Raw genomic sequence first — 112,143 nt, forward strand, 5'->3', positions numbered from 1 at the left:
GTTGTCAGATTTTCGAAAGTAGAAATAAATATTACCACAGTTATAACTATGTTATTATGCACAGTATCAGTGTACGTTCTTTTTTTACCAGAACTGCTATGCGTAAAATACATAATGGTAAATAAAATCAGTAATATTTTTATTACATAGTAGCTATACTAATAAAATTAATAGAACCAGCACTTTCGTTATATGTACAATCTAACTGTAATTAATGACTTGCAAGTATCTTTGCACATATTAAAATCTCATGAACACAAAACAAAATACAAAAATCTGCTGATAGCTACATGTAAATGTATAGTTACAATTATTTACTCCAATCAGAGAAAAGGACTTCACATATTATGAAAGGGCTGGTAAAAAAATACTTGACATGATGAAATAATGGGTTCACTAAAATTAAAAACATGTTGCATGTGCATCATTAGCCATATTTGGCCGATACGTTGGCTTGCAAAAATTCTCTTTGATATATCGGACACAGGTTTCGTACCTTAACTTTCCTAAAAATACATACATATTAAAAATTACAAAAGTACACTTAACTATCATGCCTAAATGAAATGATTTATGAGCTGCTGCTGTCGCCTCTGTGCTGCTGCCACTGGAATTTCTGCTTCCAAGTCTGGTACTGCTTCATCTAAGAAGTTGTCTTCTGCAAGAACAGGATGAGGTTCTTCGTGACTCCGCGATATGTTGCAGAGTGTAACACAACATTTAAAAATGTTGGCTGCATACTGAGGATTTACCCGCAAGTAATTCAGGCATGGGAATTTTTCCTTCAGAATACCAAGGGAGTTCTCAACCACTCTCCTAGTGCTTTTGTGAGCCCTGTTGAATCGGACAACTGCAGGATTCTCCACGTTGTTAACCACAGGAGGCATTAACCATTCTTTCAGTGGATAACCACTATCTCCAAGCAAAACAGTCTCAGGGAATGGCCTATTGTCGAAACGTTCGCATAGTGTGCTGTTGCGTAACACTCTAGCATCATGGACACTACCAGGCCAATTCGCACTTGTATAAAAAAACTGGTACTCTGGCCCACAAACAACCATACAATTTATTGAATGGTTGCCATGCCGATCAACAAAATGTTGCTCATGTACTTGTGTAGCATCAATTTTGATGAGCGTTCCATCAATGCAACCACAAACTTGAGGCATTCCTGCAAAAGCGTGAAATCTATGAACCACAGAAGCAATATCATTTGGCCAATTTACAACTTGTTGAAACTTAACTCTGTTTATAACAGACACTACAGTTCTGACACAGCGACACACAGATGCTTTCGATACACCATGCATATCAGCAATTGCATGATACTGTCCTCCGTTTCCCAACCAATGTAATGCAATACACAGTTGTTGCTGTGGCGAGAGTGCTTGATTTCTGTTAGTTGGAAGTTCTAAGAGATGTCCTATTTCCAATAATAATTCTTCAAGTTTCACGGAACTCATTCGGAAACGTTCATTATACTCATAATGAGATGTGAACAAAACATTTATCCTTTCTCTGAACACTCTTCGTCTTCTCATAACCTGAAAATTCAAATCATCCTCGTCTTCCGAATCAGTAAATGCAATATTAATTTTGTTTGAAAGCAACTGCACTAACAAAAAATAAATAAATATGTGATACTGAAAATAACTAGAAAATCAAAACGTTATATCACTCGTACATTCAAACTTGTAAATATCTTTACCTACGCCACAAGGCTTGTTAAAAATATCGCCTTATTTACAAGTGTTTATTTATACAAGTGTTTTTGAGAAACACAAACTCATTTCGACTTGTAAAGTTAACTTGTAACTTGTAGAAATTTACTTGTAGAAAACCATCCCAACTTGTAGCTTTATGAAACAGGAAATAACATTACTTTACAAGTTACAAGTGAATTCACTAGTAACTTGTAGACTTGTAGTTTTATGAAACAGGCCCCCTGGACGTACTTGATTTAAATGTCATCGCGTCTCAATTTATAAGTAAGAATGAGAGACGGGGACATGTGTTTGGTAAACGATAACGAGCTACAGGCAGTCGGGCACTAGTACAGCAGAAAGACTTTAATACAAAAAAAATGTGCAGTGTTATTTAAGGTATCGAATAGTGATGTGGGCTGGAGATTTTAAATGTGTAGGGCTAATCAGTCAAAGTAGTCGTGACATATGATGTAGCCTATTATGTGGACAAGAAGGCTAAGTTTATGAATTATAAACATTTTTTTTTTAATGTGTCCAAGTGTACATGTTTTTTGATTTAAATTGAAATATCGTAAATGAATTAGTTGTAGAAAATAATTTATAAAAATATCATTATAATTGTAAAATAATACTATTTAATTCCATTCGAGTAAAAAAAAACAAGAGAGCTTGTGCCCTTCCTGCCTTCTGCCCAACTTTATTTGTAAATTCTTCACTCATCAAATTTTATCTTAAGGAAACAATAATAATTTTAACATCGATGTATCCAATGGTTAGATACAAAAACTGCTTAAAAAGCGCTATTTTGCACTTTTAAAATCAAAATTTTCCGGTGGAGGACCCCCGGATCCCCCGTCTTAGTAAGAGGTGAATGGGTTTACATGACATCAAAATCATTATTTGTCCCCCCCAACTTTATAAACACAGCTACGCCAATGAATGTAACCAAGTTAGGTTAGGATGCACATCCATTTTATTTACTTTGTTTTCCTGTTATTTATATTATTATAGCATCACATATTATTCTATATTCAATCGCAAATAATTGTAAATAATATATTTAAGTTTTGCATAAAAATTAACATAATCTCAAACCCAGATTGCCGATGCGCGAGTTTTTGTTTTACACAACCTACCAGCGCACACACAGGCTCATGTGCCAAACTTATCCCACAAGACACGCACCCCCGCCGTCGATTCAAATGATTCTTCACCAGTGTGGTGTGCACCTGAATGACTATGCACTTAGCTAGTTATAGAAACTTCGGTTTCTGGCTTCGCCCACGCTTACTGAATCGGCGGCGGCTGGCGAATGCGGGGGCCGGAGATTAATAATATTGGGCGTGTTGTTCAAAATTATGTCAGGGAAAATGTTTGAAGTCCATCATAGATTAATTCTTTTGAGGAAACACTATGGAAGTGGTTTGATTTAATGTTTTGATGCGATGTTTGAACTACGCTACAGGCTTGGAATATTGGTATTTTTCTTTGTCCATAGGATCCTAGAAATGAACACATGGCCATGATATCTACAGCCAACATTGAACAGCAGAAATATGTATCGAGTATCAGCTCCTTTCCACATGCTAGCACATCCAAGTTTTCAAACGAAAAAATGAACACTTCTCAACTGGGGAATTTATTTGCCCCATCTTCAAGGGATTTTGGACTAGCCATGGTCAAGCCTGTAAGTACTATTTTATTTTTACATTTTTTCCGAGTATTTTTAATTGACATGAACATTATGTCCAAATATTTATATGTAATATTTCAGATGGATGATGCAACTAGGAAGGATCTATTAGAAAACCCATGTACACCAGACTTCAACTTCAAATTCAAACCATCAGGAAATCGCAATCTGAAATTCCAGCTGAAGTGGATGACAGAGTGGAGATGGTTGGTCTACTCAACAGAACAAAATGGTGCATACTGTAAATACTGCAGCTTAATTGCTACTACTGTAGGGCATCGGTCTTCATATGCAGGAAAATTAGTGAAAAAGCCATTCAGAGATTGGAAGGATGCAAAATCTGAATTTAACAAACATGCTAACACTCGGTATCATGCACAATGTATGGAAAGAGCTGCCAACTTTCTGGCAACTTACACAGGTTTGAAAGAAAGTGTAGACATTAGTCTGGACAGAGAACTTAAGTCACAGATTGAAAGGAATCGAGAGTGCCTTAAACCTATTATTGAGACTGCTATTTTCCTTTCCAGGTTAGACATTGCATTTAGAGGCCATCAAGATTCAGGACCCATTAATTTGGAAGAGCCTCCTAAGAAAGGTGAAGGTAAATTTAGGTCTCTTCTAAAATTTCGAGCTGAGACTGGAGATCAGGCATTAAAGGAACACCTGTCAACAGGAGGTTCAAATGCCACATACATAAGCTGGCAGTTGCAGAATGAAATTATAACATCCCTGAATGTCATAATACTAAATAAATTGGTTGAAAGAGTTAATCAAGCTAAGTTATTTTCAATAATGGGTGACGAAACAACAGATGTAAGTGGAACAGTTCAACTAGCAGTGTGTGCAAGATTTGTAGACAATTTCGTAGTCCATGAAGAATTTCTGTAGTTCATCTCAGTAAAGGACTGTACCGGGGCTAGCTTAACAAAAACAATTTGTACAACAATAGATGAAGTGGAGCTAGAAACAAAAAAGTTGGTCGGCCAAGGTTATTATGGGGCAGCAGCTATGAATGGTGCTTTGAGAGGTGCCCAAGCAATTGTTCAGCAAAAACACAAGAAAGCCCAGTATGTTCATTGTTCTTCGCACTCGTTCAACCCTGCGCTGTCTCAAGGTTGCAACTTACCACAAATAAGAAACTGCATGGGAACTATTGAAAGTGCATGGAACTTTTTTAAGTTCTCAAAAAGGCAGAATGTACTTCAAGACGAAATCAATAAAATGCAAGAGATGCCTAGGGCACAGAAACTGAAAATAATGTGTCCTACTCGATGGGTTGAACGACATGATTCTCTTCGCTTCTTTATTGAATTGCTTAAGCTTATGTTGGCAGCTCTGGATGTGATTGCAGGGTTATGGAGCGACAGAAAGACAGCTACAGATGCAAGGATGCTTGTATGTGCGATAGGTATGCAATTGTGATTTTCTTATTGCCTTGTATGTAATAGAGTCTGTTTTTGAAATTACATTACCACTCAGCAAGTACCTAAAAACTGTAAATTTGGATCTCAGACTTGCAGTAAACTCTGCAATTAGTCTGAAGGCCTCACTGGAAAACATGCGCCAAAATACTGAGGAATGATTCCACACAATATTAAAAAAGGTTTCAGATGTCTGTAGAGAATTTAGTGTAGCAGTTGTGCAGCCCTGTGTTGTAGGTAGTCAAATGCTAAGGTAAAACACACCAGCTGACTCCAGAGGAATATTACAGGAGAGCATTTTATATTCCTTTTTTGGATGAGATGGTGTCAACCATTGATGACAAATTTCTTTCTCACAAAGAACTACTTCAACCTTTTCAGTCCCTTTTAGCTGCAGTAGGTCCTGGTACAGCATGGTTTCCCATTCCAGATGAAACTGTCAGAGAACTGATGAATTTGGCTGAATTTTATGATCTTCCTACTTATATCAAAGAGGAGCTCATCCTATGGGTGCACTTTGTTCAGGGTTTGAAGCAAATTCCACAAAGTGCCATTGATGCACTGCAAAAATGCAATGTAAACATGTTTCCAACTGTGCACGATCTTCTCACCATAATGGCCACTCTCCCTGCACTTGCCAAAGGTCTTTTTCAAAATTAAAATTATTGAAAACTTAACTGAGAAACACAACAGGAAAAGATCGTCTGAATGGGCTCGCTTTGACATACATACATGGCAACATTTCAGTATCGCCAGAAGAGGTACTTGACAATTTAGCCAAAAAACCAAGGCGTTTTAACATCCGACTGCGGTAAAATCTGCAATGTATGTATGTACTCAAGTTTCTTAATTTGTCAGAATCATAACAGCAGCTGTCGTGTACCCGTCTCCGTAGAATACGTGGAGACGTTGCAGAAGTATCTAGGCCATTTTCTAGTATTGCCCGGCGCCAGCTCTCTCGCGTAGAGCAGCCTCCTGCGGGGAGGCAGGGGTGGACCGTCCGGCCCGTGTAGCTGCCAAGGGACGTCTCGCGTGCTGGAGAAATGTGCGGTGCAGGCTAGTTGTGTTAGTCCACTTGTTTTGGCCCGTGGACACGCCGGATACAAACAACACTCACGCACACGGTAAAGAAAACGATATAAGAGATTATAACACACTATAAAACAGAACCAAAAGCGATAATAGCGGCGAGTTTATGGAGCGTCTCGCGGCCGCGTCTAGTCTCGAAGGTGGCTCGCACAGGACTGGAGACCAGGACGCCGGTGCACTGCTCTCGCGCGCACAGAGCGGAAGTGACGTCATTCCCAAAGCCACGGCGCGCTGCGGACAGGGTTGTGATCCGGGCTTTAACGCAGAGGCACGGAGGTATGACGTCAGACGCCCCCCCCCCTGGATAAGCCCGGGTCCAGGCCTTCCGTGCTTCCACCCGAGGCAGCAGGATAGGGACGCCCTCTCCCGCGGCGGTCGTCGGGGTAAGGGCCGCCTCTCTCGCCCCGTACTCGCCGGGTCGTCGTACACAAGCGCGTCCAGCTCCGAGCCTGTGACATAGTCTGCCAAGTAACGTGGGGCTCGGCGACGTCGTCGGTTGCGTCTCGGGGTCATCTCAGCTGGCTCCTTGACTGTGACTCTGAACTCTGCATCGGCGAGGGAGGCATTATGTCCCCATCCACCTAGGGTGGGGGAGAGTGGCTCAGCTGCCTCCTCCTCGTCCGGCTGGGTCACCAGAGGTTGTTCGTCCGCCGCATCGGCGCCCACCTCGGGCATCCCGGTGACGTCACTGATCTGTGTCCGCATCGTGCGTCTCCGACGGCGTCGCATCGGACTTGTGGCCGAGCATCCTGCTGTTTCCAGGGTCGCTGTTTCTGGGCTGGGGGTGGCATGGAACAGGCCCCGCATGCCTCGGGGCGTGATCGAGTCATCTGAAGTAGGCGTTTCGTCCACTTCTACTAGGGTGACATCTTCAACGACCAAATTTTTTCCTGGGAATGTTGTTCTCTGTATGGTGACTCGGTGCACTTTTCGTACCCGCCGTCCATCCAGGCGGACTATGTAGGTGCTTCTACTCAGCCTTTTAAGGATCGGGTGTGGTCCCGACCATCTGGGGCTCAACCCAGCACTGTAGTTCTTCGGCGCGCTGGACAGAGGCTGCATGCGCACGTATACCAGTTCTCCAGGTTGGTGTTCCGGTGGCATTCGGGTCGTCTGCGGTGTTATCTGGCAAGTATAGGCCCTCTGATGTTCGCACGCTGTTATCATTTCTGTCTCTCGCCATTGATGGCGCTCCTATGGGTCTTCTTCTTCATCGGCTACCCCGTGGGCTGTCCATTCTCCTTGCAAGGGCAAATTGTGGCCTTGGACCATTTCCGCTGGGGTCATTCCTGTGGCTGCATTGGTTCTGCGACGGTTGCAAAACAGAGCCTCTGCAAGATGGACGTCCCACTTAGTATGGTCGCTACCCAGCCTTATGTGCATCTGGACTTTCAACTCTTGGTTTCGCCTCTCCGTCGGGTTGGCTAGGGGGTGGTAGGCAGGTGTGGTCCGGTGTTCAACGTGCCACGAGTTGCACATTTCCCGCCACTGCCTCCTGACGAATTGGCTGGCGTTGTCCGTCAGCAGGTCTCTCGGGTTTCCCCAACTCGGGAAGAATTCCATTTGTAATATTGTCCCAATGGTGTTGGCCCGAATGTTGCTGGTGGGGTAAGCTGTACCCAACGGGTGAAGAGATCAGTCACTACCACCAGGAATCTCTTGCCCCGGGCTGTGCGGGGATATGGCCCCATGACGTCCAGCGCGATAGACTGGAAAGGGGTAGTGGGAATGTGAGGCTGTTGTTGCTCTGTCCCTCGCTCCGCCGTGCTTTCCGCTCTTGACACGTCTCACAAGTCCTCACGTACTCCCGCACGTCCCGGGCCATACCGGGCCAGTGGTAGTGCTGACCGACCGCCCGCCGTGTTTGGTCCGCCCCAGGGTGTCCGGCAAGGTCGTGATCATGCATAAAGCGCAACACCGCTTCACGTGCCTCCGGTGGGACATAGGTGCACCACTCGTGATCGGGTCCCATTCCTCGTGTGTAGAGCACACCATCCCTCGTAGTCCAGGTCTCACATGGTTCCACTATTTGCTTCACGTGTCTGCGCTCAGCGTCCTGAGAGGTGCGTTGGGCATCGTGCACCCGATGTTTCAGCTCGACCAGGTCCTCAGGAGGCGGGTCGTCGTCCACACCTAGAGCAAGCAGGCGGCAGGTTGGGTCCCTTGAGTGGTGGTGATCCATCTCACGGCCAGGTGGCAGTATCTCGTCCCAAGATACCTCGTCCTCAAGGCACGATCCCTCATCAGGGTCCTGTGACAGGGCATCCGGCAGCTCGTTTTCTACTCCTGGGACGTGCTCCACAACGAAGTCGAAAGACTGTAGAAACAGCGCCCACCTAACGAGTTTGCTTTTCCGCCCCTGGAGAGTCCGCAACCACATGAGGCATTGGTTGTCCGTGCGCAATACAAATTGCCTACCCTCAAGGTGGGACGGTACATTCTCAGCGCCCATACCACAACCAGGCACTCCTGTTCATTGCTGTGGTTGTTCCGTTCAGCGCGGCCGAACTTTGCACTGGCGTTGGCGATTATGCACCTGTCTCCATTTTCGTCTCGTTGGTATAGCACCGCGCCCACCCCCTCGGCGCTCGCATCCATCTGAACGTACAGCGTCCTCTCGGGGTTTATCCGTGACAGAGTGTGGCATCGGAGAAAAGCCGCCTTCAAGTTGTCCAGCGCCTTCTGTGCAGCCGGTGTCCAGTGGTAGCGCTGTCGTGGTGACAAAAGATCTGTCAGGGAGACAGTGAGCGTGGAGAACTGCGGGATATAGTTCCGCAGCCAGTTGGCGAGGCCCAAGAGCTTCTGCAACTGCTTGCGGGTTCTAGGAGGTTCAGCTTCTGCAATTTTCGCCAGGTGCATCGGGTGCGGACGATTACCCTCAGCATCCACCACATGCCCCAAGAACTCCACCTCTCTCCGTCCAAAGTGACACTTCTGTGTGGCACAGGTCAGGTGGTGTGTCTCGAGCCGCTCCAGGACCAGGGACAGGTGCCGCACATGGTCCTCCCAGGTCTTGGAGTACACGATCACATCGTCGAGGTAGGCTGTCACGAACTGGCCAATGTACCCTGCCAGTACGCGGGCCATTATAGCTTGAAATGTGGCCGGCGCGCACTTGAGCCCGAAGGGTATGGCACAGAACTGAAAGCGTCTACCATCGGGCACCGTGAACGCAGTCTTTTCTCTGCCAATAGCCCGAACGTAAGTCAAGGGTCGTGAACACTCGCGCATTGCCCAGGCCTGCCAAGGCCTCGTCCACACTGATCTGCGGTGGTGGGGAACTGATGGTGACACTATTCAGGGGACGGAAGTCCACACAGAAGCGCATGGTCTCATTCTTCTTGGCAGCTAGGACGATGCATGAGTTGTATGTGCTGTCGGAGGGTTCAATGACACCATCTCGCAACATTTCGTGCACTTGCTCACGTATCACCCGTTCCTCGCGGAAACCATATCCCCTGGGGGCCTCTAACACTGGTTGGTCGTGCATAGTGGGGATTCGGTGTTCTGTCACCGTTGTGCACCTGAGTGGGTCGGCAGTGGCGAAGATGCTCTGCCTTTCCCTTATGAGCTGCCTGAATGCATCCTGATACTCTGGGGGTACATCATTGTCCACATCTTCTAACTTCGTGGGCTCTCTCGGGGGAGGTGGTGCTCTACCTAGTGCATACACTGCCAGGCGCTCATTTTTGCCGACATTAACTAGCCCAGAGGCCGGCACTATCACTGTGTCATGTTCCACCAACCAAGGCTGTCCGAGCACTAGGTCCTCCCTGAGTCCCTCTACTACAACTGCTGCCGTCTGTGTAACTAGCTCCCTCACACTCACCGTTATGATGGCGTCCCCGATGACTGTCCCGACTCCGGTGCTCGTGGCCAGGCGCAGCGCGCAGCGTCTCGGTGTTACGTTCGCTGGCGGTACCAATTGTTGGGCCACAAACACGTGGCTCGCACCTGTATCTACGAGAGCGGCCGTCGGTCTCCCGTTCAGAGTGACGGGTACCCGCATCAGCCGGTCGTCTGGGGTGGTGAGCTGTCCCAGTGTTATGTGTGTCTCGGCCGTGGGTTTGGGAAGGGGGTTAGGTGGTGTGGGGGGCAGAACTGTTCCCCGCAGGTTGTTGTTGTTGTCGTTGTCTTGGGCAGACCTGATGCCAATGGAACGTGTCCTGCGGGCATCCAAGGCGACACTTGGGTGGTCGGCCTCCGTCCCGCCGATTGCCCGCGTTCCGCCACTCTGGTGTGGTGGTCTGTCGGCTGCCACACGGTGGGCCTTCGATTGCCCGTGCTACCGTCTGCCGTGGACGTCCGGGCTGCGTGTCGCCCTCTGGGCGAGCAGGCACTCTGTACTGGTGTCTGGGCTCTCGTCCGGGAGTGGTTGTAATTGTCCGGCACCCCAGAAGGTGCTGCAGGTTGCCGTCCGTGGCTACGGCCTGTCGTACATATTCTTCAACAGACCCGTTGCAATCCGGCCTGAGAAAGGGTTGTAATTCTTCCCGCACTAACGTGGTCACATCCGGCAACGCTTGCTCCGGCGCTTCCCCTGGGGCTATGCGACGATAAAGCTGCAACTTGTCCGCCAGGAATCTCTCCACCGATTCCGTGTCCCTCTGCGCCTCGCCGTAGAAACGGGCCTTGCAGCTCAAGACTGCCTGGCGGTCGTCAAATTGCTGCATGAGACGCGTGGCGAACTCCCGCACATGGCCGCTACGTCAGCGCAGCCTGCCAGCGCAGGCTATCACCGCGACCGCCCGAACACCGCCGGCGCGCCACGAAGAACACCGATGGCAGAACGGCGAAAGGGAGCAAAAGGAGGGGGTACCACAGTGCGTTATCCCATGGAAAGGGGAGGGGGGTGAAACGACGGGAAATATAATCTGGTTGCGGGCGGGAGACGGCGATGCGTTATCAGCTGAACCGTGAAACTGATAGGTGTTGGAAACATGGGAAAGGAATGGTTGCGTCCTCGCGTTGATGAAATCAGAAGTACTGTCTAAGTGGATAAGTGAATCAATTCATTGTCCCAGGTGGATTTTCACACTGTCTGATCACTCACTGTACACTCTTTTCCCGCACTGCACGCGCTCTCTTGTGGACTTGAAGTTCGCCACACGTACGGGCGCCAAATGTCGCGTACCCGTCTCCGTAGAATACGTGGAGACGTGGCGGACGTCTCACGGCCGTTTTCTTGTATTGCCCGGCGCCAGCTCTCTCGCGTAGAGCAGCCTCCTGCGGGGAGGCAGGGGTGGACCGTCCGGCCCGTGTAGCTGCCGAGGGATGTCTCGCGCGCTGGAGAAATGTGCGGTGCAGGCTAGTTGTGTTAGTCCACGTGTTTTGGCCCGTGGACACGCCAGATACAAACAACACTCACGCACACGGTAAAGAAAACGATATAAGAGATTATAACACACTATAAAACAGAATCAAAAGCGATAATAGCGGCGAGTTTATGGAGCGTCTCGCGGCCGCGTCTAGCCTCGAAGGTGGCTCGCACGGGACTGGAGACCAGGACGCCGGCGCACTGCTCTCGCGCGCACGGAGTGAAAGTGACATCATTCCCAAAGCCGCGGCGCGCTGCGGACAGGGCTGTGATCTAGGCTTTAACGCTGAGGCACAGAGGTACGACGTCACAGCTAAGAATTTACTTCAATTAAAAATTATCTGTTGTAATGATTTCAAGATTTGTTTTACATTATTGGAATCCTAAATCCTACGTTTTAATTTATATTATGTTATAATGATTTCAAGTTTTGGTTATTGGTATACTATGTGATATATTGTAATGTACATTGTAATGGTTTTGTTTTATTTGTTGGTATCCCATGTGATAAATTGTAAGAATGTTATAAAGTTTTTATTTTTTCCTTTAAAGGTATCCTAAGTGTTAAATTTGAATTATAAACATAAAAATGATTTTCTTTATTAGTAGTATAGGAATGGGGCCCCGAGCGCACGGCGCTGGCGCGTGGTGTGTGGCCGGTGGTGTTTTCCGCCATCTTGGATTGTGATGTCACGGCGGCCATCTTGGATGGTTGTGACCTTGACCTTTGACCTTGACATTTGACCTTCAAAATGTGTCAAAATCCGCCAAAATTGGGCAAAAATTGCCCAAAATTCCTCAAAAATCGCCAAAATTTACATTTCTTAGGAAAAAAATTCCACCAAAAAATCTCAAAAAATTAACTTATTCGAATTCTGATTGATTATATCGATTACCGTCCTCGGTTCGAACCCGGTGAGTGCAAAAAAAACTAAAAATGGCGACAGGCTCCTTCCTCAATGGTGGGTGCTAGCAGACTGACTCCTATCACTTTTTTTCAAAGCATATATCGTCAGCTGGTATGACGTCATGTCCGCCATCTTGAAAATCCATAATTTTAATGCTAGAGATTCGGGAAAAATTTAAAAATCATTAAAAAAATTAACTAATCGAATAAAATAATAAAAAAATCCTTATAACCACCGTTGCACTTTTCGTAACGGCCACCATCATTAAATCAAGAAACTGGAGGTCACCATCTTGTTTTCATCCGCTAGAGTGTGCTGATACCATGTTAGTATACTTAACCGGTCACCACACCTTTAACCTTGACCTTGAAATTTGACCTTGACCTTGAAATTTGACCTTGACCGTGAACTTTGACCTTGATATTTTACCTTGACCTTTGACCTTGTCCTTGAAATTTGACCTTGACCTTGAAATTTGACCTTGACCTTGAAATTTGACCTTGACCTGGATATTTGACTTTGACCCTGAAATTTGACTTTGTCCTTGTCGACCATCATGGATACGACATTTTATGTTCAGTACATGCTACCAGGAGCTACCACCTGCTGGAGTACGCCATCTTGTGTGTGTGTACTTGTATTATAGAGTACATTTCCATCTGGATAATTTTATTCTAACCCGCTACAGTGCAGTAATCATTTATTATAGAGGTGCCCCCCGCCATCTTGAAATACGACCGCCATCTTGAAATCATGTAATAATGTAGCTAGAAAAGCGGGAAAAAATCCAAAATTCATTAAATAAATCACTCATTAACTTACATATTGATTCGATCGATTCCTGTCCTCGGTTCGATACCCGATCGATGCAATAATGTTTAATATTATGTAAAAAATAATAATTTCAATAAACCATGTTCAACATACGTAAAGAGACTCTAAATCCTCTACAACCATCATCCTATCAGACATCAAGACCAACATATTGGTAATTCATAATTTTAATGCTAGAAATTCGGGAAAAAATCCAAAATTCATTAAATAAATTTGTAATCCATATAATGATTGATTGGATCGACTAAGGTCCTTGGTTCGATCCCTAGCCGATACAAAACAACTTTAATTAAAAAAATACTAAAAAAGTGTTAGGTTTGAGAAAATAAAAACACCACAAGTTCTTTTAAAAAAATTTTATTACATAAATTCAATACACTACTACAAGTACAAAAAAACACTGACAAATTAGCAAAGCCTTTTGGATTCCTCGATTCAAACAGTCTTCTTATTGTACGGACTAAGCCTTTTACATGACTTTAAATGTCTATCCGATCCGGTCATCACCACAGCCACAGACGTACTGAAGTCCATATCACCAGGGTCTCACTTATATAGACTCATCAGCCGGTACAACACAAGAGTCAAAACAATAACCATGTTCATTATACGCGCACTTAACTTTCTCGGAGCATTTTTTATAATGAAGATGTAAGCTATCAAGACGTGAAATTAGTTTTTTGCACTTATTGCACTGAAATTGTATTCTTTTAACATTACTAGAACAACTGCTTCTTTCATGTCTGCGAGCATTTGAGGTGATAGTAAATGATACGTCACAGTATTTGCACTGATGCGAAGTACGCTCTTCATTAGTTGAAGAATACATTGCTGATGATGAAACTTCGGATGATGGTGGAACAGCACATATCGAAGTCTCCTCCAGTGTTGTCAGAGGCGTTGCCAACGGGATCTGCTCCAACATCGTCGGCGCTGGCGTCATGGTTCCCGTAGTCGATGGTACATCCTCCATCGAGTTCGACGTTAAAGTCGGTAAAGATGCCATCGAAGTCTCAAGAACAGGCAATTACACGACTTATGCACCAGAAGAAACAAACTAGGTGATCCGTACACCGTCGACGGCAGTAACAAACTGAGCGTCCTGCTGTCTAGGACTCGCTTATATACATGCACCGGATGGAATAATACGCTAGTCAAATCAAGAACAATTTATTATAATACTAGAGTCAAAACAACATTAAAAAAATAGAAGCACCATCAACAAAAAAAGGCAGCACATTTGGAAGCACCGACAACGAAAAAGGCAGCACCATCATCGAAAAGACCGCACATTTGTCATTGGCTCCAATATTCATTGGCTCCAATATTCATTGGTTCCATCAGTCTATTGATTCTATCAGTCTAGTGACTCCAACAGTCATTGACACCAACAGCCTTTTTCTTCATCAGCTCCAATGATATTTGGCTAGAATGCTACGAGTCTAAGAGACTATGAGGCTACAATTCTACGAGTGTACAAGACTCCTCCAACTACCTTCAAGTGTATAAAGCTCCAAATGCTCCAACAGCTCCAACACGCAATGTACGCAATGTACGCGCAATACACACAGTACACACACAGGAAACGGAACGTACACACAGTACACACAGGAAACGGAACGTACACACAGTACACACAGGAAACGGAACGTACACACAGTACACACAGGAAACGGAACGTACACACAGTACACACAGGAAACGGAACGTACACACAGTACACACAGGAAACGGAACGTACACACAGTACACACAGGAAACGGAACGTACACACAGTACACACAGGAAACGAAACGTACACACAGTACACACAGGAAACAGAACGTACACACAGTACACACAGGAAACGGAACGTACACACAATGACTACACTTCGTTCGCGCAGTATAAGCATTTAATGAGAACGAAGCACGTTTGGACGGAAATTCTATAAAACGAAAGCTCATTTAACGAAAAGGAGGCGCATTCTCTCGTTCATTCAACTTGGTAGGATGCAATCGTCAATGATAAGTTAGGATATAATCTCTCCAACAGTCTATGAATCCAACAGTTTATATTTCCATTAGCCATCGACTCCAACAGTCATTGACTCCAACAGTCATTGGCTCCAACAGTCATTGCCTCCAACAGCTCCAAATGGATCCAAATGCTCCAAACGACCTCCAAATGCTTGACAGCTCCAAACGGCCTCCAAATGGCTCCAACAGCCTCCAAATGCTTAACACATCTCCAAATGGCTCCAAATTCTCCAAACGGCCTCCAAATGCTTGACAGCTCCAAATGTCTCCAGCAGCTCCAAATGCTCCAAATGGCTCGTACAGCTCCAACAGCTCCAAATGGCTCCAACAGCTCAAAATGCTCCAAACGGTCTCCAAATGGCTCCAACAGCTCCAACAGCCTCCAAATGCTTAACTCAGCTCCAAATGGCTCCAAATGTTCCAAACGGCCTTCAAATGCTTGACAGCTCCAAATGCTCCAAATGGCTCCAACAGCTCCAAAAGGCTCCAAATGCATCAAAAGACTCCAAATGCTCCAACAGCTCCAAATGGCTCCATCAGCTCCAACAGCTCCAAAAAAAAAAGGCTCCAAATGCTCCAACAGCCTCCAAATGCTTAACACAGCGCCAGATGCTTCAAAAGGCTCCAATTATCGCATCTGTCTTCGTCGGCATTTTCTCTTTTGCTCCCACTGCTCCAACAGCATTATGTTATATGATTCCATGGATACTTTGTTACGTAGCTACAGGTCTACGAGGTTCCAATGCATCATGTTTACGAAGCTTCCAGGACACGAGGCTAAATGGCTACGAGACTACATGACTCTAACTGATTACAATAGCACCACTCAGTGGTGAGAGTTAGGTTATCTAATGCAAAGCAAATTGATGTAAGTAGTTCTGACTGTCATCAACAGATGTAGCCACGTGTTGCTTGCAGGTAAATATTAATTAGTTATTTTATGTGGGATGCGGGATGCTCACTAACGATCGCAAAAGAAGGAGGGCTTCGCTAGACACCAAGGAGAAGGAAGTTCGTCTTACATGTTAATGCTTCGCTGATATCTCATGGCATATTATTTGACTGAGTAATGGTTGTTTATTTCTTTAATTCCACCTGGTAAAATTATTGCAAGTGTCAATTTATTAGCAGAAATTCACTAATTAAATGTAGCTCTGAATAAAATGACATGACTCATTAGGTAAATATCCTTCATGCAGAGATCGATTTCACACAAATAATCAGCAGCACTCAGAGAAAATCATTAGATGTCTAGCCAGGAATAACCAGAAGCACTTGGAGAAAACCATCAAATTATTAACAAGAATAATCAGGAGCACACGGAGAAAACGTAATGACAAGAATAATCAGGAGCACACGGAGAAAACATAATAACAAGAATAATCGGGAGCACACGGAGAAAACCACCACACGTTTTCTTGATATCATAAAATTAGAGGAAAAAAAAAATAAAAAATAAATTAATAAAAAATTTAAAATAAAAACAAAAAATACATAAGATTCTGATAGCTTGTGAACTTCTCATTGATGAGCAAAGATAGAGTTCTAGTACAAGTCAGAATTTTATGTATTTTTTGTTTTTATTTTAAATTTTTTATTAATTTATTTTTTATTTTTTTTTTCCTCTAATTTTATGATATAAAGATAACGTGTGGTGGTTTTCTCCGTGTGCTCCCGATTATTCTTGTTATTATGTTTTCTCCGTGTGCTCCTGATTATTCTTGTCATTACGTTTTCTCCGTGTGCTCCTGATTATTCTTGTTAATAATTTGATGGTTTTCTCCAAGTGCTTCTGGTTATTCCTGGCTAGACATCTAATGATTTTCTCTGAGTGCTGCTGATTATTTGTGTGAAATCGATCTCTGCATGAAGGATATTTACCTAATGAGTCATGTCATTTTATTCAGAGCTACATTTAATTAGTGAATTTCTGCTAATAAATTGACACTTGCAATAATTTTACCAGGTGGAATTAAAGAAATAAACAACCATTACTCAGTCAAATAATATGCCATGAGACATCAGCGAAGCATTAACATGTAAGACGAACTTCCTTCTCCTTGGTGTCTAGCGAAGCCCTCCTTCTTTTGCGATCGTTAGTGAGCATCCCGCATCCCACATAAAATAACTAATTAATATTTACCTGCAAGCAACACGTGGCTACATCTGTTGATGACAGTCAGAACTACTTACATCAATTTGCTTTGCATTAGATAACCTAACTCTCACCACTGAGTGGTGCTATTGTAATCAGTTAGAGTCATGTAGTCTCGTAGCCATTTAGCCTCGTGTCCTGGAAGCTTCGTAAACATGATGCATTGGAACCTCGTAGACCTGTAGCTACGTAACAAAGTATCCATGGAATCATATAACATAATGCTGTTGGAGCAGTGGGAGCAAAAGAGAAAATGCCGACGAAGACAGATGCGATAATTGGAGCCTTTTGAAGCATCTGGCGCTGTGTTAAGCATTTGGAGGCTGTTGGAGCATTTGGAGCCTTTTTTTTTTGGAGCTGTTGGAGCTGATGGAGCCATTTGGAGCTGTTGGAGCATTTGGAGTCTTTTGAAGCATTTGGAGCCTTTTGGAGCTGTTGGAGCCATTTGGAGCATTTGGAGCTGTCAAGCATTTGAAGGCCGTTTGGAACATTTGGAGCCATTTGGAGCTGAGTTAAGCATTTGGAGGCTGTTGGAGCTGTTGGAGCCATTTGGAGACCGTTTGGAGCATTTTGAGCTGTTGGAGCCATTTGGAGCTGTTGGAGCTGTACGAGCCATTTGGAGCATTTGGAGCTGCTGGAGACATTTGGAGCTGTCAAGCATTTGGAGGCCGTTTGGAGAATTTGGAGCCATTTGGAGATGTGTTAAGCATTTGGAGGCTGTTGGAGCCATTTGGAGGCCGTTTAGAGCTGTCAAGCATTTGGAGGTCGTTTGGAGCATTTGGATCCATTTGGAGCTGTTGGAGGCAATGACTGTTGGAGCCAATGACTGTTGGAGTCAATGACTGTTGGAGTCGATGGCTAATGGAAATATAAACTGTTGGATTCATAGACTGTTGGAGAGATTATATCCTAACTTATCATTGACGATTGCATCCTACCAAGTTGAATGAACGAGAGAATGCGCCTCCTTTTCGTTAAATGAGCTTTCGTTTTATAGAATTTCCGTCCAAACGTGCTTCGTTCTCATTAAATGCTTATACTGCGCGAACGAAGTGTAGTCATTGTGTGTACGTTCTGTTTCCTGTGTGTACTGTGTGTACGTTCTGTTTCCTGTGTGTACTGTGTGTACGTTTCGTTTCCTGTGTGTACTGTGTATACGTTCCGTTTCCTGTGTGTACTGTGTGTACGTTCCGTTTCCTGTGTGTACTGTGTGTACGTTCCGTTTCCTGTGTGTACTGTGTGTACGTTCCGTTTCCTGTGTGTACTGTGTGTACGTTCCGTTTCCTGTGTGTACTGTGTGTACGTTCCGTTTCCTGTGTGTACTGTGTGTACGTTCCGTTTCCTGTGTGTACTGTGTGTACGTTCCGTTTCCTGTGTGTGTACTGTGTGTATTGCGCGTACATTGCGTACATTGCGTGTTGGAGCTGTTGGAGCATTTGGAGCTTTATACACTTGAAGGTAGTTGGAGGAGTCTTGTACACTCGTAGAATTGTAGCCTCATAGTCTCTTAGACTCGTAGCATTCTAGCCAAATATCATTGGAGCTGATGAAGAAAAAGGCTGTTGGTGTCAATGACTGTTGGAGTCACTAGACTGATAGAATCAATAGACTGATGGAACCAATGAATATTGGAGCCAATGAATATTGGAGCCAATGACAAATGTGCGGTCTTTTCGATGATGGTGCTGCCTTTTTCGTTGTCGGTGCTTCCAAATGTGCTGCCTTTTTTTGTTGATGGTGCTTCTATTTTTTTAATGTTGTTTTGACTCTAGTATTATAATAAATTGTTCTTGATTTGACTAGCGTATTATTCCATCCGGTGCATGTATATAAGCGAGTCCTAGACAGCAGGACGCTCAGTTTGTTACTGCCGTCGACGGTGTACGGATCACCTAGTTTGTTTCTTCTGGTGCATAAGTCGTGTAATTGCCTGTTCTTGAGACTTCGATGGCATCTTTACCGACTTTAACGTCGAACTCGATGGAGGATGTACCATCGACTACGGGAACCATGACGCCAGCGCCGACGATGTTGGAGCAGATCCCGTTGGCAACGCCTCTGACAACACTGGAGGAGACTTCGATATGTGCTGTTCCACCATCATCCGAAGTTTCATCATCAGCAATGTATTCTTCAACTAATGAAGAGCGTACTTCGCATCAGTGCAAATACTGTGACGTATCATTTACTATCACCTCAAATGCTCGCAGACATGAAAGAAGCAGTTGTTCTAGTAATGTTAAAAGAATACAATTTCAGTGCAATAAGTGCAAAAAACTAATTTCACGTCTTGATAGCTTACATCTTCATTATAAAAAATGCTCCGAGAAAGTTAAGTGCGCGTATAATGAACATGGTTATTGTTTTGACTCTTGTGTTGTACCGGCTGATGAGTCTATATAAGTGAGACCCTGGTGATATGGACTTCAGTCCGTCTGTGGCTGTGGTGATGACCGGATCGGATAGACATTTAAAGTCATGTAAAAGGCTTAGTCCGTACAATAAGAAGACTGTTTGAATCGAGGAATCCAAAAGGCTTTGCTAATTTGTCAGTGTTTTTTTGTACTTGTAGTAGTGTATTGAATTTATGTAATAAAATTTTTTTAAAAGAACTTGTGGTGTTTTTATTTTCTCAAACCTAACACTTTTTTAGTATTTTTTTAATTAAAGTTGTTTTGTATCGGCTAGGGATCGAACCAAGGACCTTAGTCGATCCAATCAATCATTATATGGATTACAAATTTATTTAATGAATTTTGGATTTTTTCCCGAATTTCTAGCATTAAAATTATGAATTACCAATATGTTGGTCTTGATGTCTGATAGGATGATGGTTGTAGAGGATTTAGAGTCTCTTTACGTATGTTGAACATGGTTTATTGAAATTATTATTTTTTACATAATATTAAACATTATTGCATCGATCGGGTATCGAACCGAGGACAGGAATCGATCGAATCAATATGTAAGTTAATGAGTGATTTATTTAATGAATTTTGGATTTTTTCCCGCTTTTCTAGCTACATTATTACATGATTTCAAGATGGCGGTCGTATTTCAAGATGGCGGGGGGCACCTCTATAATAAATGATTACTGCACTGTAGCGGGTTAGAATAAAATTATCCAGATGGAAATGTACTCTATAATACAAGTACACACACACAAGATGGCGTACTCCAGCAGGTGGTAGCTCCTGGTAGCATGTACTGAACATAAAATGTCGTATCCATGATGGTCGACAAGGACAAAGTCAAATTTCAGGGTCAAAGTCAAATATCCAGGTCAAGGTCAAATTTCAAGGTCAAGGTCAAATTTCAAGGACAAGGTCAAAGGTCAAGGTAAAATATCAAGGTCAAAGTTCACGGTCAAGGTCAAATTTCAAGGTCAAGGTCAAATTTCAAGGTCAAGGTTAAAGGTGTGGTGACCGGTTAAGTATACTAACATGGTATCAGCACACTCTAGCGGATGAAAACAAGATGGTGACCTCCAGTTTCTTGATTTAATGATGGTGGCCGTTACGAAAAGTGCAACGGTGGTTATAAGGATTTTTTTATTATTTTATTCGATTAGTTAATTTTTTTAATGATTTTTAAATTTTTCCCGAATCTCTAGCATTAAAATTATGGATTTTCAAGATGGCGGACATGACGTCATACCAGCTGACGATATATGCTTTGAAAAAAAGTGATAGGAGTCAGTCTGCTAGCACCCACCATTGAGGAAGGAGCCTGTCGCCATTTTTAGTTTTTTTTGCACTCACCGGGTTCGAACCGAGGACGGTAATCGATATAATCAATCAGAATTCGAATAAGTTAATTTTTTGAGATTTTTTGGTGGAATTTTTTTCCTAAGAAATGTAAATTTTGGCGATTTTTGAGGAATTTTGGGCAATTTTTGCCCAATTTTGGCGGATTTTGACACATTTTGAAGGTCAAATGTCAAGGTCAAAGGTCAAGGTCACAACCATCCAAGATGGCCGCCGTGACATCACAATCCAAGATGGCGGAAAACACCACCGGCCACACACCACGCGCCAGCGCCGTGCGCTCGGGGCCCCATTCCTATACTACTTTTATTTTGTCTTGAAAATGAACCCCCCCCCCCCGCCAAAACCCAATCCTGGCTGTGCCACTGCCGCTCCCCACGTCACAACGCCGGCATCCACTTACGCGCTGCCTGCCTCGGCGTCCTGCGTGGCACGTCTGTCCGCCGTGAATGCCTGTCGGCGACTGCTGCTCCGCGCTCCGCGCGCGACTAACTCTCTCCCCCGTCCTTCGCGACCCGCGCCACCACTGACGTGTTGCTGGCGGGAGACCGTGACGCGGTCGCCTAGTGAACAATGATTAACACAAATCCTTCAATATTAACATAAACACTGTAAAAAGGAATTAAAAAAGATTATTTACAGAACTATTACAATTATCAATTAATACGATTATTTACACAACCTCCGAGTCTTCTCAAAGGATATTCCTCTTCGGCCGTTACCCCTTCTTACACGCGAGTCTTCTCCCCCTGCCCTAGCTACACTGCACTGCACAATATGGCGAACTCGCGACACAGGGCAGGAGAAGGCGTTGCAGTGGCATAACGGGCTGCGGAAACTAGGTAGACAATTTGGTCGATGTCATGTTTTAAGTGCCTCTCTTTTGGTATTCAAATACAGTACAACTATAAAGTATGTGATATGGAACCTGTTGTCCATTATCACATCAGCATGTATAATCTATTATGTGTATTAATTTTTTTAAGTTATTTTAACTGCCCATGTAAAGGTACAATTAATGTTATTGGTATAATTCAATTAATTTTACTTTTTTAACAGTTATGTATATTTTTAGTATAATTCTTAATATTATAACTTTCTTGAGTTTAGTTAGGTACTGTAAACCCAAGGCCGGCGCGTCCATATAAGCGAACTAGGCAACCGCATAGGGCGCCAAGTAGCTGGGGGCGGCGCAGCACGACACATAACAGCTGATATAATACCTATGTTAAACGATTATTGAAACTAGATGAAAATGAACTTTTCTAACAGTTTGGAATATTTATATTGATATAAGTAATTATTTAAAGTCCACAGTGACCTGTTTATGATTTGTAATAAGTAAAAAAGTAAAAAAAAAAAACACAACCCTGCTTACATTTGATTGTTGACAAAATCTTAGGCTTACGTGATGAATCTTGAGGCAAGGAAAATTTTTTTCGTGGTGTCCGAACCTGCCGTTTTGGGGGGGGGGGGTTGGGGGGGGGGGGCAACTAAGGTTTTTCGCCTAGGGCGCCAATTTACCTTGCACCGGCCCTGTGTAAACCGTCTTTAACCCGGATCAACTAGAGCCGGGGCCAATCCAATTTAACAAAAATGCTGTTTATGCAGAGAATGAGGGGGGGAAAAACTAAAAATAAAAACTTGCCTGTACTTAACTAAAATATTTTTAATGGAGTTAAAAAATTATTAATGGGAAACTTACACCTAAAACCACAAATGTATTTACACTGTATAATATTAGTAAAAACTAGTCCGTAGTTAACAAGGCAGTGGGATTTTGCTACCTCACTTTTGTGTATCGCTTATTAGTAGCGCGATATCACATCTGCTTTAGCATTAGAAGCTCGTTTAGCGATGTTTCGTCTTGACTCTCTGATTTAACCATCAATTTACCAGATTGCTGTGTATCAACAGCATGTGGGGTGAGGGCACTGAACTCGCCCACTGGCAAGTGAATTCGAGTAATGTACCTATTGAAAATAGTGATTTATTGTCTGTAAAACAAGTCTTCATTTACTAACAACGTATTTTTTTTCTAAAACTGGTCCGGGTTATCCGGACATCTGTGTTAAAGAAGTTCGGGTTAACGAGGTTTTACTGTAATTTCTCTTTCCCAGATGTGAATACTTTTAGAGATCATTAATTTGGTAGTCTACTGAAATTAATTTGACGCCAACCGCCGGTGCTCCCTCTGGATCGCATAGGCCGTTACGTCCCAACAACACTTACTCTTAAGCGCATCGAACACGCCCGAGCGTGATGTCTGCCGAGTGAGTGTAAGTGCGCCGCGACGAACACCAAGTCGACTACAGCGCCCGGCCGGGTGTGGCAATGCGCTAATGTATAATTAAATCTGTAATTCTTCTTTCAAAACAAACAAATTAATAACAATTCAAAGATACTAAAATAATATGAAAATTATATGCATTTGTTAAATAATCATGTATTATCAAATATATCATTTAAATCCATAAATGGTCGGAGCTGTTTTCCCGCGCTTCACGTGTCTTGGCGCGAGGTCGCGCGGCGCCCTCGCGCCAGTTGCCATCGGGAGATCACAGGGATCGGTCGCTTCGCGAATGCAGAGCCTACAGATTTCGCGCCACATCCAGGTCATCGCAATAGTTGTAAGTTTATTCAAATCCTTTTTAATTAGCTCTGCGCCGACCCTACTCAGTCGTACATCTTTTTGTGCGGCTCTTAACCCTCTGCACGGAACACCGGCCTGTGGGGCCGGTAGAGTTTCAAATTTGAGCTGTAGAGCGTGCAGGGTGTCACCCTCCTCGCCCTTCTTCTAAGAGAGTCTCAAAGCATCCTCGGACAGCAGGTAGTTATTATTAGCGTCCGGATCTTTCAACCTCGTGGTCGCCCATTAACGCTTTTCTGAAACCTACATGGTCTCCTGGACCGGTGTTCCCTATAAGGTAAGTTTCTTCCCGGTCTGACAGACCGTTATTCCTCTTTATGTGTATTATTCACCCGGTCTCAGAGACCAGTGTTCCCTTTATCGTAGAGCCGGTCTATGAGACTTTGACAGTCGTGGGGACGCCAAAGAGAAACATGCCAGAAATTCAGGAGGAATTTCAGTCAAATAAGAGCCGGCCTGTTGAGTCAATATTATATAGAATTACCAAAGAATTTACACTTTTATCGTATGTGCCAAAAAAACATACGGCTGTCATTCTCCTGTCATTAATGCATCACGAAAATTATGTCGACAGTAAGAGTAACAAGCCGGAGATGATTTCATTTGATAATTGCACCAAATCTGGAGTCAACACGTTGTATATGAAGTTCAGCGTGTATTCGGCCAACCGAAAAACCAGGAGATGGCCTCTGGCAATTTTTTATCATCTGATATTCATTAGCTGCAGCAACGGCTACATCATCTACAAAAAATATGACGAAACCACAAACCTACGTCGTTTTGACTTTATATCCATGTCACTGACAACAAACCATCTTCATCAACGGCTTGACGTCGTCCGGGCCTGCGGCCCCCTTTGAGCCCGATATGCCACCGCCCAACCACCATCTCTGTTCAAACCGCCCGCTTGTGCGTGCGTGTGTGCGTGTGTGTGTTGCGCGCCACGAACTACAGCAAGCTTAGCTGCAGTGCGCCGCACCCCTAATAAATATTAATTAATATTGTAATCCTTTTTCTTTCCGCCCCAAAACAGTGTAACGATGGCTATGCATGTGAGTGTCTTTCAATTAATAACTTCATGATCCTTTGTTATTTAATAAGTCCAAGCACGAACAAGGACGCTCCCTAGCGGGCGACGGAGGAACTAGCATGCAACTCATTTGAACCATGTTTTATTCTTATAAGTAATTATTACAGACGGTCTGGACATGGAAGTAATTTAATAATTTTTGTAAAAGAATTTATGTATTTTCTAATAGTAACCGGGGGCACGTCACAGCTAAATTGTAACGGTAATTGTGTTCGGCGCGAAGGGGCGCCATGTTGCCTCCCGCAAGCCATGAGCTCAGCCCAGTCTCTCTCTCCCGCCAGCCGAGGGCGGACGTGTCTATACCTTGAGGCGACCACGTGCGTGGTTCGCCTCCTCACCTAATCTGATTCGTGCCTCGGACGTTTTATAGTTGTATCAACGGAGGACCGTGTAAGGACGTGTACCGTGAGTAGAATAAAAACCAATTAACTTTGTTACGTGTTTGTGTTCGGGGGGCCACGTGGGTCCCTAACCTGGTCAGCGGCGTGTGGGACGCCCTGAGAGCCCACTGCGGTAATTAGAAGCGTGCCCGACTATGAGAGCGGGCTTAGTTAGGGACAGGAGCTGCGTAAAACATCAGGAGGGCTAATATCTCGCCGCACACGGGCCACGTAACGCCCTGAGTTAGAGTCTTTCAGCCGGGTCCACGTGCCCACTCACGTGGTGGCGCCCATTATAATTTCCACCGATATTCTCACCTCAACACCGGTATGCCCTCAGGCTTCCCTACCAAAAATTTACAACGGAAACCAATAAAATACAACAGGAATTTCAGTGTATCCTGTTGTATGACAGATGAGATTTCAGTGTATTTTATTGGATCCTGTTGGGTTTTGTTGTAAACACACTGACTTCATTTGGTTTTAGTGTATTTTGTTGGGGACAATTTACACACACAAAAAAATACATCATTGTATTCTAGTGGGTTCTGTTGTCAAAGCCCACTGAATTCATTGGTTTTTATTGGATTCTGTTGTGAAAGATATTGGAACAGAAAGTGTTGGGTTTTGTTGTTTTCTGTTGTAAAGCAGTCTGTTGGATTATATTGTATTTTAGTGTTTATTATTGTATTCTGTTGGGTTTTGTTGTTTTCTTTTGCAAAGAGTTATGTTGGTTTCTGTTGTATTCCAGTGTTTTCCATTGTATTCTGTTCGGTTTTGTTGTTTTCTGTTGCAAACAGTTATGTTGGTTTCTTTTGAATACCAGTGTTTATCATTGTATTCTGTTGGGTTTTGTTGTTTTCTGTTGCAAAGAGTTATGTTGGATTCTGTTGTATTTTAGTGTTTCTCATTTGATTATGTTGTTTTCTGTTGCAAAGAGTTCTGTTTGATTCTGGTCTATTTTAGTGTTTCTCCTTGTATTCTGTTGTATTCTAGTGTTTTTCATTGTATTCTTTTGTTTTCTGTTGCAAAGAGTTTTGTTGGATTCTGTTGTTTTCTAGTGTTTCTCATTGTAATCTGTTGGGTTTTGTTGTTTTCTGTTGCAAAGAGTTCTGTTGGTTTCTGTTGTATTCCAGTATTGTTCATTGTATTCTGTTGGGTTTTGTTGTTTTCTGTTGCGAAGAATTCTGTTGTATTCTAGTGTTTTTCATTGTATTCTGTTGGTTTTTTTTTGTTTTTTGTTTTTCTTGCTGATCTTTAGTGATTTTTGTATAATTGTTTTTTTTTCCCTTGTACATAACCTGTTTCATGGCGGATGCCTTCGGGGGTAATGCCGATCACAGTGATCACATTTCCCACCACTGATCGGCATTACCCACATAATATTTGGCATTTAAGAAAAACGTTTCTGTTTATCGTTTACATATTTTATTTACCGAGTTTGATTAGTGTAAAATTACCATTGGATAATAACATTTCTCTAAATACATTTTTCATTAACTATTTAACACATTTTTATGGCTCACTCTCTTTGTACAGGCTGTGTTATGTCCCTCTATACATATTTAGGTTGCAGTCCTCACTCCCGTATACAATCACCATGAACCAACGACCGACACGCTGGCCGCCATCATTACAAACTGGCCTCTATTTACACTGCAGGCCTACCAACCTAACTACCCCACATTTCCTATATAACACTTCCCCCCTTAAGATTTCTACACATAGTCTTGCAGTTTCCCCGGTACCATCCTCGCCCTGGCGGATCTCCTGGGCGGCTGTGCGCTTATCAGCTCCATCTGCAGTCCCTCCCATGGCTCTGACCCATTGTCATGATGATGTTCAAACCCTCTGAAAGGGCTGCTGCTGTGGTCCGGTGTTGATGCTCCCACTGGTGATGTTCCCGGCAGCTGTTGCTGTTTACCCTTCCGCTCCTTCCAATTCTCTGCTGGTTGCTCCTGTACGATCAGTGGTACCTGTGCCGGCTCCATCGGAATAGGGTGCCGCTGTATGGTCTCTGGGACCTGCGTTGGCTCTGTCAGAGCCATCCCGTCAGTCGGCATGAGCTGACGCAGGGTGGTACTGCCACGATTGGTCGCAGCACAGCCATCAGTACATGTAACTGACACCGCCTGGCTTGATGGATGTGCCACTTTGTTGCTCAGCAATTGGTCCACATGACGTCTATACACGTTGCCGTTCTTATCTTGGGTTGTGTATGTCACGGGCCCTTGTTTGGATACAATGGTTCCTGGTATCCACTTACGAGTCCCTCTATAGTCACGAAGAAGCACCTGCTGCCCAACTAAAAAAAACCTGCCCCTGTGGTGGTTTGCGACCTCTTGGGTTTCCTCGCCTTGAAAACTTGGTTTGGGGCGTATCTGGTCCAGCACCGTTCTTAATGGTTTCCCCATTAGGAGTTCTGCCGGTGTCTTATGAGATTCTCCCAGTGGTGTTGTGCGCAAAGCCAACAACATTCGAGCGACTCGTGTGTGCCAGTCTCCCGCTCCTATTTTCCACAATTTATACTTCACCGTCTGCACCATGCGCTCCGCTTGACCGTTTGTGGCTGGATGGAATGGTGGTGTGCGCATTAGTACAACTCCATTCTTCGTTAGGAATTCTTCCATCTCTCGGGACACGAAAGCTGTCCCGTTGTCTGAGACCAGGTACCGGGGAATCCCATGGCAACTGAAGATCTCTCGTAGTGCCTGGATAACTGCACCTGATGACATGTTATGCATTGCCTTCACATCTGGCCATTTTGAGTGCACATCCACCACAATGAGGAAAACCTTCCCCTGGAAAGGACCCAGAAATCCATGTGTAGCCTAACCCATGGCTCACTCTCCGGTGCCCATTTCACCTCCTTCACTTTGGGCGGGTTGGCTTGCTGCTGCTGGCAGATTGCGCACTGACCTACCATTTGCTCAATGTCCCTGTCCATTCCAGGCCACCACATATAGCTACGGGCAACCATCTTAGACTTGACAATTCCGTCATGTGCGGCATGAAGGACCATCAACAGTTCCCTGCGACGCCCCTCTGGAATAACCACCCTATTGCCCCACAAGAGACAGCCCTTGTGAAGGGATAACGCCTCTCTCCTGTTCCAATATGGCCACAACTCCTCAGAGTCTGCATTCCTGCCCTGCCAACCTTGGCTTGTGTGCTGCTTTACTTGACGGAGGACAGGGTCCCTGTCGGTCAACTGCGCCAGTGTCTCAGCATCGATTGGTGGCTCTGGCATGGCTTCAAGCATGAGCACATCACCAACAGTTGGTACCTGTATGTTTCCAGTGGCCATGGGTAGCCGGCTGAGGGCATCGGCATGGGGTATCTTGGTTCCCGGCAAATACACTATCTGGAAGTCGAACATCGAGAGCCATAAGCTCCATCGTAAGAGGCATGGTGACAGAATATCTGGTGTTTGCCGCTTGGGGTCCAGCAGTCGTAACAGGGGTTTGTGATCTGTCACGATAGTAAAATGCCGGGCTGTCACATACTGTCGAAATTTGGTCACTCCAAACATCACAGCCAGTGACTCTTTATCGAGCTGGGAGTAGTTCCTCTCATGCCTAGTCAGAGTGCGCGATCCAAAGGCCAAGGGCACGTCTTTGCCATCATCGGTAACGTGCGCCAACACTGCACCTACTCCATAATCTGATGCATCACATGTCAGCGTTAAAGGCTTATGTAAGTCATAATGAGTGAGAACCTGATCAGACTGTAATAGGTTTTTCGCTTTGCACAACGCCTCAGTATGCTCCGACCTTCATACCCACTTCGCTCCTTTGTCCAAGAGACGATGTAAGGGCTCCAGGACTGATGCCTTATTCGGCAGGAATCTTTCGTAAAAATTCAGAAAGCCTAAAAATGCCTGCAGTTCCTTCTTACATGTAGGTACTGGTGCCTCACGGATGGCTTCCATTTTCGCATCTGTAGGGCGCACTCCTACCCGATCGATTCTGTACCCCAAGAATATGACAGACTCTGCCGCAAATACACACTTTGCCTTTTTGAGTCGCAATCCTGCTTTGTCTATTCTCGCCAACACTCCCTGAACTCTGTCCCAGTGACCAAAATGTCATCCAACATGACCACCACACCTGGAATACCTGCTAGCAGGGTTTCCATAAGCCGCTGAAAGATCGCTGGGCACCCGCTTACTCCAAAAGGTAAGCGCCTAACCCGAAACAACCCTTTCATCGTATTAACTGTTAAAATTGCAGCTGTCGCGTCATCCACCGCCACCTGCAGGTATGCATCTGCTAAATCTAGCTTCGTAAAAACTGTCCCTCCCGCCAAACTTGCAAAAGCCTCATTAATGGTTGGTAATGGATAGACATTTGCTCTGCATACTTTATTCACTGTAATTTTATAGTCACCGCAAAGCCTGACCATCCCATTCGCCTTCCGAATGGGTACAATAGGCGTCGCCCAATCTGAAAATTCCACTGGCTCGTATACACCCTGATCAACCAGTCTGTCAATCTCTGCACTCACCATGTCCCGCAATGCGAATGGCACTCCCCGGCTCCTCCGGAAGATTGGCGTTGCTCCAGGTTCTAGCTCCATTGTCACTGGGGGCCCTACGTATTTGCCCAGCTCTACACTGTCGAACACCCGTGCATGGTGTTGCACTGCAGGGGGTACTTCCTGATGTGATATTTGGTAAATGCCTGCTACTTGTATACCCAGTGGTTCTAACCAATTCCTGCCCACCAGACTAGGCCCCTTCCCTTCCGCCACCAAAACTGGTAGTCTACATTCACTAGTCTTTGTCTGTACCAATACTTCAAGAGTTCCCCTAACCCCCAACTTTTCCTGCGACCACGTGTGTAGGACCCGGTTTGCATCTGTTAGGGCTGGTCGATCGGGCCACAGTTTCTTGTGTGTCTCAAAACTGATGATCGAGAAACTTGCGCCAGTGTCAATTTCCATAGGAAGTCTCTGACCATTCAGCCACACATCTAAAACAATTGGTGGTTCACTCGTACAATTGCTCGCCGACGTTTGAAATACCTTGTAAACTGCTCCATCCTCTTCGTCACTGTCTGGTTGGTTTGTAAGGTTGTAGGTGCCGGCAGTGTCACTGGCACTCTTACTAGGCCTGCCCATCTCCTTTCGGTCTCGGGACCCCCCATTCACTCCTGTATTACCTTTCCTCCTCTTGGTGATACACGCAGTTTCCAGGTGCCCTCTTTTGGCACAAAAATTGCACACTGTCTGGATGTGTCGGCATTGGGTTGGGCTGTGGTCTCCATTGCACCTCCAACATGCGCGCCTGTCAGCTGCAAGTTGTTGGTCCACCTGGACTTGACTCCGCTTCTGGTCGTTCTTAACCACCTTTTTGTCGTACCTGATGCGTCCCACTTTCAGCACTGCCCCAGCGTCTGTGCCCTGCTGCACCTGTAGATCGTGGACATTGCGGCCTGTGGCTTCAGCCGCTGTGGCCAACTCAACCGCTTTCTTAAATGTTAAGTTGTCTTTTGTCAAAAGTGTGTGTTGCACCTTTGTGTCCCGCGCACCACACACCACCCGATCCCGCAACATACGATCCAAATCCGCAAAATTGCAGTGAATGCTGAGCCGTCGTAAGTCCGCCACGAATTCCGCCACCGATTCACCTTTGCGCTGGTTCCTATTATGGAATTTGAACGATTCCACGATCTCACTCGGTTTGGGTTCACAGTGTTGCGTGAGTACCGCCAAAATATCCGGAAATGCCACCTCGGATGATGACTTTGGGGCCACTAATGAGGTCACAAGGTTATAAAGCTCTGCCCCACAAATGGTGAAAAATATCGCCCGTTTTTCATCACTGTATTTTATTTTGTTCACCACAAAGTAATATTCCAATCGTTCCGAATATGTGTGCCACGTGTCACGCCCTGGAACAAATTCACCGAACGCGGGAAACATCGCCATCGCGGTTTTTGTTTACGTTTCCCACACGCACGCCTGGGAAAGAATAATTTTTCTCGTCGCCACTGTTATGTCCCTCTATAAATATTTAGGTTGCAGTCCTCACTCCCGTATACACTCACCATGAACCAATGACCGATACGCTGGCCGCTATCATTACAAACTGGCCTCTATTTACACTGCAGGCCTACCAACCTAACTACCCCACATTTCCTATATAACAGGCTGGGACACACTGCAAGGTTACGAATGTGACATTTGTTTGCTACGAAAGTGAATGAAGAAATTGGCAAGAATTATGATTTCTTTAAATATATATTTAAGGGTTATAGATAAGATTTATTAAACATTAAGGCTTGCGTCAAGGATTGAGGCTTGGGCTTGGATGCACAGTAGGGAATAAATTAAATTTTTGTTTGTTGTTATTTATGTTACATTGCTTTAATATATCCAAATAAAAAATATGCTTTGTTGTTTTACTTGATGCAATGTAAATAATAATAAAAAAATACTTGAGTTCCTACTGTGTACCCAAGCCCAAGCATTAATTCTTGCAGGGATTTTTTTTAGCAGTATAGAGGCGCGAATTGCCAACGTTTTACGTCCGATAGCACGTAATGTGACGTATAAAAGAAATTATATTCTTTATTCAGGTTACGGGGGATCAAAATGTACAGGGCCAAGTGATAATCTTGGATATGCGATACAGAACTTTTACCTCTTGATATTGTATCAGTATTAATGTACGGGATATATGGTGATCGTAATTAGACTTTACATATGTGCTTCAAAATTATCAGCAAAACAACATAATACAACTAAAAACACTGGAATACAACAGAAACCAACAGACCTTTTTGCAACAGAAAACAACTAAACCCAACAGAATACAATGAAAAACACTGGAATGCAATAGAAACCAACAGAACTCTTTGTAACAGAAAACAACAATACCCAACAGAATACAATGAAAAACACTGGAATACAACAGAAACCAACAATACCCAACAGAATACAATGAAAAACACTAGAATATAACAGAAACCAACAGAATTATTTGCAACAGAAAACAACAATAACCAACAGAATACAATGAAAAACACTGGAATTCAACAGAAATCAACAGAACTATTTGCAACAGAAAACAACAAAACCCAACAGATTACAATGAAAAACACTGGAATACAACCTAAACCAACAGAACTCTTTGCAACAGAAAACAACAAGCCCCAATATAATACAGTGAATAACACTGGAATACAACAGAAACCAACAGAACACTCTGCAACATAAAACAACAAAAACCCAACAGAATACAATGAACAACACTGGAATACAACAGAACTCTTTGCAACAGAAAACAAAAAAACCCAACAGAATACAATGAAAAACACTGGAATACAATAGAAACCAACAGAACTCTTTGCAACAGATTGACGTTGTACCTCCTCTTTATTTAAACATAAACCCGTGTCACAGTGTTGTCCGCGGCACAATTTTCCGGCCATGGCCATTGTAATGCCACCACTCGTCACCAGATGGCAGTTGTAAAATATGAACAGACAATGTATTATAGTTATGTTAAGACATGTTATGATTGTAAATATTTATGAAGATTATTAAGTGTGTAGTGTAAGTATGTTTCGTAGCCATGTGTAAATAATATTGTAAATTCAAAACATCCAAAGGGATAGCAATATGTAAAGTTGTAACATGAACGATTGTAGAAGGAAAATGTACATATAATGCGGGCTAAACGAGCCAAGACAGCTCTTTCTTTGCAACATAAAACAACAAAACCCAACAGAATACAATGAAAAACACTGGAATACTAGAGAAACCAACAAAACCCAACAGAATAGAATGAAAAACACTAGAATATTACAGAAACTAACAGAATTCTTTGCAATAGAAAACAACAAAAACCACCAGAACTCTTTGCAATAGAAAACAACACAACCCAACAGAATACAATGAAAAACACTGGAATACAACCAAAACCAACAGAACTCTTTGCAACATAAAACAACAAAACCCAACAGAATACTTTGAATAACACTGAAATGCAACAAACCAACAGAACTCTTTGCAACAGGAAACAACAAGACCCAACATAATGCAATAAAACCCACAGAAAACAACAGAATCCATTAGAATGTTTTGCAACAAAAACCAATAGAAACCATTGAAATACACTACGATTTACAACAGAAACCAACAGAAAGCGGCCAATTCCCGCATTAAATACAACAGAAAATCCTGTTGTATCCTATTGTATTTCAGTTGCTTTCTTTTGTAAAGTTCTGTCGTATTTTCTGTTGTTTTCTGTTGTAAATTTTTGGTAGGGTTACCATTCAGAACTTGCCATCTGGTCTAACAACACTAATAAAAAATTGACTGACAACCATCCATCCTGAAGATGCCAATGCTTCTTCATCGAATCAATCAAGACGGATCATCTTGAAAAATAAAAATGTGCCGTTATTGCCCATATCAGAGGGAGGGGAAGACTATTTAGAAGTAAGTGCAGTGCTTGGAATGCTCAATGAAAATATCCAAGAGATGTGTGTCACATTTGTAATATTATTTAAACATTCATTTACTTTGTATATTTTTGTGACATGAATTTGTCGTCTAAATTGTTTTTATATTTCAATGTTTATAATTAGAAAAGATTTTTTTATTTAATTTAATTTTATAAATATGTTCCTGACATACTTAATAAAATATTGTGATATATATGTCGTCGCCCAGGTTTTTCCCCAGGAACAGTGCAGCTGCCCGGCTGCTCGTGGTAGAGGGGGTTCAGGCCTCGTGGCCTCCGGGGAACGTCAAACTGGTGCCCGAAATGACTAATACCAAATTCAACGGTCGACTCATGATTTATTAACCCACCAACACGGAATACTTGGGGCTGGCCCCGTTCCTGCCTGCGTACGTCTGGGGTGAAGCCCGGCTCCGCGGGCTGTGCCACGCCGTTCCGTACCGCACCGAAAGTCCGTGCGACGCTGGCACTGACACTATAACTATTACTTCCCGATGTTCAGGATAGGTTTTAAGTCTCTGTAGGTTGCAAGTCTTCTCCCGCGTCTCAATCGTGACCGCTTGTTAGACAACCGCGCCACGAGAATCTCCCGCGATTCACGCGACTACTCCGCGACTACTCCTCGGGGCCGTCTGCCCAGCGACTACTCCGCGACTACTCCTCGGGGCCGTCTGCCCAGCGACTACTCCGCGACTACTCCTCGGGGCCGTCTGCCCAGCGACTGTGCGACTACTCGCGACCGTGTCTCCCTCGCGACTGACTGGACTGAGCGCTCCGCGCGCGGCGCTTCCCCTCCCGGCGCGTCTCTCCCTCCCCTCGACGTCTCCCACGGAGCACATGACGTTTCGCAGGCAGGGCGGGACCTCAGTCGCCCGGTGTACAAATACAACAATACCCTTCAAAAATATAAAAGATTACAGTCCGCTGAAAAAAAAAACAACACACACTGGTATATCATTATGCCTAACTGGCAGGAGAGGCGTTGCCTCGTCATAACGGCCTGTAGGGAGCTAGGTAGGCACTTGGGTCGACGTCAAATGCCCCCCCTCCCACGAGGCAGCTATGCGCGGCAACGTTTCTCAGTTAGGTATCACTCGACGTACTTGGGGATAATTCAAACATTGTGTGATCACACTGGGGGTCAACCTCGCACTGCTCCCAGGAGGGTAACAGGCTCATCACGCTGCACCTGGGTATGGGTACGTCGCGGCGCACTGCCATGGTCAGAGTGGGGCACACGTAATCTTTCAGATATTCAGGGGCCCTGCGGGTCCTGGAGGGACGAGATGGTGTAGCGGGTTTGTTTACTACGAGCGCGGTGGGGCCTGCCTGAGGGGGAAAATCTGCGTGCGGACTCGCCTTAGGTGTGGATGCAGCCTGTGGAAACAGGTCGAACAGGGTGGGGGTCGGGTCATCCGAACGGCACTCACCCCCGGTCCGCTGCATCTGTTGGCGCAGGCGGCGCTCCTCCTCGTCCCCTGTGTTCGCCTCAACATCTGTTCCCAGACACTCAGAAATGTCGCAACCGCCCCCAGAGATTTGGCGGGGAAGGCCCTGCTCCTCACTGACCCCCTCCCCTTCATCATCCGACTCTGGTTCCGTGACCATTTCCCGTGACCCGTCCCGGTACGCCTGCCGCCCCGTGTCAAGGGTGGGCCACCCCTTCCAACCCCTCTCCAGAGAGTCCAACGTTGTCTCCAGGTACTGCCACAGCTCCCGGCTATAAGGCCACTGCTCTGCCTCCTCCCCTTCAGCCCTGCCTGGTGTCCTGTCTCCCGCAGCCGTGGAAGTCACGTCTCGTGTCTCGTCATCCGGGATCACGTCCTCTGTCGCGTCTGTTGGCCTTGTCTCCAGTATGTCCGTGGACGTTGGTGCTGGAGTGATGTCTGTGGGAGTAACGTCTGGCACATTTTCCCTTGCCTCCCCCGGGGCCTGGGGGCCTATCGGACCACGTGGCTCTGACGTCCGGGACGCTCCCTGGGGCGTGTTCGCCGGCAATGCTGGCGGCCAATCCGGACTCCCGGGCTGCTCTGTGTCCGTTTCCACGTCCGTCGCACATCTGAGGTCATCCCTATGAATTTTGGTACGCCCTCCATTGGGCGTCCGTACTATGTACGACGTTGGTCCTGCCTGACGTAGAATGGGCCGGGGCCCCGCCCATTTTGGCGCTAACCCAGCGCAGAACTTTTTGGCTCCGGATGACAGGTGGTGTTGGCGCACAAACGCCTGCTCCCCCGGCGCTAGCACGGGCGGTGGCCTATCCGTCTGTGGCGTGTGCTTGCGGAGGTAGGTTTCTTGATGTTGCCTTGCCTGCTCCCGTTTCTCCGACAGCTCTGCCCGCCGCGACTCGCCCCACTCCCCTGCTGTAGCGGCCGCCACCCCGCGGCGTTCGCCTGGCAGCGCCAAGTTCTGCCCCTGGACTAGTTCTGCCGGTGTGTACCCCGTAACCGCATTCGTCCTTCGTCTCAGACTGTACAGGAGAGCCGGAATATGCAAGTCCCACTTGCTGTGGTCCTCGCCCAACCGGAGACGGAGCTGCGCCTTAATTTCCTGGTTCCGTCTCTCGGTTGGGTTGGCCCTTGGGTGGTATGTGGGGGTAGTATGATGGTCTACCCCCCATCTTCGACATGCCTGCTTCCATCTGGCACCCGTGAACTGGCATACATTATCACTCAAAACTACTGCCGGGTATCCAAACCGGGGAAAAACCTCCCCGTCCAACAGGGCGATTAGTGTACCCGAACGGACGTTGGAGACAGGGTAGGCCTCCACCCACCTGGTGAACAAGTCTGTGACTACCACGAGGAACCTCCTTCCCTTGCTGCTCCGAGGATAAGGACCCATGATGTCTAGCGCTATGGTGTGGAAAGGGTGTTGGGGCCGCCTCGGTCGCTGCTGCTCCTCACCATCTGTCCTCCTCGCCTTGCAGTGTTGACAGCGGAGACAATTTCTCACATACTCCCGGACGTCCCGGGCCACCCCCGGCCAGTGAAACGTGGTGCGCAGCGCCTCCGCCGTCTGCTCTGCGCCGGGGTGACCCGCGAGCCGGTGGTCATGGAAGTAGGCGAGGATGGCGGATCGGGCTCCCTCTGGGGCGTAAATTCGCCATGACTCCATATCCCCAGGTGCCCTACTCTGCAGGACCCCGTCTACCACCCTCTGGTACGGTGTCACCTGGGCGCCACACGCCTCGACAGCGGCCCTGGCGGCGGCGTCTCCCCGCTGTACCTGCTGGACAGCATTGATGAGGTCGGCTAGTGTGTCTAAAGACTTGCGACCGAGTCTCTGGGGCTGGTGAGTCACAGCGTACAGGGCGGCACACCCGGATGACTCCCCTATAGCTGAGGAGTGACCCTGTGGAGGAAGCAGGTCCTCCCAGGATCCTCCGTCCTCGTAGACGTTTGCCGGGTCAGGGTGCCGGGAAAGCTCGTCCGCGAGCTGGTTCGCTTTCCCCGGCACATGCTCGACTTGGAAGGCATAGTTCTGTAGCGTCATGGCCCACCTGGTAAATTTAGATTTGCGGCCCTGCATCGTGTTTAGCCATTTGAGGCATTGACTGTCTGTCCTAAGGGTGAACTCTTTGCCCTCAAGGTAGTGCCGGTAGCGACTAACCGCCCACACTACCGCCAAGCATTCCTGCTCACTTACGTCATAGTTCCTCGCGGCCGGCCCGAATTTGGAGCTGGCATATTCCAACACTCTCCTCTCGCCGTCGGGGTCGACCTGGTATAGCACCGCCCCCATACCCACCTTGCTGGCATCCGTCTGTGCACAGAACGGCCTCGTCGAGGGGGGGGGGCATTTGACGCCGCCGTCAGTGCTCCCTCTGAGAGCACAGGCCGTTATGTGTCCTCAACACCTGATAAGTGCCGCGCCCCGAACGCGCCCGCGCGCGCAACGTAGTGCAGTGCCCCGAACGGCGTGACGTCAGTCACGGCCTCCTACGTGTGCAAAGCGCCCGGCCGGGTGTGGCACTGCGCAAGGGTATTGTTTCTCAGGCATTTTATAATATAAACAAAAACTAAGAAATCTAAACCATTCAATAATTAATGTTAATTAAATGATCATATGTTACAAGGGTATAATTCACAAAACTGGCCGAAGTCATCTTCCCGCGCTCCGCAGTTTTCCCGCGGTATTTCCCCCCTCCCTGGCCCCGGCGGCCAGGGAGGTTAGTCAGTCGCCATCCAGCACTCGCCCGGGCCGGCAGCCCACGCACGGGGAGCCTTCAATTTTTGCACCAACGCCATATAACTGCAATAGGTAAATATAGTCCAAACGTTTTATATCAGCTCCCCGGTCGGCCCAAATCGGCCGTTAGCAGTCACGCGCGGTCTTTTAATAACATGTGTATCCCATCAGGGGTTTTTATATTTTACGTATGCAATTAGGTGACCCGTCGTGGCACCTGCGCCTCACGCTTTCACGTCCCACCACGGGACATAGTTCTTTGCCCACGCAGGGCGGCACTGCGCCGAACGCGACCAAAACTTTCGGACGAGTATTCACCTGGGACGTGCCACGGCTTCGTGTGTGATATCGCTCCAGATTCCACCGTGTCCGTACCCAGCTTAACGTGGCCATCGCCACCCCGCGGACTATCCGCTCATGCATATTCTCCTGTGCGGGACTAATCGCAGTAATTCAGTGTAACGTGTTTTAGTAAGTAACTTATTCTCCTGTGCGGACCAATCGCAGTAATTCAGTGTAACGTGTTTTAATAAGTGGCTTATTCTCCTGTGCGGGACTAATCGCAGTAACTTAGTGTAACGTGTTTTAATAAGCCAATCATTCTCTTGTGCGGACTAACCACAGTAATTTAGTGTCATGTGTTCCCTTAATTAAGTCGTGGGACCGTTCGTCCTCACTCGTCACGCCACGTCCGTATACTCTCGCAGTGACCCTAGCAGGTCCAGGTGCGCGGAGCTTAGGTCGACGGTGAAGCGGCCAGTCACGTGAACGTGTGACCTGTAGAGTGTACTCCGCAATAAATCACCAAAGGAACTCGTGTGTTTCATTAATAAGGCGTCCTGGGAGGCCATAACAGCCCGGGGAGTCCTTTGTCGCCGCATCCCTGCCTACTGCCACGAGGCCAGGAACCCCCCCTTGAGATTCAAAATTAACCTACCAGCTTAAATTTACGTAAATTCAGATTAGGCAACGGGGACGGCGTCATAGCATGCATGTATAAGAGACTATTTTTAATTTATGGTAATATATGTTTAGATGATCTGGTGATTTATTAATTTTAAGTGTTTATTCCATTTATTATTTCACCCAATGTAATTTTTCTTATTTGTTTATTACTGATGTGTTAGCTATTTCATTAGCTGGTTTTTTGAATTTAGGGTTAATTCCTGATACATTTCATGATTTAATTCCACATATTATTATTAATTTTTGTACTATTTATATTTTGTGTTTTCCAAAATTAAACTTGCAATGTTATATGGAATATCCCAAACACATTTTTTTTGTCTCCTCTATTATAAATTTTTCCCAATTATTATTAATGTGTTTGATTTTTAATTGTTAGTTCTTTTAATGTAAATGTTTTAATTCAACATTGTATTTTATTTTTTGTGCTAAAATTACAGCATCTTCTATTTGTCTATTTTTATTTGTTTTACATAAGTTCATTATTTGCTATTGTAATAATTTTACATTTTCCTGTGTTTCAAAATTTTTATAGTTTATGGGATTAGTAATTAGATATAATTTAATGATTTTCCAATTGTTTACTAAAGTATATACCCCCTTTTTCTTCTTTTATCTGAGTAGGTATCTTATTAAATAATTTTAGTGTTCTTACATTGTGATCACTGATAAGTACCTGTTTTTATCTCCCAGTTGAATATTGGGTTTTCTATTTCATTATTTATAAAAATTTTTTCTATATTCTCCTGGCCATGAATGCTAGCTAAGAATAGTTTTAAACTTGTATTAAAAATTTTCAATTTATTGTCTTCTATAAACTTTATTATTCTTTTGACCCTATCAACGCTTGTTTATGTATTCCAATTTGGTGACATTGAATTAAAATATCCTGATACTCTACATGGTTTACTTTTATTTTTTTAAATATTATTTTCACTTATAGTAAAATGTTTTCAATATCTTGTGATGGGGAAGATAAATATAAATTATTGTTTCTATATTGTTAATATTTCAACTAATAGTGTTAGTTATTTTAATAATATTCTGTTTGCATTGTTTCTATATCATGATGAGTTAATATGACTGATAATGTTTTACCTTCAAATCTATGACACATGCCAATATTTGCGCCAGAAATTATGTATTTCGGCACTTTTTTTTTTAAATTGTTATTATTTTAAATTATTTTTGGAAATTTTATTTTCTACATAATTTAGTTACAAAAGGGTGATTTACACTTTGTTAGGCTGGTGTACTCTACCTAGTTAAACTTTGTGCCAGTGGACCGAGGCACCTTTTCTCAGGGACCTATCTGATCTTTTGTAAGTCTAAGACATCGTTGGCAGCCCGTTTGACATTTCTCCCGCTTACAGTCACGTCCCCGGCCTGTAAAACTGCATACAACAGCTCTGGACGAGTTGTTACCATGTCTCAGAGACGAGCTTACCATAGCTTTTACCGTCATGCATTCGTCTTAGGTTCACTCCTCGAAAGTCACGTTAGGAGGCTCGTTCCCAGCCTGGTTGCGTTTTCTGTCCCCCATTACTCCACCCCCCCCCCCCCCCCTGATTCTAAGAATTTTTTCCTGGATCATCATTGACCGGACGTGAACCCCGCCAAGCGTTGGCCGATTTCAAGGTCGACTTGCCATAAGAAAAAATATGTGCAAGGATGGACCACCCACGACATCTAGCGGCAAAAACAGTAATGTCTGCTCTGGGCGCCAGCAAGTGGAGCTGAGGCCCGTGACACCTGTTGGCGATCTTGTTAAACACCCCCCCCCCCCCCCCCTCCTTCTTTCCCTTTAGGCCGCCAGAGTGTAGCACCGGCTACGCCATAAGGATCTATGCTTCCTCCTCGCGGCCTGTAAAAGTCGATTGTATGTTGCTTTCTGTGCCTGCTGGTAGAGACCGCAGCAGTCGCCCTTCGGCGCAAACAACTGAAGTCGTGGCTACGACAACAACGGTCACCTCCAGAAATTTCCGGCCCAGAGCCGAACCTTCCCCCTCTTTTTCCCTAGGGCCGAGCGCCCGTTTTAATTAGCTTTGTCCGCCATCGCGGCACTTAGTACTCTGACTTCGGCTGCTTACCGTGTCATCTCGGCGTCACCTCGGTTAAGAGGCTTTTTCGCGGCAACGACGAACTCGTGGGAATAAGGAATGTAGTCAGCTGTGTTAAGGGATGTGATCCCAAGTCCAATAATTCAGTAGTAGCCAGTCAGTAATGATTAGAAAACAAGTCATGTTTTAGTTTAAATTTTATTAATTTTATTTTCAAAATGTTGATTTCTGCCGCGTAATCCTGCAATTCTCGGTCCGCGCCTTTCTTATGTCGGCGCGAGACATCTCCTGAGCCCTGGAGCTACACCTTGTTTGGTGAGTTACTTCGATCTATTTTTCCTCCCCGAATTCCCGTTTGTTGGCCTTTTCGCGCCGACTGTGTTTGACTGTCTGGAAGCAGGTCTAATTCTTTTGGAATTTGGCTTGTGTTTCAGACAGGGTCCAACATTTGGGCGCCGAAATTGCACCCATCATGTTGTCCAGGACCTCCAGCTTCATTTCTCTCTAGAAGAGCTTCCTCCCGGCCAGATGTCCAACTTGAAGCCCCGGGTGATATTCTAAAATATAACTTCTCCCTACCGCCAACGAAACAAATTATTTAAACGAAGACCAGCGAGCAGTGACATAAAGAACTTAACCAACAAGAATATGTAAAGGTATAATAATAACTATAATATGTCAGGAGAGATACTTCAAATTTCTGTTTCTGTGATTATTCAGTTGTTGCCAGTATAGTACGACTTGTTTTAATAATATCGGGCCGGCCCACCTTTTAGTTACTTGTTAATATCTTTTATTGTGAAACCAAAACAAAGGTAAAACAAAAGATTTAATTTACCTATTTAAATAAAACAGGGAACCTATAGACCAATCTACTTATGTAGTGTTATTTATCATATAGGTACCTTTTATCTATTTAAACGATCCACTAGCTCCCAAGTTGCCTGTGTGCAGGGAGTATAAAATTGTCTTGTTCACCACCTCGTGCCCCCTCTGGTAATACTTTTTTTTCTTATCATTTTGCTCAGCTGTTTCCTAGGCCTTTTTATTAAATTAAAATAATATAATTTTAGGGCACGAGGGGCGTATCATATTCAATTAGATTAAAATATTTATTGTAATATAAATACAGGTCTTGTAGGAATGCTATATCATAACCTCCTTTTGAAATCAAAGAATTGGCATCCAATGTAGCTGTTCAAAAATTTTGAATAATAGCCCTTAATAACTTAATTTCACTACTTTATTTCACTATAATTTATATTGTTTTTAGCTAAAACCCTGACTAATATAAACATTGGGCAATTTTTGTCTTTTACTATGTGTTTATACTATCATTTTCACTTTTTCTTCAATGTATACATTTATTTAACCTTTCTTTGCATTGTTGGTTTAAGTGTCCCAGATTAATACATTATGAAAATTTTCTTTTCTCTGCAACTCTTTTTGGTATGTCCAAATAATTGGCTAAACATAAATTCATTAAGTTTATGAGATTGATATTGTAGGTATATTCTTCCTTTTTTAAAAAGATTTAATGGAAAACATATGGATTCACTTACAAAAATAGGATATTCACTTATTCCATTTGGTTTTGTTTCAAAACAGATTTTTCAAAATTTTGTATATTCTGAGGTCTGGGCTAGAGGACTTGATTTATTTGGATACAAGAACTAATGTATGGGCACCACCGTATGAAAGGGCACACGGACCCGGTAGAGACTCCTCTCGGGGTGTGACGTTGCCCATGTAGGAGCGAGATTCAGACCCTCTAAATTTTGCACACCAATTGCCAAGACCTGGCTTGCTCTCAACGTTGGGTACGTTTAAAGATTAACGCAGTGGGCTCTCAGGGCGTCCCACATGCTTACATGCAGTAGATATTATACATGTGGGCACAAGAAGAAAGGAACACCATTTAAATAACATGTCTAGGTTTATTAAGATACACGCTCCCGTGTTCATCGTCCTTTAAAAAGTTGAAAAGCCTGAGGCACGAATCAGTTTATGTTGCAGTGTGGTCCACACATGTGGCCACACAAGAATTACTTAAGAGTGATTAAATACTTGTGAAGAGTAATAATAATAATTTTAACACCCTGCCGGCCAAGAGTAGCCCCGAGGAGAAACATAAAAAGATTTAAAGACTTAAGAACATGACCGGAAAATTACTAATCAGTGAATACAAGTGGTGAAGTCCCCGGGGTATTTATTGGTGAACCCGTTCTTGGCTGGTGATGATGGACTGGGGCAAGCAAATTCTCTGCATGGGCTACACGGCGTCTCTCATGCCCAACCAAACTACCATTACGTTTTTATGATTGCGTGGCAAGGGTTATTAAAAACTGAACACACAAAACACTTGTATGCTTGTACTTGCATGCTTTCTCATGGCTAGAATGATTAAAACATATAGTAATTTAAAAATGAATATTCAAAGTCTATCTTAGGCCGAACTCGGGACCGCCTCGGGAATGTTCGGTGCCATCTTTATTTTATGCAAAATTAAATATAAGATTTACTAAACAAAACATCCTGGCTGATCTACTTGTCACAAAACGCTTAGGATAAAAAATAATGGTTTACTAATTAATTTATAATTATGCAAGGGTACGGTGCACTGAAGCTACGGTGCCCTCTCACGGGAGTTTGTGGGGCGCCATTCAAACACATGTCACGCAGCACAAGCACACATACATGTTGGTGGTGCAAATGCCAGGGAGTTGTTAGGGATGCAACGGGACCGCAAAGGGAGCAGAGACTGACAAGGCTTAAAGGGGCAAAGCACTGGTCAACATCAATTGCCTCCCCTCAAAATAGCCCGGAAAGGCGATGCTACTGCATTTGGAGAAGTGGGCGTATCCTTCCCTGCTACAGGCCCTGGGGTCCCTATCGTGCATCATCTGGGTGGCCCAGCTTCCTTGCAGGGTCTGAGTAACCTGGTGCGGGTGTTGGTACCTATGACACTCTCGGTACCCATTCCTCCTGTCCTGTCTTGATCTCTACTAGTTTCTCATATGCAAACTAGTTCAAACATACAAGTTTCAGCCATAAAAGGGTTTGGCACAAAGATGTAAAATTGTACACATTGGCATAAATTTTCTCAACTGCCATGCCAATTCAGATCTAACATCATACGGTTGCTAGTTTTACAACAATGGCAGATTTACAGAACTTTACATGCCTCACCATTGTCCTTGTTTCAGTGTGCTCTGTTGCCAAGTACTATACCCGAAAGCACAAAAGTTTTAGATAAAACTATATAATGAAATAATCATTTTTTATATCCTACTTAAAAATTTTGAATCTGCTAAGGAAAATTGGGAGCGAGAATTTCAGATACCCATACATTTTCTAGTTGCATTTCATGATATTCAATTCTTACTTCTATGAAAACTTAACTGAAAGATGCCATTATTAAACAATCATTTTTATCATAAAAATTTTATGTCATTTCATATTAAGAATTTTAGTTCTATTGATAGGATGCCTTGTTGTTAATAGTGACAGATGAATACAAAAGTTTCTCTTGTGGAATAATAAACTGTGTTTTAAATTTCTATTTTTTTGTTTTAGAATGTATACAAATAAAATAATACTGTAAAAAGACATTCTTTATGATCTTAGAAAAATCAACAAACAATAAAATTAAAAAAAAAAACATAAATATTAATTATAATTATTGATGGTATACAAAATAAGAATTTTAATGCAAACAAGATAGGTAGTATCAGTCTGGCAACAGTGTGCACCATTTATTTGCTCTGTACTATTATCTAAGCATGAAACACACTATAGACTATTATTGTGTGCATTTCTTGCAGCCTGTCACTTAACAAGAGAAAATGTGACAATATATTACTGCCACTTGGAAAGTTGAAACACGATGAAAAATGTTTTACTTCCATACCTCGGCGACATTATTTGATGAGCTAGTCATAACCATAAATCGGATACTTTACAAACACTGTGCAAGGGCTGTTATTTTATTTTCTTCTTTAAAGTCAGAGTGAATACACCTATCACTCACTTAGCAAGTCTTCAGATTGCGCGGATTCATTTAACGCACTGTGAATTTTACTGTCCCAGTCTTGAATAGCACGTCTGTAAATTTCAGTTAGCACGAAATCTCGGCAGGCAAAAAAAAAAAAAGTCAAGCACAACGCCACAAAGTCTGCTTCAACTTCTGTAAACAACAGATGTGCCGTGGGATACAGTTAGCCAAACAAGGGGAGAGGAGATGTGCGTACAGGTCTGTCTACACTATCGGCTGTTGTAAAAACATCAGCTATGGCAAGTTAAGTTGCGGCTATGGTGTGAAAGGACCAAATGTTTTTATGTCCGCACGTATGCCGCCGTGCCGTACCGTTGTTGCCTGGCCACATACCGGGCCGTGATTTCAGTCTAGCCAGTGGCAGGGAATTCACTCAAACAAAAGCAACGTCTGCCCATTCAGCTGCCTGTAACTGTACGTGCTTGATCACTCATAATGCATTGTGTTCAAGTATTTGAGACAAAACTAGAAGTATTACGGCACGCAGATTGTCATGAAGTCCACACTTATGTAGGTTGCACTTTAGTTTTAAGCAAGTCAACTTTGCGCACAATCGTACGAAATGACTCTTACCAAAAGTTTACATAAGTCTGACGCTGCTGGTTGTACTAGCAGGAATATATTTGACATTAGATACCGGAACAGAAATGAACAGATGATTCACGTGGAAAAGGTTGTTAAATGAATGTTGCAATGAAAAAAATTTATTATTGGCCTGACAGAATTGGTGTGAACCAGGTGGTGATAAGCGAATAAGCACTTTAAATTTTGAAAAATTAAAATGTAACTATACGGACAGTAATATCGGTTTCACTGCCAGTAAAGGATGGTTTGGATAGGTACGCGACATGCGGGTGGGTGGGCAAGTCAGCCAGCCGACTGACGATAAAGTACATAAGAACGTATCTCCCATTACGCGGTGAAGTATTTGTCATAAAAAGTGCGATGGGAGGCATATAAAGATAAATGGTGTGACATATTTATAGTTGAGTGTTATTCAACGCATTTATATTACGTAAAGTATATTTTCCTACAAAATTTTGGAACACATTAAATAAATTTGCCTTGCTATTTATGGAAACTAATGCTTCAGAATATGCGATATCGAATAACATGAGCATTTTTAGGAACGAATCATTCGTTCTTCTGATGTGGAATTCAAAACTGCCCGTTGCATGTTTAATGCATTAAAAAGAATTTCCATAATGCTTGTAACAAAACTAGCACCATCCAAAAATTGTGCTGATATAAGGCTAGTGATATAAAGCAAGAATTTTGCTAAAGCTCCTCCACAAAATGTCTAGAATATCTGCAAGCAACTTCAGTAATTTTCTGAATGGTTACACAAATTAGGGATTGAAGTCAAAGATCACATTATATTATTTTTTAAATCTTTATTTATATTTCACATGCTCCCAAGAACATCTCTCTTCCCAGATATGCCACAGCATAAGGTTTCTAAACCAAATGATGAAATTTTTCCAACCAATGTTGGGACTTGATTCTACATTCCAAAATTAAGAAGTGAATTTTGTGCAAATTAGTTATATTTAAACATATAACTTGTTGGCAAATTCATCTAGGGTATTTTTTGACATTAACCATTTAGCAGCTAAAGCATCCAATGTAACACAAGGATCAAGCATTGGCACATTCTTTACAAATGCCAAGTATTAATAAAATATAACTACACTAGTCTTCAAATAATTTATATTAAAGTATGATAATTTTCAGTTTTTCTATTATCACATAACAATAAAACATCTAAACACAAAAATCAAGTGATGCAACATACACAGTATGCATAAAAATACCTAAAATCCATTTAGAACACTACTTATTTTCTTTGGAAAACAGAAATAATGCCAAGTTATATGAACTTTAAACATGTACAGTGAAAAATATAAAAATAGGCAATTGCTTACAAACTGCCAGTAATGCTCAAAATAAATAAATAAATAAATAAATAAACAAACAAACAATTAAATAATATAACAAATCCCTAAATTAAAAATCTTTCCACAGTGCAAAAGTGTTTTTAAAGCCTACAGAAACAATGCAACATTCTAAACAAAATTATATATGTTTATGACTACTTTTAATAAATTTTGGTAAAACAATACATACTGAAGATAAGCACACATCAAATTTATATAAAAGTGACAAATATTTTACACAATTTTTTTCAGCAGTCTCATATTTAAGAGCTAAGCTACAACTTACACATTACTATTTGTCAATTTACCTACAGACAGCAATTAACAGCATAAAATATTTCATGGAGTTGTGACCAAAGTTTACCTATAAGTAGATTATAAATTCCAAATCACACACACACGAAGAGCCAGCCAGTCTCTTTGAAAATATAGTGCATGGTTTTTTATAAGGATTCAAAAACAAGCTTTGTGAAGTCACTAAGAAAGTTACCTGTAAAAGCAACAAAACAGTAGCAGGCAAAATGTGCATTGAGTGGAAACACAATTATTATTGTCAAGAAACTAACTATTAATTGTACCATGATTTATAAATTCTATAATATTGCTAAATGTTTTCAGCATTGCTTTACCTTAAAAACTGAACAAACAATTACAGTCCCCACTGTTATCACAAAATGTTGCAGTATTTTTCACTAAGTGTGTAATGTAAGCAGATGTAATGTGGCTTGCAAACGAAAATGTTTTGATGAAAAAAAAATCCTAAACAAAGGCATGCAGGTCATTGGAAAGGTTTTCATTACCTGGAACAGGATTTGAGAAGCTAGTGAACATTTGGCAACACCTTTTCAAGTCTGTGCAATTCCAGTACATGAATAATTAAGAGAAATGAAATAGTTTTAATACATCAAAATGCAAATCTATTATATTAGTTCTCTTACTGGAACAAAAATAATAAGCCAATAATTATATCAATGACTTGAGCCAATAAATACGGTTATGAGGATCTGATAAAAGCTAAGAACACAATAATGATTCCTGTCTCAAAACATGTCTTGAGAAATTTTACGAAAAATATTCAATCCATAAGTTGAAGGTCATGGCCAAAACTGAAATATACTTTTTTTTTTTTAAGTATTTGTACTTGAAAAAATAATACATATAGTTGTATATTTTTAGGCTCCTTCATAGGTTACAAAAGTATTATCACAATGAGGAAAAACATTCATCGTTGAGTTTAGATTAGAACAGAAGAAAATGTTTACAATGAGAAAGCAGTAGGATAAGGTCTGTAAGAAAAAGTCTGGTAGATAAATAACTCTATTTAAGCAGTAAAACCTCATTCAGATGATATAGTTGCAAAAATATCATCATGTAGAAGATGTGGTGTGAAGAATCTGCTGTCCATTTTACTGAGTTATTACTATACAAAAACCTTTCTCAGATATGCAAATATTTATTTTTAATAGTTTAACTATTTCAGGGTAAATCAACTTAGCTTCCTGTAGATCAGTGATGGCCAACTGGTGACCTGCGGGGTGGATCTGGCCCTCGACATTGTGTCAACAAAGGCCCACTTAAAGAATCTTTTTACAATGAAATATTATCATACAAACTGTCATGTATTAGCCATAAGTGTTTGCATGTATCTAGAATACATTGTCACAATACAGTTATAAAACCATGACATTCTCACAAAAAAAAACAACAGAAAAATATTTTTTATATTTATGACATTCACATACTCACTTCCTAGATTTAAAGTTTATTTTTAAATTTTTCTGTAATATATTTTATCCAAGAATTATATTTTGTTTCTCTATCGAAGGCCAAATATTGATTATTTTACAGAATAATTTAACATTAGAAATTGTTCCAAGACATTTGATAGTTATTTTTTAAAGCTTGGCCCTCGAATTAGTTTCAAAAATGATACCTGGCCCCAGCAAAAATGGAGTTTTTCATCACTGCTGTAGATCATTATTGAAAGTATTACTTGTAATTTTTTTGTTTCCTCAAACTGTATTATTTTTGCGAATGCTGTTAACATATTTGATTTCTTTTGTAATTGTATTATACCAATGAATTCTTTTCCCTCAAGCACTTCTCTTCAAAATAACATGATATAGTTTTGCAATATCTTATTTGATAGCTGTCATTTTCTCTGCAATTTACTTGTACATACACCAAACAATTTTAGTTTGGTATCTATAACATTCAAATAAGGCTTTGCAGGATAAAAAAAAATGGAATAACTTATCTAGTAGACTTTTTCCAACTTTCATGAATCAAATGTAATAAATTCACTCTAGCTGGCCAAACATGAATAAATTCACTCTGGCTGAACAAAAAGTTCACAAAGATGGACTATTGCTACAAAAAAATAACATGTATGTAAATTTGGTAAGCAACTGATTTGATTGCAGCTGTTGAAAGTTTTCTAGGATGGCTTTAAGAAGTTATTTTTACCCTTTACAAACAAAAGAACCTACTTTTAAATTACTAAAAGTGGCTATAAAGTGAAAATGTTAATTACATAAAGTAAATATGTCCCACAAAACCCACATTTCTAATTTTTTTGAAAGAATTTGTACTGTGTCTAACTTACTTGCAGAAACTCTCTCCATGGAACTGGTTCTGTAACACATTTATTCTTTTCATTGCTATACTGTTAACGTTTGTTTGAATAAATTAAAATTTTGATTCAGAGTGACTTTTCACAGCTTATCCGGTTTTACTTTCATATATTATTTTATATTCATGAAAAGTTAGTTTTTGTCCTCAACACTAACACTAACCAGTTTACTTAAACCATTTATGTTGACAAATTTACAGATTGCATTTTTAAAATGCTGCAATATTTCTCACAGATCTGGTCACCTCTGTCTACCTTAAAAGTTAGGTACAGTAACACCAAATTATAACACACTTATAAACAATGTCTCTCCCTCTCAGAAAGTTATTTTTTCTCTACTTAATACAAATAAAAATATTGTGTTGAATGCATAAGAACAAACTGGCACACAAAATAAAGTTTCTTTTCATTGGGTTCCATTGTTGAAACATGGTAAAACATTGAAAACAAAATTACTTTGGTTAAGTATATCACAGAAAACATTCAGGCAAATAATTCTGCCACCACAATGAGCCAATTTTAAAAAATTAGATGTTTTGTAAATCACAGTTCACTTTCCAGCCACCTTGAAAATATTTATAAGCAAAAGTTTTATTCACTGAACAAAATTGTTCCTTTACAGGCTACCTCTATTATGAAAACATAATAAACAACAATAACAAAACAATAAAAGAATACTGTAAGCATAAAACTGGAATAAAGAACAAGAGAGGCAGATTATACCAAATTGTAAAATCCGGAGCACTGATATGATTATATAAATATACACTTTCCTACTAAATAATTAGAATTAACATTAAAAGAAGCTTTTTTTTATTAAAATGTACATAACTAACAGTAATACTTCTGTGTACAAACTTCATCACATTCTCTACTGTTAGCTGAACCACCTCTAATTATACAAACAAAATATAAATATTATTTCACAATCTATGTCTTGTATATACAGTAGAACGTCGTTAACCCGGACATTTGGATAACCCCGACCAGTTTTGGAAAAAAACAATGTTGATAGTAAATGAAGACTTGTTTTACAGACTATAAATTGCTATTCTCAATAGGTACATTACTTGAATTCACTTGCCAGTGGGTGAGTTCATTGCACTCATCCCACCTGCTGTTGCTATGCAGCAAACTGGTGACTCAGCCCTCTCCTGCCTCACACTTGACATTGACCTAGAGAGACTATTCCTCAGTTACGCTTCAATCTCGGTAGTGTTCACGTGTTGTCCTAGTATCATTGTGCTGTTTCGTTTGGACGTTGTCTGCAATGGCAACAAAACGTAAAAACATTGTTGTGACTATAAAAAAAAGTTGGAAGCATTGACAAGAATTGGTAGGGAAGAACCGTTAAGGAATGTTGCTGCTGATTTTAGAGTAGAAACATAGATAAATTTATGGTTTATTCTGAGAGTCAAGCCAAAAAATAGCCAACTGAGCTTCTAATGCTAAAGCAGATAGAGATTGTGCTACTCGTTAGCAATACACAAAACTGAGGCAGCAAAAGCTCACTGCCTTTTTTATTAGCAACTAGTTTGTAGCTAAAAATATTTTGTGATAAGTACATACATGTTCTTTTTTATTGTTTTTCCCTCATTCTTTGGATAACATGGATTTTTGATAGCTCGGATTGGCACCGGCCCCAGTTGATCGGGGAAACGAGGTTCTACTGTAGTTAAATATTTCGGCAGTTTTATATAATATTGTCTGTTCTCATACCTGTGATGAATGATAGCCATTTTAAAAAAAATATCATCCAATATAAATGAAACTTTTTAGTCAAATTTTTAAATACAGTTTTATAATGTGGAGAATAAACAAAACACAACTGTAAATAAGACATGCAACAAATGACTGTGACCTGTAATTATAACACACAATATAACTGCATAAATAGTGAAACATATATAATTAATTTTAAAAGTAAATTATTAACAGCACATATCTATTCACCATGGCAACAATTAATTTATACATGAGAACTTATTATTACACTTATAAGTAAAGACAATGATGACAAGTTAAGATCACATCACAATAAATTTAGGTAGCACAAACAAATTTTAACAACCTACACTTGGAAAATGTTTTAGCCAAAACCAAAAGCATTTGAACTTATACAATACGTCAAACACTTTTTGATAAAGCCATTTTTATTTGTCAAAATAATTTTATTACAATTGCTTGTTAAAAAGTAATAAGAAATAAGAAATTAATGTATGAAAAAAGAACCATGTCAGGCCAATGCACTAAAAGTAAACAGATAGATTAATAGTGATAATGCTGCAACATAAGTGTTTATATAGTTAGAAGAAGTGACCGATAGGAACAGATGTTTAGAAAACTAGTTCCTTCAAAAAAAACTAGCCCACCACTTTTTGTCACAACACAAATTCAAATCAGCCATTCCCTACAACATATCCACAGAAAAATTAACTTTATTATTTTCTTTAGTCTGACTACAAATTATAGAGATGTCTATTCATTATTTTCTTTCAAAGCACTTCCGTGAGACGTATGCTTACATTTATACTTAAACTTGAAAGGAAATATTTAAATGTAAATAAATATTCATTTATTGAATAGCTACTAGAACAATGTTATAAGCTTCATTTTTACATAAGCTGACTTTTACATGAAAGAAAATTGTTAATAGTGCACAATGTTAACGTGTTGCTAACCCTATCAACAACAAAACATTGTATACATCAGATCCCCCTGACTTCAGCTTAGCATTACTTAAAACCTTATTCAGAGTGGCTATTCAATTGTAACATAATTAAGTTGATAATACTCACTTTTAAATTGATAACATAAGTTACAGATGAGGAGATAAAATTGTGTTGTAAAAGTTATGGTATGATTTTGCATTAGTGTATACAAGATGGCCATTAATTTAAAGTTTTTGTCATATTTATTTCATGCATAAGTGCGTTTAGTTCACAAATCCACATCATTATTACATTAAAGCAGTATTTTACTATTGAAATTTACCACATAGTACATAATTTGAAAGCCTCTCAGATTTTTCTGGCTATAAATGAAATCATAACGTACCGAAGTTATCAGCTCATCAATAACTATAAAGTCATAATACTGGAATGAAAATTACCCCAGAGTATAAATATGCCATATGTGGACTTTACAAGAAGAAACCAGCATAAGAGAAACTTAATTTAGGTAATTCTTGTTCCTTAAGTAAATGCAATACTTCTAAGCAAAAATATCAAAGATGAAACAATGTTATCAGATGTGCAACAAGAAATATAAATGTTGGAATGACTGAGCAAAAAAAGTGGTAAAACTCTTAAAATTAGTTCTCAAAATATTAAATACAATAACTACTTACAGGTAACAAAAAAATTGAATGTCTTTTTTGTTGCTACATAACTTTCTTTTTCCTTCCAGTGGACATCAAATGGAACCACTTTTTTTTTTTAGAAGGTATAGATTTTCTCCTCCTTTCACCATATCTTCCATAACACTGCTAACAGAGGATACTTAGTGTAACTTTAGTATACTGGACAAGTAAGGATGAAGTGTGTTAACTTTGTAATGTAATTCATAGATAAGCAATAAGCCAAAAATGCTGTTTTAATATTGATGCGTTTTAATTTTTACTTTGAAGTATTGCTCTCCATGAGAAAATAAACCAAAAACCAAATGGTTGCATTATCGAAATTAAAGGTTTATTTCAAAATTTGTGCTACCTAATTTTCGAACCTTTGTTACATTTCATAAGCTATCATATTTTAAGCTCCATTTTCAACAAAACAGCAAATCTATCAGGTATGTGATAAGGTTTGCAGCCATATTTGCTTTATATGGCATTAAATAAAATAGTGAATATATCAACTGTCAAGTCAACAAAGTAAATAGTAAATTAAATTTTAATTTATTGTGAAAAGGATATACTCTAGTATATAAATTTTTTTGTGTGTGTGTGCTTCATAAATGTAACACAGGTTACATAAAGTCAAATTAAGAATTGCACATTGTAACATAAACATGTCATTTTTTTACAAGCAACTTGCTTAATCAAGTTCCATCAAAGCCACATTTTATTAATTTTTTACATGCAGATTACTTTATGATAAAAATGAATTATAGAATTATTTCTTTCTAAATTACAGGCTTATAATGGAGCTCATTCACATTATTTACCTATATAGCAAAAGAAGGATGTGATGTTATTCCTAATTTAAGTTCCACCAAATATACATTTACAGTAGAACCCTGTTATAATGTTCCTGCATTTAATGTTTTCCTGCTTATAATGTCATATTTTTAAAGTCCCAATAATTCCCCCATAAGGACAATGTATTTATTTCCTGCATATAACGGTCATAAATAGTGTAATTTCCTGCTTATAATGTTTGATTTCTAACATTCAATAAATGGGGAAAAAATGTTTTAAAACCAAATTATTCCAACACTTACGATAAAAAGTTTCCTTTATATATGTTTATGTTTACAATCACTGCCATACAATACATGAAGTTTGTAAAAATACAATTTTATGCAATATACTGAAGGTACAAAATGTTCATAGTTACGTGTCAGTTGGCACCCTTAGTCAACTCTTCTCTTCCTTGCCATCCAGTGGGTATTCAGATGCACGTACATAGTCCTACAATATTTAAGTTGCCAACCATTGAGCGAAGGCATAACTAAAAGTGTTTTCTATTGCTTACAAATAATTTTTTTTTTCATTCATACCTAGGAATCCCAAATTTAAACATTTACAGGTGGCAAAGGAGTAGACGTTCTCACTATTAATATTGTCGTCATGAATCGTGAGACAATTTTACAAAAAATGTGGCAGTGTATCTTTAAAGACAAACAAAATTTAACCAGGGAACAAGACGAAGTTGAAAAATTGTTGGCTTGTTTCAGAAAATTCATGTATCAAGTATACTATCTTTGGTTTTAACATTAAAAATGTTTACATAGCTTGGTGAGTCCATTGGTACAAAGCTCGAACATTAAGTGCTAAATTGAGATTTCCTGCTTATACGGTAACGTTTTCCTGCTTATAATGTTTTTTTCTTATGCTCCCTTGAAAAACATTATAACAGGGTTCTACTGTATTTCCAAAAACAGCATACAAAAATTTTGTAGTTGATCTATAGAAGTTTATGAAATTTTTACAAATTTTAATACTCTTTGAATATTCATTTTACAATAAAATGACAAAAATTTTTCCTGATCAGATATGAGAAAACACCTCACAAAATTAATGCATGTCATTGTTGACATTCACAATAGATAGGGTGTTTCCAAACTACACTGACAAAGCTAGTCAGGTGATTCCTTACAAAAAATAAGTCAAACATATTGGCCATTTTTTTTGTACAGTCTTTAAAATAAGATTTTAGAACACTATTTTTAAAGAAATATCACAAACTACTTGCAGTTAAACAACAATTCTGCAATTAAAAATTCTTAGAACAGGCAATTTTACACCTGTGAAAACTTCAGTAATAAAATGGGGGTAGCCACCCTTTCTTTAAATGTAATTTAATAATGCTAAGGTTTAGTCAATATTTTGTGAAATACTGCTAACAAGTATTTAAAAAATAACAAAAAAAGATTGTCTTGTTGGAACAATCTCAGACAAATCATTATTGTGAAATGTATAGATAATAAATGTGAATTGCCTAAAATTTATACAACATGCATTATATGCTATAGTGGTGCATTAATGGAACAGCAATTGTAACTAAATGGCAAAATTAACATACATTAGGTGCTTATTTAATTGGTTTCACTGAACAATTATACATCACTAAAACAGTGAACTACTACTGCTATTTACAAGAACAGCACAACATGGTAGCCACTGTACTGGCAGAACCAACTTCCAAATTTTCCCCCTGATTTTTAAAGTTTTCTAATGTCATAAAAAGTTACTACATTAATAAAAATACATGTAAATTAGCTAATAATGTTGGTTGCATTAAAGCTCAAACCAAATTAACCATTTAATATTAAATATAAAGTATTTCTGTAAGACTATGTTACTTCTGTAAAAGTATTTTTCCTGAACATAATTTAGTAGCTCTTGTATGTAATTTTAAATATAAAAGTAGTAATGTACGGAAAAACTTTACAAAATACAGTATTGGTTAAATAATACAGCAAACCATAAGGATACAATTACAATTTCTTCAGCAGCACCCAGGGATGAAAACAGTTTACAACACATTAAAATAATAATTATTAAAATAAACAATTAAAATGCTCACCAGTATTTTTGTTAGTTGATTGCTTTGAAAATAAGTTCATAGCTTTTAATTTTTCATAGAGACTATTTTAATCACAGAAATCAGAATATTATTAATTTTGCCTACCTGTCTGTCCAATTTTTTTACCATTCACTAAAAATCACTAACACTAGCTATTGAATAACTGTATCTAAAATCTAATTGTAATGGTAAAATCTTAATAAACAGATATATGTTATTTTTTTATGGTACCCCTTAAACAACTTTTTTTGTTAAGACACTTAATGAAAAAAAGAATTATGGCACCATATGCTAGTCTGTCTAGTTTCTTTCCCATTCAACATTTTTTCTTTTGTTTTATTCTGCAATAGTCTCTAGTTTTTCACTTGACATATCAAAGTAATAGTTTTCGGCCTTGACTTCTGTTCATTATTAATGCCGGTCAAAATATGCTGATATAAAAAAAAAAAACACCAGAGACAAAAGAAAATAAATTGAGTATCGAATTCCTCCCCCAACTTATTTGTCGGCAACCCATAGTATTATCTTGACTTGTATTGCATTCCTCACTATGGAGGTTCGCCAGTAAATAGTGCTCAAAAATGGTTATGTGCCACTTGTTTGTAGATTAACATGTATTTGTTCTCGTGGTCGAAAAATGATGGCCATGATGACAGGAGTTTTCATGAAATCGTAACAAAAACAGTTAATATCAATTTGTGTTTGAGAGATGTTATTTCAACAACCAATAGTCCACAGTGACATTTATTTTGGAACCTAAATATTTTTTTTTTCATTGTCCAACTGATTGCTGCAAGCGTTCATGAATGTACACTCAAGGCCGAATTTTGAGCAGTCCGAGGTCTGAAGTACGACACTATACAAAAAAGCGGCCAAAATGTTTTTGTCTTATTTTCACGCAAGTAATTATTTATTGGACATTCATTGTGTCCACAAACATTTTGTATACACAAAGAAAAATTTTCAGTTGTTACATTGAACATCACTTAAAATAAGGTAGTCAAAGCTCCACAATCTATAAAATTAACAAAGAATTCTTATCTAGTATGCCAAAAACTACAGAAATGTTTTATCCTTGTGGAATAAGTATGTACAAAATATGACTGACTATTCTTAAAAATGTGCCCATGCTTAGAGAAAATTCCCTGTTCTTTCATTATTTCCCAGAATTTGCTCAATATTCTTGATATATAGTTCAATCATCATGATATCCCCATGAAGTAGCCACTTTTACATTAAAATTATCATAAAATAAAATATTTCAGCCATGCTGGTGGTTATAAATTTCATTCTTACATACTATGCAACATGATCAACAACTAAAAACTTGTTCAACGTAGTCAGAGTATTAATGCAAGTTACAATGAAAGAAATACATTGCTAACACAAAAGCCAAAGTTTGAGCAATAAGATCTGATATAGTAATTAGAATGTACAATGAAAAAAACACAAGAAAGCTCTACTATCTAGCTAATACTCCCAGACGTCTCTTCATGGGAGAAGACTCTGGCAATGCCAAAGCCCATTTTCTCACACCAACCAACATGACAGAACTAGTAACCAAAAAAGCACCAGCAATACTATAACAGTTTGGTACTTCTTTGAAGAACAGCACTTGCCAAATGAATGCAAACACTATGTCAGCTGAGCGTGCTATGGCCACTGGGCCTGCCTGCTCTAGCTGAAGAGAAAGTGTCAGTAATATTTGGCCACCAAAACTGAAAACTGCAAGAGCCACCACCAACAGACGATCGTAGCCACAGCGAGGTAAACACAAGCCACCCAGTTCCCATGTCACCAATAGTGTCTGAATCAAGGCAAAAGCTCCAAAATTAGTCATGATAACAGAAAAGTGTAAGCCTTTCAAAGCACGTAGCAGAACATATGCATTAGCACCAAATATTGTAGCAGAAAACGCAGCAACTGCTCCCCAAAAATCACTAGTGCTTGTGGTTTCATTTGGAGAAGCTAAAGCAGGAATACTGTGTCCAAACAATAATGGTGGACGTGTAATCAATACAACACCAACTAAAGTGAGCACAACAGACACTGCATTGAATAAACCACAAGGTTCTTTGAGAAACAAATGAGCAAAAATAGCAACAAAAACTGGCACGCTAAACACGACGACAGAAGCATCTGCTAAAGGCATGTGTCGGAATGCATAGAAACTGAGCATTAACCCTGTTGTCCCTACGAATGAACGCAATAGAAGCATTATGCGACGACCCTGGGGAAACAGTGGTTCCTTACGAAACAAAACAATTGGAATTGCTGGAAGAAGAACACCGACAAAACGACATGCTGCAAGTTCCATTGGGTGGACATCAACAAGCCACTTGACGATAACAGAGCATAAAGAAAAAAACAAAGAGGAAAGGGTTGCTAGAAAAAGTCCGAGATAAGGGCATGTTTTCCACAGCAACGATGGTAAACTTTGGGTTGGACTACGTAGTTTTCGACATTCTTCACTTTCAGCACCCACGAGCTGCTGAAGCTCAAGTTGCTCTGGCATTATGAAGCATTTCTTGACACCAACTGCAAAACAAGATGAACAACTTTGTTAAAACATTAAAGTGCTTAGTTATACAACTAACACATTTATTGTTTTATCAAGTATGATTTTTAAAATGATTAATTTAATATAAATAACATATCACTTCAATCATAATTTTTTGATTACTGCTTGGGAAGAAATAAAATGACTTGTTTGACAGTTGTGTACTTTAGTGAGAGTGACTGCTGTTAGTTGTGTACTTTTACAATAGCATATTATAAATTCTTGATAGTGTCATGTGTAGAGCTTTTATTTTTGTAGAATTTAGTGTTAAGTTATTTTTAATTAAATCAAACAAATAGGTTAGTTCAACTCCCACCAGAAGCATCCTGTACAGGGCAGCAACTTGCTAATCTCGTCATCCTGTCTTGAGTTTTTTAAGTAATACCCCTCACATGAGTGTTTTAATTTCTACAGATGTGTTGAGGATTTGAGAGTTTCCTAGTTCAGTTGTTACCTTAAAGTTCAATTACTGGAAGACTATGAACGTTCTCTCGGACACACAACTGCTCCTTTGTATTTATTTTTCCCTCCCCCATTACAATACTAGCATAAATATATTTTTAATGTTAAAATAAAATATCTTACAAAGTATGGATGGGCGAAAGGTTATAATAGCTAGTTCATATAGGCACCATGCATGCGGTGAAGTTGATAGCACTCTGGCTGCCACTTTATAATCTTTGTGGTGCAGCTGCCAAGCAGGCTGCATGAAAAGGAATTATAATTATAGTAGTTTATTTTATAGTTTAGATATAAAAATGGATATTGTTGTACATTGTGTTTGTTTATAAAAAATACAACAGTAGCAGCCGGTAATTCAAAGCTGACAGAAGCGTTCACGTGCACTCCTCTGTCTGTGTGTACACCATTGATTTTCACAGTTAGTTCTGTGATTTATTCATTTTTAATTCCTTACTGATCGATCAACCTGATTTTCAGGGGTTTCATTTATCCCTTTGCAATGTTTCTGATTTTTAATTTTATCACGACGTTCACTCGAACATGTTCAGGTTGCCACATAAAAAAAAGGCCTCCAAAACTGCAGGAATCCCCGAAGAACCATCGCTTGAAGTATCTGAGTTGGAAGTTTTAAACATGGATGAACTATTCAAAATTGTGAAATCCCTTTGGGCAGTTCCATGAAAAGGTCAACCATGGTAGCAAATATTAAAATTAACATAACCTAGAAATGTTTTATATCATTGGAAAGCTAACATATTTCTCTACCAGAAACTAGGCCTTAGATTAGTCTTTAACTTTGTGATGTAATTAATAATGATGAACAAACCTAATAAAAATTATTCTCTTAGTAGTTTCAATTTTACGCAAATTGCTTTCTTGGCTGATCTTGATGACATACTAATACTATATTAGATTGGTTTCTAAGCCATTCAATTTGTGTGGCCTAATGCTACACGTAGAAACTATAATTAAGAAGACTAAATCATATAACTGTTCTATAAACCTCCCTCAAAGCAGGTGTTTTTTTAGTTTTACGTCCGACACCAAAATGTGTATTCAGTTTTATACAGCCCACAAGGCTAGTGATATAATTCTAACAACCCACATACAAAGTAGGTTTGTACTGATCTTTACTTTCTATACATAACAAAAGATTGCTATGAATTAACTTTTTATATAACTGGGGGGTCGGACGTAAAAATAATTTTACGTCCGACACTTTACGTCCGACACCAAATTTAATAATATTTACATTTAATACCAAATTATATTTTCAGTGATTTTATGAAGTAATTAACCGCCTATATTGTAAATATCTTTATTTATATTTGTAGAACATAATTTTTGTTTTGTAAGTTGTCACACCTGCACTTGTGCATTTTGGTTATTCACATGTCACCCATGCTGGCCTTCACAGTCCTTTCTATTGTTGAAACTGCAGTATTTTTGTAGTGAAATACATTCTTCAACAGATAAAGAAAGCTACACCAACAGCAGTGTAAGTAATTTATGTTCATTATTGTAGGCAGTTATTTGTTTACTATGATGTATACTGTAAACACATCTGTTTACAATACTCCCATATTATATAGAGTAACTCCTAACCTAAAAATTAATGTTTATAATACTTTCATGGGAAAAGTTAATAAGCCAAAGTTTAATGGAACTTATTTGAGGAATAAATGTTATGTCTGAAATTAACAGTTACAGTCTTTTTGCTTCCTAAGGGCCTACGCCCTTTTATAATATATCTGAAGCACTCTCTTCATTACTTATCTTTCTATAGTTTATTTAATTTTTCTTTTCTTTTTAGGTCATGGCAAAGATCAGCAACAAAGAAAAGATGGCACGTCGCAGAGCAAGAATTAAGGGTGGTGATCCAGTAAAAAGAGCAGAATTATTAGAGAAAGATCGATTAAGGAAAGCTAAATATAGAAAACAACAGAAGGAAAGTATGTCTGAGCCAGAACTGAAGAAGTTACGTGCAAAGGAAAGTGAAAGAGTGAAATGTTGGTATCATAACAAAAAAGGTGAGCCAGCAACAATTGAAAAAAACAGTGACATACCTTTGTGTTCAACTCCATTTAAAACAAAACAGTCTTTAGGAAAGGCTATGAAAAAAATTCAGCGTAATTTGCTACAGTCTCCACGAAAAAGGCAACATGTTGTGCAATGTCTAGCTAACCAATGTGGCTTTAAAGTAACTCCTCCAATAGGAAGAACCAGACAAAATGAAGTTTCAGAAAAGTTAAGAAAATGGGTTCATATATTTTATCAGAATGATGATGTCAGTTGGCAAGCACCAGGAAAGAAAGACAGAGTAATATACAAAGATGTAGACAAGGATGGAAATAAAGTGAAACGTGAAGTCCAGGCTCGTTATCTCTTGGTGTCACTAGGTGAGGCGTATAAGGTATTTGTAGAGAAACACCCACAGGTTACAATTTGTCGAGCAAAATTTTGTGCACTTCGTCCTAAACACTGTAAACTTTTTTCTCAAATTCCACATTTTGTGTGTGTATGTTCCTATCATGAGAATGTCAGATTGTTGCTACTGGCACTGAAAGACTTTACAGACTTGCCAACAGATTTTGATTCCTTCATTACTACTCTAGTGTGTGATGCTTCATCCAAAGATTGTATGACCAACCGTTGTGAATCTTGTACTAACAGTATAAGTCAACATACACCTAAAGATGAAGATCTGAGAAAGCCACTTAAATATTCTCAGTGGCAAAACAATGATGGACATTCAGAGAAGATGGAGATACTGAGTAGTGTGCAAGAAACATTTGAAGATTTGAAAAGCAAGTTGAAAGACTTTTTAAGTTCATACCTATATCAAACGCATTCAAGCAAAGACATTTGAAACCATTAAATCAAATGTTAATGGCAGTGAAATTGTGATTCAAGTTGATTTTGCAGAAAATGCATCTCTGGTGAACCAAAATGAAATACAATCAGCTCACTGGAGCCATGAACAATCAACTTTATTTACAATTTATGCATGGATTAATAAAAACCTAACTGAAGGGTGTGTAATAGTATCTGATGATCTTGAACACACCAAATTACAAGTTTTTTGTTACATTAATCATATTCTTACGTATTTGAAAACTTCCTACCCAGATATTAGTACAGTAAATATATTCTCAGATGGTGCTTCGTCACAGTTCAAAAATCGTTTTATTTTTTCAGTACTTGCCAAACTGGAAGAAATTCACACCATAAAACTTAAATGGCATTTCTTTGCGACTTCGCATGGAAAAGGTGTTGTTGACGGTATTGGGGGAACAATTAAAAGAAGTGTCTGGAACCATGTCAAGGCAAGTAGAAGCATTGTAAACACACCAGAAAAGTTTGCAAGAATTGCAGCAGAGCGAAATCCCAACATCACTGTGTGTTACATCACAGCAGAAGAGAACAGAAGCAAGAACAACACAGTAGCTGAGATATGGGCCAAAGCATTGCCAGTTGCAAACACACACAGTGTTCACTGCGTTACTCCTGTTGGAAACAAGTACATTTTAGTTGGTGGTACCAGTGACAGTAATGAAGTATTTAGGAAAGTGAAAATAAGCAGAGATGAGGGCAGTAACAGTGAAGGAGACATCATGAGTAATAGCACTAAATGTAACCACGTGAATCTAGACGACTGGGTTATAGTTAAGTATGATGGCAAACTGTTTCCAGGGCTGGTGAAAAAATTAAGGCCAGATTATGTTGATGTATCTGTTATGCATCTCTCAGACACTGGTAGTTACTACAAGTGGCCTTCACAAGAAGACTGCATTTCATATTTATTTAGTGATGTGGTAAAAAAAATTGATGCCCCTATTGTGACTGGGAGTAGAGGCCAGTTTCAGTTCACTAGCAAAATATGTGAAAATTAAGATTCAACCAATTTCAATTCATGTTCATTTTGTGATTGCCAACATTTCCTCCTCCTAGTTTGTTATCCATATAGAGTAGGCCTAATGTTAGCATTTTTGTTAGTGGTAATACAGTGAAAGAAATGTATCTCAAGGAAAGTGAGAATAAGAAGAGAGAAAGACTGTGACAGTGACACTTAAGAAGAAACATCAGTTATAGTGATAAATGTAACCACCGAAGCCATATACTGGATAATAAGTTAAGTTCCTTTAGTATTTTTAGTTAAGCTTTGTGAACCAAGTATTTTTTTGTCATACATTTTACGTCCGACCCCATCATTTTACGTCCGACACCAAAGTTTAAAAATGTATACATTTATGATAACTAAACAGTATGATTCATCTAATATATGCACATTCTTTGTTATTATTCAGGCAAGCTGAAAAAAATTATAACATAATTTAATAATTTCATTTTTCACAGACATTAGTTACTTTAGCCCCTGATGTGCCAAATGTTTTGTTTTCTGTTTTACGTCCGACACCAAAAATAAAAAACAAATTGTTGCCTTGCATGTTAGCAAATTCGAACCATTCCATGTCAGGATGTACCCTATAATCTCTCTTTTTTTACTCAAGCATTAATATTAATGATACATGGAAAAGAATAGTAATACGAAGAAGATTACTCAACAAATTTGTTTCCAAATTTTACGTTCGACACCGTGGAACTGCCCCTTTGTGAAAAGGTTGAACTGAATAGCAAGAATTTGGTCTGAAAACCCTACTCATGGATTCAAGAGCTGAAACTGCTGGGATAAAGCAAGAGCTGCTCCTTATCAAGCAAAGTCTGTACTCAAAGAGTGATCATGATAATTTATATAGCCAAGGGCTTAAGAAACCCTCTAACAAGTTATCGACCCTGCGGTAACTCCGAGTGACTCCGGTAATCACAGCTTGTCGGGTGACCCACTTCCTACTCGGTTCTGAATTGTGCAGTGTCAAGCACGAAACCCACTGAATCGGATCGGCCCGGAACGGCGCGGCGCGGCGCGGGTCGTCTCGGATCGGCCCCACCTTCTCGAAACCCACTGGAGCGACACAATCGGACCGGACCGACCGTCAGTAACTATGGACAGCTCTTCAGAAGACATTGTTGTGGCAATTGCTTGTAATGAGCTGGTGGAACAACGCAAACATGGTTTTTGGGTTCACGACATTTTCCTGAAACGGGAAACGTTAGGTGAATACCACCATTTATTTCCCCAGTTATTAAACGACGAGGGAAAGTTTACGGAATACTTTCGAATGTCTGTGTCTAAATTTTATGAGTTGGTTGCTATGTTACCACTACAGAAACAAGAACTGAACTTCCGTAAATCGGTTGGCCCAGAGGAGCGATTGGCACTGACACTAAAGTAAGTATCTTTATGAGAAGTAATGTTATGTAGATAGTGAAATCCTTTAAAAGCTCACAAACTACACATATTTGTACATTAATATGCATTGGTTTACTTCCAGGAAAATGGCAACGAATGTGTATTTTACCAAGGTAGTTGATTAATATGCTATAACATAAAATTTGCCTATATGAAACTGAATTTGTAATTAATTGTTTTATTTCAGAGCCAAATTGTAGTAAATCAATGGGTTATTTCATAGTTAATTCTGTGAAAAACTACTATAAGAACAGAAGGTCCTGAATCGTTTGGCAGTGAATTAAGTCAAGTAGCTGCAAATGTTACAGTGCCATTTTGTCGGTGTCCAAATATCCAATATCAATATGCACATTCCATTTATACTTTTTACATTGGTTAGATGCGTTGATTGTTGCCATAACGAAGAAGCTATAGGAATTTCAAAAATGCCTATATTTAAGTGAACATTATACAGCTTCACACATTTACAACAGAGTTTGATTATAACTTTGTAGTGAAAATCTTTCCACTGTAAGGTGTAGAGTAATAAGTTTCTACCTTTACCAGCTAGTACACTCACACTTCTTAAGCTAACAATATGTCCTCTGTAAAGTACATAAGTATAATATAAAATATTATTATTTTTATTTTCGTAGTTACCAAACATTATACTCCATATCATTTAAACGAACATGTTATATAATATGAATTTCACAATACATCAAAGAGAAACTGAAAGGAAATAGTCCATACAAAATGTGAATCATATATTCTCATGAAAGGTGTTATTGGTATTACTGAATTGACTAGGACCATAATTTTGAACACTATTCAACGGTGACACTACAAAGGCTGGAGGTGTTGAATTTCCTGGTTGATCTGCTGACATGGGAGAGAGAAATACTGGTGAAGGTGACGAAAATGTGGAAGTTGAGTAGGGAGACTTGGAGGCCAAATTATTTGCCTGAACTGAAGTGGAAGACAGAGTTGTATTATAATTTCTAAACTCGTATTCGTTCACCAGTTCTGCTATTCTGCCCTTTATCTCTATCTGCAATGGCTTGCTGAATGTTCTTACAGTCTCTTCCATTGCAAGGAAAAATGTTGACAAAGCATCACGACGATCGTCACTTTTTCGTTTCTTCGAGTCAAAATAATCTTTCAAGACAAGACACATTGGTGGCGCATTTTTCTCATTTTGGTGAACTCGCTTTAATTGATGTCTGGGATTAGGAGGCTCATCCGGAGGAGTTGTAGAACTTTGTGCAATGGGTGAAGTGGCCAAATGCTGTTCGGCGGGTAAATGGGGTGTAACTGATGCTGCTTCAGTTGGAGTGTCAATGCTTCCATTTTCTTCATAGACATCATCAAGTGGTGCCAAGTTGGAAACCTGAGGTCGTTCCCCTATATGAGGGATCAAAAAGCTCATGCATGCTTCATATTTCCATGGTTTTGTTTCAACTGCGCTCTGCCCACTCTTCGTCTGGCGTTTTCGTAATGCCTTCCGAAAACTGTCTCTTAGTGCAGTATATCTTTTCTTGCATGCAGTAGCTGGAACCACAGAAGTAACGAGTAACATTAGCTGATGGAGCTTAGGCAAATAAAATGCTATTACTCAATATATACAGTTTACTAACATTAATAATACTATAATGTAATGCGCAACTGTATTCCTATTAAGGGGGAAGTTTTCCTACATGCTTTAATTTATTGAAATGTTTAAAGCTACTTTATATTTGTTTTATCTTAAATACGGGTTAAGTACGACACAGAGCATGTCTTAACAGGTATTTGGAGGTCAATTTATTTAATCAACATTACCAATGTGGCCTGTGTCACTGACATTTAAGAGTTGACTAATTAGCCTATTTATTGCTGCCAGTCCCACATCAGAATTAGTGAATGACAATCGTCTCAATTAAGCTTCAAAACCTAATTACAGTATTGCTACATGTCATGACTGCCTGTGAATGTCAATAATAAGGTATAAATTTGAGTTAAAAGAACATAGCAAACAAATCAATACATGTAGGAAACTACTCCCTCAACATCCTTAGCTTTAAATTAAATTTGTTATTTACTTTTATTCAGACATACGTCGGTTTATATGTTTCAGATTCCTCGGCCATATAAATTCGTTCAAGAGCCTCTCTTTTAGCTACAGGCTAGGCTATACGACTGTTCGCACTATCATCTACGAAACGTTAGATCTGATATGGGAAACTCTTGCCCCGAAAGTCATGCCACCACCAACAGAAGAGCACTGGAAAGCAATTGAAGAAGATTTTTCTAGCATGTGGAATTTTCCAAATTGCATTGGGGCTATAGACGGCAAACATGTCGTCTTCGAGAAACCTCCAAAAACTGGCTCTTTGTACTATAACTACAAGCATCAGTTCAGCATTGTTCTGTTAGCTTTAGTAGATGCCAACTACCGGTTTATTACAGTTGATGTAGGGGCCTATGGGAGGAACAGCGACGGCGGAATATTTCGTTCATCTTCGCTAGGAAAACGTTTGGCATCACACCAATTGAACATTCCTCCCGATAAAGCTCTGCCTTCTACTCATGTAGTACTTCCTCATGTAATTGTGGGAGACGAAGCCTTTCCTCTACAAAGGCATCTAATGAGGCCATATCCTGGAGCGCAATCTACGGATGATGAATTGATAAAAGTTTACAATTACCGGCATAGTAGAGCAAGGCGTGTCAGCGAAAACGCTTTTGGTCTACTAACAAAACGATTTCGTGTTTTTTCCATTAAATACAACTTTCTTCCAAAGAACATGGAGAAAATTGTGTTAGCTACAACAGTTCGTCATAATTTATTGCGGAATGATGTGTGTGCATGGGAACCTGCAGAACAGGAAAACGACAACGAAATCTGTGCTCTCCAACAGTTGCCTAGAGTTGGCGGGAATATCGCAGCACTTGCAAGCAACATAAGAGACTCATTCAGAAACTATTTCGTCTCTGAACATGGTAGTGTACCGTGGCAAATGGATCGCGTTTACAGTGGCAGGCATGCCAGGCCTTAATGAAAAATAAACATACTTGCAACTTTTGCGATAAATTTCGTAGTAGGCCTATATAAGATTAATGACAATCACTTTGGAATATTGTGTAATTGTTATTCATATATCTATCATTTTCGGTTTACAAACAGGAGATAATATTCTATTTAGAAATGTGTGGAAATATGCTGGAGTCGATTTGAAATGTAGCGTAGGCCCACAGACAGTGCACAGTCGAACCGGTAAAGACTTATATACACAAAACTTGTGTGATTTTATATACTGTTACGGACATACTGCTTTGTTTAATAACTTTTAATCTTTTTTTTTCTGATGTAGCATAAAGTATTTTTTTGGAAAATACATGGCAAACAATTTTTAAGTTGTGTGTAGCATCTGCAACAATATAGTTTTGAGAAAACAGATAAAATAGTTTTTCTTTGAATAAAAATTAAAAAAATACCAAAAATTCTTTCGCGAGCACTATCTACAGTCCTAGACATAATATTTCAGTACAACAATGCAGTAAACATGTTTCTGCAATAATAATGTAACGTATTTTGTCACGGTACAATAACATGAACTAATTTGGCATTGTACAAATCTAAGCTACATTGGATGCTCAAACAATTATAATATTACTACTACTACATCTAATGATTGTAGTAATAATAATAATAACAGAACCAAAAAAAGTAGCTACTTACGTGTACACTTCTCAAATTTCTCGCTTATTTCTTTCCACGCATTCTCTCACCTAGACGCATCATGAAAATACACATGTGACGTATCGTATAGCATACGGTACTCCCTCACTGCTTCAATTAATAGTTCTTCGTTCATTTCCATTACCATTTCTAAGCACTACTTTCACCACACTAGCCAATCGGGCCGGCCGGCGGAGCGGAAATTATTCTTTGCCGACGATTCTGGATGGTGCCGAGCCGAGCCGAGCCGGGACAATGCTGTGGGTTACCTCGCGTACAAATGCATGCATACTTATTTTTCTGTTCCGGTCGGTGCCGCGCCGTGCCGTGCCGAGCCGGGCCGATCCGATTCAGTGGGTTTCGTGCTTCATAAGCTCAACCAGCAACAACCAACACGTTGACAGTGATGGCTTTTTCTTGGTGCAAGTCCAGATTAAATGGTAACTCTGTCAATAAACAGGAACACAAAAAGAAAAAATATCCAACAAAAGTGGGTATTATAAATATATCCATTATTAAAACAACTCCAAACCTACCTTTAAAAAGACAAAAGCACTTTTTGTTACCACATTTGAACTATCTGTTTAAGAACAAGAAAAAATTGACTATATTTCCAACAAACTTAATGTCTCAAGTGAAAGTCCCTAACTTAGAAACAAATTCATCTCATATGCTTCCTTTCATTAGAATTAATAATATTGTATTCTGGCCAAGGAAGTGACTGATAAGTATCTTTTATGGGAAATTTCACCCCAAATAAATCCTCAGCAATTTTTTGACCACAGAAGAGCCCGTCAATGCTACTCTGGTGCCTGGAGGATCACCTTCAATTAATTTTCTGTGAAGCCAAATCCCAAAGAGTGGGTATTCATCAAAATGTCAGAGGACTGAGCACTAAATCTATTGAATTCTTTGAAAATCTTGTCAACTCTCACTATATCATCTGCCTGAGGGCAACATGGTTGAACAAAAATAATATTCTCACGGACGAATATCTCATCTTTGGAAACAACAGGAATGCTCAACTTACAGGGAAGAAAAGAGATGGCGGTGTTATATCAGCTGTTAACACACACAAATTTATATCCGTTCAACCAATATACAGACCTGCCAACATTCAAATTAAAAAAATCATGAGGTCCTCGATAAAAATTTTCAGCCCCATAAATACAGGTTAGATATAAAAAAAAAACAAATGAGAATCTTTAAATTTAAGTGACATGTACATATGTTACATGGTCTCTGCTTCAAAATTTATTTCAACAAATTATAGGTTGCAGATTTAATTTAGTTGAACATAATTTAGCGCTGTCGTGTAGTGATCATGCAGGGCCGCAACTAAAAAAGATGTAAAATAACATTCTGCTCGTGTAACACTAAATCACTGTTCACAGCAAAATTAATTTTTTTATTGGAAGCAATACACTTCACGTGTTAGTTGTGTCTTTTTGTAGCGACATGTTTCACAATGTCTCCTCTTCCACTATGCGAGATAGAAAAATCAGCACGGCACACACTACAAAACGCAAAATTGCTTCCTTTACGTGACTCGAGTATTGATGGAAACTCGTTACTGTAAGCTTTCGTAAAACTTGTTTTGTATCTTTTACAAACAAAATATTGGGGCCCCGAAAAATCGCGAGGAAACACTATTTTGGCGTGAGGGCGTGAGATAGACCTTAAAATCGTGAGCCTCACACCAAAATCATGAGAGTTGGCAGGTCTGAATATATGATTATGACTTCCCTGGTGTCAAAGCTGTTTGGCTGAAAATAAAATCATTACCTAATAAATCAATAATTTTCAGTAATATCTATCTTCCCCCTGATACAACACCTAATGCTTTATTTGACAATTTTGAATTTTGAAAAGACAAAGTAATCTCCTATTAAAAAGACTTGGTGATCCTAGGTGGCTTCAATGTTTCCAGTGTAGACTGGATTTACAATCAAACTCCTAACATTTTGCCTACACATGTAAAAACCAAAGCTCAACTCTACTTAATTTTACATCCAGCCTTGGGCTAATCCAGTGTAACAACACCCAGCAATCTAAAAATATTTTAGATCTTCGCCTATCCAATATATTTCATTGTATACAATTCATGCTACCAATGTGCTTATTAAAGAATACCTTTATCATCCGGCTTTAAAAATCAATATTATAATAAACAGATACCTTACAATAATATCCATCTTCTGTGTTTGAAAATTACAAAGACAGTAAAATTTTTGGTCTTTATAACTCTATAAAAATCATGACTGGTTAAATTTGTATAATTATTTTGATGTTAATGACCTTGTTGATCAATTAACTAACTGTATCCGATCAAATCAATACCTTCATCCCTTTATCTATAGAAAAAAATTGTCTAAATATCCTCTTTGGTTTTCTAGTGAATTAATACAAGCTTTAAAATCCAAGAAACATTCTCACAAACTATATAGAAGAAATAATTACATGTACTACTATACATATTTTTCTTAATTGTAATCAAGTGTCATAAAATTAATTGGACTCATATGACCAATAAAAATATTAAGAATAATCCTACAATTTTTTGGCACTATGTAAAACGGCTAATATGAACATATCTTACTAGAAGTTTGCAGTGTTATATCTCATGACCCTATTGTGTTATCTAATTTCTTTACCCAATATTTTTCTAGTGTATGTGTCATCAAGTTGTAAACTAAAACTACTATCATTGACATGTACTTAGAGACTATAACTGTTCCCACCATTTCTGAAAACCTTGCACTTTGGGCTATTGAGGCATTAAAATCATCAAAATCCACAAGTCCCAATGGCAGACTTAATTTAATTTTGACTCATTTATTAGTACCTCTATTACAACATATTTTTAACTCTAGTTTGAAATCTAAATTTTTCCTCAACAAATGGAAAAGAGCCTAGGTAATCCAGATATACAAAAATGGTACCACATTTATTGTTTCAAATTATCGATCAATTTCTTTACTCAATGGGTTTTACTAAGATTTTTTTAAAAAATTATAATCAAATTCTTAAATTTCCAACTTAGTAATATATTATCTTGTAATTAACGTGGCCTTCAGAACAGGAATGTCTACTACTACTAATTTACTTAATTTTCTTAATCCTATATTTAATGAAGTTACTAATAGGGGACAGGCTAATGCCTGCTATTTCCATCTAGCAAAAACCTTTAACACTGTTAATCATTCCTTACTGCTTAATAAGTTAACTAACTTTGGTTCACGTGGTAATTATTTTAATTGGTTTTCCAGCTATCTTAAAAAATATTTTTTTTGTATTCATTAAGAATCACAACGTCTCTTTGCTCAATGCTTTTTTTGGTGTTCCACACGCAGGTACATTATCACCATTGCTTTTCAATATATTCAAAAATGATATCACTCAGATCCTTAAAAACTCTACTGGTATACTCTTTGATAATGATCTTAAAATCTATAGGAAAAATAAAACAACTTTTGATTCTTACTATTACAAAATGACATTAACGAGACAATAATTGGTGCTAGCAAAATTTGGTTACACTTAATAAATAAAAAACCAAGATAATATCCTTTACTAGGAAATACCACCTGGTTAAATAGGAATATAAACTACAGAACAATTTAATTTCCAAATACTTCTTTACAAACGATCTTGGTCTCATTTTAGATTCCAAATTATATTTTCAAAAGCATGTTTATTATTTATACTCTACTTCTCGTAGAACCTTTGCCCTTATAAAATACGTCAGATTTTTTACAACTATTTCAGATTCTATTCTTTCCCTTCACTTATCATTAATTAGATATAAACTAAAATATTCAATTATCTGGAATGACATCAAGATGATTAATATTAATAAAATGGAAAGTAACCAAAACAAATAATTCAACTAATTATTCTAAAGAAATTTCATCATCCTACTCTAATTCCCCTTGCTGACAGCAGAGCTTACTCAGATTCACTATTAATTCAAAATTGCAATAGTTCTAAAATTAAATTTACTTATCTCCTTGGTAATACTGGTCTGAGAGTTAATTTTAATAGTCGTCTACTTTAAACTCTGTGCACTCACCATAACAACAATGACCTAACGTATAGACTTATCTCGAACTACAATAAACTAAATATGTAATATATTATTTAAATAATTCAGGACTTGTTTAGCTTAACTTCTGATTTAGCAGCTTACCATTTCCAGGTAGGTTTGCTACTAGTTTTTACTAGTATTTTTAGTTGTTCCTAGTTTGTCCATTATATTTTTGTAATTATATTTTCTATTTTTTTTATTTCTATGTTTTATTCATTGTTTTATTGTTTATTATTGTTATTGTAATTTATTGTATCCTTATTTTTGGTTATTTGTGTTTATTTGTATCTGTTTTGGTCACTGCAGCTATTGTGTCACGTTCACCTTACGTGTGTTGGCCAATTGCAGATGTGCCAACCTGCTGTAGTTTCCCTTAACGTTGTGCTTGCCTGCTCTTGTTGCCGACGGAAGAAGGGGGAGGGGTGTCCACATAACTGCAGTGACCACATTGTCCTTGTCCTGTATATGTCGTGCCCACTGCCCAAGCCCTCAGCTGTTGGTGGGCATGTGACAAGTTAAAAATAACATAAAAAGAAAAATATTAACTGCCACATGAATAATACTAATCACAAACAATCATGCAATCAAAACATTTAAAACTCAAAAAATAATCCAAAATCTTGTCACTGAATTCATAATCCAACAAGTGAATAAACCGCCAAACAATTAATTTAAAACTTACAGCAAGTAATAACTGTGCATGATTTTATGCTGATAATATACATATTTGAATTTTTAAGAACTTTTCATTCATTTGACTGCAAACGAACAGCAAGAAATGTGAAAGATACCTATACAAGGCAATTTATAAAAATCACTAGGAATTTTTTGTAAAGCACCTAAGGCATTTGACACGATTAATAAATCAAAATATGTTTGAGTAAAAATAATTAAATTTAACTGGGAATAGTATAAAAATACACTAATTATTATAGTATTATCTTAATGACATGAAACGTATAGTACCCATTCAGCTCAGTCTAAATGATTAGGTCCTCATTGTCAATTCTGATATCTAAACCACTATCAGGGTATCAGGGTTGCCCAAGGAAGCATTGTCCTGTCCTATTAATAAATACGTGAATGACGCGGAATAATCAGTAAAAATAAGTATCTCATTACCTTTGTGGATGACTCCAACATAATTCTTTTATTTATATATATATATATATATATTTATATATATATATATTCCTCAAATGTAAGAAAGTTTGTTTCAGAGAAACTTTTAGATACTATTTAGAAGATTTACAATAAATGTATCAGATTTGGTAGTGAATTTAGTACGGTAGTTAAGAAATTTTCTGTACTTTTGCCACTGTTTTTTTTTTTTTTCAATCCCTTACAGTATTGGTTAGTCGTATATGGTTTTATTTCAGACGAAAGTGGTAGATAATACTGTAAGGGATTGAAAAAAAAACCAGTGGCTAAAGTACAGAACATTTCTTAACTACCGTACTAAATTCACTACCAAATCTGATACTGTGTGTGTGTGTGTGTGTGTGTGTGTGTGTGTGTGTGTGTGTGTGTGTGTGTGCGTGTGTGTAAAAAGTTTTGATATGACGATGATTTTAGGGACACTAAACCAGGTAACGAAAAATTTTGTAAAAATTTTCCAGAAGTCGTAGTGGTAACTGCTAAAATAGGAAGTCTTTCATCAAAATCTACATAATTAAAAAAAAGATTACTTTTATTTCAATGATTTATGGGCTAGCAAAATCATGTCAATACAATTGCATACGAACAGCATTTTTTTTTTCTTTTATTCACTCTATTAGTTACGGCATTAATTTTTAGAGTTCTAAATAAATCCAACTTAAAAAAAAAAAAAAGAACAGTAAGGATTAAAATGAATAAACCACCTCAGAGTCACTAAAGACAACTATTTAAATAGTTAAGATTCATCCTGTTCCTTGTATTTTTATCTTTGCATACATTTTATATATCAAAACATGAAAAAAAAAAACTTAATTATCGAACCAGAAACCACCACAAAACACACATGCAGAGAACCACAAAAAATACTGCCTTGGCAAGTGTTTATGCAGTGGATTTAAACTTTATAATGGCCTTCCGTGTTTCATAAAATCAATTACAAACTCTATTAAATTTAATTAATTCTTCTAGATAAATTGAAGATTGTAAGGCTGTGTCCTTATTCGCCTGAAGTATATAACACTATACGTACTTGTCCCTGTAAGAGACATCACAAAGGCTGCCTAACTGGAAATTAAGTATGTTATACAAGTACGCAAGTAAACAAATCTGTATACTTCTCACGTACTTCCAGTTGAAAATACGTCACCATTTAAAAAAAACGTTTTGTATGTTATATTTGATATTACAAATTTAACAACTCTTAAAAACAAACCATTTTGATTATACATTTAATGAAAACATTAATTTATACATGTTTACAAAGAAGTTTCAACAAACATGCACATACACAGGCTACCGATCATTACTACAAAACGTAGGTAAAATAATAAATTAAATTGCTGTAAATTCGCGGGACAGCAATTAAGAGTTATAAATGACTATTATCAACTTAACGTTTTTCTCAATGAAAATTGTGTGCAAAAATATAATGTAAACATACTTTTTGGCTGGATAGTACCATGTGAAGAGGCCAAACATTGAACCCGTCCGGATACGTCAAGGGCATGTGAAGTACGCAAGATTGCAAGCACATAAGGCATACTTTATTTAATTCGGATCGACCTAAATAAACATGTTAGTAGTAGTATAGTTTTGCCCTCATCGAGTTCGAACCGAGGACTCCGAGCTCCATGATGTAAGTGCGTTTTTAAAATAATAATTTATTAAAATTGGATTAATTATTTTTTATAAATTTTAAAACTTTTCTTATTAAAATCTGATAATAAGTACAGATTTTCAAGATGGCGATAGTGATATCATAATCCAAGATGGATTAGTGATTTTATTTCAATTTTTATTAATTTTTATAAAATTTTGTTTATATTTTTGGATATTATTTACGTTTTTTCAAGATGGCGGCCGTAACGATAATTGCAATGTTCTATAATCCAAGATGGTGGGCACGAAAATTGCAATGACGAAGTTATACACATCCAATATAGCGGATGTAGCGAAACATACAACATTTCTAGAATCCCAGATGGTAGCCGTAACGATATGTGCAACAGTGTTTTTTAATAATTTTTTTATTAAAATTTTATTAATTACATTTTTATATAATTTTTTTAAGTTTTTCACAATTTTCTAGCATAAAAAATACAGATTTTCAATATGGTAGGTGTACTGATAATTGCAACAGTTACGACATAATTCAAAATGGCAGTGATGTAATCCTAATTTTCAAGGACCTCGGTGGCTTAGAGTGGATTGACAATAAGGAAATTGAAGCAGCTTTTAGGAATTTTCATGCCGTTGACATTTTTGAAGATTAAAACGGGAAATTTTCCCTCAAACGGGAATTTTTCAGTTGAAATAGGGAATATTGTTTTTAGGAATTTTGAGGAATATTGACACCAAAAATGGTCGCCATGACTTCACAGCAATCGGTCATTGACCCCATCCTCAATCCTCAAACTGAAGCCTGGGCTCGGAGTAACCAAACTGTAGTACTCATATTGTAATGCTATTAGAGCCTACTTCAATTTCAGAGTCATTTTAATAAAATTATGTTTACCTCCAAAATAGTTTGTTCAAATTAGTATTGTATTGGTGTTTGTATGCTATATAAACAGGGTGGATTTTAGTGTAAATCAATTTTTGTTATGTTCTGTGCCTTATACGTTTATGCCCTTATGTATTCTTGATTAAAAAGTGAAAATGTATAATTATGTGAACCAGTTGTTGAAAATGTAATGTAATGATACTTGTATATCTAAGAAAATTATATTTTTTATTAATTTGCAATGAATGTGTAATTATTTTTCTAAATACATTTTTATACATTGCTATTTAAATAAATAACTTGTCCCCAAATTGTTTTATTTCCATTTGTCCGAAGACATTTAATTATATACTAAGCTTACTAATTTTTACTGTTTCTCAATTTTTCTTTATTGTGCAATTTTTAAATGTAAATTTGGCATGCAGCAATTACAATTTATAAAACGTGAGTATAAATTACTATAAGACTACGTCAATGACTTATATTTATTGTACTAGTATTACTCGCTCCTGATCACTTAAGACTCTGGTAGTTCAGTAAGTACTTAGACATTTTATTTCCGTATATAACATCAGTGGTCGTAATTTATGCACGCCTTTTTCCTACTTGTATGATCCAGGTAAAGATCTGAAGCAGTGTTTGTCGTGGTGACGTGTCGATTGTTTTTTAGCATTTTTGAGGGGGGAGGGAGAAGAGGAATTACTGCTCTTTGCGTATCACTTTATCTAGCTACCTCTGAAATATTATTTTGTTACCTATGACAATTAGCCTACTCCCTACAATTTCATTCCGACACTTCTTACTGGGTAGCGAAGGCGGTTCGTGGTAAAGGTTTGTGAACTTTTCAGATTTAAATTTTAATTATAAAAATATTAATTATTAATTACAACAGATGTTATTTCGTGCCTGTACGAACTGCAGTACATAAATACCTACAAGGAGAACTACCGGTGATTGTTGACGTCACCCGTAGGGAAAGCATGAAGGCGCTCTCCATTTCGTCAGATGCGACAGCCAATATTTACGTTGCAATAATAAATTACTACACGATAGCATATTTTGTACATTTTAATTACGTATTTTTAAAAGAAAAATTTTGACGAATGTCAGGGTCATTGAGCAACTAATGACATAGATTTCAAACATCATACATAATAAATAAAAATTAAGGGGTCATCGAAACCACAAGCTGCAGGTCGGCTAAAAGCAAACCAAAAAATGCTTCAGCTCTATCCTCGTGTATACATACTTACATGCATAATACATTCAAACAACTAAAATTAGTGCAAGAAGCTGCAATATTCTGTGGAGATATATTCAGCTACAAATATAAATTTATTGTATAAAAAGGTCATCTTTTATATCGTCGTACAGAAAACAAATTTTAATAATATATCAAAAAATAACGCTTTACAACAGATAGTGACGTAATTAGATGTTCAATCATATATCTGTGGCAAAATGTGTAAAGCAAGAAAACATGTAGAAGCGCAAAACCTTTATTGCACAGTATATTACAAAACATTTTTTTTACGGGTAGGAAAACTGCATTATTGGCCAACCTCACTGATTGTAGTGGTCAGCTGTGCACGAAAGTTCTTGTGTCATCTCATGGATTAGCATATTTAGTATAAGCATGTCAAACTAGTTGAATATGTTATAATAAATAACTAAAAACTTGATCTTGCATAACTTGCAGAAGAGACAAAATCTGAGTGTTTCGCCACCAACCCACCGCGGTAAAACGTACAATATGTTTATCGTATACATATGTGAAGTGTTCTTTATATTTGTTTACTATGTATGCACAAAATTAATATTTATTATAATTCTGCTGGGTTGCATACGGTTACTTACGGGTTTAGAACTGAAATGTATCGAAAATAGTAATATTTATTCTCTTACGCGCTTTGAGGGTCGAGCGGTTGAAGTCTGGGGAGAATTGACACAGAAGACCGAGCGGAAATCTTACTGCTCTCCGAGGCAGGCAGTTGGCTGGCTTCCCCCATCCCCTTTTTCAGCCTCGTTGAAGAACATGACACCCCCCTGGGCGATAAGGAATTCTAAGAAAAGGGCCTTCTTTCCTTCTATTCCTCCACCACCACCCCCCTCACCAGTCCATAGCTCATCCGTACAGCTAGTGCTCTCTAACGAGGGTTTTGGAACTACGTATGTTGTGTTCTTTCTCTGCGTGCCTGGGAGAAACTCAGGATCTTAGCCTTAAATCAAATTATGACCTAACTTCTAACATTTAATATTATTACTGCCAACTCGTTCCAATGCATATGAATCTAATAAAATGAGCCTAAAAAAGCTAGGAAAAATAATATGATAGACACAAATAACACAAAAGTAACTGGAAGAAGATGAAATCCAAAAATGCAATACTATCAGTTATTAAACTTTTACACAAAATGTTTCAAATCTCAGGGCTAAAACTTCACGGTTAGTGTATTGATTTCTGAGATATGTGCATTATCAATTGGAATCACAATCACTATACTAACATGCTGTAGAATACTCGGGTTCGGTCAGTACATATATATATATATATATATATATATATATATATGTGTGTGTATATATATCTTCGTCTACAAGACCTCCAGGCGGACAACACAGCATCCAGGTATGTAAACGATAGCTATGGCGAATAAAATAATGCTACCACTTCAGGCATCCGGAACTCAGCGATGGCAGCTTCTCTGCTGAAAACTGCTAAAAACTGGTACTCTCTCACCAAAGACGACTGTTTAGGGCCAAAGTGTAGGGAAAAAGTAGCGACTCGGCCGAAACTTCAAGCTCGAGATATTGCCAAAGTCCAACGCTGAAGATCACTAAGGACTTGGCATTATATCTTAGGTCTATTGCCACAAATTACAGACATCCTAAAATTATGATGTGTAGAATGAGAGCTACTTAAATTCACAGTCATAGCGAGATTTTCTCGGCTCTTGTGTGGGGTCCCATAAGAATTGGGACCACCCCTCACATAGGAGGCATCTTGCCCAATGACCAACTAAACCACGACTTTTTTTTTCACACTTCCTTACACTACATTCTTGCCAGAAAATTTCAAATTCAAACTGGGTAAGGCATCAAAGAGTAATGGTCCTCTGAGGAATATTGGATGAAACAATTCCTACCTGGAGAACTGTGTTCAAGTGTAAATCCAAGAAGAAATATGTGCCTAGTGCAGACTTAGCACAATAAGGAATGATCAACCTATAAAATATGATAAAACAAAGAGAAGTTAAACTGCAAATAAGGATGAATTAACACTACAACACTACGATAACCTTAGCATGCAAAATTACAATTATAATTAATTTTGAAAAAGAAATACCTGCGAAATAAGAATAACACCACGTAAACATTCTCAATAATTACAACACTAAATAAAAATATTAATTCAGTTTCTGTTAATGGTTTTTTAAAAGTAAATAAAAGTAGTCTATAGCTGATACTATACAGATATGGCTAAAGGCCTACACAGAAAATTCAGAAGGAAACATATACGTAAAATGATTTTGGGCTTTTAACATTGCATAATTATTTTTTTATTCATATTAGTAGTAATAAAAGCTTGGCTTAAGACATTGCAGTTAAAAAAAAAAGATCAGCAATACTTTTAATTTTTATATTTGTAACACTCTCATGAACTAAGGAACATAGGTATTGAATGTTTTAGTTACCTACATATTTTTGTTTTAACTTTCATCAATACATGTAGAATGTTTCACGTACACAATAATTGAAGCACCATACATGAAATGTTGAAGCAGCTGATCACCGTAAATGTGCTTGATATTTACATGTGTTAAAATTTTTAATGACAGATGAAATCCACTAATTTTAATGACAAAATCTGCTTTTTTGTAACACCATAAAATCCTGGCTATAATTATTGTGAATTTTTCTATCATCAAGTAATAAGCACAAATTATCACAGTTTTAGGAACGTTAATGTAGTGTTAAATATTTTAACGCTTTTCTTGTGTTTCACATTTGTTATGTAAAAATTTACTTAATATTACTGTATTTATATTTTCCAATGGTATATGTAAGTGTTGGCACAATGTATTTTTGGTTCAGCTTTATTTATTGCGACTACACCGCGACAAATTATTTAACTATTTCTTATTGTACTGCTTTCTTTGAACTGGAAGGTAACTGACCTACAATCAGTCTCAGTGGTAAAATTTTGGGAGTTTTTTTTTTATTTCAGGTAAAATCTTTGAATAAATTGTGTGGTTTTGCGTAAAGTTTACATTCTTACAGTCAATATAAGTGTAAAATGCTGGGAAAGTGTAATATTTTGGCATCACAAAATAACTTTAAGCATGTGAAGCACAGATAACATAACCACTATTGTAATAAATTTTTGTACAGTCTTTTAGATTTGAAAAAAAATAGGTAAATTTATGAAGCAGTTCTTTTTTATATTGGGTTAACATGTAATATCTGCTAATCCAGCCACTAAAATAGAACTGATGATATGCAATTTCAAAAAATTCTTACCCTTTTGAAAACTTTTTTTTTTAATTTCTGAACTGCCATGCTAAATTTTTGACCTCATCTTTATCATTTCTTCAGTAGATTTCTTTCAGTTACATTTAATTAGCCCACAAAATGAATACATATGATGAATGTAATCGTGGTTTGACCGTGCGTGCCGCTATAGCTCCGCAACCCACCCCTGCAGCTCCATAGGGGATTATATGGTAAAGTAGTCCTGCATCCCCCATCCATGAAGAAGGTTTCGGTTTGGCAGGGCCGGGATTGGGTTTGAAAAAATCGGAATCAAAATAGGGCATCGCAACAACGGACTGCTCATGGGAAGTCGGTGAAGCAGCTGGGAATTAAGTGCCCAAGTGGCAGAGACTGGCCAGAATGTTCCTGAATGTTCTAGAAGGTTCTAAAATGATGTATAATATTTCAGAATGTTATAAAATCTTCCAGAAGGTTCTAGAATGGTCCATAATGTAATAGAATTTTAAAGGTTTTATAATGTTCTAGAATTTTTCAAAATGTTCCAGGATGATCTAGAATGTTCCAAATGGTTTTGAACCATCAAAGGGACTTCCTTTTCTGGAACGTTCAAGAACATTTATAAACCAGAAACAAGTCCAGAATCTTCTCTTCTGGAACATTCTCAAATGTTCCATTATCCTGTTGTGGTGGGGATACGTTACAGCTCATAAGTGTATACATAGGCGATGAGAAGATGCATGCAACAGTATACTTTTGTATTAAGTGGAATTTTAGTATGTTAAGTAATAGTAACATTTAACAGGATGCTGAAATGTAAGAGGAGAGCTCTTGCCAGTGGTGAATCAAACAGGAAACAAAGAACAGCACAGAAATTAAACAGATGAGAAGCTAGAAGCACGGTTAGCTTCACAATGGAAGAGAATGAATAGATTGAGATCATCATTAATAATCTGGTAATTAATGGTGATGTTTAATTATTTTATTGAGAGAAGCCTGTTTACATTGTTTTTACTGATTTTCCTTGTGCTGGCTAGATTATTATGTGTTTAATTGTTATTTTCAATAGTCGATTGCATTTAAATATTCTTTTTATAATTATATTTTTTATATGTTTTATGATGTAGTTGTGACATGTCTACGATGTAAGACAGTGCTGTGAGTAAAAAGAAAGATGTCCTGCGGCAGAGCGGCGCCAAAATGATAATTGATCGCATCTTGAGTAAGAGAAAGACAGACACATGTGACCGAACTGAGAGTAAGCCCTCTGGGAGGGGAATCACTACATAGTATTTGTAAGAACAAGTGTTGTAGACAATAGGAAAGCAGCATTTCAGGGAAGTCCCCAGCTTTTGTTTCGTCAGTCATTGTGTGAGGGCTGGGCCAAGAGGTCATGCCATCTCAGCAGCTTGGCAATAAGTAATTTTGGTCGTCAAAAAATAATAATAAAAGTCATCATTAAATTCAGGCATTTTTATTTGATATGACGTCGTACCGCCTGTGACAGTGAAGCCCGGTCTCCACCCCGCCAGTACCTTACCCCACTGCGAGACCGCACCCCTAGCCTAGCCTATGCAGGCTGACGGTGCCCTCCCCCCTCTTAAGCCAGCCGCGGTCAACGGCAGTCGACAACGGGTCATCAGCTAGGACGGACGTGCCGTTCCCCGCGTTTCCCATCCGTTCAAAAACGTGCGTGTGTTCATCGTGTTCAGCCACCATATAGCCTAGGAGCTTAGTAGTGCACGCTGGGGCCGACGACCCACCACAACAACGGCTAGACGCTTTAAGACTAGCGGACAAAGGGCCCCCTCCCTTTCACTTCTGGACATTCCAAAGGAGCGAGACCGACCTCCCCCTTCAACCAGCCGGAGCTAACGCTCTTCTCTTTGTGCGAACGTCCGGGCAGCTGCCCACACACCTCCCCCCACTCCATACCCCGAGCCCTCATTTACGGCCCACCCTGCTTCTCCCACCAGCCGAAGTTATCACTCTACTCTTTGTGCGGTCGTCCGGGCAGAGGCCTACCGCGCCACCCCTCCCTCCTGTGCGCGCGCACGAGTCCTCATCCCGACTACACCAAACATCACCGGACATTATTTGTGAATTTCTTTTATATTGGTAAAAATTGTTACGCGATCTAATCCTTCTAAATTATCTTAGCTACACCAAATCAACTGACACCTACCAGTGACGTCAACAACACGATTGTTCACCGGTAAAATGTTACCACACATTTCAACCACAGTCTGTGCAAACTGCTACCTACCTAAGGGCATGGACCTATTAACAGGGACACTACCGTGGCATAACACATGCCGATGCGCACCAGACACCTTAAAATTCCCGATAAAGCAGGAAACAATAAAGTCCACATGGGAAATGCAATCGAATCCTGTGTGGCCAGGGAAGGACGAAGCAGGGCTACCACCAACTGCACCGCCTGCCCTAGTGACCACAGCACCAATCACGCACACCGCCACGGGAAACCCATCAGATAAAATAGAAACAACAGAGTGTGCAAACTGCACACAGCGCGAGCAGAAGCCAAGGCAGGCACGGGAACACACATCGCTGACCGACCTGAGCGCCACATGGGGGGCACCGCGAATGGTGACGAACACGGGTAGAGCAATACTACCGGAGTTCAGTGGACTGCCGCAGGAGAACCCGGGCGAGTTTCTACGGCAATGCGAGGTGCGCCTAGCGAGGGCGGGAATACCACCTGATGAATGGGCAGAACGTGCGAGTGAGCAGCTGCAGGGCATGGCACGTCACTGGTGGAGCCTCTGGGGCCAGTTCGGAATGCTGTGGCCGGAGTTCACCACCAAGTTCATGCAGCGTTTTGACACAGGAAAGGCGGTGGTACAGTGTACCTCCCAATTCTATGGGAGACAGCAGCGAGACGGGGAACCAGTGGAGCAGTTTGTCGCCCACAAACTGCAGCTGTTTCGGCGGATCATGCCGAACACAGAACCAACGGCAGCGCTGCCGACTGTCACCACCCTGCTGCGTGATGAGCTTCAGCCCTTCCTCCGCTGCTACTGACACACCTCAGTAGAAGACTATGTGCAACAGGCAATGGCCACTGAAGGAAACCTCCAGATGGTGTGGCGCCGAAACCCATCAATGACAGACCGGGGGTACCACAGCCTAGCGTTACCGGGTGCACCAGTGACCAACCACCAAGCCAGGCTGAGTGAGCCTCAACCATTTCCCAGGCGGCAGCGGGCCATTGAGGATGCACTGGCATCACGCCAGAGCACCACGCAGCCAGGCTGCCGGGACAACCAGTCGCAACGCAACCATGAGCGGCCACCTCAGTGCCAACGGGGTTGCGCCACTGGAGCATATCACTGGCACAGTGAATGCCCACTTCCCCCACCACCACGCCAGCAGCAGACAGTGCCGCAGTCGGGAAATGGACCACCGGGGGTGCGGGACTGAGGGGCCCACCCCCCGCGAGAATGGCGTCATCTGCCACAACCTTCTCGGCACCACCTGCCGCAACTCCCTTCTCGGCACCACCTGCCGCAACTCGCTTCTCGGCACCACCTGCCGCAACTCCCTTCTCGGCACCACCTGCCGCAACTCCCTTCTCGGCACCACCTGTCATGACCTCAGCCAGGGCACCACCTGCTGCAACCTCACTCTTGGCACCACCAGCCACACCACCAGCAGTGCTACTGGCACCATCCTTACCAACGGCATCACCGGCCACAGGGCCAATGCCCTCAAAGCCCCCTGCACCACCACCTATCGGGATGATGCCAGGTACCACACCGACGCTCGGCCAACTGTTCCGGCCACACGACCACCTGCTGCGCATCCTGGTGGAGGTGAATGGCTAGCCGACGGCGGCACTGGTCGACACAGGTGCGAGCCATGTGTTTGTCGCCCCAAGCCTAGTACCCCCGGGAGCACTCCAACCCCACCGCGCCGAGCTGCGCCTTGCGACCACTACACGGCCAGGGATGACAGTGGGCCAAGCCGAACTCCAGGTAAGCCTTCGGGAAATGTCAACCACAGTTCTTGCCCTTGTTGGGGAGGACCTGCATGAGGACCTCGTATTAGGACAGCCCTGGCTAGCAGAGCATGATGCTGTGGTGGAGCTGAAGGCTGCACGAGTCCACGTGGGAACCCGGGAGCAATACACAGTGTATGCCACGGGGCTCGCACCTGAACCACCTCGCGAACCGCTTACACTGGCGCAACTGCATCACGATGTACCCCCGCAGCATCAGGCAGCTGTGGAAAAGGTGCTGCAAGAGAGGCAGGATGTGTTTGCACTCGCCAACCCCCTGCAACGCACCACAGTGGCGGAGCATCGGATCCCAACCATGCATGATCAACCTATTCATGAACCACCCAGGGGCTATGGCTTCCGAGAGCAGAGCGCCATCAGAGAGCAGGTATCAGAAATGTTACGGGATGGCATCATCGAGCCCTCCAATAGCCATTATAATTCATGTGTGGTGTTGGCCCCGAAAAAGGACGGCTCGCTGCGTTTTTGTGTGGACTTCCGGCCCCTGAACGCCATCACCATCAGCTCACCTCCGCCCCAGATCAGTGTCGAGGCCGCCATCGCAGGCTTAGGACGAGCCAAAGTGTTCAGCACGCTTGACCTCAAGGCTGGCTATTGGCAGGTGCCCATACGGCCTGGGGACCGAGGTAAAACTGCTTTTACAACACCAGATGGGCGGCGCTTCCAATTCATTGCCATGCCAATCGGCTTAAAGTGCGCGCCAGCCACTTTCCAGGAGATGATGACGCGGGAGCTAGAGGGGTATGTGGGACAGAATGCCATAGCCTACCTCGATGATGTCATCGTGTTTTCCGAGACATGGGAGGACCACATCCGCCACCTTGCCCTCGTCCTAGAGCGGCTCGCGACACATCACCTAACAGCAGCCCCAGCCAAGTGTCATATCGGGGCGCTCGAAGTCGAGTTCTTAGGGCACTTGGTGGATGCGGCAGGCAACAGCCCACAACCAGTCCACCTGCGGAAAATCGCGGAGGCTGAGGTGCCGAGGACCCGCAAACAGCTACAACGTTTCGTGGGACTCGTTAACTGGTTAAGGAGCTATATGCCGAACTTTTCAAACATCATTGTTCCACTCACAGACCTTTTGTCACCACGGTTGCGCTACAGGTGGGATGCGATCGCACAAAATGCCTTTGACCACATCAAGGCCGCATTCACGAGCTGCCACACATTGGCATGGATGGACCCAGAGCGCCGCCTGTACCTGCAAACCGATGCCAGTGCCCTAGGGGTGGGAGCTGTGCTGTTCCATCTGGACCAGAATGGAGACCGACAAGTCATCGACTATGCGAGTGCGAAGTTCGGCTCGGCAGAGTGTCGTTACCACAGTAACGAGCCAGAGTGCCTGGCTGTCGTGTGGGCCGTGAAGAAGTACCGCCCGCACCTGGAAGGAAAACCATTCACGCTCCGCACAGACAACAGGTGCCTGACCTGGCTGCACACCATGCAGGGGAGGAAGGGCAAGCTGATCCGGTGGGCATTGTTCCTGCAATCTTTTGACTTTGAAGTCGAACACGTCCCTGGAACAGACAACCAGCTGCCCGACCTTCTGTCTCGCGAGCCAGACGAGAACAGCGAGCTAGCCGACCATGAAGACTGGGAGGATATGCTGCCACCCAGCCACCAAAACAGGCAAGCCCAACCAGATGCAACATGCACGCGGATTACAGCCGATGCCCAGGAAAACAACGTACCACCGAGTACAGCAGCCGATGTCCACCACCGAGTTTTGCAAGCCCAAGGGACATCACCAGAGGCCGATCAATGGTGCCAACAGGCGACGTTGGGGGAACATGACACCTGGTGTGTACGAGACGGGACCGTGTGGTGCCGTACACCTGGACACCAAGTGGACTGGAAGACGTACGTACCACCTGAAGCCCGGGAAGCTGTACTACAGTTCTACCATGACCACGACCTAGCCGGCCATCCTGGCACCGACCAGACGAAGCGGGCTGTTTGCCAATATTACCACTGGCTCGGAGTCGCCAGCGATGTACGCGAGTACGTGCGCGAATGTCAAGTCTGTCAATAACGGAAGGCACGACGGAGAGATGGGGAGGAGCAGCAGCGGCCACGGGAACCCACCACAGCCTTCCAGAGAATAGCGCTGGATGTGATGGGCCCATATCCACGAACACCGAGGGGGAACAGGTTCTTGCTTGTAGTGACTGACCTGTTCACCCGGTGGACAGAGGCCTATCCCTGTCGAAATGTGCGAGCCGCCACCATCACCAAGATCCTGGCACAAGAGTTCTTGCCGCGCTGGGGCTACCCGCAGTCAGCCCTCTCCGACAATGGCAGCCAGTTCTTGGGCCGACAGTGGAGGACTTGGTGCGACGATCATCAAATACAGCACCACACCACACCCGCATACCACCCGCGGGCAAACCCCACCGAACGCCGCAACCAGGAGCTGAAGGCGCAGATGCGCGTACGCCTCAGCTCAGACCATGCGCAGTGGGACAGGCACATTTCAGATGTCCTGTTCTGCATGCGCCGTCGGGTGAATGAGGCAACTGGTAGAACACCCGCCGAGATGGTTCAGGGACACAATCTACCCCTGCCCGGTGAATGGGCCACGCATGGAGTACCACACCCGACAGAAGGACCGGAAGAGCGAGACCGCCTCCGCACAGCCACACACGAAGAAGCACGCCAACGGCAAAAAGTCTACGCGATGGAAATAACACCAACGACGAACCACAAGTCACCCACCGTACAAGCAGGAGACCAAGTGTTTGTGCGTGTCCATCCCCTGTCGGCCACACCACATAATTACTGCGCAGGATTGGCCCCCCGCTGGGGAAGCCCCTACATGGTACAGAGACGCCTGGGCCAGACCACATACCTCGTGCGCCTAGGGGGACGGCGGGTGAAGAAGATTCATCGTGATGACCTGCGCCTTGCCACACTCCCGGGAGACAGGCTCCCAGAATCGCCTGTAACAGTGACTCCACCAGAACACCCAGCACCCAGGAGAGAACTGGACGATCCGACCACCCCTGAGGGTGAGGGGGACGAGGACCAGAACGGTGGGCAAGCCTCACGCCAACGGTTCAGACGCAAACGATTACCACGAGTAATTATCACTGATGTCTCCTGGATGAAATGACATTTGATGCAGACGAGGCACCAAGTACAACACCGGTCGTGACCGAACCGTACGAGACTGACCCCGATGCACCTGTGTCACTGACCCGGGGAGCCTGGGGCCACCTGGCATCCCTGGAGGATGCCCACTTCACTGTCAATGTGATCGAGCCGAACGACGAGGCTAACGAACAGCCCCGCCAGCCAACCCAGCACCCGTGTCACCTGGATGATAATGGCCTCGATGAGCCAATGACCCCACAGCGACCAATTCAGCGACAAATGTGAACAAGGCTGTTCACAGGCGCAGACACCGCACCTGATAGGAGCAGCGACCACGCGCTGACACCACCTGCAATGGAACCCGAGGAGGTCCAAACCAACCAGAACTCGAGTGGTCTGGCATCACCCGGGATTCCAGAAAGTGAAAAGACCACGTCGGCCACCCAAACTGACCTCCGCCAACATGACAACCTGACCGGACGGCCCCAACGGGTCAGACGGCCACCGGGATACCTTGCAGACTACCACCTGGGAACAATCCGGGGTGTCCGGTCTGCTGATGCAGCCCCTGGGTGCACACAGCGGGATGACCTATGAGCAGAGCACGGGCCCTACCAGCTGCTGCCCCTCCAAGCACCTCCAGCTTGGACCTGCCGCCAATGCTAGGGGTGCAAACATGCTGCGGGGTACCAATCGCAGGGAAAGACCGAGCTTCTCCAGGGAGGGGGGGGGGGGGGCGTTTGACGTCGTACCGCCTGTGACAGTGAAGCCCGGTCTCCACCCCGCCAGTACCTTACCCCACTGCGAGACCGCACCCCTAGCCTAGCCTATGCAGGCTGACGCTGCCCCCCCCCCCCCCCCCCCATCTTAGGCCAGCCGCGGTCAACGGCAGTCGACAACGGGTCATCAACTAGGACGGACGTGCCGTTCCCCGCGTTTCCCATCCGTTCAAAAACGTGCGTGTGTTCATCGTGTTCAGCCACCAATTAGCCTAGGAGCTTAGTAGTGCATGCTAGGGCCGACGACCCACCACAACAACGGCTAGACGTTTTAAGACTAGCCTGGCGCCCTCCCGGAGAACAAACACCTCAACAGCAACACCAGCAACTACTAGGCTCACCCCGGGTATCGAGTTCAAGACCCCAGGTGATGGCAGATAATTATCGCTAACAGTTTCAAGTCACTTAACAGTCATAAACAGAACTTTACATCCCACTACCGGCAACTTTGTATGGGAATTTCTTCAAGTGTTTTTGTTATTGCAAGGAACAGTCGTCTTAGCAAGGCACGATTGTGACTTGTTACAAGTTGACATCTTCATAACAATTGATACTTTATAACAAAGTACACCCTCTCGCCGTAAAAGAGAAAAATAACCCCATCATACTGAACTTTAAAGAGCGGCCAGCATGATGTCCATATTCAATGTTTTGTTGCAAGGAAATGTTTTTTTGTTTAAATATTAGATTATTACCTAAGCCACAAGTCCTACAAACAAACTGATACCTACTACAGAGGACAAATTCAACATCTTGTTGTTGCAAAAAAAGCATAAATCAGTGAATTATGTGTATGTTTAAGCAAAATCCATCCGAAGTTCGTTTTTAGTAGCTTTAGGTAAAAATTATATATATTTTCTTTTGAGATATGTATTTGAGTGTGTAGAATTCTATTAAATAAAAATATTACCATGTATGTGAAAAATTGTTTGCTTGTTGTTGCATAAAAACAAATTAAGAATGGCAATTACACAGACCAGAATTAGAAAGCTGCATTTTGATGGTTTGTTGCGAGAAAATAAGTTTTACTGTCAAAACATAAAAATGTTACTACACAACTCTTTTCTGAACAAAATTTTACCATAAAATGCAATTTTGAACAACTTGTTTTCACCAAACGAAAGCAAAAGCACTAAGTATTTCATAATATTTAACTAAATGTGTACGTGAATTTATTTACATTCAGAGACTTCTTACAATAAAGTTTAAATTATTCTTAGTAGAATAGATATTTATTTTTGTATATAGATGTCTCAGGAATAATATCAAATCATTGAAGTGTAAATATGACCACGGTAGGTGCAAAACAAAAGAGTTAACAGTGTATTGCGCAGTACCTGTAGTGTGACAAATAAAATGAGTGCAAAATGAGCAGGATGTGCATCTTACACCATTAAACCAACGAAAATGAGACAACTTTTGTACATTGTTATTGTATTCAACTATCAGTATAAATACCTTTTTGAATATTTTAAAAATTAAAATTAAAATTTCCTAGTTAAATTTTTTTAAATTATTGATTTAATTCATGTTGCATTACATGTTTTTTTTTTTTTTTTGTTAGCAGTAAGTTATTAAGTGCTACTCATTTTAAAATAGGATAGAATAACAATGGCTTTAAAGCTTTCTGTTAGCTGAACATGTACATTGAAAGTAACTGTTAATGTAAATTTTATGCTTTGAAAACAGTCAAAGAATAGTTATCAGCTTAAATTATTGAAAAAAAATATCATGGTTTCCCCTTCCATCCCAAAAAAAGTGCTTGCAGTGCCAGTGATAAAAATGAAAGGTTTGGTTAGATTAGATCAGTGACATTTAAAATACTATCAAATCATGAAATTGTATTAATTCTTGCCAAATGGCTTATTTTTTAAATTTAGACTGGATTCCAGAAAAAAACTGTAGTTGTGAAGGACCATTAGTTAATGAATATTGGGTTGTTTAGCAAGTTAAAAATGTAGGAATGCAATTTCAATAATTTTCATTTTATTATTATTTTTTTTTTTTTATGTTTTGTACCACTCAATTTGGCTGGACTTGTTCACCCACCATACTATCTAGTATTTCAGAATTCAGAAGAAATGTGAAAATGTTGTTTTGGTAGGAAATAGGGTAACAAATAGTACTCAAAAATAATATTTACAATTTTTTTTTCAAGGAAAAGCTGTAATGTAACATATTTACCCCTTAAACATTCAAAAACTTTAATTATAAATACATGTGTGTGCTTTTTATTGTAACTGCACATAGTAACACACATATTAGATTGATTGGTGTCATTCATAGTTGCTAATAACATGCATTTGTTTACCAACAGTTGATCAGAGTGGTAATACAAATTATTAAAATTTACCAATCCAATCATCACTGCTTTGACTGTCCTGCGTAACTGCTGCAAATGGCAGACGACATGCCTCCAAAATAATTTGATGCCAAACAGCACCAGCAGATTGTTAACAGTGCAGATTATCAGCACACTGTGCCGGGATCTCAACTCTTAAGAAATTCCAAATACTTTAGGAGATATCAAATTTTTTAATTTTGCAATACAACACCTGTACAACCATTTGAACGTCGCCATGTTTGTTATTTTGCTGTGTGTTCGTGAATGCGTAATAAATAAAATGGTCGATTAGGTCAGGTCAGTTACATTATTAATACTTTCAAACTAAGCGAACATAAAAAATAATGTGAATTAATTTTAATGGCTGTTTAGTTTTAAAATATTTATAATGTAACTGACCTGACCTAACAAACCGGGACAAATGATGAACATTAACAACTCACGTAAAAATTTTTTGTTACTTATTACTTGCGCAACAATATCCAAATAAAAAAATAAGACTTTAAAATTATAAACGTTAAAACCCACCTAAACTGGAGGCGGGTACATTTCCTTTGCCATTAGAAGGAAATTATGTAGTCGTTCACCTACGTCGCGATACCTCCGACGGAACATAAATAAATAATCACGTATTGGTTAATTGGAATACTGGCCAATCACGGAACTGTCACGTGACAAAATAGTCCAATAAGAAACATAATAGATACTCGTAAACCAGAAACAATGGTGATTGCCGCATGAATTCATGAATACACAGGTATTGTGATGAAAATTAACAAATTTGATATCTCCTTAAGTATTTGGAATTTCTTATCTCCGCCGGTTGATTTGAAAAGAGGAAGTGAAAGAGCATAGAATAAAAGTATTTTCGGATTTTTAGCATTTTTTCGCATATACCACGACTCTACATATTTACCCATATTTCTTAAAAACTGTCTAAGAAAACTTTTGATCACTACATTAACTAATTAATAAAATAACTATCACTTTATCACCTATTGCACTCCAATAGTTCATTGCTCAATGACATCAGCCCACATGGGTCCAGGTCTACAGAAGATAGGTAGGGCTAAACCGTGGCAATTAGAGTTGGAGGCATTTAGGAAAAAACATTACACTGATTCACAACAGCACACCAGAGGATTTAAGCTCCTCAGGCCTGTTTTACAATGGCACAGAAACGAGACGGATCATTTAAATGGAGACGGATTTCCTAGAACGTTTTCTGCTGCTTTCATTTACGGAAGAACTCAGCATTTCCTAGACTATCCGTACGGGTCCGTCACCGTCTGTTGCGTGAGATCCATCTCAGTTTACGTGTTATTGTAGAATGGGCATTATAACCTCAACAATTACCATCAAACAGCTATCTATTTTTATTTTAAAAAATTCCTCAAAAACATTAATATAGTGTATAGATGATGACAAAACTATGCAATTATAGTGTAAAACGAAACGCTTATACCTCGTATGACATCCTAAAGAAATGGGTATGTTTGAGCGAAAAGGCTTTTTTTTTTTTTTTTACAGAAATTAGAGGATATATTTCATCAAATGATTAGAAGTCTTATCTAGTACGGAGAATATAGTTATAAAAACCCGTAATGATAAACCAGCTTACCAATAATTGGAATCCTTTAATCAAAGAACTTTACGTGTGCCCTTCACGAAAACCCCGGCAACCCATAAAGCTGGCCGGCTAAAAAACATAGATGCAATCTAGTAGTAGAAAGAATATAAAGGTACCGTAAATGTGCAGAAAGTACATCTACACAAATGTAGTGTAAAAATAAAAAATAATTAACAATAAACGTAAAACAAGAGGGAAAACGACTGTTATACTAATTGCACAAATCTTTTTTTTTTTAGTTTGTTTTCAACAATAATCAAACATTTAGAAAATCTCGTGTCCGCAATTTGTAATAAAGCAATATTTCGGTCGTTGCCTGAGAACATTGTGTTCAACCTCACTTCTTTTTTAGGCGTGTTATGAAAAATTATGAGAGTGAGTTTTGATGGTATGCGCGCACCATGCAACGATTTTTACATTATGAAAAAAAAAGTTCAAACAAATAAAAGAGTTTTATATATATTATGAATATATATTGAAGCCATCCGTCAGTGATCCTCTCGTAGAAACAGGCGATTATGCATCATCAGCACTTGCCCAGAAGCATGTGCGACGAACGCGCCCGTGCGCGCAATGTAGTGTAGGTGTGAGCAATGCGCGAACGCTACAAAGATAGTGCCGCTAACGGCCACGTTGGCAATATCATTCTGCCGGGTGTGGCAAGATGCTTCCGCCGACCTAGGCAAAAGGGTTTATGTATTTCTTTACAGGGACAAACTGAAACATGTAACAGATTTAATTACTATTCTGATAAATACAATTTGTTCAACTATGCTGTAAAACTAGTCACTTCTGTTTTCCTGCGCTCTGTGCTTTTTGGCAGGAGGTAGCGTCTCCCTCTGGCCCCGCACTGGGATGACAGGTAGTCACCATGGGGAGCTCACAGAGGCCGGCAGGCTCCACGCCACATGGAAACAGCACCTTCGCGCGCAAATGTCTGCTATGTCGGTATAGTAATTCCACATCATGTGAACAGTCAATACGACGACAATCTACGCCTTAAGTAAAGTGTCAGAGTTTCATGCATGTACTTTAGTATTAGCTTCGGAGACTTTGCTCAATGTGGGAATGTCCGCTACGGTAGCACATCACATTCACAATCAGCAAGTTAGAGTCTACATCTTAAGTAAAGTACCGGTATTAGGGTTTCATGTATGTGGTTTAGTATTAGATGCGGGCACTAAGTTCCACACGGAAACGTTCACCGCATCACATGTCGGGAAGAGACCTTCATTAGCAATGCAATCAGTTCCATCACTGGAAGGGGTTGTGTTAGTGCAGAGACGTCTATCCGATAACAGAAACGGTCAGGGGTATGATAGCACCGTGCACCTTGTGCCAGTGCTAATGAACCACCACAAGCTTTATCCATACATTTTTGTCTTTATTTAGTTCTGCATCCTGGGTAGCCTGAACAAGCCAGGGAGTCTTTCAGTCGGCACGCCTCTGCCTCAAGTTACATGGCCGAACCGAACCCTGGGACCCACTTATTTTCCTTACGGAATCACAACCAGCACAGGGAGGCAGATGGAGCAGTGTCAATATACTGATTATGAATACTTGTCCATATCAAAATAAAAATTCAATTATTGTAAATATTACTAAATATAAACAGTGTTTATAAACTTTTCAAGTGTATTTTAAAGTGTACTTAATGAAGTGAGGTCATGTTATACTTATTTAGGCATGTTATAAAAAATAATGAGGATGAATTTTACGATGTGAGCGCAGCATGCAACAACAATTTATAGGATAAAAAAGCTACATACGAATGAGTAAGGGGGAGATGCCCTAATGTTGTATATGTGAAGCATGTGCCATGCCCACAATGATATCAAAAACATTGACAATGCCGCTTATTTGAGTATTAAATTATGTATTGTGAATTCATGTCTGTTACTGTTATTCAAATAAGTAAAACAATCAAGTTATGTGGCTTGATTTACCGTTTCCAATTTTTTATGTTAAAATATAGTTTAATTATATTTAAGACCTTAATAATTGCTAATGTTTGTAACTAATTTGAGCCGGGAATTTACACTACATTTTAAGTATTCATTATTCAGTTAAATATTTTAATGGATTTCCTTTGAATTAATCTTTAAATAGACCATGGCTACAAGTTGTTCCGAAGAAAAACTGGAAATTCGTCAGCTAGTAGATTGTGTTATGTTAATTTTTAACCGGATGTGATTATAAGAAGTATGAAGCATGTTATATTAAATGAAAATGCAGTTCTTGTGGTTTTCCTGTGTTTCCAGGTCATTTGAAGCCTGTAAGTATTTTGCAGAAAAATATAACTTAAGCCTAGAGTGGCCTATTCTCAAAATGGCGAGCACATTACTTAAAATTAGTCACTTGAGAGACTACTTATAACCCTTAATATTGCATGCTTTTCACTCCTTTATGTATAAATTTTGCATTATTGTTTTCTTAAAAACTTAGGTAATTCATTTCGATGAATCCAATCCTGTTTCAACTCTCTATTTTGGGAATTGTGTAGGAGAGAGGCGCCTCTGAAATTAAAAAGTTAAAAAAGTTGAATTTTTTCACTTCTTTACTATATTTCAAATAATTCTGCAAAGTGGCATTGTTATATTTCCATAAGTTTGCATATTATTACCATTTTAATGAGTCCACAACTTGGGCTAGCTACATTTGAAATACTGGTTAATCGGGTGAATGGTTGTTTGGGTTAGGTGAGCTACATTTAAAATACTTTGAAATTGCATGGACGGTTGATTAAGTTAGGTTAGCTACACTAAACAAAACCTTAAAATCATGTAAATGGTTGCACCCCTCTCCTTCATATTTATCTCAACTTTCCCATACAATACCTAATTGGGTTTAAAACTGTTGTTATCAAGTAGTTAAGATGCTGCTAAAAGCTTTCAGTCTTTGAACGCATTTGTATTATAACACTAAGGGTAGAAACACACATACAGCGGCGCGCAGCGATGGTGCTACACACAGAGAGCAATCCGCAGTGAAGCAGCAAGCAGCGCTAAGTATTCCAGACAGAACAGACCACAGCGGAGTGCAATTACGCACCTATTCACTAGTATCATAATGCCACTGTCGAAGGTGCGTCGCCGTATGTTTCTCGTTGAAAATACAGTTTTGAAGTACAATGTATTAACACAAAAAAGGAGACGATTGTGGATACATGAAATATGTGAAAGTAGATGTTATAACGGTGAATATCATCACCTTTTCGCGGTAGTGAAAAGACATCCGGACAGATTTTTCCAGTACATGAGAATGTCGCTGGAAACCTTTATGTACATACTTGATCAAGTCGGTTCCACTATTACGAAACAAGAAACAAATTGGAGGAGACCAGTATGTGCTGAAGAAAGATAGGTGGTAACTATAAGGTGATTAAGACATTCTTCTTTTTACTTTAACTGTTAAATATTATCTCACAAATTTTCAATACGTTCAAATTATGCGTATGGCACAGTTCTTGCTTTTCTTTGTTAAATAATTGTTATTCGAAACAATTAACGTTGTTACCCATGTGTTATATACACTCATGTGGAGTGACAAGAAATTAATCATTATGTTGGCACAAAATGACAAAAAATTATATGCCTTAACAAAGTAAATCAAGCCTTACTTCTTACGTTCAAAAGAAAATCAAATGTGAAATACCATTACATAGATACATACGACAATTTCGTTGTGATATTATAACCAGGAATTCACAAATAAATATTAAATAACGTCATTAGATATAAATATAAAAAAAACACTGCTTGATAGTTAAAACAAATAAATTGTTGTACACTGCAACCATACTAACAACTTCAACAACTTAAATATGAGAAGGTCCTGGGAGGTATGATTGGTGTTTGTAAATTGGTACTTGTGTATAGTGACCGTCCTCCCCGTACACATATCCTGTTAGCCCACCTTGATTAGTCTGTGCGCCTTCTATTTTATCTAACTCTTCAATAAGCACACTTTTAATTCTGTTACGCACGCACAATTTTTGTCGCGAGGTAAAGTTTTTCATATGTGGAATAATGCTCATACAGAAATGGTAGTCATCATTTTTCTCTTGCTCGTTTTACTTTCGTAGGAATTCCAGTTTTTTCTCCTCTATTTGTAAGAGCTTCTGCGTGGCCACGTCCTGTGAATTGTCTCTCTTCCTTTTTCGAACAAGCTCATGAGTATCTGGTGTCAGAACTAATGTGGGTGGAGGTGTTTGCGGTCGATTTACTGTTCTTCCACTTGCAAACCGTACTTGTGTCTCCTGTCCTCCCTCATCATCACTGTTTCCTGCTGTATCGTGGATTTCAGAAGCTGTCATTTCTTGTAAATTACCGCTCATTTGTGCTGGAGTCATCTGATCCCGTAATAAGTTCAACAATGGAAAAAATGGCCAACCACTTTCCTGTTGGGTAGCCCCATCAGCACCTGACTTCTTATCTCATTTTTCTCAGCTCCTTCCTGAATCGGTCTTTCAAATTCTTCCATTTCTTACGCAATTCTTCTGCTGTAACCAAAAAAGAGAAAGTATGAGACGAATAAATATATTCCTGTTGCAATAATTTTCATACTTGCATTACATGCAGCCAAAAAAAAGATATACTTTACAAACTTAAAGTTGTGATGATTTATTTTTTAATGGCAGTGCGTATGATAAGCATAATTTGTAACAATGTTTATATATATACTAGCTGCCCGACCCGGCTTCGCACGGTTATACCAATTGAAAAAAATTAAGCCACACCTCCCATTTACGGTAATGGTAAATAAAAAAAATTCAGTGAAAATGTATTACAATGCTGTATAATGTACCGGAGAGAAAATGAATAGCACCGATGGTTTCCCGACTCGTGCACACAAGGTACAACTGATGTACCCGTACTTCGCTACGGCAGTCTACAGGCAGATCACTCTTGCGCCGCTCATTCTACATGCCCCTCCTTGTGGGTACGCCACTGCCGCGCGATGCCCGTTGCCATGGAGATGCAGAAGGCATGAACAATGCAAAATCCTGTTATCATGCACACAAAGTACCCACTGTTGTCATCCTGTGTAACATAAGGAACATTACTGTGAAGTTACAAATCTGTAAAATATATATACTTGAAAAAAAAAGGCAATTTTTGATATTTAAAGTACCCGCAAAATTTCAACGGTGATGAGGACTGCACTAACAATGAAATAGTCGTTGCCATAGAGACGAATGAAGCATCAACAAAGCAACAGCCGTTGCCATGGTGATTTCCTACCAAAAACTGGAAATTTTGATATATTACGTCCCCAAAACTCCCCTTGGGATCGGATTTCCACAGAATCCGTTCTTAGTGAGCGTCTGCATCACAAAATGAGTAACTATGCTAAATTTCAAGTCAATCGGGTGTATAGGTTTAGAGATCTCGTGATGAGTGAGTCAGTGAGTGGTATTTCGCCGGCGCCATCTACTTAAAATGTTGGTTTGTCCTGAATTTTTCCTGAATTTTCTTTGCTATAAACCTCACGGAGCCCGAGACCTTTCCAACGACTGCAAAACCGTGGAAATCGGTTCGTGCGTTCTGGAGTTATAGCGTCAGGAAGGAAAACCCGACTTATTTTTATATAGTAGATTTGAATTTTAGTTTTGTGGTTACATGTATGTGTAAATTTTACTGTCACCTAGCTATGTCAATTGGAAATAAGAAACGTTATGATACAAAACTAAAATAAGACATAAATAGTAAAAAATGGCAAAATTGTCTAAAATGGTTGATTTCTTACAGGTTCTTAGCAACCGGCGCTTCTTTTAGATCACTCGGATTTTCATTTCGAATGGGAGCCTCAACAGTAAGATGTATAGTTATAGACACATGCAAAGCTATCTTGCTTCAGTTGTTTCCGATTCACATGCCTGTACCCACACAAGAACGATTGAATGCCAGCAAAAGAGCTTTTTGGAACCGCTGGAACTTTCCTAATCGTGTAGCAGCAATTGACAGTAAGCATTGTATGGTGATATGTCCACCACATAGTGGTTCACTTTATTACACCTACAAACATATTTTCAACTGTACTGCAAGGATTAGCTGATGCAGACTCCAGATTCATATGTATTGAAGTAGGAGGAAGAGGAAATCAAAGCGACGGGGGCACATTTTCAGGATCAGTATTGTACCAGCGCCTGGAAAGCAATACATTCAACATGCCTCCCGATGAAGAACTTCCAAACTCAAATGTGAAACTGCCTGTGGTTTTGATTGGAGATGAAGCGTACCCTCTAAACCCCTACCTTTTACGCCCATTTCCCCGAACTCATCTTGGCCCTGCTGAAAATATGTTTAATTATCGTCTGTCTCGAGCGAGAAGACGTGTTTAGTGTGCGTTTGGCTTATTGTATGCCAAATGGAGAGTGATAAGTAAGGCAATCGAAACGAACGTAGAAACAGCTATTGACATTATTAAGTGTATTTGTGTACTTCACAATGTTGTGAGGGAAAGAGACGGCGAAAATGATACTACTTTCAAGGAAGTTAGTCAATTTTCAATCCAGGAAGAAGATAACGGAAGAGACAGAAGAAACAGAATAAATAACAGGGCAACCCGACGTTCATTTTACATTCGCGAAATGTTTAAAGATTACATCATGTCACATAGTCTTGACGTCGTCCCAAGTGCTCCTCCGGCTCGCTGAGGCCATTATTGCCCGTTGCTGCTTCAGGCTTTGCGTGTGCGGCGGCGCCCGTGCGCAAGAGTGTAACAAATGGCCTTGGCCGAGAGGGTAACACCCTGCAGAGGCACCACCATAACAGTAATGTGCCTTTCATTAGGGTTTTATTTATGTAATTATGTGAGTGTGTAAATATCTATTTGTGTTGTGTACCTGTAGATGTGTTTCCCGGGCGACTGAGTCGCGTCTCCCCGCCTGTGACCATGTGGGCTCCACGCACTCGCACACGAAGGGAAGAGGGGGGATTCATTTGCGCGCAGCAAGGGGGGAGGCCGCTGAGACATCGCGGAGCGTGGGTCGAGTTAGTCGCCTGAGTGGGATGAGAGAGTGCGGTCGCGAAGTTGTGGGTGAGAGTCGAACGGACACTGTCAGTCGTGTCACCGTTGTCACGTCACCGTCATTCGCGTTGTCAGTCACGTCACTGTCGTTAGCGTCGGCAGTTACGTCACAGTCTTTCGTGTCATCGTCATTCTCGCGTCACTGTCAGTCACATCACCGTCAGTCACGTCACAGTCTTTCGTGTCGTTGTCATTCGCGTCACTGTCAGTCACGTCACCATCGTTCGCATCGGCAGTTACATCACAGTCTTTCGTGTCATCGTCATTCGCATCACTGCCAGTCACGTCACCGTCATTCACGCCACTGTCAGTCGCGTCACTGTTGTGTCACCGCCAGTCAGGTCACTGGTAGTGTCGTGTCGCGCTCAAAGTGCGTGGAGCCGGGCCTCGCCCTGATGGACTGTCACAGATGGGAGCCGTGACAGCCCATGTACAGTGTGTGATGTGTGCAGTAAACACAACTTATCGTCATAAACTCTTTTATTTCACCCGAGTTAGGGTAGTTCCCTTGCCACGTGGCACGTACCCTCTCTACCGGAGCAGCTGGGCAGCGACTCCGAACCACGGGAACGGCCCTAACATCGACAGTCTCTTATAAAATAATTCAACAAAGTACAATGGTCAGTGCACGAGTCATTCGTTATATTTATCTGGAATGTCATAAAATAGCCTGTATACTCGAGATATCTATATACAATATATAACACGTAGGTTGGCGATAGGTACCCTACATACACCTAGATTAATATTTGTGTCGAAATATGCTAGGCAATTACAAAAAAAAATATGCTGTTAACAAACAATGTTAAAAAAATGTTGAAAACTATCTACATAGGCGTAGGCTAACTAATAACTCATTGACTAACATTTAATTTTTTTTACTAAACATATTCCTTTTCCACTTGGGAAACTTTTCATGTACGGTTCCGCAGCCATTAGTACATATTTATGAAGGAATTACTGTCTTGCCTACAACTGAATGTATGCAACCATGTATCTTAGGTGTTAACTCAGTGTAATGCTTAAAGGCTAACATTTTGAATATATTCAGTAAAAAAGGCAATAATACGTTTAATTTACTCGTGGAAAAAGGCAATGGTTTGCACACAAATGTAAGCGTTTCACTCACTGCACAATAATGAATTGTTGCACGAAAGTAAAATCTTTTTGACATAATTTTTATCAAAGCAATGCATTTAGAATGTGAAACATAACTTACATATGCCCAATATTACCTAATTACAAAGAAACCCTTTATTTATTATTTAATATTTATTGCAGGTATACATAAAAAATTATTCAAACATTACTACTTTCAAGCCAACACAAAATGTGATTGCAGTGTACTTACAATCAGACTCCAAAGCTGATGCAACTTCTCCCCACAATTTATCTATCACACCTCGATTATGATGCTGGATATTTTTCACTTGCCACAAAGGCTTTCTGGCGAACACTTCAACAATTAGCAGCTCTACATCCACCGCTCTGCCGCTCCTGCCGCTCGCAAGAAACAAAATGATTTGTTTCTTCAACTGCCGCTACGCACCGCTCCGCTCCGCGTCGCCACGCTCCGCTGCCTGTATGATAACACTCATACTAATATGACAGTTCGTTTTCAAAGCGGCAGTCGCTCCGCGCCGCGCCGCTGTATGTGTGTTTCTACCCTGAGCATAACTAGTGTTTGAAAGAACACTGAAAATTAAATCAATTGCATATTCATTACTATTACCTATTGAATGTAATACTGGTTTATAATTTCAATTATGCGAGACCCCAAATACATGCATCCTCTCGACTTTTGGTAAGGCTGTATATGTCTCGTCGAGTGGGCCTCTGATCGCTTCTTCATCAAGTCATTATCACCCTTCATCACTATACACAATTCGCAAAACTTATGTAACTGTAATTAAGGTGACGAATTAACATTGTACGTTTTCCAGAAGCCGCGTTCATAGCTTCTCCTTCAGGCTCTTTACAAAATGTGAGTGTAATGTTAACTGTTTGCGTAGTGCTTAATGTTCCCTGTTCTTTCGTTCCTGTAGTGTTTGCAGTGTTCAACACATCACGGACGTGATGTGTCAGTAAGACTGCATCTTCGCATTATAACTAGTGTACCTTCATATGGTGTAACAAATGGACACTCGTTATCACTGCCGCACCCCTGATTTAGTTGTAACTGTAATACTTCCATATAATAAGTACGCAGAGATGGGCTCCGGCACCCATATGATATGGGCTGAGTGCTGTGGTAGCACAATGTAAAGTGTTACCTGCAATGTAATAAATAGGCATCTTTTCGGAGTTACTTTCTTTCATTCAATGACTGCTATCTCCAGCCACATGGCCCAGGAATCCCCTCTGAGAGCTCACCGGGCACTACTATCAGTTTACTTAAACCACGAGACATCCCATATGGCTAATCCAATTTATGAGAGTTTAAACATTCACGAACTTCTTTCACTTGCAAGATATGTGTTTAGTTTGAACATACAGCATAGTGCTAAGACTGAGAGCCTGGTGTCGTAACATTGCCAAACAAAAGTTTCTTTGGAAGGACATATGTATAAAATACATAAATCAATATGCTTATCTTATTTAGACATTTTCTTTGAATATTCCAGCCCAGCCAAGCATGCCGAACGACACACAATTGTATAGTTATTGTAAATTTGAAAATTCATCATGCCGACACTGGGTTAACATGAATGATTCTCGAGAAATCTCAAAGTGTAGATTTTCAAGTTTCAAATTACTGCATAATCTAACAAAACACTCTATCCAATAGTGTCTTAAAGTAGTAAAAAAAACATAAATTTAAAAATACTTCTTACTGTAAAAAAGGGCAAACACCTCCACCATGCATTGTGGTCCAAAAAATATATATAAATAAATCACGTGAAATTTAAAGCATCTTTATTGAAGTGTAATGATTTTATTTTCACCAAATATTACAGCATATACAAGTATGTGTATTCCAATGAATTCAATAACATGTCATTGTGTATCAAAACACACAGAAACAACACAATGTTTTGGGTCTCAATGTGGCGTGGCACAGCTTCATGAATTCTTCACCACCTAGCCTGCTAGTGCACATCCTCTCTACTTCTTGCTACAGTACATACATACAAAAATTAATTATGTGCTTTTAAATAATATACTTCAGTGATATATATTGAATAATGACCCATATAATTATAAACATTTATTTATTGAGAATATTAGTGGTAGAAATTGTGATTATAATAATTTTCAGGGTATTTTCAAGTTTATTTATATAGGTAAGTGAGGTAATGTTCCCCTTTGTAAAAATATGTCAGGTTGCTTGTAAGCTTCTATTGTTAATGACAGGAAGTTTCGGAGGAAAGTTTAGCAGTCGCCTGCCCATTTTGATGGGAGTGTTTCTAAAGTTATGTTTCTGTATGTATTATTTATTTTTATTAAAATTATACATTTTTAGACTATTATTTAATAAATAGTAAATATTATAAAATTTCCAAATAAATTTAGCACATGTATTAATTTTCATTTATAACAAAAATTAATCACAAGTTATTTTTATAAATTAAATACTTTAATTAATGTAATACCGCTTACGCCAGCCACCGCTGCTCCCTCTGGGTCGCACAGGCCGTTATGTCCTAACAACACTTACCCGAATTGCGAGTGAAACGAACACGCCTGCGCGTGATGTCCGCCGTGCGAGTTAAAGTGCGCCGCGACGAACAGCAAGTCGACTACAGCGCCCGGCCGAGTGTGGTAATGCGCTAGTATGTAATTAAATAAGTAATTCCTCTTTTCAAAACCAAAATAATAACAATTAAAATATACTGAAATAAGATGAGAATTATGTGCAATTGTAAAATAATCATGTAATATCAAATTTAACAACTAATTCCAAAACTGGTCGGGGCTGTTTTTCCGCGCTACACGCGTCTTGGCGCGAGGTCGCACGGCGCTCTAGCGGCAGTTGTCTTCTGGCGCTCACCAGGGACGGTCGCTTCGCACCCTTCGCGCAGACATCATCGCGCCAAAGCCAGCATCTAGGCGACATGACGTAAGAGCATCATAAGTAAGGACTTTTGTATTCGCAATCCAGCCACGTCACGACGATCTATAGTAACTTTCATGTTTTAGCGTTTATTATCAAGTTAGGCTTTTGTAGGTTCATAGTTTATTTAACATTATTATATTTAATTTGTGTTACGTGTTCGGAATCCAGCCACGTCACGGCAGTCATCAGTAACAGTCACGCCTCGCAGTATATTTTCAAGTACATCTAAACGTATTTGCAATCAATCACGAACTTTGACTTATAAATATATGCAGTAGCATTCCTGTTTAAGAACTTTTGATCGTGTACTTTTGACATTTCATATTCAATTTCAGTCATAACATAAATTTAGTTGCAACTTTTCAGTGCTGCTGTGGTTCGCCGCGGCCTTAGTTTTTTCAGTGCCGGCCTCACGATAGAACTTCTACACATGTTTGCGGCCTAACCTGTTCGCGCGCAATGTCGGTGTGTTAAACCGACCGTGTAGAGACGGTCTGACAACAGACTCGGCCAGGGTTGGACCAGCAAGTGTATCAAACTGTAATAAAGTTCAATGTCTTTTTGGTCAGTTTCCTTTTATTTAAAGGTGTCCTGAGTGGCCTGAACAGTCCAGGTAGTTTAAACTAACGACGCACTCCTGCCTGCAACCACGAGGTCGAACCCCCCCCCCCCCCCCCCCCCCCCCCCCGAGATCATTTTCAATTCAATATTTATTCTAAACTTAATCAGGCAGCGGGAGTGGTGTCACCGCCATTACCAGCAGTCACGAAATTGAGACCTGGGGCTAGCTTATTGGAGGCTGGAGTAAAGTTATGATATTTTCTGTCCAGGAGGATGTTAGGCTAGCTCTGGTTCTAACCACTGATGCTCGTCGGCCCCCAGTGTGGACCACCAAGCTCGTAGACTGCATCTGAGTGCTGAAGTCCCTAGCTGTGGTTCTGCTACACACATTATGCTCAGCCCAGTATGCTGGTACTTAGTACTTTCTCATGAAACTGGAGAAATAAACATGGAATGTCTTGAGAAATCTTGAGAAATGACATAGTTTTACTCACATGTAACTTGGTTTACAGCTTTACAGTTTGCATGGGAAAAATACAAAAATTGACAGAACGAAACACAGAACACAACTTATCAATAGTAGTGTGCTATGATTAGTCCTCACGGAAGTCTTTTCTAAGAAACGACAGCGTTTAAAACACGTAGCTTGGGTTCTGCAATGGGTTCCCAGAATCTATATTAAATAGGCTGAAACAATATTACTTGAAAAGCCGGCATATGTATGCATAGCCGATTTTAGCAAAGTTCTGAACTAGAGTCGGCCCGTGCTGTAAGCTCGAAACCACATGGTAGAAGGATCACACAGCGTGTGAAGATAATGACCGCCGGGTTATGCCCTGCACTGTAAATGGTCTGGGGATGTGCGGGAGGAGTAAGCAAAAAAGGTTTAGGTTGAAAAGTTATAATTACCAAAAGTACTGTAATCAATGAAACAATGGTGTTGGCTCCCCACGGGACGTTTCATATATCCCGGACTGCAGCCTGTTGAAGACCGCCGGAGGAATCGGTACGAGTAGGGAGAAACAGTGCCGCCTCGCACCAAACCTGGCAGAAGGCCTAAAAATGTGGCAGGTAATTTTTAATGTAAATAAATAGTTTTTAAAACATGAGTCAAAATGTGACTGCAAAATGTGACAACTCCATTTAATATTTTGACTTTAGGAAACAAATCAACAGTACGGGCAAACACATACACACGACACTTAAGTTATTTGTGAATTAACACTATAGCTGTCTCATGCAGTCTGGTTGGAGGGTGCATTTTGCAGCAGCGAATAGTATTAGGGATGGGGGTTGGGCTTTACTGCCACAAGAGGTACAACATCAATATACATGTTTATAATAATATTGATAACAGGATATTTATTATATATTTAAGTTGAATGAATTTATACTTTAACAACCATACCTATAATTTATCTTCTGTCTTTTTATTATTTTATTATTTATTATTATTTGCATGCAAGATTAAAGTTAGCTTTGTAGTTATTTAATTTGATTTCATTTATACTTTACCAACTGTATTTATGATATCAGTTCAGTCCTTTTAATAAGTTATTTTTATTAATTATATTAATGCAAAATATATATAATTTTACACAGATAATGGTCGTGCAAAAGGTACATCGTCCTATTCAGTAGTTCGCCATTGTATCACTGAGACCTAAGACCGAGGTCGGGCACTAGGTGTCAAGCCTGGTATTGATACCAGTGGGGGACTCACAAATCACCCATGCAGGAGGTGATTAGTGTCAGTTTCGCGCACAAAGACACAAAAACACTTTGACACATCGCAAGCCTCACTTCACAAACCATCTCTCTCATTATGCTATACCGTGAACTGGCTGGTGATTGACTACATCTTTACACATTTTTTTAAACATTCTTACATCATTCCACACTATTGCAAACCCCGACTACTCTATCCAAATGTCTCTCCAACTCTCACTAACTGAATCCCGACTTCATCATTACCTCGTTCTTCATATTCCTACATCATTTCCACCTTTAAAAAATCGACTACACCAACCAAATGGCAGTGATGTGACATTCATTTTATACCTAATGGTGTTTAAACATGGATCTGACATAAATATTTTCCGAAAGTAGATTGCGCAATGTGTGCAAGTAAACACAGAGCGAGCTGAGACATTTATCTTAAGATAATGTGCTACTTTTAGTTATATTCATGGCACCAATATTTTCTTTAATTTATGTCAACATTTGTTAATCAAATGTTATTAATGTAAGATAAAATATTCAATTTGTATTTTCTCCAGGCCTCCATATTTCTAAATCTGTCAGCCACCACCGGTGTTAGCCCGTGCAACTTCTGTAACATGAACAGCATGCCTCGCATAATGTGCTGTACTGGCCCCTGCTTCTCATCTTTATCAAATGGCATGCTGCTGGGTTGCTCAGACCAATGTTCCTTGCAGTGCCATCTCACACATCCTGTCTTGCATTGCGAAATGGCGACTCGCCATTTTGAGGTGACAGCGAGGCTCCCAGCCACTCTGGAATTTCCTTTTCCTCCCTGCTCGCCTAACGTTTTCTCACCACGACAGCAGCTTGTTTCCCCTCCTCTTGCCCATGGTGTAAGCTAACTTAGTCCACCTCCACATGAGAAATTATTCTCCCCCGGGCCTCAGTTGTATTCGTCCACTGGTCAGTAATTACCCTCTCCCCCCTCATATTTGGGCTATTAAAGTCAAGTTTTTATTGCGCATAGTTCCTGCTTGGAGCAAGTAATTGTTTTCTGTCCGGCTACCTCTTCACGTCCAGTTTGTCGATTAAAATAAAATTGTGTAAAGCAATCATACATTCAAGATGTAATCGCGGGTATTAAGGGAATAGTTTTCAATTTTCGCCAGCAGATCTAATATGTAGTGACTAATGTATTAAAATTATTTTAATACTTCAGTTGAAGAGCAATGGCATTTCCCTCCTAATTTTGAGAATGTTATCGAACGTCGCCATCCAACATGCACAGGTTGGTGCAAGATTGGCAAGCAGCGAACACTGACTGTTTGAAATTGTGTATATTAATCGTAGTTAAATTTTAGTTATTTGAGATTGTATGAACATAGTGTTAATGTATTTTACCACCTTAGATGTTTTAAATATTTACACTGTCCAGTTATCATGTCGTTTTTTGTATGTTTGCAAGAGTATTGCGCGCGAAGTTGGTAGGAGTTGGCGATATTGCACAGCAGTCGGCCCTCGGCCTGTGCGAGAGACGGTCGCGCCTCGGTGACGCTCGGCAACGATAGCTTCCTCGGAGTGTGTATCCAAGCTGTAAGTGAAATCATTCTGACTCTAATGATATCGAAGACAGTCATTCAATAAATAAAGGAAATGCCTTGTTAATGGTTTTTCAAGCACAGGCCTGCTTTTATGATTTATCTACATTGTTAAGAGTGGTTAATATCGAGACGGGCAGTTATGAGGCGCAGGTGAGATCTTGCTTATTCATTAATAAATCATATGCTAAATAATTTGAGATATGATATTCAGTGAGTGGTGTCCTGGAGGCCTACAGCCAGGGTTACGTCTGTTGCGCAACATGGTAAAGTATAACTTTCAAACTTCAGGCCAAATGTGTTTACCCTGAAATGTCTCATGCTCTCCGACTGTGTCCCGATGCGCAGTCGAGTTGTTAATATTATTGGCTGGCATCAAACAGAATTAAACTTCATCACTCGAAACTATTATTAATTAAGGGGATGTGGGCATGTTGTATGATGTGACAACTAGGGATTTATTTTAAAGCACACATAATTAACTTAACAGCAATGCAGAATAGTTCAAAAATATATAGATGCTACAGGGCTTTTTGAACTGCAAATAAAGTACAGACATTGTTATTGTGTGTGACACAACAGGCTGGTGCGACGAGCAGGATGCTTGAAACCTGATACACCTGAGTGTGTGGCTTGGCAGCGAGATAGCTGCACAGTGAGATAGCTGCAGCCATAAAACAACACCACGAGAAGATAACACAGAGGCGAAATAAAACATCAATAAAACACCTACAGACTCGAATTTATCTTTTATCCTTCCTATTATCCCGGTTTTTAACACGGTACTATTTGTAGGACTGTTTTGGTCTCGAATTCACCTTTCACCCTGCTTGCCATGAGTACACACAGTTTGTCATAAAAATCTATCTGTCATTTGTCCTAAAAGATTTGTCCTAAAATTAGTATAAACGACTTTAGGACTAACTAAATTAGGACAAACAAATTTAGGACAAGTTCTTTTAGGACAAACGAATTTAGGACAAACAACTTTATAAAACTCGACTTCGAGTTAAAATATTTTTGTGTTAAGTTCCACAGTTCGCACTACTAATTGGAGCTAGGCTCAACATCGATTCACCCCTTACCTTGCGCCATTCCACACATACAGTCTCGCGCCATTCAGTCGCACAATCTCGATCCCATCGCTCCACCTAGCGCCACTATTGAGGGGGTCTCTCACCCTCTCCGCCGATGTTACACTTCCCTTCACTCGCTGAACACACAGAACTCTCTGAACTCGCTCGGAACTCCCGCGGAGACCGGCGTCGCTGCTAAAGCCCACCCCACACGATGCCCATTTTCTGCTATAACTTCTGTTATACCCATGGGTATAAAAATTTTCATAAAAATTTGTATAGCAGAACCGCAGAAAGATTTCTTAACTCCATACACACGATACCTAGAATGCTAACAGAAAACCAGCCAACGCAGTTGCCGACCAAAGCAAACATATCAGGGGAGGATAAACCTGTCGTAGTCAACTTATCAAAATACTGAAAAAAAAGTGAAAGTTACACCTGTTTGTGTTAAAAATTATGTAACTTGCGGAAATATTATTTGATATTTTATCTTATATTTTTCATTTGCAAATAAATAACAAAATTGGTTTAGTATTTAAACTCAAATTAAGAGCAATTTTGGAATTACAAATATATTTTTAAGTTGTAGGTTAATTTCAAAATCTAAAAATATATAAATTTAAATGATACAAGGGACATTGGGTTTACTAAATGTAGTTTATGTACGGTTTAAATTCTAATATTAATTTAATTATACAGTTAATCACGCTAATTTCATTGTAATAGTAAAAAAATGCTACCGATTCATATATGTTATATATAAGATTTATTGATTACTTATATATGCCGTCACCCGCGGTCTTGGCTTCGAGACCTGGGCGGGGCCTAGTGGGAAGTGGTGGTGTGTGGGTATGTTCCGGTGGGCGCCAGGCTAGCACAGTCGCTAACCAAAGGTTTTGGCGTGGATACTTTCTGCCCCGGCGTGGACCACTAGGCCTTCGGCTGTGATTGAATTTAGAGCTAGCTATCCAGTACTGACGTGTCCCAGCCAGAGACCGTAGGTGATGGAGGGTTTTAAGGTGGGGGTGAAAACCCCCGAGGTGTAGCGGGTTCAGGCGCTACCGAAGAATTCCTTCTTGTCCGGCTGGTGATTGCCCTGCCTGGAATGTCGTCTGCCTGCCCTCTTGCTGGGCATGAGCGAAGATAGCTTGAGGGGGGGAAACAGGAGCCTAGGGCGAATTTCCCGAAGGGCCGATCCAAGGGGGGGAGGGAGTCTAGAGCGTAATCCCGAAGGCCGCTCCAAGGCCCTGATGCTCGAAATCGTTCGACTTCATAGACCATTCGAGTCGAGAAGAGTGATGAACTCGCATACGACTTGGTGTGTTCGACATTTGCTATGCTCGAGGTGCTACTTGTCGCATGCGACTTACACAAAAGTCTTCGAGACGGAGAAGTCGAGTGGATTGTGGGAATTCGGAGAGAACTGTGAATTTGTCAGGATGGCTACTCTGCTCGTGTTCCAACTGGCCAATCAACGATCGCCGTTTCGTTTGTTGTCGTGTTTGGTAGGAAGAAGACAAACTCTTTATCAAAACATTTTTTTTATTTTGCCGTGTGTTCGTGAATGCCTAATTAATTAAAATGGTCGATTAGTTCAGGTCAGTTACATTATAAATACTTTCAAACTAAACTGACATTACAAATAATATGAATTAATTTTAATGGTTGTTCAGTTTTAAAGTATTTATAATGTAGCTGACCTGACCTAACAAACCAGGACAAAGGCTGAACAGTAGGAACTCACGTAATTTTTTTTTTTTACTTATTACTTGCGCAACAATATCAAAATAACAAATAAAACATTAAAATTTGAAACGTTAAAAACTCGCCTAAGTTAGAGGCGGGTACAATTCCTTTGCCATTAGTAGAAAATGATGTAGTCGTTCACGTACGTCGCGAAAAAAAAAGAATTCATACTCGTAAACAAGCAACAAATATGAACGCCCCATGAAAGCACAGGTATTGTGATGAAAATTAAAAATTCGATATCTCCTAAAGTATTTGGAATTTCTTATCTCCGCCGTGTTTAATGGAAAGAGGAATTTAAAGAGCACAGAATAAAAGTATTTTCGGAATTTAATATTTTTTAAACAAATATCGCCCAAATATGAATATTAAAAAATTCGATATCTCCTAAAGTATTTGGAATTTCTTATCTCCGCCGTGTTTAATGAAAAGAGGAAGTTAAAGAGCACAGAATAAAAGTATTTTCGGAATTTAATTTTTTTTAAACAAATATCGCCCAAATATGAATATTAAAAAATTCGATATCTCCTAAACTATTTGGAATTTCTTATCTCCGCCGGGTTTATTGAAAAGAAGAAGTTAATGAGTATATAATAAAAGTATTTTCGGATTTTTAGCATTTTGTTTTTCGCAAATACCGCTACTCTACATATTTACCAAAATTAAGACTAAGTAGCCTTAACTAGTGTTGTGTTTACAGTATTGTAATGAACATGTAGGCCTAACCATTAATGTTCAGTTTGGCGTTAGGGAGCAGGCTACATATGCTAATTTTAATGTGGATACACACAAGACATAGACGTTCACTTGGAACTAAATATGCCAGGCTATTACCACTGTCACAGGAACAAACCAAGCATTTTAACATAACTGAAATAGGCCTACCTATTTAAACCTGTATAATGCTTAAACAGGGGGTTTACTATGTTTATCTTTGATTAGCTATTTATTGTACCTGGTAACTTAATTCAGGTATGCTCCAAGGAGGGATAAACTGCCATTCTGTGTTAATGGTGCTTTAGTGTTTGACTTCAGTCAATAATTATATTAAAAATGTACTACAGGCCTAACTGCCTTCTGCATAACATTGCACTCTGACAGCTAACGAACCATTTGTTTTGTCACCGAAACTACACATAAGCAAGCACATAAAGATAACAATAGGGCTTCTTTGGTTTTTATAAGGTGCTAACAATTACTTTAGTTTCAACAGAAAGTGCAGTTGTACGAGAAGGTGCCGGCATAACCTCTTCCAGACTGCTAATCAGGTCTCCGGCACACCGCTTGTTAAGACGAAACAACTTAACAAATTTGTTGTCGTCCAGTTCAAACGCATCCTTCCGTTCTAGGAATCGACGAGGGTTTCTAGCTGCTTCTATTTCAGCTAATTCAAGCTCTTCAATGTCCAAAACATCCAACCACTCCGCCATTTTCACTGTTTTCGTGACTTTTCGCATTCGTAATGGTTATCTCATTCGAGTTGGACCCCTCGGTTTCCATTCCGAACACTCGAGTCGCACACGAGTAAACTGGAACAGTTCGTGCATACCAAAGCATCAAACCGATCGGAAAAGACCACTTGGCTGGCAACTCGCATACGACTTAAAACTCCAGCATAGGGCCCCTGTCGTATGCGAGTTGCCAGCCGAGTGGTCTTTTCCGATCGGTTTGATGCTTTGGTATGCACGAACTGTTCCAGTTACTCGTATGCGACTCGAGTGTTCGGAATGGAAACCGAGGGGTCCAACTCGAATGAGATAACCATTACGAATGCGAAAAGTCACGAAAACAGTGAAAATGGCGGAGTGGTTGGATGTTTTGGACATTGAAGAGCTTGAATTAGCTGAAATAGAAGCAGCTAGAAACCCTCGTCGATTCCTAGAACGGAAGTATGCGTTTGAACTGGACGACAACAAATTTGTTAAGTTGTTTCGTCTTAACAAGCGGTGTGCCGGAGACCTGATTAGCAGTCTGGAAGAGGTTATGCCGGCACCTTCTCGTACAACTGCACTTTCTGTTGAAACTAAAGTAATTGTTAGCACCTTATAAAAACCAAAGAAGCCCTATTGTTATCTTTATGTGCTTGCTTATGTGTAGTTTCGGTGACAAAACAAATGGTTCGTTAGCTGTCAGAGTGCAATGTTATGCAGAAGGCAGTTAGGCCTGTAGTACATTTTTAATATAATTATTGACTGAAGTCAAACACTAAAGCACCATTAACACAGAATGGCAGTTTATCCCTCCTTGGAGCATACCTGAATTAAGTTACCAGGTACAATAAATAGCTAATCAAAGATAAACATAGTAAACCCCCTGTTTAAGCATTATACAGGTTTAAATAGGTAGGCCTATTTCAGTTATGTTAAAATGCTTGGTTTGTTCCTGTGACAGTGGTAATAGCCTGGCATATTTAGTTCCAAGTGAACGTCTATGTCTTGTGTGTATCCACATTAAAATTAGCCTATGTAGCCTGCTCCCTAACGCCAAACTGAACATTAATGGTTAGGCCTACATGTTCATTACAATACTGTAAACACAACACTAGTTAAGGCTACTTAGTCTTAATTTTGGTAAATATGTAGAGTAGCGGTATTTGCGAAAAACAAAATGC

General features: G+C 40.3%; 3 protein-coding genes across 3 annotated transcripts; 2 read left to right on the plus strand and 1 right to left on the minus strand.

Annotated features, from left to right (window-relative positions):
* Positions 1–44,411: 44,411 nt before the first annotated feature.
* Positions 44,412–91,833, minus strand: LOC134529389 (solute carrier family 35 member G1). Its single transcript, XM_063363405.1, has 2 exons — positions 91,747–91,833; positions 44,412–58,130 (listed from the first exon to the last, which is right to left on the minus strand). Exon 2 carries the CDS (start codon positions 58,105–58,107, stop codon positions 57,055–57,057), a length of 1,053 nt encoding a protein of 350 aa, XP_063219475.1. The 5' UTR covers positions 58,108–58,130; positions 91,747–91,833; the 3' UTR covers positions 44,412–57,054.
* On the plus strand, positions 58,335–63,048 carry LOC134529390 (uncharacterized). The gene is made up of 2 exons (XM_063363406.1): positions 58,335–60,112; positions 60,428–63,048. The coding sequence occupies exon 2, from the start codon at positions 60,431–60,433 to the stop codon at positions 61,481–61,483; it is 1,053 nt and encodes a 350-aa protein (XP_063219476.1). The 5' UTR covers positions 58,335–60,112; positions 60,428–60,430; the 3' UTR covers positions 61,484–63,048.
* LOC134528909 (uncharacterized protein K02A2.6-like) lies at positions 86,026–87,287 on the plus strand. Its single transcript, XM_063362575.1, has 2 exons — positions 86,026–86,941; positions 87,034–87,287. Exons 1-2 carry the CDS (start codon positions 86,026–86,028, stop codon positions 87,285–87,287), a joined length of 1,170 nt encoding a protein of 389 aa, XP_063218645.1.
* Positions 91,834–112,143: the final 20,310 nt, after the last annotated feature.

This window comes from Bacillus rossius, chromosome 2 (assembly GCF_032445375.1).
Source record: "Bacillus rossius redtenbacheri isolate Brsri chromosome 2, Brsri_v3, whole genome shotgun sequence".
Lineage (NCBI taxonomy): Eukaryota > Metazoa > Arthropoda > Insecta > Phasmatodea > Bacillidae > Bacillus > Bacillus rossius.

What these genes read in the sequence shown, in the direction of transcription:
- LOC134529389 (XM_063363405.1), bottom strand. Translation starts at nt 58,107, where the DNA reads ATGCCAGAGCAACTTGAGCTTCAGCAGCTCGTGGGTGCTGAAAGTGAA.
- LOC134529390 (XM_063363406.1), top strand. Translation starts at nt 60,431, where the DNA reads ATGGCAAAGATCAGCAACAAAGAAAAGATGGCACGTCGCAGAGCAAGA.
- LOC134528909 (XM_063362575.1), top strand. Translation starts at nt 86,026, where the DNA reads ATGGGCCCATATCCACGAACACCGAGGGGGAACAGGTTCTTGCTTGTA. An exon ending in GGGGGACGAGGACCAGAACG is followed by an intron (nt 86,942 to 87,033) that starts GTGGGCAAGCCT and finishes CATTTGATGCAG; the next exon opens with ACGAGGCACCAAGTACAACA.